Consider the following 144179-nt stretch of genomic DNA (forward strand, 5'->3'; position numbering starts at 1 on the left):
ACTTTTGATCAAATCAGTGTAGTATTTAATAGAGTTATTTTGGCTTCTATAGTTGGTATTCTTGTATATATAGTACCCACGCCAACTTAAGGTAGTACCAGCATGAAATCACTTTTCGACAGATTTGGCCGAATTTTTTTTCTCGGGTTTATAATAGCTTTATTTATGAATTCCTAAAATTTCATAATTTTTGACCGTTTAGATCGCGAGGTATTTAAAGACAAAGTTCGCGATTTTGAGGTTCATGTCCCATTTAAAGCATGTAAAATGTCCGGTCTCTCCAACTATTTTTTATGATATTATTATATTTTGAAGAAAAAGTATAAAAAAATGTTTATACAATACAATTCTAAAAAAAAAATTTAGAAATTAATTTTCACTTTCGAGATATTAATTTTGACGTAAATTGATCGAAATTGGGACGTTGGCATAATTATTTCCCATTTTAAACGGTCAAAATTTCTGAAACTTTGGGAATTAATAGTAAGCATTATTAAATTCTTAAATTTAATTTTTCGTTAAATTCTGTCGAAAAGAAAATTGTACCATTGCTTTAACATAGAAACTGCAAATACCATGCTGGAACATCCTTAAGAATACCAACGCTTATCTATACGTGTATGAAATACGTAGGTATACGTTAATTAACGAAGCCATATGACCCCAAATAATGTTTATCTGGATAAGAAATCCTTCCCTACAAATGCAAATGTTCCTACATCAAGGAGTTAAGTAGAACTGTATTCTATCTTATCTATTTTCAATGTCAAATGGTTGTGCAAAGGCCTCTCCTAAAGATTTCCACAGATTGCAATCCTGAGTCTTTCTCATTCATACTTTACCCGTAAACGTGACACTCGATTTCGTCCATTGGTATATGGTGTCCATACAGAGCGTCCATCGACCGTCTTTGAAAATTACTATTATTAAGTAGTATTAAGAAACGAATCAATTGCTAAAATTTTTTCTGGAGCTAATAAATCACTTTGTAATAATGTGTATAATAATATATCGATTTATTAGATCTTAGTTTAACATGAAAACAATTATAATTTAACATGAAATTATTATAATTGATATTAAACAATGTTTTATACTTTAGTTTTTTATGCTTTAACGATACCCAGGTGATTCAAAATGAACAGTTTCTTTTCAAAAGTATGATGCTATTTAAAAATATAATCTTATCAGAAAATAGGAAATATTTATCATAAGCAAGCAATATTGCATACTTAAAGTTTCTGTTGAAAGAAGAAGTTTAAAGAAGTTTCTGCTGAAAGAAAATTTGAAGATTTATAAAGATTCATAAAAAAACCCATTTTTTCCTATTCGGGAGGAAAATGCGTAAATTTTCTGCTCTACTTAGTTTGCTTAGGCAATACACGTCTTCTTATTAAGCGCAGTCTTCTTAGTTGAAATTTTTTCGTAATTTTACGCCAAAGCAAAATGTAATTATTTCAAACCAATTCTTCCACAAAAAATAGAAATTTTATAACAGAACATTCATAAAACGTAAAATAATTAAAATACAATGAAAAAAAAAATTGGAATATATTTAACGCATTTATTAATAATTAAATGGATTGTTTCGTCTTTTTTTTGTATTAATATCAGTAGTAAATCTTAATAATTAAAAAATTAAAAATCAATCAATTTATTTGAATACATAGTAGCTAATAGACCGTGTGCTTACAAGGAAACAAAATTTTTATTCTTTTTGTCACCGTTCTTGATAAAAGTAATGTAATTTTGAAAGAATTATAAAGGTAAGTTTGGTAATAAAACAAGTGAAAACAAACAATTGACTGAGTTAATTGTTGAAATACCATGTATAGACAGTGTTGATTACTCTATCACATTACACAAACATACATGTCACACAAACATAATTTGCGCCCTCACGGGTAAACAGTGATGTTTACGAAAACAAGTTTCAAACAAAAGTTAGTTATTTTTTTATAAAAAATATTTTTTACATTTAAACTTTTGTTCTATCTCTGACGGCTTACAAGATACGGACCCAACACCCAGTTGACCTATATTGCTAATTTACGATCTCGACCTCACTTTTTACGTCCTGAGTACGCTGTAAAAAATTGAGCTTGATATCTTTTTTCGTTTTTGAGTTATCGTGTTGACAGACAGACGGACAGACGAACAGACAGCCGAAAATAGACTAATAAGGTGATATTATAAACACCTATACCAAAATTTTGTTCATAGCATCAATATTTTGAAACGTTACAAACTTGGGACTAAACTTAGTATACCTTACATATTACATATATGGAGTCTTAACCAGGTCTCCAATGTCGACTTTCAAAAATAGATTTTTTCGATTTTTTTACGATTTTAGGTATTTTAGCTGCGTGTTTTATTTTTTAAATAAATAAATCCTATCTCAACCCGTTTGACAGTTACATACTGTAATTGTGTTTTCAATAGCAACCGGCAGGAGGCAAAATACAAAACTCAAATAAAAACACCTTATTACCAAACTTCTCTCATATATTATCGATTCTCAGGCAGACAAAATTAACCAGATATTTTTCTTCATTATAGGTTGCCAGTCTGTAAAGATATGATGGTGTATATGTTTGCTCTAAGAATAAACAAAAATGATTACATACAATTTTCTACGATCATCTGTATGAATACCATGACTTATTAAAGATTTAATTCTTCTTGTTGGTAGCTACATCGGATATTCTTCTTATGTATATGTGTGAATATACTTCGTCTTAACGCAACTTATAAATTTAACATTACTAAAAAATGTGCTACTGATTTAATAATTTGATAAAATTGATGATTTTTACCTATTAATTTTTTATTCTTTTCTTTTTGAATATACAGAATTTCCCGCCTTAGTTCATATTAAATTATGTTCATATTATCCATACGGATGTTCATTTGAAAAATGCCGAACGAAGGCTCAAATTGTTATCATCGTTATTGAAACGAAGGCTAAATCGTTACGAGAAAAACTGAAGTTAATATCTGTTTATGAGATGAAGTCTATGTCGAAATAAATGTGCCTCTTTATAGAATAGTTTACTCTTTATAGAATAATTCAGAATAAAGATACAATTTAATCACAATTTTCTGATTTCTAAAGGAAAAGAAAAACTAAAACGTGTACGTTTATCAGAATATCTTGAACTCGAACAATGTTTGTTTGGGTTTTTTTCGCCATTTGTTTGGTTTCCGAAAATTTTCAAAATTTTTGAATGTATTTTCTATTATTTTTTTTCTTTTTCGTGTTTACCACTAGTTGAAGCTACCTGCAAATTTTCAACTCTCAATCTTTTATGGTTTTGGAGAAAAAGGACACCAAAGTTTTACCCTAATTTTCCCCGTCACGGATAAACAGTGACGTTTACGAAAAAATGTTTCAAACAAAAGTTGTTTATTTTTTCATATAAACATTTGTTTATATTTAAACTTTTGTTCTATCTCTAACAGTTTACAAGATGGGTGCATGATCCAATTGACCTATGTTGCTCATTTAGGAACTTAGCTTCACTTTTTACGTCTTGCGCCCGCCATAAAAGTTTCAGCATGATATCTCATTTTATTTTCGAGTTATGGTGTCCACACAGGGACAGACAAACAACCCGAAATGGACTAATTAGATGATTTTATGAACACCTATACCAAAAATTTGTTCGTAGCATCAATATTTTGAAGCATTACAAACTTGGGACTAAAGACAATATACCTTGATATATGTTACATATACACAGGGTATAATAATAAAGCTCCTTTAAAAATAGTTGCAAAAATATATGGAAAATACTGTAAATTTTCCGAAAGATTATGTTTTTGTATAAATAAACCTGAAATTCAAATATTAATTCGAACAGAATATTAGAGTGACACTTTGTACATTTATATTAAATATGTTTTAAATAAGCCTAATAAACTGATACGGGTACTAAATAATTAACAATTTAACACTTTTCAGTGCTCACATCACACATCAAACCTGTTACATAATAAAAATGATATTCTAAATGGATTATACCGAATGGTTATTGAAAAGTGTATACTGGTTTATAGAGAAACTGGCTTCAGATTAGCATTTGTTTGTTACATTGCTTTTATACAAATATCACTTGAACCAATCTGTTTCAAAACAAGAATTTTTTTTTATAACTAGAAGAGGCGATTAATATTGGAAGTACTTGCACGTCCATTTATTAACGCAAATTATGGAAGAGATTGACGAGTTCTATGTAGCTAATTAATCAATTACGCAAGGAAAAACATGTAAAAATTGATATAGTATAGTACTATAAATCGGATTCTATAAGATTCAAGTACGGAGTAGAGTAAAGACTATCGCACTAAAGTGGACCTTCTACAAAGCTCGTGTAAGCTTCGCTTTATGTCCCCAAAGAAATATTTTCTAGTGTTACATTTACAGTTTAATCACAAATATGCTAATGAACAATGATTTTATCTCGAAGATATCGATTTTGAAGCATTGTACTTCATGGGTTAGGTTAGATTACATTAGATTAGCACTCTTGGGATGGATCACACTTAGACTATAGGATCCGTTGTGATACCAAATTTGGAGCATCCCTGGCCACTACTCCATGAATTATTTATAGCTGTTTAATAACAGCAAACGTTGACGCCAACGTACTTCAGGTAGGAGAGCTGGGCACTGACAGAAAAGATGGGACATCGTCCGGCGAAGACGATAAGCCGTCCTGCCGCCTGCAACGATTTTGCTTATAATGGCCTTTTGAAGCAGTTTAAGATCTGTGGACCGTTTACAAATATACTCTGATCATATCTGTCTTCAAGTATCATAAGTTCGTTCTGTTTTCCACCTGAGATTGGTTCTATTAAGAGAAATCTTCATTGAAAAGCAACTTACAGTTCGCAAACGGACCTTCCGAATGTTTATTGGGGGTCTGACAACCATGTGCTCTTTCTAACATCTACATCGGCTTCGTAACTCACTGGCATGCTCTTGTCTTGTAGTTCTTCCAAGCCCAAAACATTTCTCTTCATTATTATCATCAATATTGCAGTACTATTTTAAATTACTTTGAAAGATTAAAAGAGATTGACCCCACCACAACTATGCGTACCAGACAAGGAGATGGTTCAATTTGAAGCCAGGGTTTTTCCCCAACGACTCCTTTCTTAAATAATAGATTCGCAATTTAGCAAGTTTTATTTACGATTCACAGGATGTAAAAAGCTTGAAGCAAAATTTTTCAAATTTTGACGACATTTTATCTCGTAGTCTATTAGCAGAGTACTTACCTCAAACCAAACTTCAGCAGCACAATTCTTAAAAATGGTTTATTTGCCTCCTTACACAGAACCTTTATAAAAACCGAACAATAAATGTTTATGGAAGTAGTTAAGGATGTATTGAATTTACAATCTACTGATACATTTTGATTTTTATTATTGTTTAATCATTTCAATAATAATAGTTTTTAAAAATAAAAAATAAAAAGTGTTTTAATTTCTATGAAATGAAAACCATCTCACCTAAACCTACCTATATAGTTTTTAATACCTAATATATATATATATATATTTTTTTAAATAATTAAATTTTGATTGTACATTAAGATTGTTTTTTTGATTATTACGGATGACGTTGCATTAGCTACTTGTCTTGTTCATCATCATCGTACTCATCTTTAAGTCATCGATCGTATTACATAATACAGTGGCGGATTTATTCATAAAATATATTATGGCAAATTTTTTGTACTCTTACAAAAATTATTATAACCTATCGGTTTGTAAGTTTTACCTTTGAATTCGCTAATTCGTACAACTTAAGGATAGCAACCTCCATTACCACACGGGGCTTACAAATTATGTACCAAGTGTGGTTCTAGGCCAGCCTTCAAACTCACATTGATCTTTACAGTTCGTTTAGAAGATATGTATATTATTCTACAACTTTGGGAAAGCCCGCCAACACCACTGAAAGAGAAAATGAAAACAGTATTATAAATTTTTATTTATAAACTAATCACCTTTGAATACTCCAAAATTCATATCAATTCTCAATATGTTTTATGTTAAATGAATTTTTCACAAAAAAACGTATAAAAGGGTAATTTATAATTTTTGGTAGAGTTTTCATTTTTATCCTTTAATTAAATGGTTTCTAAACAGTTTTTTCAGCAGTTTTTTTTTATTTTTGCTTATTACTACACATTTATTATTAAAAATTATTTTGAAATTATATTGGAAACTTTCTAATTATGAATGCGCCACTGTGTATATCGTAATATCATTTATCATCAATTTATGGATTGTTTTTAATTTATTTTATTTTATTTATATATTATTTCTATCAACAAATATAATTTTCATTCATTTTATATAATTACTAACGGCCCCGACGGACGTTGTCCCGTAAAAACGTAACTCCAATTCATGAATACCTATACTACGTTTAGCCTGTCCGCTAAACCCATCCCGCTAAACCCCAATTTAACTCCTATTTATTGGAGTGGCCTGACCTTCTACCTTTGGCCTGACCTTTGATAGTAGAGCTCACTGCGCTCGCATATGGCTCTAATAAATGCCTATTGACAATACCTGAATACTATTAAAAATACATAGTACACATAGTATACATAATGTGATATGATTTATATGCGCTCCCACCATTTAATGAAATTTAATTTTTTTGGTACGGAGCCCTCAAAAACAGTTGTAGTGGACCGAATGGTAAATCTAAACCATTCTCCAATCCCCTTGAACTCACACAAAAAATTTCATCGAAATCGGTCCAGCCGTCTAGGAGGAGTTCAGTCACATACACACACACACAAGAAATATATATATTAAGATAAACAATTCAAACTATATTTTATAATCATGTTTGGGATTACAAAATATTTCTTACAAAACTCAAGTAATTACTTTAATGGCTGATTTTATTCATCCAGTATGTGAGGGAGAATTTACTGTATTGCGAAATTTCTTAATTAATTTAAACACACGTAAAGTCAAGTACTTACAGAGCTATTTATTTTAATACTCTTGGTGTCTCACGACAAGATGTGTCGTGAGATACCCGGTAAGAACTATGCTTTGTTTGTTGTAATATATTTATTTTTAATTAAAAAATTTAATTTTTGTTTTAAATTTAACGAGAATGGGTTTTGAATTGTCGATTTCCGCACGAGGAGCGGATATCATAACCAAAAGAAAGACCATTGAGAAAAATATTAATATCTGAAGATAATTAACTATAAAAGAAAGTGTGGGTTATATGCACGGTACATACACATAAAACATATACATGCTTTATAGTCAAGTAATATGATATTTTTAGCTTTACAATACCACGCAACTACAAAAATATATAATATATTGTGTATAAGTGCTGCTCATTTTGATAATATAGATATCTCTCTTCATTCATCAATACTCTAACTATAGTCGTCTCTGTTTATCAAATGATGGATATTCGATGAACTCATAATTAAATTAAAATTTTGTTTTTTATCATCGACAACCTTATATTTTTACGGTATTATTATAAACTACAAGATTGTCTAAATATTTAAGATAGTTTTTTATCACAGTTTCTAAATTTTTTGATATAGAAATATCCAATTGAAAAGGATAACCTTTATGATTCATCATTTTTCAACCAACTTTGAACGATAAAATAATAATAAAAAGCCCGATGATCTAGTAATTTTTTGTGATTTTTGGTTAGTCAAAAAATGTATAAAGTTTTATTGAAATCCTTAGTATTATTCAATCTTTGCACATCTTCTTAAAGATTACTTATTGTTGTTGTTTACTTATAATTATGCATACGATATTTACATCATGGTCTATTCGATTATTTTTGATGTAATATGCTACATACAGGCGTAAACTAAATATTGACAAATATCTTGTCTAGTAATCTTAATTAAAGAGAATCTTAGTTCAAAAAGCGGATTGAACTAAGAATACTATAGAAAGGGCATGAAGACAGTCGACTTCTGGATCATTCGGTATAAATCTAGTAAAAGTAATAAATATAAACAACATTGTATGGTAGAGTATTTAAAATAATAATAATGTTATTACCAGCATAATAAAATGAATAACTTTTTTAGTTATAAAAATTTTAAAAAACATTTATTGTATGATTTTATGAGCAAATAATCTTCTTCTTAGCTCCACAGTCCACACAACTTCTTACATACTGCATATAGATATATATTATATTACACGTTTTGTTTGTAAAGTAAGCAATCAAGAAAGATTTACAAATATGTACTTATGTAATAAAACTTTATGAATAAATATAAAGACATAAATTTCATTGACTGCTATGAAAATCACTTGAGGATACTACAGATTTGACAAAAAATTTATGTAACGAGATGTGTTTATTCTATTTGTGTTATGTAACATGACTGTGATCCATGGTTTATGCACAAGAAAATTATAAAGTGCGTGATTTATATATGATCACTCTATTTTCAAAATATAGATATTTTATAAAGACTATTGCAAAATTTCTTTTTTTTTGCGATATGGCGATATTGTTCCCGAAATGATAATATCTAAGAAGACAGGAATACCGCTGGGTATCCAGGTATAAATTTCATCGTATATGAATGCATTTTTTTTTGAAACCCACTAGTATTGGGCCATATTTTTCCCGGTAGTTGCTTGTGCATATTAGCCCTTATATAATGCAGTAACGTGTTTAACATGATACCTACTGCATTTTCGAAATTTATTGTAGATACGTTAAATTTGACCAAATATTTGAAAAGTATGACCGAAAACTAATGGGCTTATGTTCTTGTTTGATACAAATTGGATAATATTTCCATGTCGTAGTGCGAAATGAATGAAGTTTTTGGATTCCTATGACGTCATAAAGTTAAAAAAATTTGGATATTTTGGAGAAATTTTATCGTATTTGCATTTTTTAGGGAACCATACTACACCAGCATCCGATATTTGGGTGCTTTCTCCTACATAATTTTCATACGCCTTCCCTACCTTTTTTACTTATTTTGTGCTTTTATGGGGAGAGAGAAATTATTTCAAAGTTAATTACTTTATTGCTCTTTGCTTATATGTAAAATTAGACAATCAATGATGGAACGTTTATAAAGTTTAAAAAGCTGTTTTTTAAAAGAATGTTCAAACAAAATATAGATCCAAAATGAAGCATGAACTCTCGAGGTATCTCCTACTAAAATTTCGCTTACGTAATCGATTGGTTTCAGAACATCAATATACATACTATAAAAGTATGAATTAATTACATTCTTGCAACAATATAATTTTATGATTAAACTTGAAAGTTTTATGTTAATTTTGTCTTAATTGTCTTAAATAAAATGCTCTCAATTATTCTCTAAAACGAGAAGTACGAGTAATTAAGATTTTATGAGTTCAAAACTTATAGGTTTTTAAGTTTTAAGTACTTTGTGTACTGCCTAACTACCCACTGGTTTTAATAAAATGATTTTCTATATAAAGGATGGTTCAATTGAATTTGAAATCAAATTTTAGGACATATATTGTTGAGTTCAATACCGCGAGGGATTCCTGTGCAAGTTGGTTTTGGATTTCTGAATTTGAATAATGAAATTATACCAAAAATGGAGGCAATATAATGTCTTTAATCCTCTGTACAATTCATACACTGTACAGAACATGTCATAAAATATGACAGGGCAAAGGAAAGATAGGGAGAGGTATGCATGCATGGCTGGCTTTGGTAGGAACTATCCCTGCATTTAGCTTCGTGCATATAAAACTGTAGGTACAAAGCCGGCATCCAATGCTAATGATCAAATACCTCGCGAGTACCACTGTTAAACTATTTACCATTATCGGAAGTATAAATAGATATATCAACAAAAAAATCTCTCACAAGTATTAATCAGAACATCTCACACCACTCATACTCCAGAAAACGAAGAAAAAAGAGGAAATCTCTAAATTTTGACCAATGGCACCGATTTTGATGAAAATGTAAGATCAAGAAAAGTTTACGCTCTAGATCAAAAGTAAGATGGTGCCGAGTGGTGCTTTTATACAGGAGGTCACCCTTTCTAGGGGGTGTTAAAATATATGTTGAAATGAGAATGGATGTTAAATGAAGTCTAAAGATGGATGAATTCTAAGCAAAAATGTCTTTTGCTTAGAATTTGCATATTTCGAAAAGTAAATATTTTCCAAGTTATCGGTGATTGAAATTCGGAGTATGTAACGTCAAATAACTGAAAAATTTGACGTTTTTTGAAAAAAGTATAAAGTAAACTTTTTAAAGTACTATAAAAAACCTTGAAAACGGAAAAACTTTAAGTTACTTGCATAAGAATTTACGAAGTTATAATGAAAAGAAAGTTGATAGTACCCTTTTTTATGTTTTTTTCAGCGCAAAACTGATGAATTTACCACGGAACTAAAAGCTTTCCACTTTACTTTATTTAAGTACTGACAATATGCTCAAAAAGTTCTACACCCCTTCGGCAAAAGCACTACTTAGCATCATATAACTTTTGTTTCTTGAGGTCTTATCTACTTATCGTCAAATTTTCAAGTAAATTGGAGCTATAGGATAGAATTTAGAGGTTTAATCTTCGTTTACTAGAGTATCAATAGTATAATTCTGTCGTATGCATGTTTTATTCATTAAAAAAAATACAGAAACAACACAAACGAAAGAATTTGTGTCAATCAAGTGAAAATAAACTAAACGAAGAGTTAAAACGTAAAGAGTATTTAAATGTTTAAAATCGTTAAAATTATCCAATTAAAAATTAAGTTGTTACCGCATTTCTTAACAATATTTTTTAACAAACTGATCACATGACACACAACTGTTAAGTAGCTATAATTTAGTTATAGAGATTGTATATAGGTAGTGTTTTGGTTTCTTATATTCTGTAGTAATCACGGAACCCATTCAGATAACTAACTTGTCTGGATAAAAACAACGATGTCTATATTCAATCTAGATACGTAACATTTCAATTCCAAGATGCTTCTTTTGTCTTAGAATGTAGCTAAATATTCGTTATGATTTTCTAGACCTAGACCACTTTTTGTGTGTAGACATTTTGTGCATAAAAATTGCCACTTTTGCTCATTACTCTATACTCAAGATATTTCTTTTAAAGACACCCAGGGAAAACAAATAATGAAAACAAAAAAGTTTAAGTACGCCTTGTTCTACGTTTTTAACTATGATATAGATTTTAACTTCGGGGTAACCCTCGTATGCGTTTTATATCGACATCTCAGACATCTCAGATTTTTTTGGGTCAAACTTATTTAAGAAAATGATTTTTATCGAAATCGGATACAAGACACTTTTCTTAATCATCTGTTGTATTTAGTGATATCGTCTAAAATCTGATACGAAAAGTAATTTTGGAGAAATCCCTAAATGATATTAATCCAACTCGGATTGAACAAAAATTTCCCGCTTTTTTGCATTAAATCAAAGAGTCCAAGGAGATTGATTTTAAGTCCATGTTAATTTTGATCAATAAGATATAGAAATAGAATTTTGGAGGTGTTCCTAAAATTATGTTCGCAAGCCTATTTCGGAAATATTCTAGAAATATCTTTACAATCAAATGAGCAGGATTTTTGGATTTAACCCTAAATTATCCAAGGATACGAAAAACTGGTTGCTTTTGCATTTGAATAACAAGTTTCTCAGATACGAATTGAAAAAATTATTCCGAGATTTCACCATTCGTATACGATTCTAGTATCTAGTATCTCAGAAACTAATCATCAAAGTTATCAAAGGTCAAAGTTATCCGACTAGGGGCAAATTTGTTACTGGCTAAAAATACATGCTTACATTTTGGTGGTAGCAAAATATGTTGGCAATCTAGAATAATTTGAAACATTTTTGATGCGTGAAAGGAATATAAAACCAATTTTTTTATTTTATCATAAAAAATAATCTACAATGTCGAGTAAATCTATGACTTAAAAAAAAAAGAACAAAAACAAGAATTATCTTATAATTTACCTTTTCTGTTTTTGTTTTCAATTATAAATAAAAACAAAATCGTGAGCAGCAGACATGTATCACTAATATTATATTTCCCCCTCAAACGACAGTTACCAAACATACACTCAATTCTCAGACAAATTTTCAACCTTTTTATCAATTAAATAGCGCAGGCCAGAGTGAAAAAATTATATTATTGATATTCCGAAATAAAAAAGAGGGTATAGATGCTTAAAAACCCTGATAGATACTTCCTTGGCATCAACATAAGTCACATAGATAAATTTTTAACGCTGTCGATCAATTCGCACGAGCTACGATGTTGTGGAAAAACAATATTAAAGATGGGGGGCTGTAAAGTGCCAACTTAATTTGGCGGGAATGTATAGTTTTTCAACCGGTAAACGCCTTCATATTTCTGAAATGACTTCTACACTTCCACGTTGATCTTCCATACAGTGCATAAGTGTTTGTTTTCGGGGAAAAAATGCTAAAAACTAAATTAAACTAAATTAAGTTGTTGATATGTTACGTTGTTTGTTGGCAAACCCTACTACATTGGTTGGGCTCAGGTCGTCTTTGTCTTTATGTTTGGTTCGTTGACTAGTCGACATGACATGTCAAATTAATAAACACTGTCACAAAGTTAAACAATAATTATATAATTTCATTAAGAAAATATTGTTTTTAATTTAATTAAACGGCTTTATCTACAAGAAATATCAATTAAATTGATGGGATTTTATAAAGGTATATAGAGAAGTATATCAGCGGATTTAATGATATTATTTGGAAATTGCTTACTTTAAGTGTTGGATTTGTATAGGGTATTCCGTAATGACTATATAATATTCTGTCATACAATTATTGGTGTAATTCTAACCTTACCTTCTATGTCTTAAAATCAAATTATTGGTGATTGGTTCTTCAAAAAAACGTAAGTTTTATAAGCTTAAGGTGCTTGTTTCCCTATAGTATTTTAAAAGAGTTTTGATTTATAACATGGTACACACATATAAACCAAATACGTGCTTTGTAGTCATATGATGTGTTATTTTTAGCTTTACAATACCACGCAACTACAAAAATGTATAATATATTGTGTGCAAGTGCTGCTTATAAATTTGATAATATAGATATCTCTCTTCAATCATCAATAAATTATAAAAAGCCATAATAGACAGGAAGTATCTAAGAGGGCTAAAGCTCTTGATTTATTCACATCTTCCTCAGAGGGGGTTAAACTCAATCAGTATTGGTTATAATGAGGGTAAATTTCGAAGTTTCCGGTAGTTTTAACATAGAATTCATTTAGTTCAGTTTGATATGTTATCCACGTTGTTCTCTTCCTAATTTCCTTTCATTCATCTTTCTCATTCGCCATATTTCAACGTTTCTTGTGGTGAGTTCCATTTAAAGTAATTTCAAAATGTCGTAAGTTAAAAAATCAACTATAAGCTAAAATGGCATAAGTAGATTGAATCAATTAAAAGTGAACTTGTTTTGACATATAACCTTTGTGAATTGCAATGACAGAAAGTCATATTTATTGATCTTGTAAAAACAATTGTTTTTGGTGCAATCAAATTAAAATATAAAAATAAAAAAACAAAAAACCAAACTTGATTTTTAAAAATCATGTAAAATTTTTATGATAAAACCATTCAATTTTATTACATAAAAAATAAATAAAAATAAAAAACAACTTCTTGATGTTGTTGGTGTAAACTGAAAACTGGAAGAAGTGTAAGAATATAGAATGAAATCTAATTATGATGATGTTATTAATCAGATGAAGTAGGCACGTAAATAGTGTTTCAAAAACGATTTTATAAAGCCATTATAATAATTTACTGAAATCAATTAAATAAATATAAAATTCTTATACACATATACATACAGTCTAACTTAACTACTAACAACTAACTAGTTTATATTATTATGGTATTTGTTAGAAAAGACATTTTTGGTGTGGACTGGTTAAAAGAGCATTAAATTGAGTATCAGTATAATGGGGAGTGCGATAGTTCAAGTTCAGGAGACGTTTATCGGAAGACCATAAAAAAGAGTTTAGCAGTTTAGATTTATACTCTAAAGTAATGCTTTAGACTATTTGTATTTAAGAAAAGTTAATAACAAGTGATTTTTATATATGGTTGATAAAGACAGTGAAACTTGAATTGGGAAAATTTGGAAAAGTCAGTAATTGGGGAAAGTCAATAATTGAAAGCATATAGCGGTGAATTTGCTTTACAAAAGTCCGATTTCTGTAAAACCGACATTTTTTTCGAAATTTATAGTGGGTGCATCAACGAATTCATTATATTTTTTTAGAAAAGAGGGAATTTGAAGGGTTTTCGCAATCACGGAGAGGTTGTAATGGAAAAATTCCCAGTATTTACTAAATTTTTATTTCGAATCCAATGGAAAAAATTCAATCTTGTATAGGAATATATAGCATGTATATAGGAACGATAAACATTATCGATTGACTTAACGATTTTCGTGAAGGATGCAATAAAAAAGTAGAAGTTTCGAATGTCAAAAATCCCTCTTTCCTTCATATCTAGAAGTGTGTTAGAACTCTTTTAGATTATTCAAGGAGTCAGTATTATACAGGATTGTAAATTGTATTAGAGTAATAATAATAATGGGGTTAAACCTCCGTTTCTCAGTCCATGTCTCGCCACCCACATCATTATTTTTAATCTTTCTTTGTGTGGGTGGAATCGATTACTTCGTTCTTATCAAAGCGACGACAGTGGGATCAATTTACCGCCCCATTAACATTTTTGTTTATACTGCTGCTGCCTAAATTTGAACTCGCAACCACCTAGTCATTACTCAAAGCAAGTTATAGATAGAAACTATAGACTCATGGTACAAACGAAGAAAATTTTTGAAACCGTGTTGAAACTTAATGAGAAGAAATTTATTTAGTTATTGAGATCTTTAAAATTACAACTTCTATGGAAAAAACAATAATTGTTTAAAATACTTTAAATATTATAATAGTGTTGAAAACTTGTGAGGATTTGATAAACGAGAACTTAGACCGTTTTATACAATATTATTTTTCGAAGGTGATATCTTATTATATGTATACAGTAGTGTTAAAACTTACACAAGGAATATTACACCTCTATAAGATACCTATTATACTCATACATATAGGTATCATTAAAATATATACAATTTCTTATCAATTCTAGTCGTTTTTTTTATAAATATATATACAAACCATATACTGATTAATTCTTTTCAAGTTTTTTCCTTTTTTATTTTAAATTTTATTTTAAATTCGTTTTAGTTATCTATTTTTTTTACTAAACAATAATCAAAACACCTTAAAAAATTATTTTTATTTGTTTTTCATGTATGGTGAATTTCATATGAATTGAACTTTTAATAAAAGACATATATATAGTCTGAAAAATGAGAAGAGATGTTGATCTGGACGCCATTCGCATTAATCTTTAGAATATCTTCAAAAAACATTTTTAGCCTACTCCGATAATTTTCATTTATTTTTATCATATTTTATTCGGAAAAAAACTACAAGTAAATATATTCACAGTTCCTTCGAAAACTCATCCGTACATAATGCGTCGTATTTTTGGTAGTAATCGAGTAAGTTGTATATATTTTTGATTGAAAGAGTTTTGTATACATGATTTAACTAAATATGGCTATTCAAGCTTGATAGCTGCCTTGCTTCAGGATAAACCTTGAACTTTATTTATTAACCTGTAAAATAATCCCTGATAGACTCAAAAAGGATAAAGGATAATAAACTTGCATGTCTGCAAACATTGTGCATTTTTAATAAAAGTGTAGTGTTTTTTTTATCACTGAGAGTCTGTTGCGTTTACTCACTATGAGTGCGATTGCGATTAGTATCGAATGTTCGAATTACATGAAAAATTTGATCAAAACAAAACTCGAAATGTATAGTTAATTATTACAACATTTATAAATAAATTATTTTATTGGTATCATGATCATAAAATATTCAAATTCAAACATAAAAACATCAGACATTACGTCTTACACCGTCCATAGCCCGTCTATACAGCTAATCATCTTACTTTGATTCAAAACCTTACATCGATGTTCAAATTCAATGAAATTTATAAGCATGGTAAATATCTGTCACAATCAATAATTTTTTTATTTTATTAAAATTATTGCAAACATTTTTTTGCATTTTACGGGTAAACAGTCATGTTTACGAAAAAAAGTTTCAAACTAAAGTCGGCTATTTTTTTATAAGAAATATTTTTTTACGTTTAAACTTTTGTTCTATCTCTAACGGTTTACAAGATGGGTCCTAAAGAATCAAGACCCAAATGAACTATATTGCTCATTTACGAACTCGACCTCACTTTTTACGTCCTGAGTACGCTTTAAAAATTTCATCTCGGTATCTCTTTTCGTTTTTGAGTTATCGTGTTGACAGACAGAAAGGCAGACGGACAGATGGACAGATACCAAACCTATACAAAATTTTGTGCGTAGCATCAATATTTCTAAGCGTTACAAACTTAGTATACCTTGCATATTACATATATGCATGCTATGATTACAGTGCATGTTACTTGGTGATAATTTAGCATGCTAAAGGTGAAATATTTTTTAAAGTTGATTAAGTAGTGGACTCAAAAATAACGACTTTTCATACAAATTTCCTTTCCCTATTTCAATCATTTAGGGGATGAATTTCGAAAAATTCATTCTACTCTTTCTAATTAGTATATTAGGATGAGCATAGTGTAATGGGTGAACCATTTTATGGATAATTGACTTTTCTCTAGCTAGTGTGTTTTCTCTCGATTAAATGCAATAATGACATATTTTTCCGAAAGCTTAACTATTTGCGAAAAATGTTGTATACTAAAAATATTAGTTTTTTTATGAGGATCAACTTTCTAATTTGTATTGCTTTTCTATCATACAATATATATTGTATAAGATCGTACAATAAATAAACCATACCATAAGACAAATAAACTTATTTGTTGACTATTGAATTAATAAATTGAGATTATTAAAACGATTTTTGTGAAAACATCTTCGGTGTTTTAATGAAAAGTAAGAAAAAAAAATTGCTAATTAAATTAGTTTTAACTCAACCTAATTATTACTTTATTTAGCATTTGAATTGGAGTAGCAAGAAAAAGATCTAAAATAATAATATCTTACAATAAAGTTTACCTAAATACAAATTCAGAATATAAAAAAAATGTTTAAAGTTTATGATTTAAGTAAGATTTAATTAAGTAACTCAGTATGCTGTATCTACTTAACTTATAAATAATATTTTATTCATATAAATTACAAATTAAATTTTATAACGATATAAATAAATAAAAAATTGCTTCCTTAATTCCATTAAAAGTCGTAAAAATTACATTTAAAAATTAAAAATAAGAAAAAAAAAACAAAAACAAAAATTAATTTTTTCAGTCGAAATGTAATAAAAATTTACAACAATTTAATTTATTGATTAATAATTACTTATTTATGTTTAAATATTATATTTCCTGTGAATAATTTTGAAACCATCTTTTAGAGATTGCATTATAATGGTAAAATATGATGTGATAGTAGTCGAATTCTGCAAAAATATCTGCAGAAAGTCATTAATGAAATATGAAAATTGAATTCACGGTAACTATGCTGAACTACGGTAACTATGTGGAACTATGTGGAACTATGGAGCACGTGTTATACCTGTAAGTTAATTTTCTACACCGTGGTACAGAAAGGGTGCTTTGTTAAATGGTTAACACATACTTGAAACTTTGTGATTGGTGTCTTTTTGGCGAGTTTACCAAACTTCTCTCAACGACTTTTTTCGATAGCGCTACGTTTTCTTATGAACATGATATCGTCATATTTAAGCTATCGATCTGAAATAACGCAGGAGGTAAATTTGTCGGGCACTATGACCACTTTTAACATTAATATTTATTAAAATTATTAGTTGAAAAATGTCTGACGTTTTTCAAAGCGGACCCAAATAGAGATCTCAATTAAATTTTTAAATTAATAAAATAATCAATATGGAAATTACTAAAATATTATCCAAATATTATAAGCTTTTTAAAATGTCGAATAAAACCATCATACTGATTAAAAAGACATAAACGATTCGTTCAATAAAATACATTTTATGACTTTGGAATACCAACTGATTCCTTCCTAAATTAATTTATGACTTTGAAAAAAAAGACGACGATTAAAAATTTTAAAATTTCTTTATTATTGGCTTATAATTTATAATATATTTTTATAAATAAATTATAATCAAATTTATGATAACTGTTTCTCTTATATTAAAAAATAATAATAATATTTTTTTTATACGATAACCAATATCATTTTTTTATTCAAATCATAGATTTTATATTGATTCGGAATTTTATCAAAAATATAAATACGATTAAAATAATATTATCTATAAAACACACTACATCTTTTTAATGAAAAGTGGTCCTGAGACGGGAATTGCCAAAATTTACCTCTGCAAAAATGAATTATCTGAATATGAAGAAGAATTGTGCGACATTTTTGAAGAAAATCCCTAAGAAAATAGCAAAAATCGGATTAAAAAAAAACAACCCAGAAAGTAATAAATTGCAAGATAAACTAGGTTGCCTTTGGATTATTAAATATGATTAGGATTAAAACAGTGGCGGCATTAAGGTGTGCCCACTGGGTCTCAAAACAAGGGCACCCGAAGTGCATTTACGAAGACTAAATAAAAACGAATTGGTGTAAAAGGACACGACAAGGGGCCACAAAGTTCATGAACGATGATTAAAAAAAATAAAAAGTAGGGAAGAGGCATATTTTTATGTAATTATACCACAAGATGCATACCCAGTGCATTAACAAAGACTCAAAAAGGTGGAAAAAGACAAATGTTTATGTAAGGGCACCATAAATTGTCCCCAATTGCATAAACAAAGACGAAGAAAAGGCCCCAATTATAGATTTTATCCCCTGGACCTTTTATGTTAAATCCGTCACTAGATAAGAAAGTCACAGGACAAGTAATTGAGTGTTTTTTGAGATGTATAAAGAATTGCCGCTAAATAGAAGCACTGCGTACAAGATAGGACGAAAACTACTAGCCTAATCGTTAAACAATTTTGGTGTTTTTGGGATCAAAATTTTAATGCTTTTTACACCACAAAAATTTTGAAATAAACAGTGTATATTTTTAAAAAAATGATCCATCTACAGATGTAAAATTAATTAATTAATCATTGTAAAAATAATTTTGTTGATTGAAAACGTCAATAAAATTGATATAAAAATATAAATAATGTAAATAATTTAGGATAATATTTGTATTTTAAACCCTCTGTTTTGTTTTATCATTTAAAAACAAAACTATTTAACATATCCTGTACAAATTAATTGAACACGATTAAAATGTAAATTAAAATACATGAAATTAAAATAAAAAAAAGACCGTACCTATACTCCAATTTAACCTAGTGATTCTCCAGATGTTTAAGAATTTTATAATATATTTATAAAAAAAAATTTGCATACATAAATAATATGTTTGAATATATAATCATTTTTAAATTTATTTTTGACATAATGATTTTTTAAAAGTCTTATCTTCTTGTTTTCATTTATAATAAATAATATAAACAATTGTTTTATATATATTTAAAGCTGTTTCTTGAAACGAACCGAATCATTGTTCATTTCCTCCCTTAAAATATCTGTTATTAAATATTTGTATATTGTCTTATCATTTTCTTGGATCGATAAAAATATGACTTTAAAAATGTATTTCCTTTTCTGCGTTTAAAATTATAGTTATAGACACATACTCAGTCCGAATAATGATTGGATTAGGGTTTTGTTCCTGACCTTACTCATTATATCAATTACATAGATTCTTATGTATAATCCAGTATCCTTGTTGTCTGAAAGTACGGGGTAGTTTGTGCCAAAACTGGTAGTTCTGCTTTTTAGCAGACTGACCAATTATGTTGGCCTAATGAATAATCCGAGTTTTTGACCTCTGTGAGCAATGAACACAACGATGTCAAAAATCGATAAACTTTGAAAAAAATTTACCTTTCAAGATTAAAATTTAAAAAAAATGCTGACTACAAAAGTGTTTACTTACCTTTAAAAATATAGGATTCTGGCTGAATCATTGGAAATCAGTTTGAGAAGACCTAACCACGACTCTCAATGATTGTGCATAATATATGGATCAATTTCTGTTATTCAGTAAATTTACTTTCAGGGGCATGTAATTTCCGCAAACCATAATGATCAGGAAAAGTGATACATTAATTTAAAATAAAACTCCTATCCTGCTGCCACTTCGATTTTAGCCGCGATATCAACGAACCGTAGATACGGTATGTCGTAGTCGAGCATTGTTGGCTGAAATATCGGAATCGGATCATTCAGCGAAGTCATTCGTTAGGAAAAAGTATTAGCGACCTTTGTACTTTTCGATAAATACCAACTAATATTCTCATGATTCCCTCCCAAAAGTTTTTTGAACTTGTTTATGAATATTTGAAGCTTTAATTAGAAATCATTACTTTTTCGCTGAAATATCTTCCTTTTAATCCTTTTAATAATAATAATTTGCCTTCTTAATAAGTTGATGATGCCACCCCTCTTCTTACGCCTCCTTACCCTCTCTTCTGCTCGGAATCGATGAAATTTTTACACATTAATTTCGGTAAACTATATGTTTTATTGATTTAATTGTTTCAAAACAGTTTGTGAAAACATGTCCGGTGGTTAGAAATAAAGCTTGCGCTAACAGTCGCCCAAACGATCAAGTTGTTGTCGCAAACACGTTAATGGCTAATAAAAACTATTTGACCGCATATGGGGACCGGGTTAATTATTGAATACTTTTCCTTTTGTGAGCAATTGGTTCCTTATTGGGCTGGTTTTGGAGAAGCTGCTTTCGTAATATTTCAATAGAGAACTTATATTACCTAAATAAATAAATAAAAATTAAATACAATTTTCTTGAACGAGAATTTTATTACAATTTTATTTTGTACGATTTTTAATTACAATAGTTTTAAATACAATTTTGAAATAATTTTCTTATAATTCAAAATTTACCAATTTATTACGACTACGACTTCAAAACGAATGAAATTTTGCTCAGTCTAATTTATTTATTTAAAATATTTTGGTGCCAAACTTTATCGTGTATTTTTTACAGGTTAAAAATATTTAACAACAGCAAATTCCTAATGAATTTGCTTCAAAAACAGTTAATTCGATTTAATAACTTAAAATATTTCGTGATATTTTTTACTTAAATTAATAAAAACAACAGTTGTTAATTTAATTTTTTATTCTTATTTCGGAAATTAATTTAATATTTACAAAGTTTATTTAATTAGTTTTTATTTATTTTAATTTGCAGTCCTTTTTTTAAATAAACACTTTGGTTTAAAAATTAAACTGTGCACAAGGAATTTATTATACACAAGCACTGTCCTTTAAGGCAGTCGATAAATTATAGCATTTGTGCTAGAGAGCCAAATTAGTACGCTGATGCTGATGAAATTTTTGGTAGCCTTAACGATCATGTTTTGTTAATTGTAACGGTTGACATGAATTACTGTTTCCCGAACTTTGTCGATTATTACTATCTTCATTTGGAGAAGGTGATTTTGAACGTTCTTTTGTACTACCCGAATTCTCTTTAGCCGCAGCTGCTTGTTGCTGTAACATACGATTATTCATTTCCATAACTGCGCGTCGCAGCTGATTGTGTGCTTCTTCATCATCACTTTCATCATTCACAATAATTTCTTCGTCTGAATCTTGATCTAAATCTTCATCAGATTCATATGATCGTTGATTCTGTCCTTTCGCTAACATAGCCACTGAAAAATGATTAGGTACTAACGCTTTAAATGCACTATTTTCTCCACCCATTTGCAGTAGCATTGAAGTGGTTGTGGGTATACGTGGGATATTGTGATGTGTTGAGCCACGGGTGGTACCTTGCTGTGAAGTAAGCTGTGGGTATCGTAAACCGGTGGGGGTTGTAACCGAATTCGGTGGTGATGGAGTTCCTAGCGGATGGTGACCGCTCCCATAATGTATTGAAGATGCTTGGCCACTCGATGCTGTGCCTCCGTTGCCCCCCGTTGGTGATGATTGTCGATGGTGACGTGTACTTCCCATTTGTGGCGATGAACGTTTCAGTAAGTTCATTCGTTGGTGTCGACGCCATTTTGCACGTCTGTTAGAAAACCAAACCTGTGGTTAACACACAATGATTTTGGTCGGTATTAGTTGATTGAAAGAAAGCGTGCGGATTTTGTTATTAGTCAAGCCAAAAATATAATTTTAATCATTTTTGAATATTTAAAGCCAGCTAAAATTTAACTTTAAAATGAAATATTACCTGTACTCTGGCTTCAGACAAGGATGTTTTTGAGGCAAGTCTTTCTCGGGTTGAAACACAAGGATAATGGCTTTTTTCGAACTCTTTTTCCAATTCTTCTAGCTGATCTGGGCTAAACGTTGTTCGATTTCGTCGAAATTTAGGTTGTTCCGATCCATCCAAGCTTCCTGAATCATCTTTACCGTCAACATCTATAAATCAAAACCAATTTTTAGAACATTCTTACTTCGATTATTAAAGAAAGAAAAGATATGCAATGCATTTTTTTTACATACCAATTAGTCTTGGCATTCCACCTAGATCTTGGCTTGTTAATAATCCAGATCCAGACATATCAGGATGATGAATTATCGAACCAGATGAAGCTGACGATCCAGGTGAGCCTAATACTGAAGCTCCTTGGGCTGAAGAATTAGTAGGTGGCATTCCTACAGCTGCTCCCGGCCATAAATGTGAATGCCATGGAAATGCTGCTGCCGCAGCAGCATACGGATGTGGATGATATAAACCGTAACCAGCAGCTCGTGCAAATTCAGCTGCTGCACGTTCTGCTGCTCGATTTCTTAAAATTCGATTAATACTACTGACTGACGGAGCTGTAGCATTTGTGCAAACACCTAGAAATAAAGAAAATCATGTTATTGATTTGATAAAATGTTATTTGAAGCCAAATAGTTTCAGAATGGTGCCGTAAAAATGTTTACGGTAAAATAACTTAAAACTAGCATAGGTGGGTCTAAGCGATGGTACATTAATTGATGAACAACTTTCCCCTTGTCTGTTCATGAGTTAAAGTTAAACAAATGAAAACAAACAATTGCCATGAGTTAATTGTTGAAATATCATGTACAGACAGTGTTGCTTACTCTGTCTCATTTCACATACATACATATATGTCACACACATATAACTGGTATACCCATATAATAGATACTATTCAATTTGCGCTCTCACGGATAAACAGTGATGTTTACGAAAAAATGTTTCAAACAAAAGTGGTTTATTTTATAAAGAACATTTTGTACATATAAACTTTTGTTCTATCTCTAACGGTTTAGAAGATGGGTTGTACGGACCCAAGACCCAATTGACCTATATGCTCATTTACGAACTCGATTTTTACGTTCTCAGCACACTATAAAAATTTACCACTTAATATCTCTTTTCGTTTTTGAGTAATCGTAATGACAGACGGGCAAACGACAGACGACAGACGACAGACAGACAGACAACCTGAAATGGACTAATTAGGTGATTTTATGAACACCTATACCAAAATTTTGTTCATGGCATCAATATTTTTAAGCGTTACAAACTTGGGACTAGACTCCGTATACCTTGGTATATTTCATATACATGGTATAATAATGGAAATTTCTTCATTCTTGGTTTTACCGTTTAAAGTTTATCTTTATCTTCTACATATGTTGTGTGTACATATGAGAAGATACAAAATTAGATAACTTAATTAAAGTTTAATGCTTTATTTGATTCATTCCCTACTGTTTTAATTTCATGGAATGTCTATGAATTATTTTTTATTTTTTCAAAATTATTTTATTATATATTTTGATTCAAAGAATATAAACAGAGATTCATTATTTTTTTTATTTCCATTTTTCATGGTTGTCCTATAATTTTAGTAATATGATTTGATTGACTACCTAGTTAACAACTTTGAGATCACTTTCTTTTATTTGAATTTATTAAAAATTCATAATTTTATTATCTTTTTTTTTATGTGTAGAAATATTAGTTTTTTTTATTGTTCATATTGGAACGTGGGAAATTTTGAGAAACATGTTTTACTAGTTTCAATTTTTTTGATGTTCTGTTGTTAAGGTCTATTGGTGAACTGACTTATTCTAAAGTTTTATTTGTGATTTTTTAAAAGCCAACGGATCTGATTCAGATTGTGAAATATGCGATAAAATACTTTCAATGACAACTCATCATGTTAAACTAGTTTTATCACAAAAAATGTTGCAGAATTATTGGAAGTCCATAAATGTGTTTTTCAAATTTATATAATTCTAAGCTTCTAAACTAAATTTCAAATGTCTAAAAATAAAAATTTTTACCGATCGTTAGGCTAGGTGAGGTTAGATTGGCTGTCCGCAAAGGACACAATTAGGCTATAGAGCCTATTGTGGTACCATAAATGTGTTTTCCCACCTTTTCCGCTGATAATTTCATTTATCAGCTCCTCAATTATTTTCAATTGAGTTTGAGCGCATCTCTTTCATGCATATATCATGAACTACACCAGCCCATCACATCTATTACGCCGTAACAACAATAAATTAATTTTATTGTTGTTACGGCGGGAATCGAGCCCGATACCCTAGGCATACCCCGAACGGAATTGGTTACGCCTTAACCAATTGGGCTACTAGCGTTGACCTACTACTTATCGTTAATTACAGAAGAATTCGACCATGAGCAATCTATTTGGGCAAAATTGCATTACTGTGTCTGCTGGATACACCCTCGAATTATACACAATTTTATTTTACAAAGTAAGTGGTTCTTCTAGGACTTCAATAATTCAATATTTGGCTGCAGAATACAAAAACGAAAAAATACACTTCAAGTGAAGAGGCGTATGTCTTATACCCCATAAACTTAAGACTTTATGAATGGATGCATCAAAAAGAAGAGACTACAATACATGGATACGATACAAACCCAAAATACTCAATGAGCGAATATAATTACAACTCAAAAAGTATAAAAAAGTTTAAAATCTCAAAAAAATAGAAAAGCCAACTCATTTTTTTGGGGGATATCAAATTTTTTAATAAAATTGTCCAAGCAAATTCTACATCACAAATTTAAAATATATATGTGACCAGAAGGAGCTATTATTTAGTGTAATTTTTTCTGTATATTTAAAAATACTCTTTGGTCGGTAAACGTTAATGCTGTTTTGTGGATTTACATTCAAATTTCGATTGTCCTTTATTAATAATGTATGTATAAGAATTTTTTTGTTTAAACAATAAACAATTTTAATTAAAAAAATTCAAATTTAGATCAATTTCTCGCTTGTTTAAGAAGAATACAAAACAATTGTTCATATGTGTTTTATTAATAAGTAATTAGATTTCCTATTGTTACAAATATTGTTTCTCTTATTAAGTAGGTTTAAATATTTTGTTAAGTAGCTAAATAACAATTTATAAACTGAACGTCCATATATTTTATGTATCTTGAAAATCCGATGTTCGTAAATGTAAAGCGTACAGGTACTCCAAATTATTAGGAAAATTACCCGATAACCACCGAAGCGCCACTAGTGTTTACACCGGATATAGAGGTCAAAGTTAAGAATGGACAATAAAATAAATAACGCCTTTTTATAACTTTGCTCTCAGTTTTTCATTCAGGATTCAGATATGATCATCAAGAGGATACAAATAATAGATAAAATTGATTTTCACAAATACAAGGGCACAGTTGTTTTTTTAATAGTGGTATTTCTCCATTAAGAATATTTCCGTAAAGGTATAAATTCCCGAAGACGTTTAGTATCGCCTATTTTTTAATTCGGACAATGTTTAACTAGTAAACACAAGTTTAGGGCTTCAGTGGTCATTGAGACGTATAATTTCCATAGTAGAAATTGCCAGAAACTCATGAAAAATGATAATTTTTGGAGAAACAAGAGAATACTTTTTTGAAAAAAACACAAATCGTACGATGTATTAAGATTAGAAGTACGGGAAATACTTAAAGATAAAATTATTATTATTTAATTAGAGAAAAAGCTGGAAAAATTTTAAATCAAAAAAGACTGGTATTTAGAAGTAAATCGACTATTCAACGGGTATTGCGTATCAAACACAAACACTATTTAAAAATGAGATATTAAAAAAAAAATCAATATTCATAGGTGGTATAATATTTTGATGTATCGATCAAAGCAACTAGCAATCAATCGATCGGATCGGATCGATCAGATGGATCAGATCAAATCAATTGATTATTTTCTTCTGTGTATGTATACTTACATTGATTTGCTGTTTATGTAACCTAAAGCATTCTCTTTTATTTTATGGGTATTAAATAGTTTGTAAGTAGCTATAATTTAGATCAATTTTAAAAGTAATTTTATTAACATAAATCATTACAATCGATTTAGAGAATATCAAAGATGGTGACGTTTTAAAATTCGATAATATTGTAAGATCAGCTTAAAGTTTAGTAAGTTTATGAATTTTTAAGTATAGGTATTAAAAATATATTAATTCAAAGAAAAAAATCATCATTCTATCAGTCTTAAGGATACCGCATTGCTTAAATGTTTTTATCGATTGAATAATCAGTTTTTTTTTTGTTATAGTTACCTTGTCGGTCGTTTAATCCTTCAATTAATCGCTTAGGTTTATTGAAAAATTATAGGGTTTGCTATGTATTTTTATTAAAAAGCTATAATCATAATGTAATTTAGCAATTATGTTCAAGTTATCTATACTTACCAAGTGGAATAAGTGAATAAATACTTTACTTTCAAGTAGACAACGTAAAAGACCTTAAAAGAAGATTCTTAAAGAAGAAGGAGTTAGAAATAGAAGAAGAAGTATGTAAAGAATTCGTATCCTAATTTTCAAATCTTTATAAATTCTCTTTATATTTTTTTCTAATTGATTAACATTTTCACTTTTTTTTTGCTTGAAATAACTTTTTTCTCCCAAGAATTTGGATATCCACACCCAATTCAATGGCCACGAAAAGCAAATGTAATACGTCCAGAAATTTATTGGTAATTCCTATAGAAATGTGGGTTGTAACTGAACATAGAATATTATTAATTACAATATTTTGCCGATAAATTATAAATTTATTTAAGCAGATGATAGCTATGAAACTTAAAAATTACTGATCTTAATATAAAACTACATAATGTAAAAAATAATAAGTGTAAATTAGTGTTTTATGAAGGTGACATGTAGGCGGTTAAAATGCCATAAGGACCTGCTTGGTATGTGTTGTGTGTTATGCGTGCTGCAATCTAATACACAACATTGTACGATTCACCAAATTGTACATTTTTTTTTTAACAAGTCCAAAATATAATATATAAAAAAAATACAAGACATAAGACAAAGGAAAGATAAGAGAAACAACGTATTATATATACATACAGACAAAGCAACAAAAAGTTAGTCAACTTTACGAATACGAGAAACTAACTGACCATAACACCTTAGACTATAAAGAAGTAATTTATTTAAGTTTGTTCTTTTCAGTCATAATGGAGCCAATCATTCATTATTAGTTGGTAGATGGTCTGTGGCATGAAATTTAAGTAATTTTAATGATATTTAGCTTTGTAAAAAAATTTCAAAATAGATAATTAAGAGTTCGAGCGTTAAGAACTTTTTTCTCCTTTCTGGTTCAGACACATACAGTTCTTAAATACAAAGGTATGCAACCGACAAAGCAAGTAGCAAATATATAAACAGTCGCGTGATGAGAGATCTGCTCACACGTCCTGCATATGTAACGTCCTGTATTTGTAAATCATAACCTCTACATAATTTTATATACATTTATTTTTTAATCCACGAACTAATAAAAAATAGTTTGATTATTGAATGATTTTTGAGAGTGGAAATATTAGAGCATAAAAATAATTGAAATAATTAAATTCATTATAACTAATTTCACCATAATTTTATAACAAGGTTTTTCAATTTACTGAGTGCGACTTATATTAAGCTAACGAAATTACACGAACAGGTACGAAAATATCCGAAGTTAATATTTTTTTGCTTACACCTTTACTCTCGTGATGACAAAACTTCACGCAGTTTCTAAAGGACTTGAAAAAATTTTTTTACAAAGATGTAAATCGGTTGATCACTTATACCGTTTGAAAAATAAAAGTTTACTATGTTCTAAGTCGAGCATGAGCGAAATGGTCATAAAACGAGTGCTGATGAGTCAATATTTAAGCATTATTGACGATAAGAATCAGTGATATCTGCATAAATGAACCAGATCAGGTTTCCAGTCCATTTCTCTGTTTGTTTTCGCGATGAAAATACAGATGATATTATCGATTCTTTACCCTGTTTCCCCTGTCGTTAATATAGTATTTGATTACTATTTTCATAGACATTACCTTGTTATCGTTTTACACTCAAACTGAACAAACTTAAAAATAATTCAGTGTAAAACATATATAGATTTTTTTTTACTGGCCAATAGCCACAGTTGTAAATCTTTACACAAACGATATATTACACCTACCGTATAATCAAGATGCTTTCTACTAGAGGTATATAAACACATAGAGACTTAAAGAAGTCTTATACCTATACTATATAGTATAAGTAAGTATATATTACATTATCTTATGTTACTTAACTAACTGAATTGTAGACTTGAACTGAACTGAATTATTGAATTAAACGTGTACTGAAGTATACATACACGTTTCTACCTCTATGCATTGATTAAAATTTATTATACGCTCCATAATGAAGTTCGAATTAAAATTTTCCTAGTGACCTTTTAAAATCAATCTCGAAAAGAATACATCTCTTTTCCCCTATAATCAACGGTTATAACTATTTATATTATAGCTATTACTTCTAATCAAATTTATTTTATATTTTCGGCCTATAAGTAGTTATCTGATAGCTAATGTTGTAAATAGAATATTTGACTGAAGTTTGAAAACCATATTAGATTATTAGATTAGTATTTATATAGTTTAAGTATTTATAGACTACATATAAGAATTGTTGAAAAAGTTTGGTAAGGCTAATATCAATCGACTTACAATCAGGCTAAATATGGCATAACCAAAAATTCAATTATATTGGTTTAACTCTCATTTTAATATGTCTTACTTAAAAATAATAATTTTTTCGGTTTCGGATAAATAATCTACTATGTTTTTCTCAGATTGTGGCAAATAGTTTTTAAAATTCATAATCTTTGCAGATATCACTAATGATAGCAATTTTTTGCATATTATTGCCTATTATTGTAATAGAACTGTGAAATGTAAGGGCTATGTTTGAAGATTAAGAATGGTTTAAGATTAAAGAATAAGAGTTAATTGATAGTCAAGTTGCAATTCAACATTAACCGCGAAAGTAATTTCGGAACATATTGTGGTGTCCGGATCAACTTCAATGAATAGGAAAATAAAAGAATTACTGCTTCAAAAAGTGTGGTAAAGACCAAGTGACGATTCTCTACACTAGGAAGTCAGAATTTTTAACTTTGAAGACATGATTTTTTAAATAGTAGTGTCAAGGTATACAGATCATCTAATGATTGGTAGAATTTCTGAATCCTAAAAAGACAATTAAAATAATATTTTATAATAATTCTTCTATTTTTTTTTTTAAACGTACGTTTGTTTGTAAATGCCTTTACGTTTACATATCCTAGTTTGTATACGGAGGTCGTGTGACGGCCAATACATTTTTTTTTAATATCAATAAATATGATTAATAAATCAAAATGTATATATTTTATATTCAATTGAGATCAATCTGTTACTTCAATCTTGTACTTATTATTTTATATAACGCCCATTCAACAAGCGCACAAATTGTTCGTTGTACATCAGATGAATACAATGTTTTATTATTTATATTGTATTTAAAGTGCTTCTTGGATCATGGCTTCAAGGCTTTATATTTTTACTTACTTAAAAGTAACTACTTTGTTTTTTATTTAATAAAAAATTGTTTTGGGTTTTTAAAATCCACTTTAATAAATGATATATGGTTTTTGGATCCATTTCAGTTGAAAGGCGAAATGATAACGATTTATATTTTATGTATACAAAAAAATGCGAATTGAAATCTATAAGTTTTTCAATGGCCTTGGAATAATATCGGAATAAGTAAAATCTTTTAATAACCAACCGCACACATGCATTTGCTCAAGCTCGATTTAAAAAATAAATAATTTTTCAGTATACGATGGAAAGTTTCTCTATCTTCATTTTCTAATTATGAATTTTTCAGATTTTTCAACCTTTCAATAGCTTTAAAAAATATATTTTTAAGTAGGTACTTAGAAATTGTGTGAATTTCTCTCATCACGAGAGTAAAAATGTAAGCAAAAAATTTTCGGGCCTGAATTTCCGAAGTTGCTTTTTCAACAGAGAACTTGCATTGATTTTTTTAACCACATATATTCATATATATAAATGAACGAATAATTCATCGAAAATATATTTAAGTAATTTTTTTTTTAAATTAATAATTCCATTTTGTTAATACTTAATTACTATTAATAAAAAAGAGATATTTTTGAATAGTAAAAACGGTAGTGATGTATTTACATCCGTGGAGGCTGTGATCAAAATCACGCTGAATTTACATTTTTCAGTTTGTTTCTATGGAAAATTAAGTTAAATTAGACAAACCATTCATCATTCTGTATGTTATTTTATCATAGCTCCGAGCGGTGGCGTTGATAAACCGGTATGTCGACGTCACTGCCATTTGGATACATAGTTTAAAAAAACCATTTTCAATTGTAAAATTACGTTCTATATGTAAAACTTAATTTTCTGGTAAATTAAAAATTAACAAATTAATTATAGAACTGTTACTATAAAATCAATGAACCATTTCAAAAAGAGTACACCTTATAAATTCCAAATCGATTGAACCGATAATTGGCTTGGCCTAGCTGTTATGATAAACATTTGTAATAATAAGTATTTATTTTTTTTTTTTTTACTTAGTAATATCCGGAAATTGTTTAAATTGAATTGAACTCGAACTGAACTATAGAATAAAAAATATTGTAACCGTCAGACAGACATTACAAATAAATAAATAATTAAACTCATTTAAACACAAAAATTGATATCAATTGTTCACTATATTTTATTTCGTTAATATTAAAATTTGAAACGCAAGCTTTATTTATGAGTTTCCGTTTAATAAACAGAAATTTTAACGCTCTGTTTAATTAAACAAAACTATATGAAATAAAAAAAAATTGAATGAAATGAAATGATTCCTCACAAATTGTTTAAAAATGTTTGTTTTTTTTAATATTATTGTTTTGTACAGAATGTAAGAGAAGTCGATTTTGTATAGCGAATCTGTAATTATTTTGAGGTGACAGCCGGCTATGACGGCTATCTCCACCGGCGTAACAGAAATAGAGGCGCAAAACAAAAAGGATGTTTTATACGTAAAACATAAGATTAGTAAATAATCATGTAAAAGGCGCTCATTAATTAATATAACAATATTATAAATATCACAATTTGGTGATTGAGCAAAATTAAACTTTTTGAAATCTGAATATGTCATAAAGTTAAGAAATTCGATTTTTTTGATAACACAGGCAAATTTGATCCATTCAGGATTCCACATTCTGCAAACCTATTAGAGCTAGGTTAATTTTGATCACAAATTTGAAATTTATGATCCAAATTTAGTAGGATTACATTCTTGGTTTATCAAAATTGGATAAAATTTTGATATGGTAGAGTAAAATTAAATTTTTTGGACTCTGATGACGTCATTAAGTTGAAAAATTATATTTGTTTATAACACAGGCAAATTTGATCCGATCTTACTGGAATTTTTTTTGAAACCCACTAATTTTGGATCATTCTTATCAACTGTGATGTGAGTTTTTCGCTTGCTATCACTTATGTGCTTAATTTCGGTACCAGGACTCTAAATTCTTGAAACCTATTAGAGCTAGGTTAATTTTGATCACAAATTTGAAAAGTATGACCCAAATTTAGTAGAATTGCATATTTTGTTTATCAAAATTAGATAAAATTTGGATGTGATAGAGCGAAATAAAATTTTTTTAATTCTAATGACGTCATAAAGTTAAAAAATTCGATTTTTTGAGAACACAGCCAAATTTGATCCGATTTTATTGGAATTTTTATTGAAGTCTACTAATTTTGGGTAGTATTTCATTAACACAAAAAAAGTTTGCTTTTATCTATGTCATTCATGTTGATGATTTCCTTGGTTTATTAATATGCTCTTGATTGAGAGTAGGTATATTTACAATTATGTTTTATTTTAAGAGAATGCTTCGTCATATCGTCTACAAAAAGGACGCTTATAAGGCGGAAATAAAAAAATATGAAATAACGGAATGAAATATTATAAACCCAAATTATATAAATTGGACAAATATAATAATAATTTGTAGGCAATTCTAATTAATATTCCCTTTAAAAACTGTTAAAATAACCATAGGTTTTTGTTAAAATACTTTTAATACAAATTATTGGGTAATTTGTGAAACAAAACCACTAATGACTGTCATTTAATAATAAATATATATAAATTGAAACCACTTTTAATTTTAAAAGCATGCCAGATGGTACGCCATCTTCTTTTGTTATTCCAAACATATTTTTATTCATTTAATTTGTAAAAATTTTTTTTTGTAATTTACCTTCTGAAATAAGTCTTTCACGAATTTCCCATGCAAATATTGTTGGATTTTCACGTTTGTACTGTTCAATTTTTGAGACAACAGCGGGTGTTGCAACCTTTGGTTTACTTCCACCAATTAAACCAGGCGGCCTTAATGTACCTGTAACAATTAAAAAAAATTAAAGTTAATTAGATTATTTTCTAAGTGAAAATTCCGTATCCGTGGAATTTATTGTGGATAATAATTAAATTACTTTTAATACATATTTGGAATGTTATAACACGCCTATGATAAAATCATTAAAGCCTTGATAATTACTATGTTAAAAATATTTATAATAATAAATTACATATGTTATCAAAACGTCCGTTTTTAAGTAGGCTAAGCTATAATAAGGCTAGGCTTTGTTCTTTACAAGTAGGTGCCTATTTTATTTTCTATTATTGAAACGGAGTCCAACGTATGGGAAGACTATTGTAAAAATATTGCATAAAAACTATTTTTCAAACATATTGTGATCTAAGACTATTAAAGAACATGGTATTTCTTTACTTTATGTTAATGCTTTAAGATATTGCCACTAACAGCAAGGACTCTTAGATTTTATTGCAGAAGAAACAATTACGCTGTAACCTACCTGATAAAAAATGTAGGCTTTGGAATAGGGGGTACTTTTTCCCATTTTATTGGATATTTAACGAAGGAAGATTAACCACTATTTAATTTAAAGTTCTTTTTGCGCGAAAAGCATGCTTTCTTCTTTATCACATTTTATAGAATGCGTTTAATAATTGTGTTAATAGTCTCCTTTTCAAGCTGTATTTAAGTTCTAGATATGTCCGTTGGTAAAGCGATTATTATGAAATGTCCAGCTATTGACTTGAATCATAAAACTGAATTGTTTTTCTACCAAATTTTAAATTCTATTTCAAGTTAAAATGTCTTTTTAAGTCCAGTTTTTTAATTACAATTAATTTAATTTTCTAAGGCTTTCACATATTTTTCACGACGCTTTCTCCGAAATTTTACTACGAAGAAATAATTCCTTCCTTAATATGGTATTACTCCAATTATTTCAATTTATTTGGAGTCTTTTTAAATATCTTTATACATGTGAAAATACACATATGTTTGTGGGACTATAGCAATGTTGTTTTAGTCCCACTTGCGGATCTCCACTGATTTCTTATTTTATATATATTTCAATAGTGACTAAGTACATTCAATTTGTAAATATATGTATTAGGTATTCATAAACTTGTGATTATTGGTAATTGGATAAAATTAAACCAATGAAACCATTACTTTGTTTACACAGACATGACATAACTATTTATGTAAAATTTTTTTTTTCCACTTTGAAATAAAATCATTATTTATTTTGTTTTTGTTATTTATATGGTAAGAAAAATAATAAATCATAATTCTTAGAATGTTTTTTTTTTTTAAATAATAATTGAAACTATTTAGGTGGGACTGCAATCAATACTTTGCGAAATCAGTTTTATTTTATTTCTTTGATAAATTTGAAACTTTTATATTTAATGTGATCCAATTAATGTGGCTCTAATCAAGGACACGTATTTTGTAAAATTCATTTAATAAATCAGTAATAATTAATATCGTCCAATTGTTGAGGTAAGTATTTAGAATTTTCTCAACTAGCTTGGGAAAATTGTTTGGTGTTTTATCTTTTTTTAAAGAAAGTCAAAAAATAGTTATGACTTTTCTTTAGAATAGTTTTTTTTTACCGAGAATCCACTCAGAAAATTCAATCATTAAACTAATAAAACTGTATATTAAACATTAAAATATTATTCCGAGATAATTTACGATTTTGAAAAAATTTTAGTAAGTAAAACAATAACTTTGTATAATTAGATTTTTTTGTAATGAAGTCTTACAAATCGAAAATATAAGTTATTAAAAATAAACAATTTGTACACACTTTGTCAGATTTATAAAAATTTTTCGAAAAAAACGATATTATGAATCGAATTTTAAAGCTACTTAACATTTTAGCGTTAATTCTTTTTGCTGAGTCCGTCAAATGTGTTCGTTGCGTATAAACAGTTCAACTTGGTTTCTAAATTATAGTTGTACAACTTCAATAAGCACTTTAATGTGTACACTATATGTACTTGTTACGGAATCCTGAAGATATGATGCACAGTAGGCAGATGATTTGAATGCAAAATATAAAGCATGCTTATACGGAACAAACGAACAATTGTAGAAATAATTTATGTAGCTGTCAATCATTTATGCAAAAAAAAAGGTATGGGTAGCCTTGTATCATCTGTAAAATCGATAAGCAACATAAAGTAAAGCATATTTTAGTTTTGTCTTCGTGTTTCTATATAAGCCGATTTTATCCCGATTTCAGTATTGGTTTGTGAACAAATCTGGAAATAACTTTCACCAACTAATATTGTCGCACCAATCATTTTAACGAGATTGTATCTTTACCAACAACGGAAATGAATTATTTACACGAAGATTATTATTATTCTTAAAACCTACTCAAGTATATCTTTCTGAAAATTATGTAAGGCAGTTTTTGTAAACCTTGAATGTAGAGCCCCCAAATTCCTTGTTTTATATAAATATCAGATATTGATTAGCCTCAGAAGTGAATGCCTTTAGTTAGTACCAAAGTTTTCATCCCTGGCGATTGAATTAAATGGTGGTAAGGTTATAGTGGCAAGCTGAATAACATATATGAGAAAAGGTTTCACCGTTACTAAATATCCATCTTTTAGAAAGCAAATAAGCTCTAAAAATTCGCAAGAAAATACTGCTATTTCCAACAAAAATAATCGCTTAGTTTGCGATAGAAAAGTTAAAAGCACAAGATCACCACTGTATCTGTATTATTCCTTTATTAAGTGTAAGGTTGTTTGATCTAAAATTTTAGTTTTCGTTAAACATTTTTTATCCAATTTGTATTCTTAATTTTTATTAAATATAATCGATCAACTTCTAGCCCCATCAAATTGCATTATTATTGTCAATGCAATGAAATAAGACATAAATGAATTCAAAACTAACATTAAGCACTTCATACAAAAACATATCTAAACAGACAACAAACAAACAAACACACAAATAAACAAACATCTCTTATTTATTTATTTATTTATAAATGTTTAATTTATAACATTGTCAAGACATCGGACAACATATTATGTTTTATGTTATAGACTTCATGTTATATATTATGTTGCGAACAGAATAAAGTGTGTATGCATGAATGTGTGTGCGAGTGATTGTCAGTGTTAGACCGTGAGCACATGCTAAAGCGAAATTTTCATGATTCTTTCTTACTGCCTCTATGAGGATAGTGTAAAGGTCAGTTTGGTAAGAAAGAAAGACGAATTTTTAACTATGAAAGGCCCATCTTGATTACTGGGACTTTGCGCTGGACATGCGACAGGCCAAGCTTTGTATAACTACAGCTAGGCCATTCCACTGTGCTCGCTTGAAACTTTCTATAGCACAGTTGAGAAGGGCGGAGGGACTCTTGACAGGACACTGTCGATTGAACTGTCACCTTCACAAAATGGGGATCGCTAATGATCCCACTTGTAGAGCCTGTATGGAGGATAACGAAGCCTCCATACATGTTATTTGCATCCCGACGGAGAATCTGTGGGCTTTCTGTGTGGCATCTGGCATTGACAGAATCCTTTAGTTTCGTCTGATTTATTAGCGCCTCCTAGCCGAAGACTCCTCGTCTTCGGGTGGCATTACGTTCTCAAGGAGAGCACAGAAGACTCTTTCTAGGTGCTAGAAACCTACTTGAAGTACCCGTCTTCCGTCTTATTATTAACTATGATGCTCGAGTATCGAAATCATAAGCAACTTTTTAGTTTGCCATATTTACAATTAGAAAGAAATTACTACGAGATACGTTGAAAAACTTTTAACATATTCGACAAAAACAGAAAAATAGCCAAACAACTTAAAAATTCGAATATTGAGCCGCAACTAAAATTTCGAATTAATTTATAATCCAACAAACCTCCAAACCTTCAAAAGGTTTTTTTGAGGAAATTTCGCTCCATTATGAGCTCACGATCTATGTATTCAAGACAACAAGTTTATTTAAAAAAAAGCTCTGTGTGTCTTTTTGTTTTGTTACTTTTATAATAATGATTTTACTTTTTAATTTTTGCAGATGTGCGTAGAATACAATGATAATAAAAACAGATGTTTAGATTGTTGCCAGAAAGTAGCAGAAATATTTAAATTATGTGCGTTTTATTTCAGTGGGGGCTATTATTCTTTTTTGTACTTTGAAATTTTGTGTAATAAGCGTAGAAACATGAGTATATGTCAATTGAATTAAATTGTTTTAAAAATATATCGATTTATTATTTTCTGAAAAAAATACTTGTAGAGAAAGAAGAATACTACTTCTTTCGTGTCGAAGCGAAATTCATAAATGTAGCGCTCCCGAAAAATATAAAGGTAGTCCACCAGTTCCTTTTCAAATTTTGACCCAACAAAATGCATTAGTGTAGAGGTTACCGACAAGAAAATGAATCTCTTGGCGTAGATGCTAATGTGTGAGCGTGTATATGTGTCATCTTTTCCAAACATATGCGCTCGCATATGTACCTAAATTAGATTCGCTTAGTTTTATTTTTATGTGTTATTTCAAATCTCATAATCAGTACATGACTTATCATTTGGCGACAGGAACATTCGAGTTTTGGGTAAAATTGTCACAAAATCATCATTAAAAGTATGAAGAAATCAAGTCATGACAAAATTTTGTTTAACCTATTTTCAGGTAACGCAAGTTTTTGTTTTAGTAAGCAACACTCTTGATCGATGAGCAATCAAAATACACAGATCAGTTGGAAATTTTATACTTAACAACTTTTATTCGAGCTATTTTTACTCTCTTAAAATTTTTGCATAAAAATTCTGGAAGAAACGTGGAAAATCGTTGAAGTTTACTTTGTTTTCTGCCCATATGAAAATTTTTCTACAAGATACAAATAAAAAATTGGCATAGGTGGCATTGCTGTACCCAAAACTGAAAATCATATGAAATTTCACTTAACTTGATAGGAGTATGGACACCAATTTCGTTAATTGAACGTAAAACTTCAAAAGATACTATTTTAATTGGATCAAAGATGATCATTGCCGAACATTTTTGATATTGGTTGTAAAATTAAACGCTCAAATAATACAAATGAATACAACATTAATTTGCATAAATATATCGAAAAACTGCGACAGTAAATGACTATATCTACTAAGAAGATACATACACGGATTGCGTAACTAATAAAAATTCTCAGATTTTAACAGACAGATAAATTCAAGCATCAATTAAATATATTAAATATTACCAGATATATTTTTACAGATAAAATTAAAAAAAAAAAATCCTTGCAGCTAATTTGATATTATAAAAAAATGCGATGGGTAAAAAATAAAATAATTGTTATGTTAAAAGTGTTTGTGTGTTATCTTTCGAAAACGAAAAGTGTTAGAGCAATTGGGTACATAAATTAACACTTAATTATATTATAAACAAAACATTATAAATATGTTACCACCCCTTTTTATTTTATTTTATAATAAATCGCTTTTGTAGTAACAATCTGTTTACAGTAATAAATTTTAATAAATTTTTTTTTAAATAGTAATTTTATTCGTTGGATCTATAATTTTATATGTCAATAACTATTAATCAATTTCGAAATACGTAAATTGAAGTCAAGAAAAATGATTTCATTCATAGTTGAAGCAAACTACTTATTTTCATAAATATTTTCGATAAATTTAGATCGCTAATCTTCGGATACCTATAATTGCATCATTTTTGGAATATGAACCAAAAGTAGTAGTATATGGCGAAACGATATGTCACAAAAATCAGTTAGTCTAAGCTGCTAGAACAAATTAGAATTTAATTTTTAACGATTAAATCATTTTTTTATAATCATTCTATTTATTCTAGGATCTGAGACGTAAAAAACTCCATGAATCCCAACTTTCTGCCGCATAACCTCCTTAGTCGATATGAAGCAGTTTCTCTCATAAGACATATATTCGACAGATCGACCATTTTTGAGATAGAGGGGATGAAGGAAATTAACTGAGTGCTGCTGGTCGAAATTTCCTACTCTCCCTCCTTCCAACCGCCCGAAAATTAGTAGCATGGTCAGATTGATATTCGTCTTAAAGAAATTGGGATATGTCTACTAGCATTATGTAACGTTTGTCCGATCATTAGGGTGCTTATTTGGTAAGGAACAGAATTTTTTTTTTCAATTTTTACTTAGTTTATTTCCCCTTTCTCTTCTATATCGAAAATGGCCGATCTGCCATATATATGTCCTATATGAGAAAATGCTCCACATCGGCTGAAGAGCTTATTTACCAGACGGCGGAATGTAAGCGTTCACGGAATTTTTTACGTGCTATTTATTATTACCTAGAATAATTTTTTCTTTTTAAGTCATAAAAAAAGAAGCTTTAACTTTGAAGTTCAGCTAGTTCTATAGTTTTTTTAGCTTTTTAAACTATTATTTATTTTCTTCTTTTTAATTATTATTTATTAATATTGTGTAATGTTATCTGCGCTTCCACCATCAAAGATTTTTTAATTATTCGCTAATTCTCACGTTGTAAAGTGTGTTAAAATCAAATTCAAAGGTTCCGTTATCTATGATAGATACGTAGATACATACCAAGCTAATAAAAGCGTGTTAAAATTGAAGCGATAGGCTACAATAAAGAAGTAATTTTTGTAGAATAATCCTAAAAATTTAAGTTTAGTAAATAAGTTTATGGTTGCACATCTACCAATGACAAATATGAAGACGGGTATATTCACCCAATATTTTAAATAAAATTATGCTAATTGCTAACAAAACTTAAGGCAATTTAATTTGATAATAATCAATAGTAATAAATGCCTACTAACTAATAGGATATTTCCACAGTTGTAAATCCTATGTCATTATCTTATAACATATACAATATATTGAAATCAATATGAGAGATCTTTGAATTCAAAAACATTCGAACAGTTAAATAAAATAAATTTTAATAAGTACTTATTAATTATGACGTAATCATTAAAATAATGATATTGTTTTGTTTATAGTTGATATAGAAATAGTCAGTAGGAATCGGTTAATGTGTCCGACGGCATTTCAATTTCAATAAATTATAGCAAGTATTCTGTTTTTATTTTTTTGAAGATTTGACCTGAAGATACTTGATATTCTAATCTATGTTATTCCATTTTTGGAAGTCTTAAAGAGTATTTTGTAGAATCAATAAAGTGGACGTAAACCTCGATGTATGTAAAATGTGCCCGAATAAGAATCAATATTTGAATTTTGTTATTTATAATTTCATAAATTTAGATACAAAATTGGCGATGTATGTTATCTTTTTTACAAAATACTGCCATAATTGCTGAACAATTTTCAATCGGAAATTTCTTTTTTAAGATTGTCTGTTACTGCCATTAAATATTTTTAGGAATGTATATTTATATTATGAATTCCCACTTGAATTAAACGAAACAAAATTGAAATTGTAAGTCGTAATCGTAATTGAAAACTAGTTTTAAATATTAAAGAAATAAAGTTTAAAAGTGTTTTACAGACCAAAATATAAAAATATAATTTCAACGAAATTAATTATGTTTATTTTATTTTAAACAAAATAAATAAATAAATGCGTTTCTGTGATAATTGACATAATTATTAAAATTTTGACAAGGACAAATCATATTCTGTTCATGTATTATATACATTTTAATATTTGTAGTATATAATTTATTTTTTGTTTTCCACAAAAGTATATTTTCAATTAATAATATAAATATAGTAAAGTGGTACCCGGTGTAGACAAGTATATGTTAGTTGTCAATACTCTAAAGGTACATTAAAAAAACTCTTTTTAACTCTTTTGATAAAATATAAAAGATTTTTACAATCTTTCTTGCAAACGAAACCATTTTTGGAACAATATTCCTTATCACATGTTATTGTACTAATTCGTTTCCTGATTGGGAAGTAAAACCAAAAAATTTGCTTGAAGAAAAACGACACCAAAAACCGACATGTAACTTACCCAGGAAACTAAAACTTTTTCAATCGAATCAGCTTGCCATAAATTTTGAGAATATTTTCATAATTATCAATTATTATTTTTTGTCAAAAATTTATGATTTAAAAAAATTGAGATGTGAAAGTTATCAAATGTTAAAACTAACAGAGATAATTTAAAGTAAGTTCACTGATTGTGCAAGAGTACGCATTTCGGATACTGGTACTTGTTAATAATTCCGAAAATTTTTTCATACCAACATAAAATTACGAAAGTGTACTCTCCTGCACCACTCTACCTTACATTAATGTTCGACAGACTGATTAACTACTGATGGATTATAATTAACATTATTAATGCTCTGTCATGCTTACATTTTATACAAGCATTTAATTATATTTTATATGCATCTGTATATTTATTGTCAATAAAACGTATAATAGCTATCATTTAAATCAACATACTTTGATTATTTTTTTTCTATTCAAGAAATTTTTTGTCATTTTTAATTAGAAAATGCATGTAAATTCTATAAAATTCACAAATCAGTGATTATTTCTTGTAAATTATATTTCCATAGTAGTAATTTATGTATGCTTACAGCTTAAATATTTACATAATACTTGCATAGCTATTTTCAACATTTATTTACTGGTTTACTTAATTGCTCGTTTCTTTTTCACAAAGAATTGGAAATAAATGAAATTGATTTGATTTGAACTAAAATCCGATATCACTACACATAAGAAGTATTGATTACCTCGGCTATCATAAGATGATCTCCACAAATGATTTTCAAATAGACATTAAATTGAGATTTGAGCTTTGTAAGTTTCGAAAATATATTATTTCAAAAAATCTGTTTGTATCTGAGATGATACGACGTTGTCAGCACTAAAAATGGAAAAAATAATAATTTTTTGTGCAAGAAAAAGTAACCGAACATGTTATAAAAAACATATTTAAATTCGTTCTTGATCAGTAACATTAATTAATCTATTTAATTAATTACTGTAAGTATCTTTGAATAGTAATTTAAATATTGATTATTCATTAAACATACTCACTTATCAACTGGATTAAAATAAAATTTAAAAATGTTATATTTTTTTAATAAATGATAAGTAATTAATAAAATCATTAATTATTCATTTTTTTTAATAATTCAAGAATTCAAATGAATGAGTACTTATTCCAAATAAAATCTATATAGAGTGTCTCAGAATGTTCGCATATATCATCTATGTGTTAATAAATTTATGCAGGGAAGCTTTTAAAAATTTAAAAAAAAAGTCAGTGTCTTTTGATATATTAATCAATATTCATTATACGACTGTGACCCCATTTAGATAAGCAAATTTTGTCATTCTTCTTGCCTTTCGGTGAATTATTAAACGTAACTATGAAAGTCAAATGAATTGCAAATGTAAAAAAAAAATTGTAAATGATTAATGAAAGCCATCATTAACAAATCCGTACAAATTTGGCATAGAAAGGATTGAAAAATGTGGTCTACTCAAAGAAAAAACTTGTTTACTTGTGTTGTTTTTAAATCATTTCTTTTAACATACATCCAGAAAATTAATTTTAGTGCCATAAATCAAAAATTTAATGGTCCGATTCAGTGTGAAACAAGAACAGTTTAACTGAAACACTCTATATAATATAAATAAAAACTCTATTTATTTAATGCACATACTTCATTATTATTTGTTCATAAAAAAATATTTAAATTAATTACAATTTTTAATAACATAAAATGTTAAACAATATATATATTAATAAATAAATTAGGTAATATTTACTATATATACACCAGACTCAACTTATGTTAACTAATGTTAAATACCTCTTAAGCTACTTGAATTTATTTTTTTTAATATTCCTTTTAGCAGTAATTATTTTTAATAATCGGTATTTTAATTAAATCAAATTGTTGCTTTTGAAAATTTTAATTATAATTTTAATTTTTCTCCTAAATATTATTTCGTCATTAAAAATATATCTATTTTTGAACTGTAATATATATAAGGTTAGTTTTATTTTTTAATATTCAGTAGCTTAACAGTAGCTTAAATATTAGCTTAGTCATATTATTTAGATTATGTATATATCTTATATGAATTGTTATTAAATATCTGAGTGCGATGTACAAAGTATTTCAAAAATTATAAGGTTTAGAATTTTGGAATATAAACAATAAATTGGTGCGGAAATGTATAAAATCTAGGGAAAAAAATTGATGCATATTCTATCAAAAGCTCAAGGCAATAAACTTCTAAAAAAGACAATTAAAATAAAGGTTTCAATATTTTAAATTTAAACTAAGGGCGTTTTTATACTGTAAATTACTGGCATACTTGGTAAATGTCTCAATTTAATACTTCTGAAAAATTTGATTTACATTGTTTTTGAGACCTAAACCTTATTTGGCTATTCGCAGATATATAATTCTAAGAAGGACAAGTTCAAACACTCAACCAGATTCTAAGAATTTTCCGGAAGACATAGTACAAGAAGTATTAAAATCCAAAATCCTCCGAACAAAATAAAATTTTGTTTCGAAAAAAAAAATTCCCTTCAATCAGTCAAGAATACTTTTCAATGATGAGTTCAATGCCTAAATAGCCGTGCGGTCTAAAAACGATATACTTTAACCGTTTGTCTACTTAGACTTAGGTTGTGGGTTCGAATCCAGGCAGCAGTAGTAGTTCAAGAACGATGTTACCGACTCCACCCACGTCATAAATGTAACTGTATAAATGAATTTTGTTTAATAAATAAAGATTAACAAATAATGATGTGGGTGGGCTTTGTTTTAGGCGTATATTTCAGAAAAACGGAGGTTTAACCCCATTATTATTATTACTTTTTAGTGCTTTAAGTTTATTTTTTTGATATATGACTGTATTTTTAATATGTGTCGTCCTCATATTAACTTAAACCGTTTTATATTCGATATAATATGATGAATATTTAATATGCGGTTTTCATTTTATAAAAGGTTATCTTGAACAATGAATATAATTTACTTTTTATGTAGTTCCATATGTATTGTTTATTGAAATTAATTTAATTTTGTTGGTCAACTTTGTTTGCCTTTATATTAAGTATGATGCGGATAAGCCGTTGAAAAATCAATAGTAATCCACGAGGTGTGCGAATAGACAATAACGCCATCTTATAGCAAACTACCACGGTTATATAGCCATTAACTGATAAATGTGAGTAAATACCACCGCGTTATAACCTTCACCTCCCTTGCTCTCGCTTATCATTATTCTGCCATATCATTCGAAATAGGGATAGGGATTGATTTACACAGAAATATGTACAAATATGTAATTTTTTTTTAAAATGTAAAATAGTCATAATGCATGTAATATACCAGCAAACTCTGGTTGAATAGATGACCATAAATTGTATCTCGTTCATTATGTTTGTAGAAATGTTTAGTTTTTAAATTAGAATGATGTCCATAGATGATGCAGCAAAACAATTTTATAAATTATAGCTCATATGTTCTTGTTATGTTTTATATTATTGTGTAGGTTCACTCAAATACATTCAGTAGTTTTTCCCTGAAAGCGTGACAAAAAACAAACAAACAAGCATACTTTCATATTTATAATATGTACGGATTGATCGTGGCTCGCATTAACTATTCTTATAGGCACCTTTTCTACATATATTTATCTATCTTTGAACAAAGTATTTAAGAGGAATACTTTGGAACTGTTCTGCTATTTTTTTCTTGCTTATGCTATTTTTAAACTGGTAGTGGATACGATTCACAATATCTTTTCTTTCGGGAGAGATGAAACACGTTTGTACTTTTCACCTATTTAAGTAGCTTTCGATTGTGGCTTCTGTTTTTGAAATCATTTTGCATATACACGTCGGACACTCAAGAAAATTGTATACTTATTTAATAAAGTGAATATTATGTCAAATAAATATCATACAAAAGATGTTTGCTTCCTATAATTGTGTGGCATCATTAACTAACAACTCGACATCACACGAATCGGTCGATTGCCCTGTTTTTTTTTCCAACAAATAATGCTTGCCTTTGAATAATTTTTTTATTACTTAAATATAATTATTATTGTTGTCATACAAGTTTGGTTTTGCCAGTGACTCTCAAACAAAAACTATTGCAATTTGACAGCTCGCACTTATATGTTGCAACTACTGCCTTTTTTCGACGCTATATACAAATATTAATACATAACTTGGCGTTTATCGTTGTTGCGTATTGTGCAAAGCTTCGTATATATTTGCCAAGTTTATCTGAATAAACGCGGATGGCTTAAAACATTTTGGTACTAAGAACATATGCCCGAAAACGCTCCCTCGAAGCTGAACAGCCATTACACATTTTGCGTACTGTGTCAAATTTCTGTTGAATTTGGTTTAACTCAATCAGGAAATAACACCCGGTATGTCTTCATATTCTGTGAGCGATTACATATCGTTTAAATTCGAAAAAAGCAATTATATAAAATACTCAATAATTGTAGTTTCATTCGGTCCAAAAAAGAACGTCCATTTTTTCAGTTTTATAAGTTTAACGTTTTTTGTGTATGTTATTTTTTGTGTTTTGTGTATCTATCTGTGGCATCGTACCACCTAAATGAATGAAGAGATTTTCTTCCGAGCTATGTTTCAAGAACTAGAAAACAGGGTAAGCACATTTTTTTGAAATATATAGCCAAGAACACTCTCGATCAAATTATCTTCCAGGTAAGCAAAATCAAAATCGGTTCATCCATTTAGAAGCTACGGTGCACAAACGAATGGATCAGACATGATTTTACGGCAGGGATTCCTTTAAGTTTTTAATATTCTAATATGAAAATGAATACGTTTTAAGACGAACCAATTATAATTAATATTAAAAAAAAGTTTACATATCACGAATGAGAACGATCAAATTGAAATGTTACTTATTAGAAAGTAGAGTATCGATCAATCAAATATTTGACAATTTTATTATCGAAAAAAGTACACAGAAAATGATTAGAAAATCGTTATAGGTTAAAAGAGTTTTGTTGTCATCAAGTTTTATATGAAAATATAAATGTAGATATTTGCATTAGAGACGGGGGCCATACATGATAGATAAATTCATCCTTATAATTATCTATATACACGTCATGTTATCTGTTTTTATCCGTTTATGTCACGATACAAGAACTGAAGTCAGAAAATACTTATAACATTCTTTGATGTTTAAGTAACGATTATTTCAATAAACACTTTGGTAAAGAAGTCAATTAAATTGTAAATGTATATGTATTTACTATATATATGTATAAACGATTCTTATTCGAAGGTAAACTTCTAATCACGAATCAGAATTTTTGAAAATTTCGAAATTTTTATTCTAAAGCCTGTCCAACAATGATCTGGTTTGATTATGGTATGTCCTTTACGATTAATTGGCAAATTTCTGATTCCGACACTTAGGTAGATGTAAATTTCAATAACATCTAAATTTTGAGGCCAACTGCAATAAAAAATATTTTAGTAATATTTTAGGTAGCATAAAAAAATTAACACCAAGACAGATAATCATGTAGCCATTAGGTAAAAACCCTGTCGTTTTAAAAATATATCAATTACATCCCTATGATGATCAAAGACTGAAGTGATGGGAATTTTATTTTTATTTTTTATACACATTGCATGACGGACGATGTATGATGCTACGAAAATTATTAAAGAATGCCCTTTTTGATCTTTTGTATAATAAAATATTAGTTGCTGGAGGGTTAATTTTTATAAACTAAACAGAAAAAATTTAATTTTAAAAAACATGCAACAATGACGACTGAAATTATTATGACAATCCTTCTTCAGTGTACAAACACGTTTATTATGGAATTTTTACAACTTTATATTTAATTTTACAAGTATAGTGTATGTATGCGTAAGCATGAGCATGCATGAGCATTGAGCGTTATGTGTGTGGTATTGAGAACAAATTAATCTGAAGTAGGTAATTATTTAACCAGTCTGCATATTATTCATAATTTTTTAATAGTGATTATACTATATGTAGCTAATTATCAATAATTTACAAGGGGGAAGTATTAGATAGAAAAAATTGTATCTGACGAGATTATATGATCCTTATCGTACCCCTTTAAAAAAATAGAGAAAATCGGGAAAAAAATTTTTGTTTTGGAATTTGATGAAACTAAGTGGATGGGGTAATTTTGATCAAAAAAGTATAAAAATCAGGTTAATTTAATGATTGGATACAGAGTTCTTGAGATATCGCAATATTTGGATCGATTTTAGTCCGTATCTCAAAAACTATTCGACCTGTCAACAAATGCACCCGATTTTTGTATTTTTTGGGTCAAAATTACCTTATACACTGGGTTTTATCGAAATTGGAGTTAAAAAAATTTTTCGATTTTTTGCAATTTTTTTAAGGGGTACTCCTTTAAAAAATTCGAGAAAATCGGGATAAAATTTTTTTTTTCGATGCCGTTTTCAGAACTATATCTATTAGGATTTTGATAACCTTATGTATTAGAAAAATTCGAAAGCCAAATTCGAATTCAGCACTCCAAAAACTATACAAGATAATCTATCGCATAAATCTATCGTGCTATTTTTGATTAGTTAATTAGTTCAAGTTCTTATATGTTTAAAGAGCCAGTTTAGAGCTAAAAGTCAGTTTTGTAGGATTTAGAGAGTGCTCGACTTTATTCGATTATAATTAATTGAGATAAAATTTAGTTTACTTCAAATAAATTTATTCCCAAATTGTTTACTTTCTGTATTTATCTTCAGTCTTAATCAGTCAAGTTGAAAGGTTTTTCTTGATAATCTCGTTAAGAACACAAGTGGAATTATTCTATGTAGACTAGAAACTACTAATAACTCACAATTTTGGTACATCTTGTACTCATGACCCTTGTAATTAATGATTGATTATTTGTCTGTAAATAATGATCTTAATTTATTTAATTTTTTTTTGTGATGGCCTTTAGTTGAAATAAATAATTCCAATTCATAATAATTGATATAGAAAAAAAAATTATAAAAATTAATAATAATAATAATAATATTAAAATAGATATAACGTTTAAATATACATCTCGTGAATATGAGCTAAAAGAAGCTAAAAAGTATGTGATATCTTCCAGAAGTGGTATTATAAAGAAATCAAAACCTATAATTAAAGTAATTCAGTCACGAAGTAGCTATGCTTACGTTTTTTAAAATAAAAATATTTATATTCTCTCTCTCAAATAGTTAAATAACATTAAAATTATTTGTATTTATTTATTATGGTGAGGATTGAGGCAGCCATTATATTATTTTTAATAATAATAATAATAATAATATTATTATAATTTTTATTCATTTTTTAATAATTTTGTTTAATTTTAATAATCATTTTAATTATGTATAATAATCACAGTATAAAAGGAAGCAGTTTGTGTGTATCATATAAAACAATGAATTCAGTCAATTGAAATTATAATTTTGATTTGTTCAAGGGTATATGTTGTTTTTTAGTTTGGTAAGGCCAAATTTACGTAATTATACCATGTATATATGAAATATACATAGTATTTTCAGTTTAGTCCCAAGTTTGTAACGCTTAAAAATAATGATGCTAGGAAAAAAATTTTATCATAGGTGTTCCTAAAATCACCTAATTAGCCCATTTCCGGTTGTCCGTCCGTCCGTCCGTTCGTCTGTGGACACGATAACTCAAAAACAAAAAAAGATATCGAGCTGAAATTTTTACAGCGTACTCATGACGTAAAAAGTGAGGTCAAGTTCGTAAATGAGCATCATAAGTCAATTGGGTCTTGGGTCCGTAGGACCTATCTTGTAAACGGTTAGAGATAGAACTAACGTTTAAATTAAAAAAATTTTCCTTATCAGAAATTAAACAACTTTTGTTTGAAACATTTTTTCGTAAACATCATTGTTTACCCGTGAGGGCGCCAATTGGGCGGAAATTTTATAATATGTACTATACTTGATTATCAGTTATGTATGTGTCACATGTTTGTATGTGTAATGTGATAAAGAAACACTGACTATGCATGGTATTTCAACAATTAACTCAGTCAATTGTTTGTTTTCACTTGTTTTATGTTAAATTTTTCTTTGATAATTAATTACGAGAAAAATAAATGTAATTTTGTTCAATCATTTTTTTTTTTAATCATTCAATTATTTTTTGTCTATAAATATAGAATTTCAGGAAATTGAAGGAAATGAAACTATTACTTTTGTACTGATGGAGGAATTTTGGAAAAATTTCTTCAAACGTTTTTTTATATCTGGTGCTCGCGACACTTCTCGATGATCTCTTACCTTTTTATGTAGAATTCGAAAACTTTAAAAGATAATTTAAAAAAACTTGTGGCAACTTGATCGATCTAGAAAGTTCGATTCCATTTAGTTTTTTTATATTCCTCTACAAATAATCCCTCAAACAAGCTCTTCAGATAAGCCAAAAGAGCATCCAGTGATAAAATTAAGATGAGCTTTCTTAGTCCACGGGCCAGTAAAACATTTAACGTATGGATATGTTAGTACTTTCGTATATACATTTTTTTGGATTCAATACAATAACCTCCCTATACCTACTGGGGTGGGAAGGGAATCCTTAATTAACAGGATTCTCACTTTCTTTTGTCTTGGTCACAAACAAAATAAGGTAATCGTAATCATATTCGAAGTATTGAATTTATCTAGCTCTTTTTGTCAACAACCTTTGTACGTTCAAATTTAAGTTAATAATCTCTGTTCACTTCTATTTGATAATTTCAATTAACTATGTTTAAAAAAGTAATTATTAAAATAATGGATGTATGTAGGTATATTTTTTCAAATAGTAACCGAGGTGTTCGTGTTCATATAATATTCCACAATTAAATGCGGAGACTTAGTGTGTGTTTATGTAGATACCTTGCTGTGGACCCAACAAAAAATTGATTATTATTTAAAGAACAAAAAAAAATTCTTCTTAAGGTTGTTAGTGTAATACAATTACAATATTGCTTAAAGAGAATTATTACTTGAAAAAAAAAATTACTAAAATAACACTCGGAAGACAATTGCTAAACATTTCGGAAGTGTTCACATTTGGATTGGTTTGAATTCATTAGAAATTATGGTGATGTATATATCAACAAATTTTGAACAACTAAGGTCTTATAAAATTAACTGTAACATTTTCTTCTTTCTGTGATTTGTATATTAGAAAAACATTTATAAAGATCATCACGCATGAATTTTTAATTTATTTGACTGCCCTAGCCACCTTAAAGAACAAAAAACACACAGATCTTATTAAATACCTAACTAACTTCAAATCATGACACGAATCGATTAAACAAAACTAATTACAAATTTTAAAATGTATATAATAATATTTTAAATTGAAACAAGAGAGGCAGCAAACAATTTAAATATTAAAAAAAAACATTAAATTAATTGTAGTTGTTTTTATTTAAAAAAAATATATATTTATATTTATAAGCAGCTTAAATAGTCTAACTTTTAAATCAATTCAATGGCTTTTTGTGGATATAAAATTCAGATCTTTTTTCTTGTTTTCAAAATCTTATTAAAAACATTCCAGAACGCAACTTTTAAATAAAAAAATTATATTCTTCATAAATTTTTATTAAATTTTTTTTCGAGCAATCAATGCATAAATTTATAATACTGTTGTATATGAAATTAAGGTTGAAAGTTTGTGAAGACAAGAATGAGTGACGAACTGAAGATAAAATTAAGCAGATTGAATAGACCTTGCCAGAGAAATCAAAATAGTAGTTGCCACTAATAGCGCAAAAAACGCATTGGAGTAGGTCAAAGAAAATAACTTATTTGGGAAGGAGTAATTCATAATGTTTAAGAAAAAACCAGATATTAAATACTAGATTCCTAACTGTTGAATCAATTTGTTGAAACATCGAAAAAGCAGTAAAGTTCATATTATTTTTGCGTTAAGCCATCTATTTTTGGCATACCACTCTTTAGAGTACTATCAACTGAGGAAATTGACTCAAATATAAACACCAAATTTTCGATTGCATTTAGTGGAGTAACTAGGAGGAAAATGGCTCGGTGCATAGAGTAAAATAGGGTTTCTAGCGGAACCTATTTATATTTGCTAGCAAGCACATTTGTATCCTATAAGGTGTATAAAAAAATTAACAAATAAGGAAGTTATAAAATCGGATTGATGAAACTGTTGACAAGTTTTCTTTTTGCCAAGGAAAAAAAAGTTCAAATTCTTAAAAAAACAATCAATAGATAACATTTATAAGTTGCAATCCTTGTTTGATCTTATTGTAATCAATAAGAGTATTGACAGTTATACTTTGCTTGAACATACTCGTAGATAATATAAAACAGTGAACATAATCTCATAATATTTTGTATTATTCGTCTTGTGTGTGTGTATTCGATAAATGTTCCTCTCGGATACTAAATACTGGACTCTTCTCTGATGAACAACACTGAATACACATATTCAAAAAAAGATTACAATCTTTGAACGTTTATGACATGCAAACCCATGATTTTTTTTTAACATACGTGGAGTATAGAATAAAGAAGTACATCATATTATAAGATTTTATTTTTTTGAATATTTTCAGTAGCTGATTGGTCTGTCAAACCACTTTTTTAACTTGAAATTTTCCCCATGGGTGATTTTTTTTTTAAATATTTAAAAATTCACCCGACAGCAGTTTGTTCATTGGAATAAATAAATGACTTTGACTATCAAAAAATAATATTACTCACTTCTTTAAGTCTATCTTGGATAACCGTCTGTCCGTCTGTACATGTCTGTGTGCCTGCGTATGTATATTTAATACTTTGATTTAATATTTTTAACCAATTTAAACATTACCGCGCATTAATTTTATAATTAGACTTGATGTTTGTGTACTGTAAAGTTTACTTATTATTTTTCTTTGTATCAATGTCAAAAGTATACAGTAAGACCTGTTTCAATATTTGTATAAAATTATTAATCATCTGATAAATATACCAAGTATCACAAAAGTTACAAGAGAGTACCTACTCCAGAAAATAATTTTTGGAAATATGCTTCAACAGCAAGTATTCATAGAAAACTATTTAGTATTCTTTTAAAATTGGAGAGAAATATAGAATAGAGTTGTTTTTAGACTTTTTCAGGCAATTTTTTAAATTTTTCTCTCCCTAAGTCCATTCTCGTACTTCAAGGAATATTATAAAAAAAGATTAGCGAAATCGGTTCAGCTGCTATCCAGACTTGCGCTTAGCAACACATTCAGCGATTCATTTTTATATTATAGATAGATTTACTTACCTAAAAGTTTTGAAACAGCACCTTGTTGAGTTAACATATGTTGCGCTAAATCATAATGTCGAAATCCAAATCGTGATAATTCTAACAGTCGTTGTTGGGAAACTAAATTTGCTAACGGATGCCCAGGACCTCCTGCTGCTGCTGCAGCGTATAATTCACGTAAAGCTGGTGGCGGTATACCACTAGAATTTACAACAGATGCCGCAGCATTTCCTACCGATGCTGACGTTACTACAGCGGCTGCTGATGAAATTGTTGGTGATGTAGCAGCTAAAATAAACAAACAGAAAACATTAGAGATGAAAATGTTACAAAAGAAGAAAGAAAAGCAAAATTTGTTCCTAAATGACAGTAAATTTGGGTTAAATTATATTTTACAAACTTTTTTTACTCCGTATATTTGTAATATATATTAAAGTATATTAAGTTTAGTCCCAAGTTTGTAACGCCTAAAAATATTGATGTCAGGAACAAAATTTTGGTATAGGTGTTCGTAAAATCACCTATTTAGTCCATTTTTGGTTGCCTGTCTGTCCGTCTTTCAACAAGATAACTAAAAACGAGATATCAACCTTAAATTTTCACGCGGTGCTCAGAACGTAGGTCAATTGGGTCTTTGAATTTCAAATTTGCAAGTAGCTTCAAATAGTGGCCTTGTGAAATATTTTCGAAAAATGAAAAAAAAATTCTAGAAAATACTTTCGAAAATTTTCGAAATTATAATACAAGATCTGGTATTCAATACTTTCATACAGGATATTTCAACAATTAACTCAGTTAATTGTTTGTTTTTACTTGTTTAATTTTTTATTCTTGTCGGAAATGTATAATAAAAAAAAATTCGAATCAAATAGAATAATCATTTTCCCGGTTGAATTAATTTTCTTTGCCAAATTTATTTTAATCTATGTATAACAAATAAATTCAAGTAAACAGCACCAAAAAAAAATCCCTTGAAGGAAATTTGTTATTTAGTATAAACTGCATTTTCCGTAAAATAATTTACATACTTTAAAAACAAATAATTTAAATTTGTAAGACGAAAACAGTTGCTTGCTGACTGTTTAATTGAATCTTGTATTATTAATATGATAATAATGCCCTTTTAAAATCAATGTAAGTATAAAATATTATAATATTATTTATCTTTGTTTATTAAATATTTCATACTATGTAGCTATCCTTTATTAATTCATTACATTGCATATACAATACTGACAAGTAGTATAAACCGTATTCACTTTAAATGGAATACGGAAATAAATAACAAAATTATTTGTATTTGTAATTAATTAATTACCAACTGTAGGTAATAACTGCTTTTAGTAGTTCACTTATATACGTATATAAAATATAATTTACATTTATAACTTAATTAATTTTTATTATAAGAAGCAATCAAGTAGTTTATTAATTTTATTTTCAACTTCAATCACGATTCACAATAATTAAATTCCATTACACAATTTTCATAATGAGGTATTAAAACATTTTATAGAAAATCTTTGTAACAAAATTTAATTTTTATTTGAAATCCTTCCTTCTTAGCGTCCAAAATCTAAACCTAGCCAATTATAGAAACAGGTATAGTAACTTACATCAAAATAATTATGTGTTTTTATTTGTAAGCCTACAGTATTGTAAAAAAGTTTTGGTTTATTACACAGTACTGGTTTAATAATGAGTTATTTTTGGCTTTACAATACCACGCAACTACAAAAATATTTAAAATATTGTGTGCAAGTGAATAAATTTGATAATATAGATATCGTTCTTCAATCGTCAATACTCTAGCCATAGTCGTTCAAATGATGGACCTTCGATGAACTCATAATAAAATTAAAATTTTGTTTTCACATCATCGTCATCCTTATATTTTTATGGTATTAGTATAAACTAAAAGATTGTCTAAATATTTTCGATAATTTTTTTATCACACTCTCTAGATTTTTTGATATAGAAATATCCAATTGAAAAGGATAACCTATATGATTCATCATTTTTCAGCCAACTTTGAACGTTGGCTAGATCGTATTGTAATCCGTACCCCGTAACCCGTATTGTACTGGGATGTATTGAAATCCCTACTATTATCCAATCCTTGCATATCTCCTTAAAATATCACAATAGAAGTTGTCTCTATTAATCTATTATAGATACTAGTACTTTTATTCGGGTTTTTTTCCAAGTTCAACAAATCAACTGGAATTTCATTAATAAACAATATTTCCACTTCTTTGAGGCGTCTGATAGTCAACCATCACATTTGAACTTCTTAGGGCAGTGATGTACGACATTTTATTAATAATTATATGTCTTCCTTGCTCTTCCACCATCGTACTTTTGTTTAAGCAAGTTTTGACTTTTTTTACCCGACTGTCAAGGAGTGGTTCAATTTTTCGCGTTATTTGTTTGTAAATTTTTTAATTACCTGATATCTTTTAAACGATTCGATGGATTTCGATAGTTAAGATATCATTATATTCGTCTTAAAAACTAATGAGTACTTAGACATGTGTTTAAAAAGGAAAAAAAACGGCAAATTACCATGAAATGCGAAGATTAACTTTGGGACAGTACTTTTGACGAGTTCTACGATAATTTTGTCAATTTTTAAGATGTAACAGTTTTGTTTTTCGTTCGTATCGATTTGATGTGCTTTTCTATATTCATAGACATGATTTCATAACATTTATCGTTTAACAAACATACATTCTTAATAGACACACGTATCTTTTACACATAAAATACATATTTTTTTTCATGAATATATTTATCGATTCAAAACAACAAGATATATGGCAAGTAATAAGTTAGTTTTTTTGGTGTATGTATGTACAATCAACTGCTGTATAAGTTTGTACTATCAACTCTCCCTTGTAAAGTATATTACAACATATTATAAAAGTATATTTTTCATTTCACTACATATCAAAGTCGCGTCTCTTATGTATGGATGGATGTATGTAAGTATTAATATGTGGTATGTTGTATTTGCTGATTCATAACACGTTCATAATATTATTTTAAAAATATCACGCTTTAATAACGACATAATTGAGTATCTATCTTAAATAAATCTTGATAAATATTCTTTACTTTAATATGCTATCTATAAACCTACATAAAACTATACATAGAGTGATTACAAATATATTATTACAAATACATAGTGCTCCAAATAAGTCTGAATCAGAAAAAATAATCAGTTTTTAACAGAAATTGTTTCTTAATTTAATTTTGTTTGTTCCGCAGCCGAATACGGTGTTCCCGATCGAATTTGACTCTAGAAAGAGCAACTGTGACTTGTTATTTTAATGTAGTGTAATTAAGATTTTTTTTTCGTCCTAAATTAATAAATTATTAACAGGTAGCGACTAGGTGGAAATGTGAATTTGGAGTGTAAGTAACATAGTAAAAAACTATTGAACTCGATATCCTTGAAAATTATGAAATGGCGGGCGGTTCTTTTTAGGGGTTGAATTTTTTTTTTTTTCGAAAAATGACCTCATAGCGGAAAATGTTCAATAGGAAAGTTCTTGATAATAAATTCGAAAACTTTTGCACGAATTTTTTGCAACATAAACTCAAATTCCATGAGAAAATCGCGAAAAACTGTTTCTTTGAGATCAAAGGTATATTATAAAACACAAAACAAAAAGGAATTCGACTTAAAATGATTTCTAATATAGAGTTTGATAGATTTTTTTTTCTTGTATAGTTTGAAATATAAATTAACGTTATTCGAATAAGAATAGAAATGTTCAAAATTTTTAAAATGTTTTGTTTTTTTTTTAATCACTCTGTATTATTTTTACTCGAAGCTTATAGCGAGTTAATTGTTTTAAAAATAAATTATTTATTATTTTATTGATTATATTAAAATTGATTTTATTAAATCTAAAAAAATTTATTTTAGTTAAAAGATTTATGGCTTTGTCTTTACAAGATATGATTGCACTTGTTTATTCAATTTCAAAGCCTATTACTAGCTATGTGACTGGTAATGAAACGTTTCACGTTGAGTGACATATTCCCCTAAATAATTATAACTAGACTAATACTAAATATATATAAACAGACGAATTTTTAGCTACATAATAGGCCACACCTTTTAAAGGGTTTATACATTTAGCAGCCCAAAACCTTCTTTGAATCCTTTTTTATATATTGTAAACGTAATCTGGTACTTCGGTCATATTTTTAAACATTAAACTTGATCTCGGAAGTGTACCAGGCCCAATTAAAGTGTATGATTAACGGACTTCACGCAAATTGTCGGTTCTTATTACATTGAATATGTGTTTAGGACAAATTTTTTATTTTAATAGCTTTTTACCCTAAAATATTTTCTCTAAAGCTTATATTAAAATTTATTTTTTTGGAAAGGTTCAAGTATTCTTTCAAACAGTAAAGATATTTTGATTTTACCAAATATAAAAGGAACTAAATTTTTGAACTTTATAAGCAGTAAATATAAAAACTGATTGAAATGAATATTTATTGGATAATATAATATAAAATCGTTAAATATTTGAACTTGTGTCGGTATATAAAAATCAAATTTAATCATAATAGTATCATCGTATAAACTCGATAATCGGATAATATGAAATAAAAAAATTTATAATTATTTTAAAGAGATTATTTTAACAAAAAAAAAAAAAGAGATAACTGATATACTTAACTATTGAAACACATTACAACCTTCTTGCTTCATTCTACCTTGCTAAAGTATCATATAAGCATGAGTGCACGCTGATTGATCGCCGGTACACTGTTTTGAATATTTATTATAGATTACTTCCATAATTCCATTCAAATTTTAGTGCTTGTATTCCAAAATTATTTTACAGGTGATTTTTTTTTTAAAGTTAACATTTTTATATTTCGAACACGGAATGAAAAATAAAGAAACGAAACAATATGTATCGGTTCATTTTTAGGGAGGATGAAAATTTACTACACGGACACGTTTTTTATACGGACATGAATTAATGGCCAAACAGGGATCAAATTTGTTTTTAAATAGATTATTATACAGTGAGTCGCATTTAAGTTGAACACACCCTCATATTTTTGTTATTGATTGGAATATCGATTTGAAACTTTGCATAGCCACACAGAGTGATGGGTCATTTTTTAAGATACTGATTCGATAACTGAGCTACTGATTAAGATACTTTTTAAGATACTGATTAAGCTCAGCAAAAGAAAAAAAAAAGTGAAAACAAACAATTGACTGAGTTAATTGTTGAAATACCATGCATAGACAGTGTTGATTACTCGATCACATTACACATACATACATGTCACACATACCTAACTGATACTCCCTTATAATACATACAATGATGTGTACAAAAAAAATGTTTCAAACAAAAGTTGTTTATTTTTTGATAAGAAACATTTTTTACACTTAAACTTTTGTTCTATCTCTTTACAAGATGGGTCCTACGGACCCAATTGTCCTATGTTGCTCAGTTACGTACTCGACCTCACTTTTTACGTTTTGAGTACGCTGTATAAATTTTAGCTAGGTATATGTTTTCGTTTTTGAGTTATCGTGTCCACAGACGGACGAACGGGCGGACAACCAGAAATGGGCTAATTAGGTGATTTCCATGAACACCTTTACCAAAATTTTTTGCGTAGCATCAATATTTTAAAGCGTTACAAACTTGGGACTAAACTTAGTATACCTTGCATATTATATATATGCATGGTTGCACAGATATTTTTATCAAAAATATATATACCCACATGAAAGTAGATGTGATTCTTTCAAGCAAACTAAACAAATTAAAGTATAATTTTGTATTTTGTTGATGATTCCATATTTGTTTTAATTAAATAAAAAATATATGTATAATTCCATAAGTTCATATATTATTGAACACACAAAAAATAGCCAAGCAATAGTCTTATGGCTTCCTAATTATATTGAATATGTAAGCAATAATAAATAATATTCTTTTTCTATAGTTGTTGGTAAAGTCAATAGCTCTACTACTTACTTCTATTTAGGAGAATTATTTGTGTTGTTAACGGACCGGAAATTAAATAAAAAATATTGAATGAAACCAATATATACCACTCAACCATTTTTTATTTATGTGTGTTTTTTATTTTTGTTGTATCAAATTTCAAATAAAAATATGAAGTAGCTTTTTTGTTTTTATTAATTTGATTTAATTATCTTGTTTTAAAATCATCAAATGTGGATCAATGATAATTTTTTTTCAAGGTTGGTTTTCACTATATCACACATATTTTTAGTAAAATTTTGTGTTCCTTTTATTTCAACAAGTTAAAATCTCTTATACATGAAATTTTTAATCGCTTTTGCCATATTAACACATTATACCACATTCTCAAAAGAAAATAAATTATTTAGATTAAAAAATAATAATGTGGATGGCCTCTGTTAAAAGTGATAATTAAGGAGTGTTTTTAAGTACAATTTAAGAAATATTTATAATTGAATATATAATAAAATACTTTTGTGACATCAAATGTAGAGCAATTTCAGATATAATTTTTTTCCTGGATATAAAAACGTGAGCACTGATAAAAAAAACTTTTAACAAAAAGAAAAACAACTTCAGAAGGAAAAATTTTCCAAAACAAATTAATATGCACTTAAAAGTAAAAAAATAACAATAATTTTAACTACATTATATTATGGTTATTTTTTTACTTTTTAGTGCATATATATTTGTTTTGGAAAAGTTTTTCTTTTGAAGTCGGTCTTCTTTTTGTTAAAAGTTTTTTTATTTTGTGATTTTTAGTGAATCTGAAGTACACTAATTAATATGTCACTAACAAAAGAATCATCGAAATCGGTTGGCGTGATACTGAGTTATTCGTCCTCTTGTCGTGCATACTTAATGCAAATTTAAGACTTTCATTTCTCATGGGTGCCTCTGTCAGAACTAGACCAAAATGAAATGGGACCACACGGGAATCACCAGCTTTCAAGTAGATAAAAAACCATCAAAATCGGTTCACCCAGTCGAAAGTTCTGAGACAAACAGTCGAATTGATAACCTCCTCCTTTTTTGTTTAAAGTCGGTTAAAAATTAGAATATTACACGAATTATGTTCGAATTACAGCAAACTCGATAATTTTTACCCTGTGGGTAGAATACTTTTTTTTTTACACAGAACTATCTACTTTAAATGAAAATGGCTATATCCGATACCTAATAAATTATAATATAAATATTTTTTTTTTTAAATATTAATAATTTAATTACTAATTAACTCACATAAAATGTGAAAAATTAATGTTAAAAACCAGACTTTATAATACTTTTATATGTTTATATTGGCATTATGTTGTTATATAAGATTATAAATTTTAATTTTAAATCAAGATAAAAGTTTAGTTTTAAAAGTTAGTTATAAAGGCAACTTGTCATTTTATATTATTATGCGTGTATGCTGGCTGGCTTGACTTGGCTTGTTGTGGCTGCTGGATGGCTGGCTTCTGTGTATGTGTAGATAAAGTTAGTTGAATTTTATATCGCGAATCAATGTTTCTTCTTTTTTGAATGAATGATTTTCAATTAATCATTTTTAAAATACCGGGTGTACCATCAATATTTTTAAGCGAACATTATGAAGAAATCAAAATGTCGAAAAATATTCCGTTAAATTATTTATTTGACCTAACATTCTTTTATTGCCTCAATCGACGTTCGATTAGCCAAAATTTCGTGTGAAATCAATTTTTGAATAACATCAAAGACTACAAAAATATGAAGAATTCAAATGTACAAATAGAAAGAGAAAAAAATAGTACGTCGTGACGTCATAAATCGCAACTACCATAGAGACTACATACCAAATGTTGTTTTACGTTGCGTATGGTATTCTAAAGAAAATTTGAAGCATTGTTGATATACTTATTCTTTGAAATAAAAACACAAATTTTGAGAGCTGTCTATAACAATTATGGTTATTGTTAAGCTTAACTTGAAACCTCGAACAATTTGAAACTTGTGTGTCGTTATTGAGTACGGGTTTACAACAAGTCCGATATTTTTGTGTTAATTTACCTTCTTCTTCTACAGTGCTCCTCCCTGTACCACAAAGGTATTGATTTGTGATTCAAAATTATTTTTATTGTCTTTTTTGGGAGGATGTACAAGCTTAACCACCTGCATTTTAAAATTTTTATCGCAAGAATTGCTCAAAAATATTATTTATGATTGGTTTTTAGTGAATTTTTTTCATTGGCATTAAAAATTATATTTAATGCATGATTTTTACACAATTTTATAAAATATAATTGAAAGCAGCCAAATAATTGGTACTCATTTTTTAGCAAATATTTCTGTAGTTCTTTATCAAGATATCCTCATTTATCTTAACAACTTCACGCCATCAGATGAGATCAGATGAGGACATCAGATTAGATGAAAAGGATACTTATAGAGCTATCATTTTTTGGGACCAATTTTTGGAAATATTTTAATTAAAATTGAAATATTTCAGTTGATTTTGTTCTTTTGAATTACCTAATTATTTTAACATTTCATTTTTCGAAATGAATTGAGCCAGGTTTATTTGACCATTCATTTCCATAGTAATTATTTATATGTTAAAATTATATGTCATGACTTTTCCAACCTGAATTGATTTTGAAGATCATCGCCAATTTTTAAATTTTTTCGAGCATGTACCCAAAAAACTCGCACTTGAAACATAGCTAAGAACACTCTCCATTAAATTACCAAAAAAATTAAAATCAGTTCATCCGTTTAGGCTCTACGATGCCACAGACAGACAAACACACAGACACACACACATAGCGGTCAAACTTATACCACCCCTTTTTTTCGGGGGGTTAAAAAGAATTCTAAATAAAAAATTATAAACAAAATCATTTTAACGGGAGACGACTATTATAGTTTATTATATAATAAAATTTATCAAAATGTCAATCAATAATAATAATCATTGACTTCAATAACAATATATAAAAAAAAAACTACTGAAAACAATTGTAAATCATCGAACATGATAAAATATCATTCGATCAATATGTAGTTAAAGATATCGATCAATTGTCATCAATATATTGTGCAGTTTTCAAAGTAACATACAGTCTTACACTGACTGTAAAGACTACAAATGTTTCTTAATATTCGTTGATCGTTTCAACGATTTGTATTGTTTTTTAATTGGTCTAAAAAAAACAAACTCAAATTATAATTTGTAATTTATAATCAATACAATAATTATGATCAATAAAAAATTAATACATTGTTTTAGTATCGCTTATTTTACAGGGTTAGGAAAAGTATTGAAACAGGAGACAATTTCTTGAGAAATTTGACATTAATAATATTTCTTGAAATTGTTTCCAAATACATTGGCAGTATATAGTCGGTGTGGTACTGAAGTAGCGTATGTGCGACCCCTGTAGTCCACACGACTAACGTCCCAGAGGGGGACGTTAGTCGCATTAAAAAAAGCATTAAAAAAAGGTTTTGTTAGCCTTCATAGATTATTTTTCGAACATGTACTGCAGCTTATGCTGGAACGATCATTATCTCCATAGATAAATGATGTGTTTTATCCACTTTTCAGATTCTGTTGATTTCTGCTGAGAAGTCTTACAGTTCTTAAATACGCGATTATGCGTCGAATAAGCTCAGTCACGTGTGAATGTCATAACTGGTTCGCAAGACAATCGAGGCGAAAGAATCCGAATGAACATATGCACATAAGAACACATACGTCCACACACACACACAGACATCACATTAAAGGGGTTTGATTCGGATATTACGGCATTGAAACCGCGGAATAATGTAAAACTGGAGAATTTTAAAATCGGTCCCGTTACATGAACTTCCTCTGGGAATTATAACTGGGTAAAGACGTATTGAAAGTGGGTTTTTCTGAGACAAGAGTGCTGTAAGTATCATAAATAGTAATTTTTAGATATTTTATTGTCTAACCCTGAGTTATGTCTTAAGTAGAAATCAAAATGGGTTTTTTAAATTCTTGTAAGCACTTTATCAGTACATTAAAACACGTACAAATATTCCCATCACAATAAAACTTTGTAGACCAACTCTTGTTAAAAGCTAGTTTTTTTATTTAGATTTTTTTTTTGTTTTTTAGAAAAGTTGTGAGGAAAATTCAAATATGTGTTTTACAAGTCCCTAGAGAGAAGCGAACACCCGCGATGATTGACTTTTATTTATGGTGCATTTTATTATTAAAAATATTTCAGGCATACAATTGAATATTACATATTAACACTGTGAGCTTTATGTAAAATTCTCAGTTTATTACAAATAGTATAAAGCTTTATAACCTTTGTTTCGTACAACGATAAAGTAAAGTTTATGATTTTCAGTTGATGAATAAGCATTCCTACCATACCGCTTGTAAGATGAATAACTAAATTAGGTTTATTTTTTGTAAATATTGTAAACAACATGACGTTAAAAAACCTTAGTAACATGACAATACATAGCAAACTTTGATCTATATTTGCCTATAAAATCATCCTTAGACAATGAATTTCCAAAAATCTTTTCTTAATGCTCACCTACGTGATTTAAGGAATTGTGTTTGAAATTGTATGCTTCTAGACCGAGCGGGCTTAGCTTTGCTTTGATTTATCTGTACTTTCATCTATAGATATATAATACTAGCAGATATTCTCCTTTCAAAACAAAGACTATCACGTTATAGGCCTCACTTATCCTCCCTTTTCTTCACAATTTTATGGATGGTGGGAAACTTTTTTGTCCGTGATACTTTCTATAAGTCCAATCATTAAATTAAACTGATTTTTATACTTTTTACATCAAAATTACCCCATCTACCGAATTTCATCAAATTCCAAAACAAAATTTTTTTTCCGATTTTCTCGATTTTTTCAAAGGGGTACCCCTTAAAAAAATTGCAAAAAATCGAAAAATTTTTGTTATCTCCAATTTTGATAAAACTCAGTATATAAGGTAATTTTGACCCAAAAAGTTCAAAAATCGGGTGCATTTGACGACTGGTCGAATATTTTTCGAGATACCGGCTAAGATCGATCCAAATATTGTGATAACTCAGAAACTATGCATCCAATCATTAAATTAACCCGATTTTTATACTTTTTGGATTTGCATCCAATCATTATATTAACATGATTTTTCTACCTTTTGGATCAAAATTACCCGTTCCTTAATTGTTTGAAAACTGCTCTGTATCGTGAAAAAAATATTAGCTGTTCCAAACCAAAGTGTACAATACTCAAACGTACAACTGTAACTTTATCTTGCTTAATACTATAGTTAGAGCTTTAACACTATTATTGTATTTTATTTCCCATAATCAAAAATCTTATCACATAAATCTTGTAATATTCTTCATCCTTCCATCCCTCTCGATACTGGATATAAATTTTCAGAAATACAAATTAAAAAACGATACAAATTACATTCCACAATTATTTAACGCGTTATAGCATTCTATTGCGTACAAACTGCCTTCAACTAACTTCAATAAATATTTCAATTAATTATAATCAATTAAGTGAAATATTTTAAATAACATATTTTTATTTCTACACACACACACACATACCTAAAAAACTAAACCATTTTATTTTATAAACCTTTTTTTGCTATAACAAACATAATATTCAACTTGTTTTACAACTTTGTTTTACAATGTAACTGTGGCTGACTGAGTCAAATATATGATATGTATGCGTTAAGTGTTAATAGTATAGTTCTTTTGGTCAAAAATTTTGGGGAAAATTCAATTATAGTTTAAAAAAAAAAGTTAAAAAAACACGCTTTTGTAGTTAAGTGCACTAAAAAATAGAAAATAATTCTATAAATTAAAAAAAAATAAAAAATAGTGGCTAAAAAAAATTTATTTTATCGTTAAAAAGAGTGGGATGCCAGATTTCATATATGGTACTTATTTTATTGACAACCTCTAGTTAAATAAAATGATTTTTTTCTTAAGGATATACGCAAGGATTGAATACTACTAGGGATTTCAATAAAACATTTTTTGATTAACAAAGTTTATAAAAATCACAAAAAATTCCTAGGTCATCGGGCTTTTTATTATTATTTTATCGTTTAAAGTTGGCTGAAAAAATGATTAGTCATATATATATGTTATCCTTTTCAATTGGATGTTTCTATATCAAAAATTCTAGAAAGTGTGATCAAAAACTGTCTAAAATATTTAGACGATCTTGTAGTGTATAATAAATAATACATACCATAAAAATATCAGTTTGGCGATTATATAAAAACAAACTTTTACATAATTTAATTTAAGTTCATCGAAGATCCAGCATTCTTTTGATGAACAGAGGCTACTATAGTTAGAGTGTTGATTGAAGAGAAATAACTATATTATCAAATTTATAAGCAGCACTTGCACACAATATATTATATATTTTTGTAGTTGCCAGGTATTGTAAAGCTGAAAATAACACATTAGAGCCTTGAAAAAGACCCAATTGAAATCGAAACGGAGGGAAATAAAAAATTAATCAAACACTCTTTATTTGTGTCTTTCATTCCCAAGAAACCAAAGAATTATCAATTTTCAAGGGCATGGGCATCGTTTTTAATTCCACAAAACACTACTGCTTTTTTAATTTACTATCTTCATTTATAAACAAACGCACCCCTACTTCTTCTTTCAACCTTGATTCTTGGTAAATTATGTTAAGGGGATTGAAGGTACATGTGAATTTTCTGAAGACTAAAACCCCCGGTCTACTGACTTATTAAATGAAATATATGTACTTAGTTTTAATATATATAATAAAATAATAAATATCTTGAAGAATTATTGCATATTAAAAAAAAAAGTTTAAAAAGAGTTCTTTATAATTAATTTTATTTAATTTTTATCACGTTTACGACTTTTATATGGACAATTATTATGATTGGTAAAAAAAAAAAGTACTGACAATCACATACAAAGCAAGTATTATTACTTACACAATCGATTTGTTTTGATGCGAGAGGGCTTAAAAAGTCACAAGCAATTTATAATTTACACATAAACAAAAAAATTATTTCTGAAAAACAGGTCAAATTATTAATATACATGCGATATATTTGTATTTTAATATACAGAGTGTTTATTTTACAGTGTTATCAGGTTATAGTACAGGTTGTACCACTTGGGGATCTATTATGGAATTCACAAGAATTACTGATGATGGATATAATATTCTGCATTTTTTTGCTATTTCATAAATGGATATGTGTTCAATTGGTATTTGTTATAATTTCTCAACTTTTTAAAAAAGCTTCATTTAACCGTTCTCGCGTACAGTTTTGAAGTTAATATTTTAAAATTTCTGTTTTTGAAGTACAAAAACCGTAGTGATGAGCACCATCACCAAAACAAGACTAATTTGAATGTATTTATCTTACAAACTCAAGCTTGAACTTTGCTCTTTGTCTTACACATTGAACTTGTTCCTTTTTTAATTAAATGATTCTGTCTAGCAGACTTAAAGTTGTACTTTGAACTTTCTCGTACTCATATGAAAAGACCAAGACAAATGAGTAACAAAAAGACGCTAAGCACTTTAAAATATATGCACTAAGCAATGATTGTCAAATATAATCTCGGTTTTGGCCATGGGCTTGATCTCGCTCATCACTAAACAACCGTAAGTAGGGCATTTCTTAGATAGCCAGGCTTTATAACTACGGGACCTAAGCTTAACCTTCACCACCCGGTAACCACCGTTATCCGTGATATCGTGACGAACCTGAACCTGAACCTGACAGGTTGAAAATGGTAGAATTTAGTAAGATTTGCTTCCACCAATCGGAGTTAAAAAGACGATAAATGACTTTTTATAATCATTAACTCATATTTCAATAATATTTACGGATAATTTGGAACAGTTTTTATCGCAAGTGGAAAAAAAATTATAAACTTGCCTGGAATTTATGAATAATTTTTTATGAATGTCTACAGATACTTAGATTTAGAAGCTATATCTAAAACTAAATATACTCGACACTAAAATGGTCATTTTCAGGAGGGTATCAAGTAAGAATAATCGCTGATACATCTTTTTCCGACGACACTAGAGCCATTAATTAATGCTCTCTATAAACTTTGTTATTAAATCGTTAATTTTCTCCTGCAAGTTGCTTATTTGAAGAAAAAAAATTTTGGTAGAAAGGTAAATTAAATTTTTAATCAATTGTTGAATTTTGGGAGCCAAATGGCTGCAAAATTTTGATTATAAATCTTTAACCACATTTTAAGTAATTAAATTACACTTAAAAATAAACACTTTATATAATTTTTTCGCTTTAAACAAAAGCCTGTTTCCATTCAAAAATTACCTGTCCATATTTATTAAAACAATTACATACCTCATTAAAGAATACAAAAAAATTAAGAATTACAAAAAAAAAAAAACTTGGAAAGCAGTTAAGCAATAAATAAATAATTTTAATTATTTATTATCATCGATTCGTGTTTTATTTTTTTGTGTAAAAAACTGATAATTATTAGGTATTGTATATATTTGGTGAAATGTTTAATACCTCACATGAAATATTATGTGAAGTTTGGGAATTGTAATGCCAATCAAAATTAAAAATACTGTTGACAACTTATAACATTGCAAATTTATTGAATGTTTTCAGGTGCGGTTTATAATTTACAAAAAAAAATTATATAATCGATAATTTTGAATTATTAAAAATTAATATTCATTGTGCATTATTTTTAACTGTTTTCATAAAAAGAAAACAGTCGCGGTGATCAAAACTTTATATCTGGTACATACCTAACAAATTCTCGCTTGATCGTCCGATTGAAACTTTTCAAGCAAACAAAAAAATCATGCACCACACAACGTGTTGAATAATTAATAACATTTGAAGTTTGGACAACTTAATTTAACATTTTGAAAACTTGTAGAAACTTGATTAGAAGAAGTCAATTTTGAATAATTCTTAACTAATGACTATTGTAAGTCCATCATTAAAGTTTTTATAAATGAAATAAAAAAGTAATGCAAATAGACATTTTCATTTTAATAATTATTATAAAAATATAAAGAAATCAATTTTATGAACTTGTTTTTAAAATTTTATATAAAACGCCGTCTATGAACAACAATCAAAAGTTATCAAAGATCAGAATCATTTAATTGAATAGGTTAAATTATTATTACATAGATGCCGCTTTTTCGTTACTCTAGTTTTTGTTACCATATAGAAATAATATATAGTTTTTAACACCAAAAATTGTTAGGATTGTTTTTTGATCCCTCTCTCAATCTGCAAACAAATTGGTCACTAGAAATTTGATTAAATTTTCGAAAAATCCGTAAAATTGCCAGTAATAAAGTGCCCGTAGTTTAAATAACACATTTATCGTTATATAGAGTTATTTAGGGAAGTTCGATGTAATTATTTACTTTGTAAACCAATGAAAATTTCTCAGTAAATAATTGAATACTTTTTGGTATATGCAATCAATATTGGTGGAAGCGATGTGAAAAATAAATCAATTGTATTACAGGCCTTTAGAACGTTCCCAAAACAATAAGTATGTGAAAATATTTGAGACTTACATGTCAAATTTTGAAAGTGGATTCTGTTGAATGAAATATGAAGAAGAATTTTTCGATATATTCCATAGTTTTTGAAATATTGATGACTTAAAATTTAGCGAAAATCACTCATAGAAGAAATAAACTACAATTGGCATTAATTCCATCACTTTAAATGTATTTTATGGAAAAACGAGTGCCGCTTATTGTAATTTCCTTTATAGGAATGAATATAAGTTTTCCAAATTAATCTTATGAACTGGCTTTGTTCCATAATAAATAATACCTTTAAAAACACTTCAATATAGGATTTATATGTAAACGCAAACTTTAATAAATCAAATCTAAAGATTGAACACCGTAAAGGATATTAAAAGCTTTACCTGCTTATAAAGGCATTCATGAAAATGCATAAAGCTATTATGATTTAGCGCAAAATTATGACTGTAACATTTTCTGAAATTGCAAGTAAGATTATTGTCGATTCCGAAAGGTGTATTTAGAGGAATAAAGGGAACAAGTGAGCTTGTTATACATAGATAAAAAGCTCTCCTAGGATATTAGAATAGATCCATAGCAAAACCATAAAGAAATGCGGGAGAACCTTTATAAAAATAAAATTGGCCTGAAGTACGGATTGGAAATCTGGCCAATTTTTTACCTTTGAAAGGAGTAGAGAATTTATTATGAAACGATCCGAGACCAGACTGTTTACCATCAATAACGAAATTATTCCGATAAATCAAATTGAAATTAAATCATTTTATAAAAAAAAATAATCTCAATTAACAAAAATGTAAATTATATTTTAACAGTTACTTAATTAAATATTTTTATAAAAAAATTTTGATCACAAACAATTTATTAAATGAGATTTGTGTTGTAATCTGTAGCTTGCGTAGATATACATTTTTTTCAGCATAATGTTACATTTAACAAGTGAAAACAAACAATTGACTGAGTTAATTGTTGAAATACCATGCATAGTCAGTGTTGATTTCTTTATCACATTACACATACAAACATGTGACATATACATAACTGATAATCAAGTATAGTACATATTATAAAATTTCCGCCTAATTGGCGCCCTCACGGGTAAACAGTGATGTTTACGAAAAAATGTTTCAATAAAAAGTTGTTTAATTTTTGATAAGGAACATTTTTTATATTTAAACTTTTGTTTTATCTTCAACGGTTTACAAGATGGGTCCTACGGACCCAAGACCCAATTGACCTATGATGCTTCTTTACGAACTTGACCTCACTTTTTACGTCCTGAGGACGCTGTAAGAATTTCAGCTCGATATCTTTTTTCGTTTTTGAGTTATCGTGTCCACAGACGGACGGACGGACAACCGGGAATGGACTAATTAGGTGATTTTATGAACACCTATGACAAAATTTTTTTCCTAGCATGATTATTTTTATGCGTTACAAACTTGGGACTAAACTTAATATACTATGTATATTTCATATATACATGGTATAAAAAGTGTTAAGAGACCTCACATGATTTCAATTATTGGTACCAAAAATAAAAATCGTATCAAAAATTAATAATCAGGCATAGATAATCTGTACATGTAAGAGGAGCACTTCACGGATGTTATTATTTAAATTATATCTAATTTTACTTAACAACCATAAATAATGTGAGTTTTTTTTTTTACACTATTAGGTCTTTAGTTTTAAAAAATTGTTAAAAATTTGTTTTAGTTATAGAAATTTAATAGGATATTTTTAAATTTAATTTTGTTTCAAATAAATAATTTTTTATAATTATTTTATAAAATTGATTTTAATTTATTATGTAACTGTTATCATTTAAAGGGAATACCGTTATGAAGTTTTTTTTATGGCATACGACGAAGTTATGCTTGATGTGCGCTTAATATCTTCTTTATTAATTTCTACGAGATTAATAACTATGCAGCAGTCTTAGGTTAATTATTAACGAAAAAATGCTTTTAAAATTGAGACAGGATACTCCGTTACCGATCGCACACGGCTTTTTCGAAACACCTATTTTCGTAAATTGAGCGAAATCTTATATTGTTTTGCGCCCAAAATCTTTTTTATAAAAAGACACCATTAAAAACTACAAATTGAGCCGGATTTCTTGTGAGTTATACTTTTGCGTTTTTATAAAAAAAAAAAACGTTTTTTGCCCCTTTCCAATTTTTGTAAACAACTTTCAACCTCCAATTCTTCCAAAGTGTGCTTTAGTTTTTTAAATTTTAAACTCTTTTGCTTGTACTAAATCCTGAGGGTAAGTATGGCAGTTCAACCGTGAAATGGCTTTTCTAAGGAATTCAATACAATTTTAATAATTGTTGTTTATCTGTTTATAAGGAACTGTAAACTTTTGTTCTATCTCTAAGGGCTTACAAGAACGGTCCTACGGAAGACCCAATTGATCTATGTTGCTCATTTACGAACTAAGCCTCACTTTTTACGCCCTGGACACGCTATAAAAACTTTCATATATCTTTTCGTTTTTGAATTATCGTGATCACAGGCAGACAGTTGCGATTGTATTTTATGGCCATTATTTATAATACTAAGTTGCGATTTCGTAACTTTGCAAAAATCTTGATAGGTGCTGTAGTCTTTGCCATAGGAAGAAAAAAGTACATGAGCCGCCGCTGGCACCTGGTAGGAACGAGGCACATCTCATTATATATTAAACACTAAATTTTTGGCACTATGTATCAAATTGAATACGTTTGAGAGTAATTAAATGAAAAATAATCGTTTTCAAATAAAGAAAAGGTAAGGTAATGAAATTGTAAATAATAAACCTTATTTAAAAGGTACAGGATAAATAAATATCATCCTATTCAAGGTTTTGCAGAAAATGCGGAATGGTAGCGCAACTAATGCCGAAAATGGGATATACCGATTGTATCCAGGTGGAATTAGAATAAAATTTTTTGTTCAAAAACAGTTTCTCGACGTTAAAGTGTTAAATTTTGTTAGTCTAGCGTGAGAAACTCCATTGTTCATCTCTTTGTTTCTCTATTATATTTTTATTTGGGTCTAATACCCATTCAAGATTACCTATTCAAGATTACCTATAATTATTGAAAAAACTTTTAATTCTTTTTATTTGGAAAATTGTTGGCCAAATTGTCAAATAATCGATATATTTGAATGAGCCATAATAGAAGTTAATAAATATCAATAAATAAAGTTTAAAATTTATAAAAAAAAAAAAAAGAAAAACATGCACCTAAACAAATACAATACAAAAAAAATTTCAAAAAATTATTTAAAATATTTTCAAATTAAAACATAAAAATAAATTGATGTATAAATTAGAAACGTCAATTTTTATTGAATGTCAAGGTAAATGACCTTTTGACAAATTCTTTTTGCCTTTTGACAAAGTTTGGTCAAATTGATTTTAGAGAATCTATATTTGAAAAAAAAAACTTGTTTTTAAAATAAATTCATTAAATTCTGGTAATCCGCCTACATGATAAAATCAGATAAAAGACCAAAATTCCGGTATTGATTAATATTTTCTAGTTTCTAATTGGGTGCGATAAAAAATTTAATGATCAAACATTAAACAACTTCATTTTTAATTTAATTAGCTGCTACAAATGGTATTAAATGTATGACATTTCAATATTTTTCAATGAGACGATTCATTGGAATAATTTTAAACATTTAAAGTTTGATAAAACAATGCTAGCATGATAAAGAAGATACCGGAAGTCAACACTCATTTTGGGAAAATTTTATTTGGACTATGCAATTTTTTAATTCAATTGTTCATTCCAATGCAATATAACAACCTTCAGTAAGTAAACTTTATAAATAGTTCATATCTAGAGCTTTTATATTTCAACCAAAGCTTAATGTTAATCAATAATAAATAAACTGATCTTTTTTGTTTATTGTTCTTCTAAAGTATTTAATTCAAAAATAATATTGCATCAAAATGTATGATTAAATGTAAAGGAGAGCTGGCTATAACGTACTGCCGTTTAAATACTGACACTTTCAAAATTTTCCACTAAATAATCTATTTTGCTATGTATATCAAAATCACTAAACCATGCCATATCGTCTTTAGGTTTCCCAAATTTTTTAATTCTCTTTGTTGACATATCTAGAAGTGATACGTTTTATTTAGCGGTACTAAATGACCAACTCTCCCCTATATACTTTGTAAACATTATTAAAGTTTTTTTCTTCACTTTATCAAAGATATTCAAGTTCATAAAAATTGCTTAAAAAAATAAAATTTACCTGTAGGGGAGCAAGGTAACGCAGTTGGAATGACAGCCGGCGATGATCCAGAACTTGGTGTTGATGGTAGTCCAACCGGTGGATCCATTTTCCAATTGACAACTTGTGTGGAACGTGGTGGCGCCGGTACAACACCTGGACAACACCCACCGGTTGATCCTAATGAAGTCAAACCAGGAAATTCACTACTGACCGTCGGTAACGGAGGCGCACCACTCGAAATTAACATTGTCTATTATACAAATAATTTTAAAAAAAACTAAAATTTTAGCCCAAAATTTCAACAAGAATCAATAAATTATATTCCAAAAAAACCAGTTCATTTCCTCAATTTAAATAAATCACACTTTAGATAAATCACAACAAAAATTTTTTCTTAATTAATGTTAAAAAAAACGTCACTTTTCAAATTCCATTACATAAACAAGTCCGCACAATTTATGAAAAATCAACACAATTATTAATCAAAAAATCAAATTTGATTGTTAAGGAACACTTTTTTAAGTTGGTTGTTGTTGGTAATGCTGCAGCTGATGAATAATGTTAAGAGCCGATCCGGTTCGGTCCGTTGATTTAGGATGTTTGAAGCGTAGTCAAAGCCGACCAGAACAGTGAATGTGCGATCATAAGTAAACTTGACTCGATAGAGTGGAGCTCGTCGGCTGTTGTTTTATAAATTGCTACCTTGCTTACCTCTAGCAGGTATGTCTATAAAATCAGCTACCGCGCTATGGTTGGCTACTTTACAATATACAAGACTACCCGATAGGTAGGCTTCAAGCCCCACAGTCTATCACATATTTATAATACATTAGAGAGGGGCCTACCTTATAACACCCAACTAATATACAATAATGCTTTTTTTTTTCTTTCGTTTTGTAAAACTCATTATAAACCATTTATTTATTCATAATGTGTTTGTTGTGTATCTTAAACAAATCTTATGAAACCATATCAATGCTGCACAGTTTGTGCCCATGCTTGAATTTTTTATTCAATAGTCAACAAAAGGTAGCTACCAACAGCATTACTGCAATCCCCGATTGTATACCGACTGATTGAGAATATATAGAGTGGTCGAGAAAAGTGTACCTTTTTTTGGAATTATTTGCAAACAGCCAAAAATTGTGCTTGCCGAAGTTCCTAGGAAGTTCCGAAATTTGCTTTTGAAGTACATACAATGTTTATTCTAGGTATACTAGAAGTAATGTCCGTTTATGTCTGTTTATCTGCATAAAAGTTGCCCCAGAAAGAGCTTTTACTCTTTAAACCATTTGGTACTGTTTAAGAACAGCTGAGGACATATGAAAATGGCAGATTTAAGCTTCGAGAGATAGTCAAAGAATAGGTAGTGTCTGCCTTCTTCTTGCTAGACTTGCGAAGTAAGACCGGGCATCGTTTGTTTCTTCTTCTCAATGCTTCTTAAGCTTAAGCGGTTCGCCTTCTAGTGTCTAAGAACAGTAGAGAATATATGAGGTGGACAGATTTAAAATCTGAGAGATCGTCCAAGAATGAGGTCCAAATTGTGCCAGTCTTCTAATTGCAAGAGTTAGGAAATCACTTTGGTCATCGTTTCATTCTCGTCCCCACTAAAAAGGGCCTGTGGTAGTTGTGGTTTACTGCCAAGTATAAGCGTTCAACTCGAAACACGTAAACTTTCAAAATGATAGTAGCAACTAGTATCAAAAGCTCATAGTTTTTTAATTAAACTGCAAAGACTGGAAAAAGTAAGAAAATTTTGCAGTTTTTCACGGATTACACAGGTAGAAATACTTTTTTTTGATTGCAAAACGTAGTTTCATACTCTCCTTAGGGGTCCAAATAACATACCAAAAAAGCGATTTTAGTTGTTTTTTTTTGTGAGATTTTACTGGCGTAGGGTATAAAATTAAAATATTGAAAACAAAAAATCACTCAGTACTTTGACCTACTTTAAACAATTCATTATATAATATGCCTATCTTTGTTTTATATCGATAAGTGGACGGCATTGCTTTTAAATAATCTTGGAAGTACCTAATCTATTATTTTGTGGTTGAAATTAGTAATTTAATAATTAATTTAGTAATTGAATATTATTTTAAACTACTACGATGGTTATTTCTTTTGAAGTTTATACATGATGTTGTAATTATTTTCAAATGCTTATGAAAACTTGAGTCTCGTAAAGACAAAGAGTGGAGGCGTCATGTAGTAAGGGCATAACTTAGAACACTTAAAATAAATTATAAACATTTTCTGTAAAACCTTATCTTCTTTCAAAAAAATGTGACCAACAAAGTTTGTAATGGTTTGTATGAAGATCGGATAAGCAATTGCCATTTTTGAAATAGGTGCACAGTAAAACATTGAATATTGCATATTGAATTTACTTGGCTGTTTCCTGAGTCACCGATCTAGATAGTTTTCGGAAGTTTAAAAAACATAAAAAAATTTAAGATAAAATATTAAATGCAATAAATGGTGGAAACGCAGATAAATGATGCATTATATTACATCTTCCTATGTAGTATATACTTATTTGCGCTTCCACCATATTTATGTCAATGTATGAATTGTCAACAGATATTTGAATACTATTGAGGTAGTATTTATTATTATTCATGTATAGTGATCTCCACTGCTGAAGACTTCCACCAGGCCGAAACCTGTCCAAGAGATAGCAGTAAAATTTGTGTTAAGCGGACTGTGTAAGCAGGAAGGCGAGCTTGCGGGTGGGCTTACCGGATAGCTATTAATTAATTGGAACTGCAGGTTTGTTAAAATTAATAATCGCTGATCAATAGTTATTATGTATCGATATTATGTATAATACAGATTTAGACAAGTAAATAAATAACATTGTGTATTAGTATTTATTTCACGTTTACATTTGGTTTTGTACAGGTTTCGTAAGGAACGGTTCGTTTCTAACGGTGGTCACACGACTGCACTTTCTTTAAAAGGAATGTATTTTTGAAAACTTACCACTAGTATTACCGTAGAAAATGCATTTTAACATTTAAAAATAAATGAAAAAGTTTTAATAAAATCAAGTATTTATAGGTTGTAGTCAAATTACATAAATTGTAATTGTAAATGCATAAATTTTTTCGCTTCTTTTTCGATGATATTTGTAGTATTATTTCACGCAACATGGATAATTTTTAGCTTTTATTCGCATAATGGAAAATACATCATAGAACATATTCCAGTCGTGAGAGAGTGGCAGCCCACTCTCAAAATTTCTCAAACGATACGATATGTTTCGAAGTACATAAAACCTGAAAATTTGATGAATGGTATTGCCTAATTCCATATTAATCCCATTGTTTTGGGTGAGTTGGAGCATGATTATTTCTTCAAAAATAATGGCTAGCAACGACAGAAAAAAACGTAATACTCTTACAGTTTCCCAATATGTAAAGAAAAATTTTGTTTTATCTTGAAGAATTTTCCCGGAACGCTTTTTTTTTCCGGAAACTGTAAAGTATAGGAGGTTCCAACTGGTTTACTTCTTAAATTATTTTGCCTCGAGTAGTTTGAGGAACAAGAGTGCGTAACAAGTTAGTTTCCCAACTCTGCTTGAACATATTTTCGTAAGATTACATATTTTCTGGTAGGAAATTTTGTCAAGACAGTACATTTCATGAAAAACGCAAGGCTTGCATGAACGTTTTTATCAAAATATTTTGTTTGGTACCAAGCTCTTTAATGATATCCAGCCAAGCATGTTGTAGCTCTAGTTAAGTTTATTTTTAACAGGTTCAACTTACATGAATTGGCTTATTTATTAAAAAAATACTAACTTCTTTATAGATGTGTTTTGAAAACACTCCTTTTTTTCCCTGTAAATAAACATCATTAAAACAATCTTGAGTTAAAATATATACTTATAGTTACTTGGAAATGTTGTACTTATATACTTAAGTATGAACACTTTTTATAAAGTTAAGAAACAACTTTTATACTTGGATAAAGTATAGTTTTTGATATAATTATTGTATTTATATTATAAAAAAAAAAAAGATGAAAAAATGCGAAAATTAAAAACAATTAACAACACGAACATATTAAATGGAAAATTTTTAATAAGTATGATGTTTACTTTACAAGGTGTGAAATTTGCTCTCAAGATATAATTTTTACCCGATCATAAAAGTACTGATCATTTTATTTCAATGGCATAATTACTTATGGAAGATTGAAATTTTAATAGTTTTGGAAGATTTTAATTTCGAAGATGAATAAAATTTTGTTTAGTATACTGTAAAAATGAATCAAAAATATTAAAAGGAAGACAAAACTTTTTCTGGAAATCCAATTTTTCTGTGTAATTTCATAAAAAAAATAGTTTTTTTCGGTAATCAGGTATCAGTCGACTAATTGAATGCAAAATTTCTATGATTCTTTGTGCCTTTTTGTATGTCATTTTAGCGGTGGGAAAAGAGAAACAGTGATATTGCTTACATAAAAAAAATACAAACAAAATAAACGCAATTATCCAACCATCAATATAAAAATTTTTTCATGAATCCTACGATTACGAAACTATGTTTACAATTTTCGTATAATGATTTACAAAATTGATATGAGAATGGCAACATATTTGTTTCGTTTAGGAACCTATAATTTTCTATAAATTTCTAAAAAACATGCAAAATCTAATTACATTTTTTAAAATGTATTATAAACAAAGAAGTTTTTCAGAACAATATTGGGAAAAATCTTTAAAGACAATCATAAATAAATTTAGGTGATTTTTTGAATAATAAATTATACAAAAATGTATAGATTTAAAAAAAAAATGTTTAAATAATTAAGTATGCAAGAAATTTTTCAAAGTTAATTAATGAACGATGTACGTATATACAGAAGAATTACATGAATATTAAACAATTTTAAATGGATAGAGTCTCTAAAGTGAGATTATATTAACCCCATGATAATTTTTGTCCTATATAAAGATAATCTAATATAGTTTTTCAAAATTTCCCGTACATGGCACATAAATTGTCTCAGATTTTGGGATAAGTGTTCTCAAGTGAAAATGAACTAAGCAGCTAGTTATCATGAGGTTAAAAAGTTCAATCTCTTAAAAAGTGTGCATCAAATGCAATATATACAAATATACTTGAACTACTTTATTTGGTTTCGTTTTTATGTGTCTGGCAAAATCCATATTTGCTTTCAGATAACAATTTGGTAGTTTGTGGGCGATCAAATCAAAGAGGTCATATTTTATCGTTATAATGATGATTTAGCTGTTATTGGAAAAATAAATTAAAAAACCGAAATCACCGAGAAAGGTTTCGTACACTTGATGGGAAATCAATTTTAATAAAATGAAAGCATAGTTTGCTGGAACCGTAAAAGACTGTGATGTAATCTAATAAGACAAACAATTCTCGCAATCTTAAAACTTCAAAAAAGTCTTGTCAAAACTAAAAACAGGGCTACTAAGATATTTCTTTAAAGCATGAAAAGTTCGAAAAATAGTTATATTTCAAAACTCTGCGATTTGTTTTTTGAAAAGTATGTATGGCGTAAATTCATCAGCTGTAGTTGAAAGCCGGATATATATACCGGACCACTCGTTGTTATTGATAATTAATAAATACCTCTAGCAAAGATTCTTGTAAGTAGAGCATTCCCTTTTTTAGAGCAAGAAAAATATGGAAAATTGAAGAGTTAGAAAATATACAAATTTAAAATTGTTGGATGCCCATTTTCCTATTTTATGAAGATTTTTTCTATTCGTTATTCGTATATCTTCTTATCAGAAAACAGGATATTCAGTTTTCCCGAGCAATTAACTTTCTTCAATTACTTTTTTTAGCGTAGCTCTGTAGGCAAAGTATAATTAAGCCGCACAAGAATTTCTAGAGGTATATTTGGCAATGACAGAGTCGATTTGATGATTAGCAGCCAGCCTGTTCTTGATTTGAAAGTCCCACTTTAGTGACTCCAGTCTCACATCGTAATTAAACAGTTTACTTGAATTATTATGATTGAAATAAATAATATTATTATTATTCAGTTAGTTAGTTCATTTAACATATTTGTTTGTATAGAAATTTTTCACATAAAACTAAACAATAATAATAATAATAATGAAATGTTAAACGGTTTTCATATGAATTTAATACTCCCTTTGTTTTCAAAATAAATTATTTGCTCTGAATTTCTGCTATAAAATATGTTTTAAATATTTATTCAATTTATTTTTATAATATTCATTGTGTTTTTGTCTGTATTTATGTTTTAGATTTTTATAAACATAAAACAGTCAATGAATTATTATAATCATTTCATATGAAGTATTACTCTTTTTCTTTTTGAACTTGTAGAAATTATTTTCTACTTTTTAGTTCAGGTAGTTACAAAAACGTATTTTTTAGTTTTTTAAGCCATTATTCATTAATATTTAGGAATGTTATTTGTGCTTCCAACATCACAGATTTTTTTACTTAATCGTTAATCTTGAATATCCTGATTAGAATAATCGAACAAATTTATTCAGTTATTGTATTTTCGTTGGTCCTTGATAAGTTTCATCCGAATTTGACGTTTGAAGTGGGTGGAAATCAAGGTAAAACATCTTTCTATCCATGTTTATCTATAGACTATTACATAAAGAGAGAATCAGACTGATTGACTCATCAACGTAGAGGCAAAACTACTGAATGATGAGAATGATGAAATTTTTCGAGAACAAGAATGATGAAATTTTTAAAATAGAATCCTTTTTTTTTAAACTAAGTAAGTAATTATTTTATTTATTTAAAAAGTTATACTTGAAAATTTGTTAAAAAAATATGATATTTTGAGTCGATTTTAAAAACACATTGGAATGAAAATGTGAGCCTACTTAAGAGTAAAACGGGTACGTACTTAGTAGTATCCACTTGAAGGTGCAACAAATTTTCATATGGAGTCGGCTCGAATCGCTAGTCGTATAATAAAACTATACATACATATTAATAATATTCATTTACAATTATTTATTCAAATATTATACACCTCTTACTTTATTATATACCTACAATCATTTCGATTCAAGAATACAGACAGAATAACAATAGACATTTATCTTAATTTTTTTTTAAAACTAATAGAAAGTCGTTGTATTTGCCTCGAAAATAGATATTTGTTTAATGATGATTGAAAAATTTTATTTCATGGTTCTGTCCCACAACCATTTCAAAGGATACAAACCTTTGTTGGACTAAATCAACTTAGAACAATAACAAAAACTTTTTCATTTTAGCTCTTTAAGTTATTTTATAGTTCTTAACATAGAAAGACCACTTCATCAAATGGTATAGTTTGTACATAATTACAGAATATTTGGCGATTTATTTTTGCTAATAAAAAGGAAAAGATTTTTTGCATAAACCCGTTGGAAACCTTCATCGTACAATCCAGTTGGTTTTAATCCATAAATTGGTTTTTATTTTTATTTGAAATGAATCCAATGTGGAACTACAATATACATATTGTAATCGTAAGTACACTTACAATATATATTTTTATACCATGCATATATGAAATATACATAGTATATTAAGTTTAGTCCCAAGTTTGTAACGCTTAAAAATAATGATGCTAGGAAAAAAATTTTTTCATAGGTGTTCATAGAATCACCTAATTAGTCCATTTCCGGTTGTCCGTCCGTCCGTCCGTCTGTGGTCACGATGACTCAAAAACGAAAAAGATATCGAGCTGAAATTTTTACAGCGTACTCAGGACGTAAAAAGTGAGGTCAAGTTCGTAAATGAGCATCATAGGTCAATTGGGTATTGGGTCCGTAGGACCCATCTTATAAACCGTTAGCCGTTAGAGATAGAACAAAAGTTTAAATGTAAAAAATGTTCCTTATCAAAAATTAAACAACTTTTGTTTGAAACATTTTTTCGTAAACATCACTGTTTACCCGTGAGGGCGCCAAATAGGCGGAAATTTTATAATATGTGTACAAACTATACACTAAATGTCGGTCGGTAATGCAGAAACCTGTAAAGTCATTTACATATGTACTATACTTTATTAGTTATGTATGTGTCACATGTTAGTATGTGTTATGTGATAAAGAAATCAACACTGACTATGCATGGTATTTCAACAATTAACTCAGTCAATTGTTTGGCTATATTTGGCTAATCAATCACTCGTAAGGAGCTTTTGATCTAGTTCTTGGTCTTGCTCATTAATACCGCTGCTAAGGGTCATTTTCACAGCTTGTTTAATTCTCTTCCCAAACCGTTCTAGCCATCACACAATATAATATATGCTATATTAATATCTAGTTAAAATTGTAAGCTATAAGTATACCTCAGTTACATTATATTTTATTATGAGATAACAATAAAACTTAAATGAATTAAACAAAGTTCCATCTTAAATGATAATGATCTGAATAATGTGTAAAGCAGCCTACAGTAAGAATATTCATTATACAGTGAGTACTTTGTTTTTAGATTTGAGCCTGAGTAAAATATCATTGTTATTCGATTTTAGTTATATTTCCCCGAAAATATAAGCCTTTTCACTGTGTTGACGGTCAACGGGGATAGATATAGGTGCGATATATATTCATCGTGTTACTAACACACGATTTTTCTGTATAATAATAAATTTTTCCCATCAAACTATGCAATTTTAGAGAAAGTTATGTTTTATTTTTGTATGAAGGATTGTACACTAGGCCGATTGATGTTATCCATCGAGGACTCTTTTTGCAGTTTGGAATAGATTCCCAAGTGGAAAACCGCTTTATTTGACTTAATATAGTTTTTGGCATCTATACAGCTCCTGTAAATTGAACTGGAGGTTGAAGTTAAGTAGAGGTTCATCTTTTCACTATCACTAACTCTTTCGCCTTTTTATTATAACGAAATATCGTTTTTCGCGGTATTGTGCAGGTATATTGTCGCGGTATTGAGAATCATTTAAAAGGAGAGAAATATGACTTAAATGATGGAGCTCACAAGTTTTTTGATATTTTAACGAGAATGTAGTTTTTTTTCAATGATTTTAATTTTGTATTTGTACATATTGGTTAAATAAAGATAGTTATATACTATTATAATTAACAAAGTAATGTAAAATCGGAGATAGTTTATTTACAAAGTGAGTTAAAAAAATAGATCTTAGTACAAGAAAACTTACATTAACTAAAAATGAGGAAAACAACCCTTCATCTTTTGAAAAAACATTCACGGCGTGCTTGCACCATTTTTATATCACTATTCGGTTTAAATCCAACGTACATTTCTTTCAACTTATTTGCATCAAGTCCAAAATTTGTATGTACGTAGGCCTAAGGTAGTGTAACAACATAAGATTGAAGGAGAAAAACCCAAAAAGCACAGCTCTCTCGATAAAAATAATATTTTTGAACTTTATATGGAAAAATATACAAAATTTGACGCCAAGACATTCGACAGAGCGTTCAGTTAAATTAGCACTAGTTACCATGTTTCGAATGTAACAGAGATTCTCGTTATGATCGTTACCAAAAATTGAGAATAACGATCATGCAATGAAGTTTGCAAGAAAGAAAGCGTATAAGTAAACTTATTTTTAAGACTCTGAGTTAAAAATTGCCAAAAAATTCACATACAAATATGAGTAAAACCTTTCAATTGTTTAGATATTTAATTTTGAAAACATTATAATTGTATATGTCAAAAATGAAAAGCTTTTGAACATCTCAGTTTGTTATTTTTATGGGTAGCATCTCAAACAAAAAAGGTTTACTTACCATTATTTGAAACTATTTCATCATGTATCGCCTATATCGCAAATGAGAAATATTAAATCAATTCGTATGAGCTTTTTGTGTTTTGTTTGATGCAAGGGAATAATGTCTGAAATATGTAATCAGAATATTGTAATAAAAATTTTTGAATTGAATATGACTCAGACATGTCCATAAAGTAAAGCGTCCAAGAATGACCTTAGAAAACCTACAAAATACACTAAGAAACAACATAGTAAACAAAAACATAGTATGTCGTGGACAAAATTTCAAATGGACGTAAACACTTCAGGCGTATAATACCAAAAAATCACTTTCAGCCGTTTTCAAAAATTTCAGCCGTTCACTTAAATCTAAAATTTATGGTTGTTTCATGTACTAAATTTTTCATTCATATTAGTATAACTTTTATGAGCCAACCTGTATATTTTATTGTATACAAAAGAGATAAATGTTCACACAATGTATTTCTTTCAGTAAATAATTTTTGTGGGTCATAATGGTGTGTCTGGTCACAATGTTTCCATGTTTCCATGTGCTATGTGTGCTATGCGATAAAAACGTAAGCTGTATAAAGTGGACAAAACTGTTGCTTGTGATGTGGTGATCACTTAGCATATAGATTGGATTGGATTGTTTTCGTACGCCTTCCACTATATATCCAATGTTTAGGTATATATACTGCGCACCAATCATGGTATATGTACATGGGCAGGCGCTCTTAGTGTAAATGCCCCCCTATTTATACAGACATATGTGTACTTTATACGCCTACTTTTATGAAACACTTCTATTTTACTTCTTTGTTTGTAAATTTTCTTTTTATTAGTTACTTATTCGTCCTCTTGTGGTTCTGGTTTTGAAAAAAAATGTTTTTATTATATTTAAACAATAAATGTATTCACATTTTTATGGGCAATTTTGTTATTTCATTATTTGAAAGAAAAATCAAGTGAATTAACATATTTTCGTTTTGAAAATTTTGTAAAATTGAATATATTCACGCCGTCGGCTATTTCTTGTTATTGCTAAATCTAGTAAAATATATTTGTTCTTCAGCTACTCAGTTGTACTTCAAAATATCTTGCCTTTTGAAAGATTGATAAGGGAAAAATGAGTGTGACTGTATAGTAAAGTTTAGGCTGTGGTGCGAAAATAAGTGTTTTTCATTTTTTCGTCAAAAGTCACAACTTAATTTTGTTTGCGTCAAAAGTCATAATAACTTAAATGTAATTGAAAATGGTGGGAGCGGTGGGAAGAATAAAATGAACTATTATTAATAGCGTTTTTGTAGTAGTATTATATTAAATTTTATCAACCGACTAAGCCTTTTAACTTTTATTCTGTAAAAAAAAGTTTTTCTCGGAAGTTTTTAGTAAGACAAGTGTCTTTCTTAAATCAATAATTTATATTTGGAAAAGGTTATGCAACCTGAGAAATTCTAGATAATTTAAAAGGAAACTTAATAGAATTCGCTATCGCTTTCTCCAGTCTCTCATTCAAGATGAATGGAATTACTCAAGAAACTCTTTTAAGATACACGATTAGATTAGAAAATATCATTAAATTGTCAAGTCGAAAGAAGTAAAACCGTTCTAAGAAGTTAAGCGATGTAATTTTTTCACCATTAAGGAGTTTCAATTCCAGAATATCCTTGTAGGAAATAAAGTTTACTACATTTCACTCCTATTGTTCCTCCCAAGTTTAATATTTACAGGACTACGTTTTGGAATATATTTTTCGAGTTTCAAGGATATGTCAACTTAAAAAAAGCTCTCTGTATATTATAGGTCGATGTATACATATACAGAGTATAATACAATTATGGAAAGTGTGCATTTTATAATGCCATTTATCATGTTCGAAATAACGCCAATTATACATACAATGTTTAAATTGTAGGTATATTTTTCTTTATAGTTAAAACAGGCTAAACTTCGTCTTTCATGTTGCTTATAATTTTTAACCTAAAACTGTCATAATAATTCATTTTGTTCAGAATTAGATATAGCTATATATACGAGTGTCAACATCGTGACAATTATCCTCTTAACTTTGACTCATTTTGAAAAGGGCTATCAGAAGGTAAATTTATTTAGTTCAAATTTTAGAAGTGAAACGTTCGCCACTCAAAAAACAAGTGAAATTTACAAAATTTAAAAAACCACCAACAATTGCGATTTATTCCTTGTAAACTGATTTTTGGAAATTTAGACACAGATAAATACTTTAAACTTATAACACTCCTTCTTAAATCAATATCAAAGTGATGGTCAAGAAAATCAGATGGGATAAAAAGGATATTTAGAGAGCTATAATTTTTTGTCAAAAGTTTTTGGATTTATTTTAATTAAAGTTAAATTATTTGAGTTGACTTTGTTCTTTTGAATTATTGTTTTAAAATTTCAATTATTTTACCATTTCTCTCTATTAATAAAATTGAAGATAAAATTGGCAAAAAACCAAGATTTAGTAAACCAATTCTATCCCAACCTCGATTCCATGGTCAAGCTTGACATTTTCTATTTGGGTTGTATATCAGTCAATATAGCAGATTGGCTTACTGTATAATTTTTAACATACATATTCGTTATTATAACTTAATTATTCGTCTTTGGAATAAAAAAAAAAAAAAACACTTTAACATAAAAATAACTAATTAAAAAATGTAATAAATTCTCAAAGCGAAACAATAACATAATATTGTTTTAAATATTCATGAAAATATAATATTAATTTTTTATACCAATTCATAAGAATAAAAAGAAATTAAAATACGGATAATAAAAATTAGATTTGTTTTGTTTCTTATTTTTATCGAATTTTCTGAAATAGTTTATGTTGTTGATAAGATTTTTTAAGAATATAATGAAATACGCAACATTAAAGTCTATAAAAGCTTCTGTTCAAAACAAAAGCATTACTTAAGGGGATATGCAAGGATTGAATAATACTAGGGATTTCAATAAAATTTTATAAATACATTTTTTGATTAACAAAGTTTCCAAAAATCACAAAGTTTGTTGAAAAAATAATGAATCATATAGGTTATCCTTTTGAATTGGATATTTCTATATCAAAAAATCTAGAGAGTGTGATAAAAAACTATCTAAAATATTTAGACAAGCTTGTAGTTTATAATAATACCAAAAAAATATAAGGTTTCCGATGATATAGCAACAAAATTTATATTTAATTATTAAAATTCGAAGATCTATTATTCGATGAACATAGACGCGACTATAGTTAGAGTATTGGTGATTAGAGAGCGATATCTATATTATCAAATTTATGAGTATCACTTGCACATAAAATATTATCTATTTTTGTAGTTGCGTGGTATTGTAAAACCAAAAATAACTCATTGCTTGACTACAAAGCACTTATTTGGTTTATATGTATGTATCGTGCAATAAATCAAAACTTTCTTACAATACTGTAGGTTTATAATCACCTTAAGGTAGTTCCTTCAAAAATGAAAAGTTTGTACCTATTTGATAATATTTCAGACTTTTGTTTCTAATTTTGATGATTAATTCTATTAGAACTTGTCATAATTATACGAAAGTAAAAAATTTAGTTTTTCTGTAGAGGTATACCACAGTTTCCAAAATAATGAAGCCAAAAGGCTTGAAGGAAATCATCTCAAATGGCAGACTATAATTTAAATGATAGTTTTGAGTCTCATAGATTCGAGCGTTGTTTGAATCAGATAGTGTTTATAAAATATTTCTGTATGTAAAAGTAATTCCAAATATTTAACCATTTAAAAAAAAATTTATACACAAAATGATTAAATATTAAATAAGTTGTAAATAAATTAATTAACATATAAGTTCAATGTATGACAATATAATAGTACATTTAAAAGTCAACTTACAGTATGAATGATGTACTGGCTTAAATCTTTGATAAATATACTCATAACCTATGTTGGTAAAAGTATTGTGTATAGGTCGGTATTTTTTATAATAGTTTTGTGAAAAGAAATTGTGTGTTCAATAGAAAAAAAATACATAAAATTATTATTTTTACCATGAAAATTATTTTAAGTCGACTTATAAAATGCTGTGTATATAGTTATAGTAGTAACGTTCGATTTAATAACGGACATTTGATATTTTAGGAATGCTATGAAATTTACGACGATATTTAACGTTTAATAAAGTTATAAAGCTTTACATTTTTAAAAAAATTACAAATTTTATTCTTTTTTTGTACATTAAGGAGATATGCAAAGATTGGATAATACTAGGGATTTCAATAAAACTTTATAAATACATTTTTTGATTAACAAAGTTTTCAAAAATCACAAAAAATTCGTAGGTCATTGGACTTTTTATTATTATTTTATGGTTCAAATTTTGGCTGAAAAAATGATGAATCATATAGGTTATCCTTTTCAATTGAATACTTCTATATCAATAAATCTAGAGAGAGTGATAGAAAACTATATAAAATATTTAGACAATCTTATAGTTTAAAATAATACCATAAAAATATAAAAACTAAACTGTTAATTTAATTATGAGTTCATTGAAGATCCATTATTTGATGAACAGGGACTATAATTAGAGTATTGATGATTGAAGAGAGATATCTATATTATCAAATTTATAAGCAACACTTGCACACAATATATTTTTGTAGTTATGTGGTATTGTAAAGCCAAAATACACTCTTTGCTTGACTACCAAGCATATATTTGGTTTATTATGTATGTACCGTGCAATAAACCAAAACTTTCTTACAATACTGTAGGTGTACAATCACGTCTAATTATTGCGCGTTTATATGAGCATGTTTTAATGAACTGCATGGCCAAACTACGTTAAAAGAAATATTTTGTAAGTCTACAGATATAAAAATAAATATTACAATGTTATAAGAGTATATATATGTACATTTTAAATATCTATAAAATATAAAGTTACCTTCTAGCTAAAGAAAACATTTACTTACATATTTTAAATCTGTTATTATATTCCTCATTATTATTCAAAATGTTATCGCAATTGGAAATTGTTCACGCAAACTATACGTATAACAACAATATTATACTTGTATAATGTAGGTACTTATACATACTTGTATAGGGAACGAACTTTGTGTTGCATAATAATGGAAAGGGGGTAAGAAGAATTAGGTAAGTACTAAAGCTATATAACATATATCCTTAAACATAAGTTAAAAACATGTCACATATAATAACAAAATGGCGACTATAACAACTCATATTTCATATTAAATATTTTAATATATTTTTAAAATTATATTATATAGTTACCCAACAAGAAAAATTTTATATTTACGGTGTATAACCTGGTCTGATTTTTAATTTGATTTAAATTTGGCGCAGTCGTAAGATTAGAGTTATGAAACAAGCTGATGCTTAGATTTTTAGTTTAGATCTCTATATATTATAAATGTGAAAGTAAGCATGTTTGTTTGTTTGTTTGTTTGTTACGCTTTCACGCTGAAACTAGCGCATGGTTTTTAATGAAACTGTACAGCAATATAGCTGATATATCAGAATAACACATGAACTATAATTTATAAAGATATATTTAAAAAAAAAAATAAAAATTTAATTTAATTTGACATTTGTAATTACCATAAATTACAGATTTCTGTAAATATAGTCAATATAAAATATTTCAAGGCCATCTCCTCTGATGTACTCAATGAATAATTACTATTATATATTTAAAAAAATAATGTATTTTACCTGTAAAAAGGGATAAGCGGGAGCAGTCTTTATCAATCTTTACTTTTAAACCCAGCGAAGCGGGTGGGTATCACTCTAGTAAAATATAATTTTTTTCGAACATTGTATAAAATCGTCGAAAAAATAGAAAGTTTGGAACCTATAAGTTAAGGTCTGAGGCAGTTTTGAAGATAAATATCCTCTTAGTTGAAACTTCTTCTGCTTTATTCGTGTATCGAATTCCTTTAAGAGTAACCAGCTTGTATCACCTGGTGTATTCAATTACATCTTTTTATATTTTATAAGTATAATATTATTGGGGTAAATATTAGCGAAGTGCTGAAGAAAATAGGTATTTCTAACAACCATTTTCCACAGTTTGGAATTTAAAATGTTAAAAAGTTTACCTCTCAAATAAACTGAAAAGATTGAAAGACTATTTATCAGTTAAACGACAAAACGGGTAAAAAGTGACTTCGCCTAAGTTCTAATAACATTTGAATAAAGTTCAAAAATGAATATTGATATAACGACGTCCCAAAAAATCAGGTTTTCTTAGGATAATCTTTAAATCGTGTGTATGCATTTTAATTAATGCCCATCGTAAGTAGGTAAATTTTATATTACCCCTAGATTTGAGCTGTTAAAGCTATGAGCTGTTAACATACATGTAGCAAGGACTAATTTTTTTAAAATTAATTTGGAAAACTAATTTCATTAGCTAAAAGCATGAAAAATATTTTCTTATAAACAGAAATTTTTGACTAAGTCAAATAAAAATATATGAAATATACGTTTCGCCTAAATAAAATTTGCATTTTTAACATTAATAGAATTTTATTACAGAATCTAATTCAATCAATTAAGCATTACTACACTTATGAGTTCAAATATAACGTGGGCCGTAAACATTGAGTTTGAAAAATTTATTAGTCTTACGTCAGACTTCAAATATGGTTTTTGATCAATAAACCGTGTCCAACTATTTATTATTATTAATCATAACTAATTTTTATATTCAGATCCTTGATATTCGTATAAGAGCTCGATATATGGTCATTACTTAAATTTACTGTGATGATGTATTAAAATAGCGTAAATTTATTATTTTATCAGTCAAATAAGGGTACTCGTTAGTGTTTTAAGTAGCAGTAGTGAAAGGTTTTCTATAAAAAAATATTATAAGAAGGTATGTTAACTTGGGAGAAGATATTGTCAGGTACTCAGCTTTCAGTTATGTTAGGGAGATTAAAAATCCTAATTCGTTAATAAAAAAGAGGTCCTTGTTTAGTTATTAATCGTTGAACCATTTTTATATTCGTTCATTAATATAAAATTGAAATTTATGTAAACAAACTTAACTCAACAAATTTAAGTCAGCACTTGAGTCAACCGCTCGGTAATCTATAGCCACGTGATTTTCTCACGTATCCTTGATTCTAGAAATGCGTCAAATATTTCGCGTTAAATATTCTAACTACCACATAATAATTACGCTAAAAACTAAATAGCGTAGGGTGCTAAGTTTCAATTATTGTAAATATTTTATGTACAGATATTGGTAAAAGTAAAGTCATTATAAAATATCTTAAAAAGCAGCCCACGCTTTTTTACGATAAAATGATTTTTTTGAATTTAAAGAAATTATTTTCCACCTTTTAGTTCAGCTAGTTACAAATGCTTGTTTCTTAGTTTTTTTAAACTATTACTTAATTTGTGTATCAAAAATTCAGTATAAATATGGTGGGAGCGCAAGTAAATGAATATATTATCAGATATGGAAATCGTTAATCCTGAAAAACTTGATCAGCGTGAGAATTAAAAGCTAACTAAATTGCACAATGGTTCGCAGTGTATATCGACTTTAAAATCACCTATATCAGACATAAATATATTATAAAATATTAATATTAAATGAAAATTCTTGAAAATCTAACACCCATCTGTGTACAGTGAATTTTAATTTTGTATTTCATTTTTAGTTTACCTGCAGTAAGTCATTTGAAAATTTGAATAAACAGTTATAGTTGTTATAAAGATAAGCATGTAACGTTAATTTGCATTTTAATATAAATCCTAGCGGCTTTAATGTCGTGCGTGCCCACAATTCCATACAATATACCTTCACCAAACTATAATAATCTAGGTGACTTACAGTATATATCGTACTGATATCATTAAATATTATCGCCAAAAAATATTAAAAACAAAGATAGCTTACTAGAAATAAAAGGTATTTTATCCTTCTTTCTTGAAAGTTGTTAGAATTCCGTACAAATATGTAAAGTTATTATATACACAGTTAATAGAAGGCGTCTGAATTTCTTAGAATTTTGTGTCCGATTTATTTTTGATGAGAAGTAGGTACACATTGACCACGAAGACCAGCTAAATCTATTTTTATATAAGCATAAGCTTTTTATCTCCTCGGCTTTCTAAACAATTTAAAAATCAAAGTTAGTTATGGCCTTGTTTCCGATATTTTCTTGGTCACTCCATTTGATAAAGTTAAATTTCTATATTCTAAGAAAGATATTAAAATGGAGTTTGATAAATTCACAAGCCTGAAAATTCTGAATATTTGAAGCTGTAGTTTTGTCGTCGACTATCAGTTTCTTTCTTTGTAAAGTAATTTCCGCAGCTCTAGGAAAACAAGATGGAACCATATATAATTTTTACCGTCAAATTTTTGATATAGTTTTAATAGTTCATTTTATAAATCTATTTATGTCAACGATAAAGCTGATAGACGCACTTGTCTACATCTTCCTCGGCTAAGGTGATTTAAATGAATCATTGAATATTAATGCATTGAAGACTTGATATACATCAGTCCTTTAATAAGCTTTTTCAATGGAATAAATAACCCATACCTACGTATCTTGTGGAAGTAGATTTGTTTCCACTTGATAGTTGATTTTTTTAGAAGGCATTTTTTTTATTTTCAATTTTATTTTAACATTCTTATTAATATCCAAGGACATATATTAAGTAAGCAGCAATTATTTGGAGACAAAAGTATTAAAAAATTTAGTGACTTAAACCAAGAGTAAAACAACAGTTTTTAGACTCACTTTTTGTTAAGTGATGTATATATCTATTTAGAATTTGTACATTTAAGTAAAATTTTATTCCATTAACTGAGTTTCATCCAATTCCAAAACAATACTTTTTTCCGATTTCCTCGATTTTTTCAAAGGGGTATCCCTTAAAAAAATTGCAAAAAATCGAAAAAAAAATTTTATCTCCAATTTGGATAAAACTCAGAATATAAGGTAATTTGGACCCCAAAAGTTCAAAAATCGGGTGCGTTTGTTGACTGGTCGAATAGTTTTTGAGATACGGACCAAAATCGATCTAAATATTGCGATATCTAAGAAACTCTGAATCCAATCATTTAATTAACCTGATTTTTATACTTTTTGGATCAAAATCACCCCATCCACCGAGTTTCATCAAATTCCAAAACAAAACTTTTTTTCCGATTTCCTCGATTTTTTCAAAGGGGTACCCCTTAAAAAAATTGCAAAAAATCGAAAAAATTTTTTTATCTCCAATTTGGATAAAACACAATATATAAGGTAATTTTGACCCAAAAAGTTCAAAAATCGGATGCGTTTGTTGACTGATCGAATAGTTTTTGAGATACGGAACAAAATCGATCCTAATATTGCGATATCTCAGAAACTCTGAATTCAATCATTAAATTAACCTGTTTTTTATAATTTTTGGATCATAATTACCCCATCCACCGAGTTTCATCAAATTCCAAAACAAAATTTTATTTTCCGATCTTCTCGATTTACCTCTGAAAACGGGTACCCCCTTAAGGAACGTGTGTACAAAATTGTTTTATTTGTAAACGTTTTTCATCATTATCTTAAAAATACGTTTTTCAACTAAAAAAGTAGGAATCACCAACTGAATAGTAATCTCGGAAGTTTTAACGAATATTATATCTTTCAGTTGACTGATTAGAGTAAGGTACAACCAGAATTCATTGTTTAAGAGCCACTGGAATAAACAAAAACCATATTGTTTGAACTATAAAGTGAACATATAGCTAAAACTATACAGCTACGATTCGAGTTACAAGCAAACGTTCTAGGTATTGGTAACTAGTATTACTTGCTTATTATGTATGAGTGATATTATTTGTCGCATTAGCATATTTTACTGATAACACTTTTAGAAGCGGTGCTTAAAGAAAATTGTTGTAATAAATTTTCACTCTACATATATATACAATCACACAGAATTTGTATGTGATGTTTATAGAAAATTACGTGTTTTCATTTCATTAAAATATGGATAGATTTACACATTTGGGGGTTTTTAGTGTAATGTGTTTTTCACATTTTCTATTATGAAGTCGACTGAAAAACCTTGAAAGAAAATATGAGACAAATGGAATTTCAAAAATGAAAAAAAATACGGGTATTGAAATGTTCTTAGAATCCTCGTAAGATAAGAAGTTTTTTCCATGCTTTACAGCTTACAAATAATTTGACGTCAATTGCTGAAACAATAAACATCTTTTTGTCTAAATAATAATAATTCTTATTGTTGCTGTTTTTTATTGAAAAATTTCGCCTTAAAAGCTCTATTCGAGTTCTATTTAAAAAAATCAAAAAATTTTAATTTGTAATGCCTATAGAATGCCTACGCTTTTTCGGTTTCACAACGGACTTGATGGTCTAAGTGTGTCCCACTCCAGGACAGCCACTCTAACCTAACCTACACAGATAAAGTAATATGTATCAAATAATCAGTAAAATAAATGTATGATAACCTTGGTTGAATATATGTCCATAAATTGTCTCCTTTACCCTGTTAATAAAATTATAGCTTATGTATTCTTTATGTATTATAGCTCATTTTGATGTATGAGCTATATTACTGTCAAATTTTATTTAAATCCATTCAGTAGCATTTCATGAAAGCGTAACATTTTAATACAGTTTCACAATGTTTAATGGGAAATCAAGTTTAGCGAGAATACATCACGTTAAGGGATTAATGAATCAAAGGATTAAAAGAAATAACATATAAAGTAAGCTAGACGTAATTGAATTTTTCACTTCAATTGTTTTTAATTAAGGTAGTTTCAAATTTTTTATTCAAATTTTTTTGTATTCCACTTTAAAAAGGAGCATAGTTTTTTTAACAACCCCTACAAAAAACGTTTTAATTGAATTTATTAAGATTAAAAAAAAAAACAAATTTGATTATACCCTACACAGTGCCCTAATAAAAATCTGTATTTTTATTAAACACATAAATAAAAAAAAAATCTTAAGTAAATATTACAAATGATGTTGAACTAAGCTCTATAACCATACTGATACACCTGTCCTAATAATTTTAACATCACATTTCTCTCCTGACGAAGTCTAAAAATGATGAACTGTCTTAAAGCGTAAAAGTGTGCAGGTGACGTACACTAACGTACTTTGTGATTGAAATTAGAACAAAAATAAACAATTGGTCATTATTCTGGACTTTGAAAAAGGAGAAAAAAAACTACTTTTGTCTAATTACTAATTGTGTTGGATATTTTAAAAGACAGTTTTGTGAGTTAGCGGCATTTTAATGAACTATTAAAAAGACATTGTCGTTAGTATTTTATATTAGACCGGCCACTATAGACAAATGATTTTGCCAAATTTGAAAATTGCAATTTAAGATAATTATCGAAAATGCAGCGTTTCTCTTTTAAGAACCGAAAAAGGCTGAAAAGTATTTCGGTATTGGCTACAATGAGAAGAATTTTTTAAGGAAATTACATGGATAACGTATAGGTACAAATCCTTCTTATAATATATTATTGAAATTGCTTCTTCGCGCCTGTATTCAAATTGTCTTGTCTCTATCATAACCTCTACAAACTTTTTGCAAAAAGTTAAAAAAAAATCATTTAAGTGGCTTCAAAGCCCCGAATGAAAAAAGAAACTGTTTGATATGTTGGAAACGAAAAAAGCCAAATTTAAGAATAGTCCTTTTCTTTACATTCAACGTCCGAGACTACGAAATTACAATTGTCGAATGCATTTCAAGAATTATCCAATTTATCAAGTGAAAGCATACAATTGACTGAGTGAATAGTTGAAATACCATGTATAGACAGTTTGAGGAATCTTATTATATTTACTTACAATGTATTTCAGCGCCTGTACTATATAGACAATGGTATAGTTGAAAAAAATAGATCTAATCAAAATTCTATGTGCAAAAATATTATGTTTTGTTTGCCTTATGAATAATTCTAAATAAAAACTTTAGATCAATTTAATGAGCTTATTCTTTTATACAGCAGCTGAGTATAATCGGAATTTATTGATGCAGATGTACTGACTTTTCGATAGATATTTTTCATTCATTTTTATTTTTCGATTAATTTGGTTTTTAAAGAAAAATTATCGATTGTTTTTAAACTTTATAATCAGATCACACCTTCGTACGTTTGAAATATTTGTGTTAAAAATTTGCTTTGGGAAAACTTTAAATAGCATTCTATATATAATAATGTACGTGTATATGCGACTGAACTCCTCTTAAACAGCTGGACCGATTATGATGTAATTTTTTTAGGTGTGTTAAAACAGATTCGAAAATGGTTTAACCTCACAGTTCGGTCTAGTTTTCTAAAAAATTAGGATTCCGTACTAAAAACTTAAAACCCATGAAATTGCGATCGAAAGAGGGGATCAAGTGAGGGCAGAGGAAGTGCAGTCTATAGCGTGATAGTCTGAGCTACAGCCATGCGTAGTCGGGCAGCTAGTAAAATACAATAGCTGCCAAGTAGGTACTGCGGCATCACTAAGTGTTGAATATCCGCGAAGTCCAATTTACCATGTCACGACCGCATTAAACTCCTCAATGCCATAATGACGTTGGTTGCCAATGAAAAACTATAATAGCTTTAAATTACGCGATTTTGTTTTACGTTGCTGAAACGTGGGATAATAAGGCTGTTTAATTTATTGGTTTGGAGAAAATATTAATTGTTCGTACTATGTCTGACACATATCCGGTGTTGGTCAAACAACATGTTGATTGCTAAAATCGAGAACATTTTCTAATTTATAATTTCCATATCAGCTAATGAAGAATTTGTTACCATGAGCAGTACTTGTTGTTCCATGTTTGAAACCCCACTTTCGACACTATATTTTCAGATGCCATTTGTAGTCAAAGTCCAAAAGCTCTAACTGAAAAATACTTTCAAAATAATGGTTAAAAAACCATCTTAAATTTTATATCTTGAGGATAAAATCATTATCATTTTAAATAAACCGAGAAAAATCTGAAAGATTAATAGCAGTGATCAATTGCGGCTTCTAAAGCACTCCCTAAATACAGTTTGCTTACACTTATCACTACCTTATCTTCCTTATATGTTGTTTCACAGTAAATTATAAAGAATTGACATGTCTCTTATTATATCGGTGTGAACAATTTTAACATTAACAAACAAAAAAAAAAAAAAACTATAATATCGAATGATATTTTCAATTTTTTTTTATATCCAGAAACACTCAACATTGTTTTGACAACAGAATTAGTAAACAATGTTTTTAACTTGAATTATTGCTTTTAGTTTTGACTTCTATTATCGTTGCTAGTTATAGTCCGTCTTACTTATTGTGTGTAGAGACACTAGTCTTTGATAGCCATACGAACAGTGTATTCTTTATATTATTATTATGTAGGTAAATGCAATATAAAACCAATTTAAAGGTAGCTAAACTAGTTGATAAATTTAATATAAATAAATTTAGATACTGTTTTCTAGTTCGTTTTAAATATTTTAACGGGTATAGCATCGTGTAAGTTAGTATGACGTAGACTTCGGTCTCAAGCATAGGCGTCCTTACGGGGGACACGAGGGAGAACGTACCCCTCCAATAATTTTCGAATTTTTTGAAAACATGGAGATAATTTAGTTACTTCTTTACTATTCTGGACTTCTTTAAACACGTAATAAAAAAATGGAATTAACTTATTTACTACATATTTTTAAGATTTGTCATTTTAATTTTAATTAATCTTAAATTTATACAAACTTGGAATTAACATAATTATAGCATTAAAACAAAAAAAAGGTAATAAAACAATTGTAGTACTAGCGTAAACACAACTAATAGATATGCCTCAGGTGTGTCATGTAAATACCTCAGTTGTGCCACGTTAACGCGGAGATGCTAAAAATTCTTCGACAAAAAATGAATTTTCGAGTAAAATGAATGCCTTTATACATCTCGTACACATACCACGTACTGAAGTTGCAAGACTGTCATTTGAAGTAGGTCTCGTGTTCTGCAGATGCGCTACGTTTGCGCAGTGAATCGATCCAATATAAATTTTATCTTGAAACGTCCTGTATGCCAAACAAATATAATTATTGAATTGAGAAATTCACTCAAATCAAACATTCAAGAATAGATATTGTTTGTAAACTTTCGTATATGGATTGAATGAGATTATTTTGAGTTTAGTTTATTTGAGTTGTTTTAAAACAACAAAAATAAATATATAAATTTGTTGCCGCACCCGCTTTTAACCAATAATAAAAATAAAACGTATTGAATAACACTGTAATTGCTTGATCGTTTCAGCCACTGCAACTTAAAACCATCATTCTGTCTGTTCGCCTGTCTGTCGGTCTGTCTGTCTATCAACTCATTCATCGACGACAAAAGTACACTGAAAAAGAACTTACTTATTCTTTTACTATTTTTTGTTTTAAAAATTCCAATTTACAATATAAAAAAATAAATTTAACTGGAAAACGTGAGTGTGTCTTCAGAGTTGTTGAATTCAAGAATTGCTAATTGCAATACGGTAGTTGCCTCATGTCGAATTTGCCATATTGCCCATTAAAATGTAAAACTATACTTAATTCCATAACAAAATTTGAAAGTGAAATTAAATTGAATAAATGAGCGTTCAAAGATTGTTGTCCCATCTCCTTGTGGTGATAACGGTCAATGGAGTTCACTAAACTAAATCATCCTCTTTGTTTAATTAGGAATTTTAATCGTTCATATGTTGCATACTTCTAAAGATGTTCAAAAATCGATCGAATCTTTTCTACCCATCCGGTGAGAATTCTTCCCCCGTAAGTGATAAAAAAAATTTAGTTAACAAGCCTATTGGTGGCAGTCGCACTGCTGCAGTCTCTTTCAAATTTGTTAAGCTAAGCTTTAAGAAGTTTTATATTCAAAAAAATGACTTAAAACCTATATATTACCGACCTCGTTAAACTAGAAATGAAACGAAATTATATCACGGTTGAGACTTTGACTTTGTAAGTATGTTCTCATGTCCTGCTAAACAACTTCTCACATACGTAAATTTTCGATTTCAAAGTGTTCTCTATCAAGTGACCCGGAAAAATTTCTATTTATTATTCAATTATTAACCGATAAGGAGAATTTTCTAATGTGAGAAATTGTCAAATAGGGCGAAAAGAACACATAAATAAAGTCTTAACGATGATATACTTAGTAAGTCCCTTACGCGTGCACTTGCAATGTATAGTGAACATAATGTAAATATTCCATCGAGCAGAGAATATCCAAAGAAACCTGTTATGGCAACCTAGAAACTTCTGTGAGCATTGGAGTAGCTACATGGTCCCCAGAGCTCTAAATTTTTTCAATGCTGGTCTGAATTGTCACCATTAGTAGTTCACGTTATTAACAAAAATGGTAAAGCAGAAGTGGTATACTTCTTGAAATGAAGTAAGCATAATATGCGAAAAAGTTGATACTAACAAGGTTAATTTATAATCGATATTAGGAAAAACATAGTCCTAATGCTCATTTTCAAACTCGAATAAATAAATAAATTGGCTTGAAACATTTGTCTGTGTTTCTGAGTACCCGTTTGAGTACTAATTTTTATTTTTGTAGTTTATAGCTGAATTCAGCGAGTAGCCAAGTAATAGTTCTTTTTCTAGTAGTCTGATGATAATACTGATAATCTTATAAATGTGGTAGTTCGGGAAAGAGAAAAATAGAATATTAAATTCTCTCTAAAAAAGATGCATTACAGATGTCTAGTAACAAAACGACTTATGTTAGTATGATATTTTCCATGTGTAAATGAAACTTCTTGAAATGTTGTATATATGCTTGCTTTATAAGTGATGATTGGGTTGTTATTGGGTTTATATTGGGTTCACACATTGTAGGTATATCCAATATAAAAAAAAAAAAAAAATAAAAATCAACAAACTACATACATATCGCATACACACCGTAGTGATTTACAACGTAACAACGTGACAGCGATTAGGTCAAATGTTCCCAAAGTTCTCTTTCTGTTTTTAATTTATATCTTTTGTTGATATCAGTAACACAACTTATAACATAAAAACTACTAAGAAGTCTTACAAACAACATCTTATATCGACTGAGACATTCTACACAGAGTCAGAGATGGTACACTATTTTATATTATATGTGACTCTAAAGGTAGGCACTCCAATAACCAACCAAAAGGAAATAATAATAATAATGTCCTAATCGAAGCAATAAGACGCAACACATTTCTCATTTGATCACTCAATTAGTTGGCTAAGAATTCTTTTACTGTGATTTTGTTTTGTTTTATTAGTTCTCACTTACTTCCAATATAATTTATCTAATGTATATTATATACTAGCAGGGTTGACGGATCATACTATCCACGATTAACATTTCCCCTTTCCGTAATTTACATTGTTCTCACCAGGAAATTCACACTCGACCTTCCTTTTTGTCACATGTTCCTAACTTTTTTGACATAGAATTGTAGTGCTTTTTCTCGTCTTTCTTATAAGGATCCAAAATGAGACTTTACAAAAAGAGAAATGCTTTAATAGTATGGGATCACTTCATCTTTTAGGAGGTTACCAATCTAAGTTCTGCATTTTTAATATAAAAATTCGTAATTTTATAACGTACCTTTATAATAAGAACGAATTGCCGAAGGAAATTGAGATATTCCTTTTGTGTCCGATTTGAATAAAATTTGGGGAGTTTTGGGGAGAGATTAGAATTGGTTTTGATATTTGAAAGGTTAAGATCGTCATAGAGTGGTTACACAAAGTTCAAAATTTTGAATTTTTTCAAATGTATTTTCATTTTTTGTCAGTTTTAAGCAAAAAGTATTCTTGTGATTTTTGCTTTAGACGATTTTCGAAATAAAAATTCTTGGAAAACTAAAAATGCAAATTCAATTTTTAGAAAAATGTGTCATTCTTTCAATTTCTGAGGGATTCCGCTTTGCTAACGCAGCTCCGGTTCTCTGAATTTTTATTTGGAATCGGTTCAGTATTTCTAGGAATTTCTCAAAAGCCACCAAATACCTCCTGTTTTTGAATAAATACTTTTCTTAGGATCCTACGTATGATTCGATTACTGTTAAAAAAAGATATATGCATATATATATGGATTTAGTTGATCTAAATCTGACATCAAAGATCAAGGCCCAACACAAGGGGACTATAAGATGCCACCTCTTAATATAAAGAGCTTTTGATTGAAACATTTTTCTGTATTTAACTTATCCTAGAAGGAAAATCTTATTAAGGTGTTTCTGAGGGCAAACTGATAGTAAGTTTTAATAGTACACTGGACAGTGTAGTTGAAATACTTACACTGCGGCTACAAATTTTTACAGTAGCCGCATGTATTAGATCATATTGGAAGTATAGAGATAATTTGATAAAACTGTTAAAATTTCTAAATGAAACAGATAGTCATTGAATTATTTAAATCCATATAGTCTGTCTCATTTCAATAAAAACCCAAACTGTGTTTTTATATATAAAATTTTTTGGAATTTTTAGTATCTTCTGAATTTATTTTTATTTTATTTTTTTTATTTATTTCTTTTTTTCTACTGATTACTATTAAAATTAACTTATTTTTTAACACTCTTATCCGATTCAATTTTTATTATTTCTGGTTTTCTTCTGGTTTTTGGTTTTTAAGAGGTGTTAGTCATTTATTTTATCAAATTAACTTGTAGTGTATGTACATTTTATTTTTTATTTATATCCCATAATAGTCTGGAATAAGATGGCGTAGGTATCGCCGAGAAAGTAATACTTTCATGTAATAGCACCACATAATAAATACAAAATTTGGTTTAAATTAAATCAGTTTAAGCTAAATGGATACATAATAGGGGATCGGACTAAAGTTTTATCACTTCAGATGAAGAATTCTCACTACACGAAAAGAAAAGTGAAGTTAGTTTAAAAAAATATTTACTAATATGCAAGATATGAACATTTAAAATTCCCTACTAAACAAAGAAGAAGAAACCCACTATTGACGTCGTACGTGGAGATGGGCAATCTTTGATTGCTTATAACTTCGTCCTCTTCCATGGTCCATTCCCGGGCTACCAAATCAATGATAGCCTGTTCCGACTCTATAAGTCAGCAAATTTTGGAGAGCTTTTTTCATTTAAGCATCATTCTGAGAGCATGTTGTCTGTAGCATCTTAGAAAAGTCTGCAAACATCAAAAATATTCAGAAGCATTCTGGCCAGATTTGACCGATTTTTACGATCGATTCGAAAAAAGTTGATTGATGGAACGCTCAATTTTACTCTCACTTTTCCGAGCTCAACCCCAAAAGCTTTGAGCTGAAGCCTCTTTCATACACACAATATTCTCTCAATAATGCCAAGGGGGTGGTGCACTGTAGAATAACAGCGAAACGCCCTTCCAATTTTTGTACATAATACATTGATTCCGTTAAACTCGTAACATTTCATACTGGACTACACAGTGTTTATCCAAGCAAAGACCAGAGATTTTGTTTTAAACTTAAAAGAAATATATATTTTAACATTTTTACGACCTTGGAATATAAAAAGCAAATTGACTGAGCATTTCTATATTATTATACTCATTTGTTTAAATTAATTGACACTTTTTTCATTTTTGTATTTGGTAACGTAACGTGTATTCTGGTTAAAATTTGTAAAATATTGATGTGATTTTAGATCAAGAAGACTTTTTATTATTTCTTTTGGTTAATTTTTAAATAGATTTTAATGGTTGATTAGTTTTATTGGAAAGATTTTATTTTTGATAATTATTTTTGTGAGCTTGTTATTTTGTTGAATTTTCTATGTGCACGGTTAACAAATTATACTTAAATCGAAATTCAAGTAATCTGTTTTTAAGAAAACATTTTAGTTTTAGTATCAGCTCCTGCCTTTAAATTCGAATTACTAAAGGATTAAAAGCTTTTAATAATCCCACCAACTTTTAGAGGTTTGCAAGTTTAAAAAAGTTTCCGATTTGAAATGATACCCTAAGAGTGTAAAAGCATAAACATTTTATTGCCATGGTTAAGAAAGGATTACAAAGTAATTAATTTTAGTTTTGATATATGTGACAATTTTAAAAGGGAATGATTTGATAATACTTTTTATCTAATATTTGATTAGTTAAATTTTTTATGACCGATAATATTACCGTTTTAAAAGATGCCACACTCCAAACGACACCGTATTTTAATTTAATTTAAACGATAAATTAATTTTTTTTCTTCTTCGATCCAAGGTGTGTTTTGAACGAATCCTAAAACACTTTCATATATTACTTGTCATTTAATAAAATTATTTTAATAAATTATAAAATATTTATAAAAAAATTAAATATATTATTATTATTCCTAGAGAAACACTGAGGAAAGTATATCGACTATGCAGGTGATAAATTAATTTTTTGTTAGTAATATTTTTTTTTTTCAAAAAAATATTTTTGATGTTCTTTTAATGACGTCGTATAACTTGAAGGCATTATTGTTGACCATAATTTCAGTTTCTTTTTATTATTAAAATTAGAAATCTTTAATGACATTATCCAACGTACTTTTTACGTTAACAAGGGTTGTTATCAAGTTTTCAAAAACAATTTTAAGTTATAGTAAATACACGCACTTGACTACCAAATTACAATTATTTCAATTCTCTGTTATTCTATTACTTTGTTTATTCCCAGATTATATAGAATAATGACACCGCGCTAAACGAGTTACGATGTGCATAAGTCAATAAGGAATAATTTGAATCCTGATTTAAAACAAATATTTGATAGGCAGAGAATAGTTGAATTTACTTCAGATCAAATCATGCGACTGGTAAGTTAGATGATTTTTTTTATCCTGAAGTGTTTCCAATTTTGTTTTCAACCCGAGTATATCTTAGTGAGTATATAAAAAGAAAAAGGCAAAGCACGCTTTAGGTCACAGGAAAGAGATTCGATTAAAAGTTTTCCACTGGGCGGTCTTTCGCGACTGTAATTTCGATTTTGTTTATCCTTACCGACTGTAATAACGATTTTACTTATCATTACAATTTTAGATTCAAATATTTTCTTGTTTTCATACTTTTTAAAGCGTAATTTTGTAGTCGTCGGGGTTTCAGTTTGTTTTATACTTTATAAAATTACCTAAGTGCGATGAATACAAAATAAATTAGATGTTATTTTCAGCTTATGTATCCTTGTTAAAAATCGATTTAAACTGTTTAAAATAATTTTATCCTGCCAAACCACTTAATTCAATGATTTTAAAATGTGATAAGTAATTGAAAAATTAAGGGTACAATTAAAGGCTCATTTATTTAAAAAATACAAATTATTTTGTATTTAATATAATTTTAATATTTTTGGGGTTTAACAAATGTTTTTTGATTATCTTAATAAAAGATTTTTGGAACAATAAATATAATTTCTTTCAAAAAATAAAACTTGCAATATGCACTATTTAATTAAAAATATTGAAAAATCTGTCTTTTAACCGTATGTCGTAGTATCAATAAAGAAGAGTTTTTTGAAATACTTTTAAATGTTTCATAAACATTGTAATTAAGAGTTTAAAAAAAAAATGAATATTGTCGAATAATATGTTTTGTCAATTTTTTTCAACCATACCACAAATACGGTATTTAAGTTACCCTGTAATTTTGTTTCGACAGGCAGGACAACAGGGATCGAATCGATCTCACTTTTGTGGTTTTTAATAAAAATAGTTTTTTTGGTATTATTTTTATAAAATATTAAATGTTTTTTTGGCTTTAGTTATAGTATTCATTATCGTTCTTAGTTTTTTTTTTAATGTGTATATTTACTTGAACAAAAAAATTACAGTGGACTTTTTTTGTGTTTCTAATGATGACAAATTGTACGATTTATTTATTATAATGTCAAAATGATTTGATTTGCGCCATAATTGAAATCATAGGGGATTCGCAGATTCATATTTTTCTCTTCCAAGAGTTCAACATGTTTTTAATCGTATGGAGTATGAGAGAAAACCGATTTTAAGCCCGCTCATCTTTGCTTCAAGGATATACTTTGGGATTCTATATTCCTAGATTCCTCAGCCAAAACATTGACTTTTATCTAAAAATTATAGTTAAACGACTGCGGCTGGGTATCGCATAGATATTAATGAATCGGAGTTACGTTTCCACAGGACAACGTCTGTCGGGTCCGCTAGTTTATTATAAGTAGTTGTCAGTATATTCAAGTTAACGAGATGAAATTCGTTCAAGTAACGTTCACTTTGAAAAAAGAAACGTGTCCAGCTGTTATAATGAACTGTGTAAGTTTTCCACAGTCAAATGAAGTCAAATATCTGGTGGTGGTATGTGCGGAATGACGATCTTCACTGAAGTCTCGAAGTGACCACAGTTCGTGAAGAAATTGCGCATTTCAGTGATAGATACCTGACACGCATTGAGCAGCATCCAAACTCTGAAGCGATTAAACTCTTGGACAAGTATGGCAGTATGACTTGGACAAGTATGACTTTGAAATATTTGGCGCATTTGTATAACGTGTCAGCAAAATTCTTATCACGCGGTTAAAGATTACCGAACGGCTGACGCAAGTGCTGACGGGTTATATAATCGGATATTTGTTTACCAATGTTGATAATATTTAGAAAAATGTTGAATAATTATAAAACAATAACACTCTGGGTAAAAGCTCTTCTTGGTTTATTTCAATCACGCAGCAAATTTGGTTTTTACTCATAACTTCGAATAAAAGGACCCGAATATCAAATATTTTTTATGTTTTGACTTCGTTACTTCAAAAACCAAACATAAGATGAAAGATATTACCCTACAGCAGCAGGTTGTCGCTTTTTTCAAGTCACAAAGGTATATATTTTTTGTGGTTGTTAATAGCAGGGGTGAAATATGTGTTTATTTTTTTTGTGTGCTAACAAATAATCTATCAATAACACAATACCTTTACGTAATTTTATTTATGGATAAAACCAAAAAAAAAAGTCTAAATAAAATAAACGCCTAATAAATAGTTTTAATTTATGACACCTGACTTTTGTGTATTATTTTGTGAAATTACAAGGATACTTAATGAAAAAGAAATAAAATTACTATGTTTACAGTATAAAAAGGGTTTTTGTGTTACGTATTTTATAATAATTTGGGTGGTTGGTTATTTAGTAAATATTTTTAAGGTGTCTGTCAAATGCTATTAAAAGTTTTTCTGAATACGACAAATTTTCTTTACAAACTATATATAACAATGGTTCATAGATTGTCTTCGTCTTAGTACTTTTATTAAGGATGTACGGGTGCCTGGATCATTTTCGATAGAAGGCCTGATTTTTTTTAAATATAAAGTTGGAGTAAGTCTAAACCAATTCTGAAAAGTCTTTTTAAACATGGTTGAGGTGATTGTAAACCTACAGTATCGTAAAAAAAGTATTGGTTTATTGCACGGTACATACATATAAACCAAATACATGCTTTGTAGTCAAGTAATGAGTTATTTTTGGCTTTACAATACCACGCAATTACAAAAATATATAATATATTGTGTGCAAGTGATACTTATAAATTTGATAATATATATATCGCTCTTCAATCATCAATACTCTAACTATAGTCGTCTCTGTCCATCATATGATGGATTTTCGATGAACTCATAATTAAATTAAAATTTTGTTTTTATATCATCGGCAACCTTATATTTTTAGGGTATTATTATAAACTACAAGATTGTATAAATATTTTAGATAGTTTTTTATCACACTCTCTAGATTTTTTGATATAGAAATATCCAATTGAAAAGGATAATCTCTATGATTCATCATTTTTTCAGCCAACTTTGAACGATAAAATAATAATAAAAAGCCAGATGACTTAGGCATTTTTGGAAACTTTGTTAATCAAAAAATGTATTTATAAAGTTTTATGGAAATTCCTAGTATTATTCAATCCTTGCATATCTCCTTAAATTTATTGACAATATATAACCTAATCCGAAGTCTCTAAAATCTATGTCTCATGCTGTATATCTAAATTTGTATCTCATCCTGTAACTTCGTTGAAGCTAAAAATATCAATTTTTAAGAATAATAACTTAAAATTGAATACTGCATAATTATTTATCGTTTCAAAAAAAAGTTAGAAATATATGTGCGTAATGAATCCTCTAGCATAATTTTCATAGATTAGACAATGCAGTAGACTTTAATACCTCCGTGTGAATTTAAAAAATAATTTTATAAAATATTATAAATAAATTATAATATTTTTTTATTATAAATAATAATTATTATCTTAGATAATAATCGTAATAACAAATTAATAATAACATAGTACTACATGTATTATAATACCATTCATCTATATATATATATATATATGTATGAATGTTATAGTTAGTATGCCAACCATCTCATCAAATAAAGGCCTAAGGCTTTCTTTTCTTTAGTCAATAGTATATCCTTTTCATGAATATATCGCATGCAAAGGTATACACTCGCATAAACCTTTTTTTTATTTCTGATTAAATTCTATAATTTTTTTTAAATAAAAAACTATGCGTAGTTTTAAAATTATTTTAATTATTTGAAAACTCTGAAAAACTACTAACAGAAAAACTGGAAATTCAAGGTTAGTTATAATTCATGCATTAATCATTTATTTAGCAAGCGGAGAAAATTTATTAGTTACTAAAGAAACGCTTCATTCCACAAGTGAAATGTACAAAATTTAAAAAACCCAAGACAAATTCTCGGGTATAGAACCCTAAATTCGCACTTGAAACATAATTAAAAACACAGTCCGTTGAATTACCTTTAAGACGAAACCAAAAAAATTAAAATCGGTTCATCCGTTTAGGCGCTACGATGCCACAGAGAGACATACACACATACATAACGGTCAAACACCCCTTTTTTAGTTCGAGGGAATATTCACTTGAGTAGGAACAAAATTACCATCTTATAAGAAGGGAGGTTGAAAATTTCATAATACACGCACTATTTTTGGGGATTATTGTTCGGCATTGGAAATTTACCAACCGAAGTTTTGAAATAGTTTAATGAAATTCTACGTATGTGGAATTAATAGAACTCATAGAATTAATAAAATTCGATATGTGACGACAAAAATTGTGGGTGAAATAAATTAAAAAATATATGGAATGCCATTATTAGACAAGCGAAAGTTTTAACCATTTCCGGTGGAATGGAAGTAAATATTTTGGAGAATAGATTTTCTTTGTCTCAAATTGAAAAGCTAACATATTTATCATTTTTTTACAAAACAGAAATTTGAATGACAAAAGGATACCCTCCAGTTTTCAACGGGTGTTCCAAATCATAGAAGAAGAATAGTGGAGTTCATCAATTTTGCCTTAAGACTAATAGAAATCATTTTATGTAGCAATATATTTCTTTACATAAATTATTACTTCTCGTCTGACAATTTTTTTTGTTAGCTTTTGCAAAAACGCGATAATAACACACAGACAAAATCGATCAATAACTATTTATAACCCTTACAAATAAAACCAAAATTAGTTTTAAACTGTAGGTAAACGTTGTTTAATTTTCAAAATACAAAAACCACATTTTATATAATTATTTTTGAATAAAAGTCTTATTTTTATATTGATTTAGATTTATAAAAATATTAACAATAAAAAAATCCAAAAAATCAAAATTTTCACACGGTCCGTTTTTATTGAACAAATAAATTATCAACAAAAATAAAATTTTGATTTTTTGTTAAATAAAGTAGTTGATTTAAAGCTATATAATGATCAGTTTTTTTTTTTGTATAGATTTAGGTTAATAAGGCATAACTTAAAAGATTTCGTGATTTTAAATTTGGATATCAATAACTAAAATATTCTTTGAGTACCTGAGTTTGCTTTGCTTGCATGATAAGCCCTTTAAAACGCATATTAATCTTAATTATTGTTATATTTCTTTATTTTACTTTTAAAATTAACTATTGTTCATGTTAGCTTTATTCTAGCTACTTTTCAGTGTTTTTGAATAAGAATGCAAGACACAAGAGCTGACGAGCTAAGGATCTAGCAAGCAAATTTTTTCTTAAAAAGAATATCAACGGCCAAAGAGAAATTTTTCGTTTACTGCGGTAAATGAAAAGATAATATGATAGAAACAATTATTTTGTTATAAATAGATATATCCAAAGCAAGGATGTGTACGGCGGGGGTTTTGTAGGTACATAATCCTCTCATTATGAGAATTTTTGATTGTGCTCATTTTTTTAAACCATAATTTTCAACTGAAACACCAAAGTTAACCTTTTGCGAAAACGGATGGCAACAATTTACTCGAAGCACTCGACGAACTGACGTTCCTTTTCAACTTTCCGCCATCTCAAAACGTTTCTTAGCGTCACACTAACGTTTCCTAGCGTATCTCGCAGAATTAACTTATTGAATAATAGTGAATGAATATCTGCAAATTTTGACATTATAAAATCTCTTACTACGGTTAGAAGAGTTTCCTGTTTTCATTGATGTTATGACCCCACATGATGAACAAAAGTTAGACAGTTAGACAGTTAGACAGAAAAGTTAGAATGCATTGATTTGCACTTGCACCATCAGTCCTATGTTTATTTCGCTTTATTAAACCAATGAATTCGGTTACAATAGTACCTTTTTTAATTTTCTATTTTTCTCAATAAGCCATGACAAATTTTAAATAATAATTATCGTTTATTTTCACATTTTAGAGGCGTAGATCAAGTTTTTTTTACATTTTAGAGGCGTAGGTAAAGATTTAAGTGTGATAACGCATTATTAACGCTATTCTGCGATTGTCCAACTCGTGCTACGCACTCGTTGTGTAAATTTCGCAGACGTACGTTAATAATACTATTAACCAACTAGTATTATAAATAACTAGTATAATGCAATACTTCAATGAACAATTTTCACGACTAGTTTATATTTCAGGATTAGGTTTCTATTCGCTCCGTGCGTGAGTTTCGTTTCCATGGTAACGATACACTACTTTAATTATAGAATTGTATGGATGCATATACGAGACTTACATTTAAAATTTAATATTTATGTCTTACAAATTTAAATAAATAATTATGATAATTTACATTTGAAAAATAATATTTGTTCAATTTGATTTCTTATTTTCACAATTTTTAATGCATTAAGTTTAATTAATTCGTGTTTTTCAATAATTTTAATTTGACATTTCTATTACATTAACATGTAAAGAATTGCAAATTAGTCATAATAGCCCCCTTTAACTCCAAAATTTTTCACTGGAAACGCTGGCATCGATTTTATTGTCCCTACCATGACTACGCACGCAACGAGTTTAACAAGAATAATACAATGTCAATTTGGTGGAGGTATAAAATGAAGTACCCACCAAGTGCCACAAAAAGAGGCACTATTTTCATCATGTGTGAGTAAAAATATTTGTATACTTCGTGAAAAGCAATAATACACATTTAACTGGATATACATTAAAACTTATAGACAAAGTTAATCAGTGAAACCGCATACAAATAGGTTATTCCCAAGAAAAGGGTACAATATTTATATAAACAGTCTATTATTAAACCTAGTCTGAGGCTGTATAGATATATTCATGCATGTATTTTATACTTTGACACGCAAGATAATACATGTTAAAGTCTATAATTTATAATTTTTTTATTTTATTAATATATTTAAAATCAATAATTATTTACCTACTTCTTTGATTTGTTCTAGGAATTCGTTCTAAGAATATTTCAAAACAAAAAATTTATTTCCAATATTTACAGAACTTTTAAAATATTTAGGGCAGATGTGAGAAGAAGTATATCGAAATCAGATTTATTCAGGATAATACCTGATGACTGCAAATGCGGGTTTTTAATGTTACTGATATCAATCAATAAAAGTACAATCATGATCAGAAAAAGAAACAATACTAAAAAAAAAAAAACTCGCAGTGCAATCCCCATCATTTGAAGAAATTTTTTCAAAATTCCATCATCAGTACAAAATCAATAGCTCCATTTCCTTCAAAAATTCGCAAAAACCAGGTTCTAGAGAAGGATTCTACTGATATCTTGTCATTAGCTGACATAACCTGCACTTTCTTGTGGATATTTAAGTTAGACATGACGGATATGGTATCAATTTGGAATCGGTGATAGACGGTGCCGCGTCCATGCATTCGGCTTATGGGATGCGATCATGTGACTACGTAATCTCCATCTTCCATTTCCTTATTATTCAATTTTGATTGAGTTAATTCAATTTTTTTTAAACTGAGTGTACATATAAATTAAAAGCATATCGCATATGCAACCATTCTTATAAATATTTAATACATCAGCAATATAATTAACGCTGGATAATTAGACACTAAGAAGTTATAAATTTTTCCAATCAACATATTATCTATTTATTCATTCTGGGTGCTAACAGCGTGCTAAAAAGGTCTATACAAGTAGTATTAGCAGTAATATTATGACAAGAAAACTGCGCACTTTTTCAAGGTAAAAAATTTATTCACTTAAATAAATAAAAGCTACACATATATTATAGTTATATAATGGGGTTTAATCTCCGTATCTCAGATCTCGTCTATAACAGAGGCCACCAAATAAATTTTCGTGTGATGTGGGTGGAGTCGGTCAGTCTATTCAAGCGACTACAATGTGAACCCGTAACCTTTCAGCCAGTAGTCAAAGCAAGTTAAGACGCCTTATTAAGCTCGGCTACTATCCGGTTCAGCTGGTGGATCGTTACACAGACGGTATACGATAACTGTAATAAATGTGTAGCTATGATCACTTGTGCCTCGAAAATGACTCGTTATAAAAGAACGCCCCGAAGAACATTTTGGGAGAAGTTTTACAGAAATCCATTTATAACCCCCAAATTAAAAAAAGGGGTGTTATAATTTTGAACGCTATGTGTTTGTGTCTGTGGCATCGTAGCGCCGAAGTTTAGAATTCCGTACGCAAAAAAATTAAAAATTTACGATGATCTTCAAAATCGGCTCAGTTTGGAAAAGGCTTTAAGGAAAAAGGTAATTTAAAGGAGAGTGTTCTTACATATGTTTCAAGCACGATTTTTGGGTCCTGTACCCGAAAAAATTTCGGGGATTTTTTTAAATTTTGTAGATTTCACTTGTTCTATCTAATCGGACAAGTAGAGTAGTAAATTTGCATGTAAATTTTAACGTGTATAATAAGTGTCTAGTTTACGTCTTCTCATGAGACTTTATTGAATTGATAACAGCAAACCGTCTAGCTTACCCTACAGTGAAATTAAATATATTTTATATATACCTATATAAAACTTGTAATTATATCATTCAATGAGTACCGCCCACTTACCGACGATATATGCGCGTATAGAGTATGTTTTAATACCCCTCACATATTAATAACTTTTTTATTTCATTTTTTTTTTTTTTACTTTTGAATTGTTAATGACCACTGAACTACTGCAATAAAACTCCGCGCCTAATAATTCTTTATATGCGCATTGCTGTTGGGGACATGTTTTATAGTTTGTTGAGTTTACCCTTCTATATGTGTGTTGTATAATTAAATTGAGAACAGGAAAATTTATCTAAAATATGGCGTTTACAAATGACATATCTGGAATGAAAGAAACTTTTATTGGCAGTATGGGGTTGATTGTTTTGAATCTCTTTCAGCATTCGAAGTAAAAATTAAATAAGGATAGAAGCTCTGTGATAATTATCGATCAACATCAGATATTTTAAAAGTTTATTTAAAAATAACTTAACTTTTCACAGTTTTTCCTCGTATTACGAGGGTAGCACGACTTTTCTTTGCTTACAGAATGTAGCTTTGCTTTTCTTGATTAGATACTGTTTTATTACATTGCAAGGAAACGTTTGGGAAGATGATTTGGGGATGGATAAATGTATTTTTTATTTAATTTTTACAAATTTTGATAATTTTGAGTATACTTATTGACCTAGATTCTTTAACAACGAATTTATGAGTGGAAGTACTTCTAAATCAAGTATGTTTCATATAAATATAAAAAATATGAATGTACTAGTTCTAAAAACAATTAAAGAGCAATTATAATCATTCAATGACAAATAAAGTTTACAACTTATACTGAACAATGATAACAAAAGTATATAATTTGAGTTTGTAGTTTGATGATTATTAGCTACCAAGTTGCTTCATGTAGGTAATACCTATGAAATAATTGAATTAAATATTCCTATATTACTACATGGCCTGTCATTTAATATGAGTAAATGCCTATATAGTTTATAGGCACCCACCTATAATAACTACTGTTATTATGATATAAAGCTTTCAATTTTAACATTTAACTGTCATAATACTATGAACTTTCTGTACAGTTAACTGTATTTATTTTACTTGTTAGATTAAAGTAATCGCAATAGCTTTATTGGTTGGACATTTGAACTAAACCATTATTTTAGTTAATATCTTTTTAATTACTTAAAATTAATTAATAAAAATAAAAATTCAGTGAGATAAATTCAAATTTTAAAACGCACATGATGTCATCATAATATGTAGATTATCAGACTTGTTGACATACTGTATGGTATTAATTACTTATATTTTGTATGGTATTACCATGGGTATATACTATAATTACTACATACATGGGTATTACACCTGTAGTAAACCGGGCATTAAACTGTCACTTGCTGACACGCCACATATTAGTACGTCCTCAACAGAGAGCGCCAAAAGAGCTGCGTTTAAACATCTCAAAATTATTATCTATTATAAATATTTTTTTACACTTAATTACATTTTTAAACAGTATTTACATTCTTTACTATGTAACAACGGTGTAAAGAATGAATTAAAAATAAAAAAAAAAATACATAAGCATTCCATTTACAGCAAAGCACTTGTTAAAGTAAAATTGAAAAAATGGGACTGGTGGAAAGTGTTTGCTTTTCATTTATAATCGTCTCCATTCTATATAAATATTATTGAATAAATTTATACAAAAAGCGTATTAAATACTCATCAATTCACAGACAAAATTTCAGTTTTTTGGTAATACTCCCGTTTTTATATCGAAACGCTTTAACTGAACACATCATATCAATTTAAACTGTACAATAAATACCGCATGAAATAATGATAATAATAATTTACTATTATTTTTATAATAGACATCGAGTCTGTTTTGAATACTTCATGTCCGTTTGTTTTCACGGATGATTCAGTCAGACGGTTGCGGCTGTTTATATTCACATATAACCCAATGTTTAGTTCTCATTTACCTTTAAAATATCAAATAAAATTTATCAATTATTTAAAAAAAAAATTCAAATAAGAATATGTAACAATTATATTATTTATTCATTCGATATTCATATTCGTTATTTTAATATTGTTTCTAAAATGAATCGATGAAAACGGAATGTTTTGATACTTGTATCACTGATATTTATAACTACTCCCATATACAGTGTGTCACATTTAAGATGAAGACACCATCATATTTTCGTTATTTTTAGGAATACTGATTTGAATTTTTCAGTCATACAGGGTGATGGGTCACATTTCTTAAGATTCTTAGCCAAAATCTGAACTCTAAACTCAACCTATTACAAATTGACAAATAGAGCCAATTCTAAATATTTTGCTAAGAAATAATAAAAATAATTTTGCTAATAAAGGTAAGAAAAATGTTTTTCTCATTGGGGTAGATATTGTTTTGCCTTTCGAGGAAGGCATCACGAAGAATTTGATGATCCGGTGGTTTCTGGATAGAAAATGTTCATTTTTCTATTACAAGCCATCAAAAAACGGCATCCCTGTGGATGCATCCGATTTAAAATTAGATTGACCTTCTATAAATTAGATATGACATAAAAGTTTTAATCATGCGTATTGTTAGTTTACGTAAAACTATTTTGAATTAGTCTGCTTTGAAGTAGGTAAATTTGGTTCGTTTGCGTTTCGAAATCTTGAAAATAAGTAGTCATATACCTTTTAACTGTTTTAACTACATTTCAAATATTTGGTAGATTGTAGATTGTAGTACAACGAAAGCCCTTTCACCGTATTCTTTAAAGATTGCCCACAAATTGAAATCAGTTTTAAAAAAAAGTATTACATGTGTTAAATAATTTTGATGGAAATTACCATTTTTGATAACGAACAACAGCGTTTTAAAACAAATTGATTTTTATGAAGAATTAAATTTCAGTTCTTCATGCAATGACATTGTTTTTATAAAAACAACTAATTACCAATAATTCTTAGAAAATAATAATAAATGTTGTTGGTTACATAAATATTTTATTATTTAATAAATTAAAAAAGTAATTAAAACCATATTAACATATAAATTAAATTCTTTTCAAAAAATTCTAAACACGATTTTTCTTAAGAATAATATAAATTTAATAAATTTTACATAATTTCAAAAAATACGATATTAATTTTCTGAGCAAAAATATTAAAAATCACCGGAGAAGTGAGATATATTTGCTATAGCTTCGCTGAATTTGGCCATATAATTGGTCAGGTAACATCTAATAATTTTACTTTTTATGACATTATCCAAATTTCCTTAGAAATGTTACCCGAAAAACAATGAAACAATATATTAAATAAATTTTAAAGTGATTAATTGGTACAAATTTCTAAGAAATATGTCACTTAAATATGCTTAGAAAGCAATAATTATTCAAAGCAATATAATATGAAACAAACACGTTACCCATTATAATTAATAGTAAAATGACTTCGAACAGAACTCGACAATCAGTAAGTAATCATTCATTTTTTTTTATATAAAATATTTAAATAAAGCTCCATATACAACATTTAAAGTACAGGCACGCCATTGATTTATTAATATACATAGAAAACCACAATATACAGAAGATTTCAATATAACATGAAGGTGGAATTGTATTGTCTACACTAGATTTTATTTAAGGATGTATAAGCATGACAACAATGTTTGATTTAAAGGCTCAAAATTTGTTTGTAGGTAGTCTTTTACTCAAAGAATATGTGGTTAAAATTTCAGCTTAGGTAACCGTGCTAATTTTTAAGAAAAAAGTCATTAAAAATCGATATAAAATACATTGGCTCTTATGGAGGAATCTCAAAAAACGACATATTTTGGAAGTTTTTGATAATTTTCATTTGGAATGAATGAAAACAAATTTAAAAAAAAACTTTTTAATAGAAAGTAAACATATTAGCAATGAATTAGAAAAGAAAAAAACTAAGTGTCACCGTCCATATAAGGGATGTAAGAGCAGGGTAGATTAAGGGTTGAATGAATTTTGTTATAACTTCATGAATGTAGACGAAAAATAAGAATAAAATTTTTCGATATGTGTCTTGGTTTTCGATATATCGAAAGCTAAATAATTAAACAAAATTTTCAATTTTTGATATTTTGAAAATTAAGCCAGATATCGAAAAATTGTAATCTTACTTTTCGTCTTCGTCAAGTAATAATATAAATTTATCATCAAAATTGAAAATATCTATTTTTAAATTTGTGCCCCCACTACCATGCTCATACATCCTTAAGTGATTACATTGTCTGAAACTAAAAAACTGTATAGAATTTATGAACTTTTTCTTGTAAACTTGTACTCACTGAACCTGGGTAATATATTAAACAACTTCTATTACATCATATTGTCTCGCAAAACTCAAGATCGGATCCAAAAAGAAGGGATCAAATTTAATTGTGTTATAAAAAAAATCAAATTTTTCAACTTTATGACGTCATCAGAATCCAAAAAATTTAATTTTACACTATCACATTCAAGTTTTATCCAATTTTGATAAACCAAGTATGTAATTCTACTAAATTTGTGTCATACTTTTCAAATTTGTGTTCAAAATTAACCTACCTCTAATAGGTTTCAAGAATATGGAGTGTTGGTTCCCGAATTAAGCAAATAGGTAATAGCTAGTGAAAAAGTGACATCACAGCTGAAAAGAATGACCCAACAATAGTGGATTTCAAAAAAATTTCTATAAAATAGGATCAAATATGATTGTGTTATCAAAAAAACCGAATTTTCAACTTTGTGACGTCATCAGAATCCAAAAAATTTATTTTGCTCTATCACATCCAAATTTTAATCAATTTTGATAAACCAAGTATACAATTCTACTAAATTTGGGTCATTCTTTTCGAATTTGTGATCAAAATTAACCTAGCTGTAATAGGTTTCGATAATGTGGAGTCTTGGTCCCGGAATTAAGCACATAAGCTATGTTATATTTAATTTTGCTCTATCACCAGATTATGATATTTATGATATGAGATTTAAGTGGCGAAGAATGTATTACCTTCACGATTTAAAACACATAATTTTTATCGAACTTTTCACGTTAGACTTTACGATAAAAACCCGCTTCCAATTTTTATAAACCTTTTGTACATAATAAATACATTATAATTCATCTGATTTAATATTCATAAGCGTATATAATATTATATCGTTGTTGGGGGCAAGAGAAACAACCTAGTTGGTTACTTGAGGTAGTTACGTGTACTCCTACATTGTATATAATTTTTTGTTTTTAATTAGAGAAAAAAATTTTTATAGTCACAGACAATTAAGTTTTCTCAACAAAAAATATTTCTTGTGATTGCCACACGACCTCCGCATATGTAGGTTTCGATGAAATTATTTTATTGTAATTATACGAAGCGTAAATTTTATTTTAAACTCTCAATGCAAAATATACAATTTTGACTTTAAACGGCATAATAATTTATTTGGCTGCGCTAAAAATGCTTGCATTACTAAGTTTACAACGAGGACAATTTAAATGTCGTAGATTACAGTAAAATTAATTTATTCTATAATTATGTGGATAGAGGGTGTTGGCGGGTAGGTAAATGTAGAACACCCCTATAATATGTTGAAGTAGATCAGTCATTTAGATTTGATACATTTATTTTAAAATGGTAATGAAGACGCGAACGGTGCATTAATGCTATTGGTAAATGTTTTGATTTTATTAAAAGAGTCGACGAATTAAATTTACGTTTAAGATTGTTATTTTCATTTTCGAAGTAATAACCAGAAAGCTTTTTAAACTGCCATTAAGTTAGCTCTCTGTGATGCATAACTGGCACTAACTAAAGTTTAGCATTTGTATGGTGCTATAGTTTTCACTTAATGGTCGAAACTTTGATTCTAGTTTTAAGTGTTATGCATTAGGGCGATAGTAACATGCGCTCGAGAGGCTTAGATGGCATTATCTGGCCATCAACTGTTGGTGAAAAAACCCATTTTCAAGAGATAATCGTTTTGATTATAAAATTGTTGTAATATTGTTTTTCTATCCCTCAAACTGCTGGATTTTGAAGAAATTGAATTCATTTCAAAGTTTAAAAATTGGCATAATGTCAACAAAATTTGTCCCAGAGATATAATGATACTTTCTAAAAATTTGTACTTATTTTCATTCTAAACCAAATATCTGCATTCTATTGCGACGAAGTGTGAACTGATGCCAAAAGTCAATGACCGCCTTATTATCTAAGCCCTGGCCTTATAAGATGATTTTATTTTGAAGTTGGAGTTGACTATCCTGCCTGCATTGAAACGAGCTTACTGACCCAGGACCGCAGTTAAGTGGAAGAAAAAGACACTATGAGTATTTTAAGAGAAGCAAGTGATTTTTAAGAGAAGCGCAATTTTTAGCAGTCTATGAAACTACTAAGTTTCAATAATAGTAGTGACTTGTTTCCAGATATTTATAATTCTTTTTGGCTCCATAATTTCGCAATTTTGTGCTACAGAATAAAAAACAATTGATTGTCGTGAAAATTTTCATATCTTAATTTTTAGATAATTTTTGAGAACAAGACGAATCTTTTTGATCAAAGAATTAGGAAAAAAAATTAGTATTTTTAACCAAGGTACTTTGAGTGTATCAGCAAGTATTACTTTAAATATGAAATAACAAAACAAAATATTGAAAAATTATGGAAATAGACTGTGGTAGGTCGTCGATTCAGTCAGGTCACTGAAGTGTACACTAGAGTTGTATAAGGTTAATAGAAGTCGAATGGTAAATAGGTAGAAGAAGGTAAACCAGTAACAACACAATAGCAAACGGTAATATACAACTCATTTGAGTGTACACATAGTCGGGCACTGGCCGGGAATCACTAGCCAGGCAGTTTCCTTCCCCAAACCATTAATATTTGCATTTATTATAACTAACTATTATTATAATATGAATATCACACAATACATTATTGTCATTTCATTTACAAAATAATGAATCGTATTTTTCATTATGGTAGCAGGAGAGACATGAGTAGCAAAGTTTTTTAGGGAAGTATATTGAATGTAAAGTGATGCATTCTAATCAATTACTGTTGTTTGTTTAAATTCAACTAAAGCTTAAAAGTTTCGTCTAAGTCTTACTAAAAACAAAAATTGACCTCCTTCATTCCATTGTTCTTTATCCAAACGATCTTTCTCTTAGCCTACGTTGAATATAAAACACACAATCGAAAAAAAACCCCCGACCAAAAAGACGGGTGTTGTTAATTTATTGTGTCCATGGATCCGTGTATATGTGGTTGGTTCGTGGCATCCTAAGTCCCAAGTGAATGGATGGAGTTTGGCTTTTTTGAAAGGTATTTTGATCGAGAGTGCGCTAAGCTATATTTTAAAAGCGAGTTAAGGGTTCTGTACCTAAAAACATCTCGAAAAGAGGTGATGATCTTCAAATGACTGAGCATTTCTATTTCTCGCCAAAAGTCCGCCGTTTTGTTTGTTTTTAGTTCAAACACCTACCTGAGGACACTTTTAGGTAGGTGTTTGAACCTACCTGAAATTTATTAATTAATTAGGTTTTTATGACGAATATATATAGAGAGATAGATACCATAAATGTCGAAATGTATCGAGATGTTTGGACAATACAAGGCAATTAAGAAGTGTATAAACAAATATACAAATATACACATACCTGCACGATATGCTCAAAATATAAGGTCGGGAAAAAATTCGCTTGCATAATTTTTTATATTCTGTTATAGATCCTCTGGTCTCTAACTGCGCTCGAAAATGATTCTTTAGACTAATATTGTGGATACTGGAGATGTTTCAAATTCACTTAAAAACAACGTCAAATTAAATGAAGATATTTAAACGAAAATTTTATCGTCTTCGCTAACGTAAATTGAAGACATTCTAACTATAAATGGAATATTATTAATACAATTAAAGCTATAAACATTATTAAAAAAATCCATTCGTTCATAGTCTACGATTTACATTATATATTTTACCCATAATACACACACGGCCATTTTGCAATTACTCAACATAAAATACAATAATTTATACAAAATAAACCAAGATTTTAATTTTAGATTAGATAACACTAACTGTTAGTTTGTTAACTACGCGTTCAGGGTGTCCCGAAAAGGTATCTACGATGCTCTATCAAACATAGTACAGCTCAAAATAAGTTGATTCGACAAAATTTGAAATTTTAAAGTAGGTTTTGGAACTACATTCTTTATCGCATGTTATCGTTCTGATTTGTTTGCTGGCTGCGAGGTAAAACCAAAAAATAGTGCAACAAAAAAACGACACCAAAAACCGACCATTTCCACTCAGGGCATCTAAGAAACTAAACCCTTTCTAAGCGATTCAACTGACCGTGAATATTTTTATAATGTGTCAATTTGTACTTTATATCAAAATTTTGAGTTGTTAGAAGTTAAAGATAATGGAGATAATTTAAAGCACAGTACAAGGAACTTTGATGTTATGTCATAATAAATATCCCAATGAAACCAAATGTTGGAACGCACCTTTTAGGTTGACTACCAAATCAGAAGTATGCCTTTTTTAAGTTTATTGAGTTTAGCTAAATCAGTTAATTTTGAGTTGTACTATGAGTGATAAAGCGATATTGACACCTTTTAGGGCCATCCTGTACATATATGTTAACTGAACGAAGCTAACGTTGATTTAATTTTTTTATTTTACTGAAATATAAAAATATTAAAGTATTTTATCATTTTGTGATGTGTAGTTTGATACAATAGACACGGTCAAATGTATTCAAATCTTTTGTTTTCTATTCGATAAATTATTGGAATAAAAAACCTAAACATAAATAGTAAAATCTATTGTTTTATGTAATTAATATCATTTACCTAACTGTAAAATATATTATACCGATATATGTTTAGTTAATAAATTAAATAAAAAAAGTCGTCGGAATCAAAGCTGTATAACTTACCTCATTTTTACCTCATTTTGTTTGAAAAAACTTTAAAAAAGTGTCAACCATACTTGATTTTCTAAGGAAATTGAATATATTTGAAAAATCAATTAAACTGCTTTCTTTGCCATCAAAGATGACAGGTACGGAAGAAGTGAGTAAGTAAATATCCGAAAGTTGATATAATCAAAACACACTGTCTTCGCCTTTCAAATACTAATTAATATATAAATTTTCATCCCAACTCTGCTTGGAACATTTATAACGATGTCTTATACCTTAAAAACTGTGGAAAATATTACACAAGAGCCGAATTAGGGTTGGCCTTCACCCATCTGTTTTCTGAATGAAAGTTATTTTCTATGAAGTGTAAAATGGTTAAGTTAGGTTATATTGGCTGCCCAAGAAGAACACACTTAGGCTATAGAGCCAATTGTGATACCATAATTTCATTTATCAGCTCCTCAATTACTTTCAGAGACTGAGTGCACCTCCTTCATGCATATACCTTGCACTACATTAGCCCATCACAAATATTCATTAAATTAATTTTTGCTGTGGCTTGAATTTTCACAAAATTCATGGCAACCTGAATCGATTGAAAAAGTTTTAGTTTCCTACGTAACCTAGATGTCGGTTTTTGGTGTCTGTTGCAGTTATAATGGTTTTAACTCCCAGCTAGCAAACAAATATCGTGCGATAAGGAACATAGTTCCAATAACTTTCATTCGGTAAACAGATGGCTGAAGATTCCTAATTAGGCTCTTAGACTATACAATCATAGGCAGCCCTTACATCAACTCAGTTCACTTGAGTTAGTTTAGAGGCAATTTAAAATTTGAGTATATGTCAAACTTTTTAAATCGAGTTGAAAAGGTTTTATACAGACTGTGAATAAAGCCATATACTTTTGATAAAAATTTGCCATAATGCTTAAATTTCTCTTCAACTTTTCTTGTGCATTTTATATCAGTAAAAATGTATCAGACGCGTGTGATAAGACAGACGGTTTAATAATGTGGGAGAGTTATTGTTACCTTACATGAATTTACTTTTTTCTGAAACCTATAATTATAATAAATTTGAAATGACAACAATTATTCAAATACAATTTCATTCTTTTTTAATTTTTGATATTAAAAGCAAGCACCATGTTTTTATTTTTTAATATCACGTTATACGTATATCTAACATGCATGATGATTGGTTGAATTCATGTTCATAATATGAGTAAAAAAATAAAACCTTAAATTACATAGCTAGGTACACTTTTGTAATGTAAAAGTAATTACTGTTTCAATGTTGTGACACTGAAGGGTGATTTACCTGCACAAATTTACTTTTTAAATATTTAATTACAAACATTGTAGGTAGGTACATATGTTACAAAGAAGAAATATAACTACAATATGTCCGACTATTTATTGATTTTATTATTTTTAGTTTGATGTATAATATTTACTTAATGGTTAAAAAAGTTCACGTAATTATGACGCAAAACAAATGTTTTTCAAAAATTTTATTCTTGTATGCTTTATTTCGTAAAACAACGCAAACCATTCGTATAAAAATACGCATCTCTGTGACGTCATTTTTCAATTTTTTGAAAAAAAAAATTTGTAGCATTTTAGAGCTTAAATCTCATTAGCTATAATTCCTTGGAAAGCAGAATTATCTTTTGAAAGCGTTATAAAACGATTTCAAAAATCCAGAGAGTATGATAAAAAACTATCTAAAGTATTTAGAAAATCTTGCAGTTTATAATAATACCATAAAAATATAACGTTGTCGATGATATAAAAACAAAGCTTTTATTTAATTGTCAGTTCATTGAAGATCTATCATTTGATGAACAGAGACGACTATAGTTAGAGTATTGATGATTGAAGAGCGATATCTGTATTATCAATTTTATAAGCAACACTTGTACACAATATATTATATATTTTTGTAGTTGCGTGGTATTGTAAAGGTAAAAATAACTCATTACTTGACTACAAAGCATGTATTTGATTTATATGTATGCACCTTGCAATAAACCAAATTTTTTTTACCATACTGTAGGTCTGCAATCACCTAAAACAATCAATCACTGGTGATTCTTTTCTTATAAGACCTCTCTATATTTATTATTGAGAACTAGTACAGGGAGAATACTTTGCTGTAGAAAAATCTTTGAGCTTAAATTGAACATTTGCTAAAGAACTTTGTTTTAACATCACATCATCACAAGCAGCTATTTAACAAATGTTAACAAACTTAAAGATGATACATTAACATAAAATGTAAAAATGTTTTCTCATTAATAAAATATAAAAAAAAATATTATTATTACTAAATAATAATTATTTATATTTTATAATACTTAATAAATAATTTATAATACTTAAAAAATAATAATTACATGGTATCCGAACCGGAAATGAACCGATTTCTTTTCAGTTTTGTAGCTATAAGTGTACCTCTTCTGCCATATAATATTGTTATTTAAACATTTTTTAACTGAATTTATGAATGTTATTAGCGGGTATGTTATGATGCTTCAATTTACAGTTTATTATTGTTTTTTGTTATTGTCTTAAGAATTTAAAAACAGAATTGATTTCATGGCATAGGTTTAAAATTATGTGAAGTCGGATGAATGTTCAATATTTCGTTTGATACACAGATTATAATTTATTACATAAATAGATCTCTACTGACTGACTGACTGACTCTATTGACCATGAAATGTTCTCCAAAAAGCCATTGTTTCCACAACAACCATTGAAATAGGTAAATTATTATCCATACTAATAGATGGCCCTACACGATTATAACGTGTAGAGCCATCTGGAGTAAGGCACCTTTAGGGAAATAAAATAGTAAAAAATGTTCAGGGAGTTGCAGATCTGTTTTAAATTAAAAACTAAAAACTGTGGTTTGATATCAATAAAACAAAATTATATCAAATAACTTTTGTATATTAAGAAAGAGACGAGCTGATTAGAAAATTCTTTTCTGAGGTTTTCTCATTTTATTTAATATTAAAAGGGTTGATTGAATTTTACACAACCAAAAGCCGAACCAGATAATTATGATAAAATAAGGCCGAGAGGTGTCGAGAAACAACCGGTAGCAACCATGTTCCTGTCGTATCTTTTACTCAGATTTCCTTTGATTTTTTTGCTGTTTTGAATGATTGATTTGATGAGAATGGTATAATGACAATATCCCTATAATAAAGTTGATTATAATTAGTTTTTTGTCAGCAATATGGATATTTAAAACAAGAGACTTCACGTTACCTACAAAGATTTGGTAAGAACTAACTTTCATTTAAGACACAAACTTATGTAGAATGTTGTGTTATTTGAACCATTGCATTGTATTTTAAAACACACAGCTTAGCCACACCATAGTGAATGAATGAATATGATATGATGTCCATCAGGAAGAACCAATTAAATTGTATTTAACTCATTATTTAAACAAATTATTATAGTTTTTTTATTATTATTATTTTTATTTAAACTAATTTATTATGCAAAGATGATATCCTATCATTATTAATAAAATATATATTTATTAGTTAGATTTTATGTGTTAGATAAATAGTAATTATTTTTATTTTAAAACACTTTTTTATGTTCAAGATAATAAATATGAATAATGCAAATTAAACTTTTTGATTAAAGTGTGTTTACAGCCCAATATCTTCCATGTATAGAAAAAAGTGTTAACATGAAGGATAAGTATGATCATTCTAGACGGTAGTCTTAAATTATTGCCTGGAACAAATAAAAGGGATCACTGGGTTAGTCTAATGAATCAACTACTGACAGAATCGAGACTGAAAATTATCGAGAAAAATCAAATTCAATTTCTATTAATAAAGACTAGCTAAAGATTCCAAAATAAAATTTATTTTGCTTTTTTCTCGATTTTTGCAAAGGGTAAGTAGGTACCCCTTAAAAAAATTGCAAAAAAATCTAAAAATTCTTTTTATCTCCAATTTCGATAAAACTCAGTATATAAGGCTATTTAGACCCAAAAAGTACAAAAATCGGGTGCATTTGTCAACTGGTCGAATAGTGTTAAGAATTCTTTCTTATCGGACGCCTACGTCATACAATAAACGGTTTAAGCTGTGCAATAATCCATCAGTCATTCAGAACAAGGCATTTTTATATGTTTAAATTCTGATTTCATTTTATTTAAAACGGGACCAAACCAAGGACTCAAACCAATATGTTGAGCTTTGCTAATAAATATATACAATACATAAACTAAATGAAGACAACTTAAAACAATTACTTCATTATTATAAAAAAAACAAAAAAGTTATTTCTTAAAATATGGAATAAATTTACAATAATTTATTTTAACAAAAATATTTAAATAAATCCCCTTTTATATAAAGAAATCGTTATTTATACTCCATAAAAAAAAGTTGGGTGGTAAAACAGTTGTCTCAAAAAAATAGTTTGATTAAATACCTCGATAAAAACATACTTAAGTATGTATTAAAATATAATACATATATGTATAAAGGGGAACACAAAACTTTTAAGTAGAACTGTTTAATATCAAACACTGTATTTAATAAAATATCGTTTTGGATATCTTAAAGGTATCTTATGTTGTAGATCAAAGATATCATATTTATTATTATTATGTGTAAATAGTGTCATCACCAAATCCAAAAAAAAACAATTTTAAATATTATTATGTAATTATTTTTTAATAAATTATTTATTAAAAAAACATATTTACCCTTTTTCATATAAAATGTACTACATATGGCAAATATAAAACTTTATATTTCAAGTATGCATATCTTAAGTTTATACATGCTTTTTAGTCAATTAATATGTTATTTTTAGCTTTACAATATCACGCAACTACAAAAATATGTAATATATTGTGTGCAAGTGATGCTTATAAATTTGATAATATAGATATCGCTCTTCAATCATCAATACTTCAAATACAGTCGTCACTGTTTATCAAATGATGGATCTTCGATGAACTCATAATTAAAATAAAATTTCGTTTTTATATCATGGACGATCTTATATTTTGGTATTATTGTAAACTACAAGATTGTCTAAATATTTTAGATAGTTTTTTATCACACTCTTTAGATATTTTGATATAAAAATATCCAATTGAAAAGGAAAACCTATTCATTCATTATTTTTTCAGTCAACTTTGAACGATAAAATAATAATAAAAAGCCCGTTGACCAAGGAATTTGTGATTTGTGAGTGATTTCTATTCTGCTTAAATGTTAGTTCATATCATTTTTTCGTCTTTTCCGAGGTTTTCAATCGACTATTCTATGCAATGGATGGCTTTACATATAAGTGGTACCATTTTGCCGAAGTATCCTGTATATATTTGATCAAATTCAAATGTTGCCTCCATCATTTTAACTCCATAATTGCATGAAAATCATGATTGTAAAAGGAATTATAGTAAAAGTCAATAAAAGTAATATCCAATATTTCTTTACAAAATAGTAGGAATAATGACCTTAAGATAATATTAAAAAACTAGGAAATAATTACGTATTACATTAGACTGTTTGTAAAATAAATATTGTATACTAGCTTGATACCCGCCCTCTTCACTGGGCTTAAAAGTAAAAACCACCGCTTTATAGCCTCCACCCTCTCTTGATATGCACAGTTTTCAATTTAGTTAAATGTAAAATAGTCATAATCCATTGAGTAAAGAAAATATATACGATTATAATCCGATTTGTTTGATTAATAATACGATTTGTTTGGCATTTACTATTTTAAATTTTTACAGAAGTCTTTGATTTATGATTCAAAATGATAATCATAGATCTGGAAAATTTCTGTAAAACATGGTAAATGTCAAATTAAATTAAATTTTGTTATTATTTTTTTAATATTTCATTAAAAATTATAGCTCATATGTTATTTTGATATATCAGCTAAATTGCAGTACAGTTTCATTAAAAACCATTCGCTCGTTTTAGCGTGAAAGCGTAACAAACAAACATGCTTACTTTCACATTTATAATATATAGAGATGAATTAAATTAAACAACGATCATGGAGGTTTTGTAAGTGACAAAACCACATCATCTAATAAACAATACAAAAAAACTAATAATAATAGATTATAAATTATCTGTATATAGAAAACTATAAATAATTATCATAACAATATTGTCTGGAAATATGTTTTTATTATTGTCTTGTTATTATTACTTTTTACGTTAAATTTGCTACTTTATTTATTGTTGTAGTGATGACTTGACTTGAGTTCATTTGACTGAATCGAATGGAATTGAATGAATTTGAAGTGACAAAGTTGTTTAAATGACACTTTTATTTTCTCAGTATACACACACAATAATATATGAACATTTATGTTAAAAAACATAGACAGTTTCAGACATTATACACAAGAAAACAATAAAAAAATTATTTAACTTCCAGTATACATTTACTTAAACATTGAGGATATGTTTCTTTTTACTCTAAAGTGTTTTGATTCGTTATTATGAGATGGGTAGGCCGATAGAAAATAATATTGGTAATTGTTCTTCTCTCATGAAGGAGACGGAGAGAAGGAGAGAAACTTTATAAATACATTTTTTGATTAACAAAGTTTACAAAAATCACAAGAAAGTCCTAGGTCGACGGGCTTTTAATAATTATTTTATCGTTGGCTTAAAAAATGATAAATCATAGAGGTTATCCTTTTCAATTGGATATTTCTATACCAAAAAATCTAGAGAGTGTGATAGAAAACTATCTAAAATATTAAGACAATCTTGTAGTTTATAAAAATACCAAAAAAATATATGGTTGCCGATGAAATAAAAATAAAATATTAATTTAATTATGAGCTCATCGCAGATCCATCATTTGATGAATAGTTAGAGTATTGAGTATTGAAGAGCGATATCTATATTATCAAATTTATAAGCATCACTTGCACACATTATATTATATATTTTTGTAGTTGCATGGTATTGTAAAGCCAAAAATAACTCATTACTTGACTACAAAGCATGTATTTGGCTTACACATGTATGTACTGTGCAATAAACCAAAATTTTTTTACAATATTGTGGGTTTGAAATCACCTTAAAACAATATTTACAATTTGTTTTTCCGGGAAGAACAAATCAAAAGATAATTATTCCTTACTAAATTTATAAGGTTTACTTTATCAGGTTAAATTAGTCAAAAACACTGATTTTAGGGTAAATTTAAAATAAAAACTTGGACAAGTCAAATATTATTGAAATCACTTGTGAAATTACTAAATAGAATATTAATTTATCATATAAATAATAATGCCACCATGAATGTTAAAAGACAATAAATAAGCTTTCATGTTAAATGTCTGGTTTATGAAGTTTTTATTCATTCAAAAAAGCCAGATTAAGGTGTATCTTTTAGCTGCTATTCAACTTAAAATTGATTAATGTGAGCTGAATGCTAATATCATATACATATATACATAAAGTCTTACATTTGAAACACCTAAGTACACAATGAGAGAATATTACAGGCTATATCTTATATTAACAGTCCTTATAAAGAAACTATACCTACATATGCAGTGTTCCATTGACTCGATGGCCATAGTTTTAGAGCATATTCTTTGGCAGTTTTAAGCCGAAAGTGCCTAACATACTTTTCTCCAAAACCCAATAGTTAAGAAGTTATGAGTTCTGTTAAATTCAACCAAGAAAGTAAAGACACTTTTGATTGCTAACGCAAATGTAATTAATATTTTTGTTCAAAATGTCCCCACACTGCCTCAAAACACATTATTGCTCTTCTTATAATTGAGGCCGTATCTCTCTGAAGAGAATTCTGAGAATATTTTGAGTTAGCTCATGTCTAATTTTTGGTTTTTTGAAGACACTAGACTTTTCATTTGTCACCAAAGAGAATAATCAAAAGGAGCTAGTTCTAGTGACCTCAGAGGCAAACTTTAATGTCATTTTTATTAGCATTACAGAAATTTTTCATTAATAAAACATTATACTACTTTTCTCAACAATGTCTTTACTTTCTGTAAGGCTTTTTCGAATTCAAACTGTAGAAAGAATACCCTCTAAAACTATGACCATCAAGCCACGGGAAAATCAAAACTTCTTGATCTATAGAAATACTCTTGCAAGAGTTTTAATAATTATTTAAGCACAATTGATAATTATGATACTAAAGTAAGGGCTCTCATTCAAAATTTAAGATTTTGACTTTCAATGGACTTAGAATTTGAAATTCGAGAACAAATATCTGTTTATATGGCCCACGCGTAATAATCTTTTTCCTCATTGTAAATTGGAATGTAATGAAACTAAAGTAAAGTTCATGGTGATTTCATAAATAATAAAGGTTTCAAGGAAACGAAAAAGATTCAAATATGAAAATATACGAAAGGTTTCAAAGCCGTTTGGGACATTTACTAAATCAGTTTCAATTTAATGAAGTTTGTGGGTATGGCCCAGTAAATTTGCCTAAGAGGTACCTCAAAAATTGAATCTTGCTGTGAACTAAGCTCGTTAATTCTTAAATTAGACTTACCTTTACTTAAATAGATGAGAATGTTCTAAAATAACATATAAAATTTTTTTTTCAAATCCAGTAGCAAATAATACAATTTATTTATTTATTAATAATAATTATAACTATTAATTTATTTAAATATTGATTGATTGATTGGTAAACGATAAAGACAGAATATAAATACACAATCATATAGAATATTTTAAGTATATTAAAATGTGTATGTATTACCTAATCTTTTGTCGGGAGCTAATTAAAAATGATAGAAAAAAAAAAACTTTCACCATTTAATACATACTTAATTTGAAATTATTAATACAAATAAGAGGTTATTAATTAATTGAAAATATTAGGTACAAATAAATTTGTCATAAACAAATAATGGACACATTAAATGAAACCTTTTGTTTAACTATCATAGACTTATATTCGATCAATTACTTTGTTTATTTAGGATACAAAGACGGAGAACACTAGATCTAAACTTATGTTGGGTCAATTAACTTTGAGTTAACCTTGTTTTGATAGTTTAGTATATTCGATGGCATATCGGGCGTTGCTTATCCGCGCACTGTTACACCTTCTGGGATGAGTGCTAGATTGGTTTAAGGTCCTAGTTCGCAATGGCAATGGAGTTTTATGGAGAAAAATTAACGAATCAATGTTGTACAACTAATTTTCGAATGTAGACCATTATAAATATAAAAGATGAGCACAAAAGGAACTAAAATTTCTTTTATTCCTTTATTTTTATTCCGTCTATTTAGACGAAAAAGAGAAAGAGAAAAAAGAAGTTTGAAAAAGAGAAGTTTGGGATGAAAGAAAAATAAGGCCTTAATCGTGACTCAATTGATAAATGAATAGAAAATTTGATTTCCTTTTAATTTTCCTGTTTCTAAAAATCCAAAATAATCGACGAAAGATAAAAATCGATTTTCATAACTTCGAAAGCTGGATTTAGGAAAAAATAAGGTCGAAAAAATAAACCCGGAAAAAAAACCGAAAAATTTTTTTGTAATAGTGTCCCATTCTTGAACGCAAGGGCTAAGAACTTCAAAACCCAAGCTACTCCTCAAAACTCGAACCAACAACTCCGAACCACAAAAAAATATCATTTTTCTTTGTTACCAAACTTACTTTTATAAATGATTTTATCCTGTTGAACATATTTCTATACGTTTAGGTGCCTGAGGCCCAGGCGTGCGAGAGAAAGGTTCCTAAAGTAACAAAAAAATAAAAAAATTTGCACTTACTATATATTGTGTTGGAAATTGAATCAAAGGTCTTGAAAAGCCAATTCGAATTAACATACATGATGTACAAAAAAAAAAAACAAAATAGCGCCCTTGGTACATCGCTCAGCTAAAGTTAAGCATCAATAACAAAGTTTATGTATTCGTTTCCGCGTACGGCTTTCAACCATCGTTATTTTTGAGAATCAAAAGTTTTCAAGTCGAAACAAAACATAATAATATTGTACATAAGTATTTTGTATGTTTCTGATTTTACCTAAATCTTTACTATGTGTTAATAATATAAACAATAAAATATTTCAAAAAAATTAAACTGTCATTTATTTGAAATTAAGTAATTAATTTATTATAAGATAAAAAAAAATAATAAAAGATATTAATAATTCAGTTTCAGAATTATATTATTGATGCTGTTACGTTTCCTAATTTAAATAACAGTGTTTGTTGATATTTGTAGTTGATTAGTAATTTTTTTCAAAACAATCTTTTGTTAAATTTTTCAACACTTTCTATGTAAAATAGTTTTAATATCACATGAAACAGCTTAACAAAAGAATTATTAATTTATAATTTAAAAACAAAAAAAAATAAATAAACATTTTTTGGTTATCTCTCGCTTATGAAAAATTTCATTTAAGTTCTTGCTGAATCATTAAATCAACATTTATCAAAGAAAAAAAATTCTAATATAAATTAAATTTTTAAATATATATATATATATTTTTTTTTTAAATTTTAACATTTGGGTTAAAATTTAGGCTATGCGTTTTTAATGCTAGCAACTGCTCGATTTTGTTTTTGTAGAATGGAGTTTTGTATTTGAATTTAGTGACTTTGAATTGACGATTTTGTAACGTATGATTTAAGTAAAGATAAAAATACATTTACTTTAAAATGTTAACTTCGCTTTGATTTGTACAAAACTACAAGTAAACATAGCAAATTTACATGGTACAAAATATTACTTGATTGAAGTAAACACGTTTACGTGGTTGTTGATGTTCTTATAAAAGGTAAATATTTCTCAACGATAGCAATACTTAATTCACTTGTTAAATTTAAAAAAATTTAAAAAACCCCGACAAATGCGATTTATTTTTTGTAAACCGATTTTTGGAAACTGAGCTATAAAATGTTCTCAATCAAGTCAGCTTGACCGTTTAAGGGCTACGATGTCACTGAGAAACACACGGACACGCAGATAAACACTTTGAACTTATAACACTCCTTCTGAAATCAATCTCAAAGTGATGGTCAAGGACATCAGATGAGATGAAAAGGATACTTAGAGAGCTATCATTTTTTTGACAAATTTTTGGAAATATTTTAATTCAAACTGAAATATTTGAATTGAGTGTGTTCTCTTGAGTTATTTGAATTACTTAATTATTTTACCATTTCACTTTTCAAAATGAATGGAGCCAGGTTTATAAGACCATTCATTTCCATAGTAATTATTTATCTTAAAATTATATGTCATGCCTTTTTCAAACTCAATCGACTTTGAAAATCATCGCCAATTTTTTAGTTTTTTCGAATACAGAACACTAATCTCGGACTTGATAGCTAAGAACACTCCTGTTAAATTACATAGCTAAGAACACTCCTCTTAAATTACCTTTCAAATGAAACCAAAAAAATTAAAATCGGTTCATCCGTTTAGGCGCTACGATGCCACAGACAGACAAACACACAGACAAACACACATAGCGGTCAAACTTATAACACCCCTTTTTTTTTTAGTTCAGGGGTTGAAAACACATTATTATTAGGAACGCCGGCAATTGAAAATCGTTGTCCGAACATTCTAAATCATTTGAAATAAAAATAAATCGAAATGAAAAGCTGTAACTGACACAGACAGCAATTATTGATGAATCATAGACAAAATACTCGTCTAAATCATAAAGAATCGATATTAAATATTACCAGATTTTTAAAAATCGAAATTAATTAATAAGAGAAATTGATTTTAGATACAGTTACTAGTTTTTTGTTCTTAAAATCCTGCCTTTTGGAAAACTACAACCAATCAGGTAAGCACGATTTATTACATGGACAGAATAATTTATAACCAATTTCATTTGAATTTATAAAATTTTTAATAATCAAGTTAAAACTATTAAATACTCGCATATGAAGTACCTATACGTTCATAATATGAAAACATATTATTTTAATGTAAATATTAAATAACTTTTCAATATTATTTTTTCTTGACATTTATCATTTTAATTTGAATAATTAATGCAATTTTTTTTTTAAATAATGCCTGCACTGTTATTACCATATATCATAATATCACATAAATAGTTAGATAAATTCATAAATAACTACTTTTTTTTTTAAACGGCTTACTTAAACCATCCCTTCAGTCACAATAAAAGTATAATCTTATAACAACAGTAATCAAATATTTTAAACAATTGATTTCATTTATCAATAAATGAACTGTTATTTGAAATAGTAATGTGATTTTTACGATATTAGACACTCAATATTTTATAATTAGTGCCCAAAAAATAGGGTGACATTATATTTATTTTGAAAATTATTTATTTATTCTTCCAAATCAATTTCATCCCCTTCAAAGTAATCCCCTCCCGATGCAATGCACTTATGGCAACGGATTTTTAAATCTTCAATTGTAGTCACTTTCAGGTATTGCCTTCAGTTCCGTCTTCGTTGCGGCTTGAATCTCCTCTATCGTATCAAAACGGTGTCCCCGGAACGGTTTTTGAGCTTGATGAACAGACAGAAGTCGCACGGCACCAGATCAGATGAATAAGGTGGTTGCGAAAACGATATGGGTAGAGCTTTTGACGAAATGATCACAATTTATGAGTGCAGAATGGGATGGTGCATTATCGTGGTGTAAAAACCCATGAATTGTCTTTCCACAATTCCGGCCTTTTTAGTTGGATAGCGTTACGCAAATGACGAATAACGTTCAAATAATATTCCTTATTGACAACAAACGCAGCTTAAATTTAAATGTCACCTTATTTTATGCACACAGTATTATATCGGGAACTTCGAAAAATAAAAATTCGAAAATAACCCAAAAAAAAAAAAAAACAAAAAATGTTTTTTCTATTTTTAATATTTTCTAGAGACACTAAGAGACACAGACTAAAAACTTACGAAAAGCTTTTTTATTTAGGATTAGATGAAAATTTACGTACTTTCGAACAATAGAAGGGATTTCCATCCATAGGGTCTGTTTTGGATTCGGATGAACGATTCATCATTCTATAAACGAATTGTTACAATTGGATTGAAATTATTAATAACTTTAAAAATTAAAAAAAAAAATTATTTGTCAATGATATGCAATTACCCATAATCATTTTTTATTCCTTTCGTGACCATAATTTAAAAACGAAGAAAAAATACTTTCGTCTTCCTATTTTTTTTTTTTTTTAATTTTTAATTTATTTCTTATATTGATTTCAATAACTTTTTTTTCATTTCATGAATAAATAAGTCGAAATTAGAAATTTTTAAACTTGTAAATACAATTAATTTTTTATTTTAAACAGATCCTTCGAAATCATTTATAATAAAATGATTCTTAGAATATTTATGAATTACTAACAGATACCCGCCCGCTTTGCTAGGTAATTTCTCCTTTAGACTATCACGTTATAGCCCTCACTTTTGTTCACAATATTATGGATTTTGATTTTTTGGTGGGGAACTTTAACTTTGAAAATGAATGACAATCGCTGACATTGTAATTTTCTATTGGTCCAATCATTAAATTAACCTGATTTTTATACTTTTTGGATCAAAATTGCCCCATCCACCGAGTTTCATCAAATTCCAAAATAAAATTTTTTTTGCGTTTTTCTCGATTTTATCAAAGGGGTACCCCTTAAAAAAATTGCAAAAAATCGAGAATTTTTTTAAATCTCCAATTTCGATAAAACTCAGTATATAAGGTAATTTTGACCCAAAAAGTTCAAAAAACCTGTGCATTTGTTGACTGGTCGAATAGTTTTTGAGATACTTGCTAAAATCGATCCAAATATTGCGACATTTCAGAACCTCTGCAAAATTACCTCATCCACCGAGTTTTATTAATATATATGATCTATATGCATAACAGGATATACAAATTTAGTTTTTTTTCCTTTAATGCGTCACTGTTTATAAATATTAATTGAAGCTGTCTTTATCATTTTTAACATTTAAAAACTCCTGAAAAGCATTCATTTTTAAAAAATTATGAAACTAAAACGATAAAAATACTAGTCTTTTCGATAACTAGAACAAACCAGCTGAGTGTATTTTGGATATTTCCAACTTTTTGAGTGTAATGGTCCCATCCCATTGCAAATCCATCCCATTATAAACAATTTAATTCAAAGCCTTATAAATAGTATTTATCACAGATAAGTGTAGAACTCGAAGAATTTATACTACTCAATTTTTAGCATACTTGGTTTTCAAACTTACAACGATAGTTTTTAAAAACAACCAAATAAAATAATTCTTTCTATCGTTCTAAATTTAATTATAAGCCTAAATTATTTCGATTTCAACACCTTCAGAATAATTTCAAATATCAAACTAAAATTATAGTACTTTTAAAGTTCAACACATAAATTGAAAGGTATTGATTACACATCTATTGAGCTACTCATAATTATTATCTATAGACTAATAAAGTTATCAAAAACAAAACAATCATAATTCTTAATTTTTTTTTAAGGAAATTATTGGGTGTATTTTTTAAGGGTTCCGTTACTAAAAGTTAAAAAGAAGCAATCACTCATGTGTTTGTCTACCCGAATGGCTCAGTCTCAAATGATGTCTCAATTTCGAACTATAGTACAAAAAATCGACTTCACTTGTAGGTTAGCTTCGGGTTTGGCTAAAAATAACTTTCGTTAGGAAGAAAACTTTGAAGAACATTCGCGAAAATTGACGGAATTTGGGAAACAAATTGAGTCATAGGTTTTGAAATAAATTCAAGGTCTAAGGCGTCACTCAAATTTTATAGGGAAAAATGTTTTCTCTGATATTAAGGGCAATTTTGGGTAATCATTTACAAAAGTGACTAAAACATATTCAAAGTGTATCACTTGGTACAAATTAAAAGGCCTGTTAACGAGGAGCGTATCCGCGCGATATACGATCGCTTTAGTGCAAATGGGCTGTAATTTGGTATGTAGAATTTACATTAGTGTTGACAACGAGGATCTCAAGTTTACAAGGGGGGTTATTTCTGGAATTTATAGTATTTCCCCAGGCTTGTTTAAAAGTTATTATGGAGACGCACATCGGTAATCACATCTCTCAAAATGGAGATAGAGGGTTGGAAATCGGTAAGTAAGTTGTTTTCAGAATGTACCTATTGGGGATAACAACTTCATTGCGCCTTTTGTGTAAGTTTAGTTAGTGAAAAGAATGTGCCCTTTGGAATGTCAACTTCACAACTGCTTTTAACTTACTCTTTCTCTAGACATTTCATGTTTTCATAAGCAATGTTAAATGACGGACATTATGACTTCTGTGATAGAACTCTCCTGTTTCCAATTTTTGGTATTTTATAACTTAATAATCTAAGGTTGGGAAAATTGTTTGTAAAAGTTATCTGATGATGGAACCCTTGTTGTATTTAATTTGCATTTGACCAATTTTTATAAAACAACTGTATAATTTATTATGTATTGAAGATAGAGTTGTCTGGTAGCAACCAATAATTAACAGATTTATTTATTTGATTTGAAGAATATTCTAAAACTAGTTGAAGGCAACAAGTAACTTTACTCGATTGTTGTATAATTACAAATTTCATGTTGATATATTTTGCTTACACAGGTCTGTAAATATGTCTTGTTTTGGAAACATATAACCTTGAAAATTCAAGTAAGTTAAAATCATGGGACAAAAATTTACCTCATTGAGACTTAATCTCCATATAACTAGTGAAAAGTTTTTTTAGAAATCCGGTGAGTATTAAAAATGACGACCAAAACATCTTCCTAAAATAAATCAATCCAATACTTAAAAAACAAATTATTAGAATTACCAAATGTGTTTTATATTGAAATCTCAATTAAAAATTGTTAATAGGTATTACGCCCTATAATTAATTATATTACACATTTAAATGTTAGTACTATTTAATTAAATTTTTAATATATTTTGACATTCAATATTACCAAAAAAAATATTCAACAATTTGAAACTAATTTAGAATATTAAATTTGTTTATTTATTATTATTTAGAACATATTTAGTTGTTCAATTAAAACTCATTAATAAACAATACAAAAAAAAAAATTAAATTGCTTTAGCATAGCATATAGAAGGAGAAAGTGTAGTACCTTCAATTTAAGTATACATGTACATATACAAGGTGTTTTGTAATTGATAGTAGAAAATTATACCAGTAAATTGAACTTGTGAAGACAAATGGAAAAGCTCTTTACCAAATTTCGATCCAAGGCCTGATATGGGAGATGTTGCTATGGAAAATATTCATATTCTACAACTAAACCTTATTTGAAGTTTGCGTATTTGAAGTTTTACTTCCTCAAAATTTATGGTAATGTTTAAAACGGCAATATGGTAAAACTACTACTATGGTTGTAGTTTTAGTTTTAGTATACTAACCAATGGTTTACATTGAGTATGATTTATAAAGCCATATAAAATTTTCAACTTATAAATCGATATCGAAATTTTCACATTCACAATTAATCTTCATCCTACCTGCATTCTCATACATATAATATTCACATTTCAGTACAAATTTTTTTCCAGTTAATAGCAATATCTGCCGAAAAACATAAAATGAAGTAAGATTTATTTGACAATTGGTACTACATCTTACCCTATTAACAATTCCTTACTTCAGATTTAATTTATTAATAAAATGATAAGAGCTTGTAGATAATATTCCTGTCATAAGTAACATTTTGCTATATATGTCACAAAGATGGGGAAGGATATCGTTGCGTTGTTGAATTTTCCTTTCAAATTATTAGAAATTTAAATTTTTCTTGCTACTTTTAACATATTTATGTAACTAATCTTTTAAAAGTTTTTAAATGTCAAAAATTGTTTGTACATACAAAATTGTTCCAACTTAAAAATAAAAAGAGTGAATACTTGGCGGAGCGTCTTTGCGGGTGCGGAATCGAAGCGAAATAACTTTTGGAAATTTTCCACTTAGTTATAGGTATATAAGTTAAAACTGAAGTTCTGCTTGGTTTTAGTTAAACCAAGCACGTAATAACACGTACATTTAAACAGTTGCGGTTAAATTCCTTTCTCATTTTCGTTTCTAGGATCTCGCTCATATTCATACTTCAATTAACAATATATTTACTCGCAAGAAAATAAATATCTTTGACACCAACCCCTTGAGGAATATGAAATCCGCAAACAAACCTTTGTCTTCAAAAACTATATAAGCTCATCTTTTTAGGGATTTGAATTGCGCATATACAAAAACCATTTTACTAAAATGATGAATTATTCTGCGATGTGTTTTTGAGATAATTTGAATAAATCTTTTACAAAAACCAAATTGCTAGGTATATTTCTTACATGGCTGATTCAGTTGTCAATGTGTCAAGTGGTAAATGAAAAAGTGTTTGTTTTTTTATATTATATTGGAAGTAAGAATTTCATTTATTTCAAAATGACTACACAGCACTTTTAAAAAAAAAAAATCGTTCCACAGACTATTTTTAATAAATAATAAATTCAAAAAATATGACAAACAGAAGATTTATAAATGAAGACAAAATATAAAACTAAAAGGCTGATAATATATATTTTTAACTGTAGTAAACTTCTGACTACATAAGACCAGCGTAAACAGAATGAATGAATGGCACGTGGATAATTTTTCTAAGACAAAAAATCGATGCACCTTGTTCAGATCGTTTCAGATCAGTAGAAATAATAATACATTTTTTTTAGCTTCCACACATCGCATTGTTTTAGAGTTTTTTTTTTAATGTGTATACATTCGCCCGCCTTCAAACGTATTAGTTAAAAACGACACGGTGGTGTAGTTATAAATGTAGAGTAGCCTGGCGTTGAATGATATAGAATTTATTATGATATAGGGTGCGCAGCTGTCAAATGCCATGACAAACGTAAAAACAAAAAAATAGGTACTTATTTTAGGAACTGTCTTTAATACTTTTTTTGTTCTTGTGGTATTTATTTATTGTTTTATATTTGAATATAGACTTACAAAATCTGTAATCCAAAATGAGAGCGCACAGGTTCATTTTATTTCAAAAATTATTAAAAACATCATCCTGCTAATATCCCTGGTTAAAAATATATAAGCGTAATAGAAAGAAAAGATAGCAGTTGACAACTTCAATTTCAAAAATATTTGTTTCTTGTTTTGTTTATTGCAAAAAATTTTTTTTATAGAGAACACAGATAATATCCTGCAAATAATTCTGAAAGTAAAACTGGGTTCTACAGAAATATAAATCAATACTCAGTCGAGGAAAGCCTAGTAATGCGATTGTTTCCACTACAGCACTATTTTGCGATACAAATTATAAGTGGTCGACCCAATTAAAGAAAGATTGTTTTAAACTTACATTTCAAAACAACACTATTTGAAATTTGTTAGACAATATATTACGTTCATAGAAACATAATTTAAGTTGTCCCGTCTACTCATGCGATTATGCCAACTACACCACTAAACTACGGCGGTTGTATCACATTTAGGATTCGATCCACCATATTTGCTCTCGTGATTAAGTTTGGACATTCTCTGACTGATTGATAATAAGAACTTTTTTTCAGTATTTGAGTATAAAGAAAAGCTTCGCATTAAAATATTTCTGAACAAAGTATCACTAAAAAAATCGGGATGTTTGATCAAACTCTATACATGAGCATACGAATCTAAGTGGAAATATCGAAAATGCAATTTAATTTTCGATAATAAATCAAAAAGATTAAAGCCCGAGCGAAATTCGGGATTACAATTAGCTTAAAATGTTAAGATATGCCTGTAAGTCTATTATTATAAGTTACTTACATAATTTATTATTTCTATATATTTTGATTGTATTTTTATTTAATTGACATCGATTTAATTTGTAATACAAAAGTTAAATTAATACATCTACGCTGCTAAGTTAAAATATACATTATATTATATTAAAAAATAATTTAATTATATTTTATTTTTATATTTTATATTTTATATATAATATATTACTATCATTCAATACTCAGTTAACATCTGTTTAAATATAATTCATATGTTGTACAACTTATCCACAGAATTTTATACTGCATCATGTTTCAATAAAAATTCGCAATAGAATTTATTAAATGAATTATTAAAACAATATTTTTGATTTATTTTATCTTGGCTTTGTCAAACAGTTTCGAAAGAAACCAACAAAGTTTTCCTTCAATAGAATGTACATTTTTTTACTTTGGAGGAAGAGCATTGAATTTTCAGAATATAATTTCAGTACGAATTTAGTCAGTAATCGATTCATGCTTGTTGTAGTCCCGTGTATTATTAGAGCAATCAAAAATTTAGGATCGATCAAAAATTCCAAACATGGCAAAACATGGCAAATCAGTAAGTTTTAAAGCGCGGCCTACGATCTTTATCTAAGAAGCAGTATTTATTAACAAATTAAAAGGTAAAAATAATTTTAAAAAAAAAAAGATAAAATTAAATACATTAGTTTAATTATAATAATTAAGCAATAATTTTTTAAAGGAAATAAAACACTCTCTCATGTTAGGTATATTACTTTTACTAAAATGATATTTCCTGATCCTGTGAATGATATCACATGCATATTTTCTTGATATCATGACGTCACAATTATAATAATATTATTTAAAAAAAAAAGCAGGTGTAAGCTCAGTTTGTTAAACCCATGGTAGAAATAATATCATCTAGTTTATTCCTTATAGGAAGCGATTGTTTTCACCCTGAAAAGTAAGTACTAATTATTGTACCTTCACACTTATCTCCTCTCTTCACATTTTGAAGGTAGCAACGATGTAATAACACCAATTCAAATGTATTGTAAGTATGTGAGTGTTTTTGTGTGTGTGTGTCAGTGTGTCTGTCTAAATGTCTGTCAACTATCATATTTTCCCACATATTTCTCCAGTTTTCCACATATCTCTCCATTCGAGTTTCCCACATATTTATTTCTCCATATTATGCAATAAACTTGAAATTTATACAGATTGCGAGATTATTGTAATGTGATATTGATATCGCGCTGAAAAAAATAATATCGACTTCGTTGAGGTGTCGATCGAAGCGTATTAACAGAAATATGATCCGAAAAGAATTTCATAGCATTCAATCGAGTCGGGCGAGTCTTAATTTTATTAATTTTTTTTAAAATTATTTTTTATGTGGGGAAATTATTCGTGTGGACCTCAAGGGTGGTATCAGACCCTAAGCACGGCTTGTTTTCATGCGGAATTGGTCTAATATTAGCATGAACTTAGGCGTGGTGTCAAGTTCGAGCGAAGCAAGAAGCAAAATTACAAGTAGCAAAATTGCAGAAAGTGTTTTCAATTTTTTTATAATTTATCACTAGCCATCTTCTTGAAAGTCTTGTACTTACCTTGATTATTAAATATGCTGATTATAAGAATTATTTGAAACTATTTAAATTTCATTCGTACAATTCGAATATAATAAAATTAAATTTATTGATTTATAAGAAAGTTTTAAGTTTTTCTTAAAACTAAAGATTCTATTCACTTGGTAAGTTTCGAATCGAAATTAAAAGTATAGTAGTAATAATGTACCTATTATTATATTAAGATAATATATAAAAGTTTTTGTGTTTTTAATTTGTACCTAATCTTTATATTATTATAGGTTGTTTGCTAGTTTGTGACTTAAGGACTAAACGTGCGTGTGAATTATATATATTTTTGTGTCCGTAGTTAATAAATATCTAAGGGCTATTAAAATTTAAAAACTTCATTCAAACTTCACATAGTAATAAAAAGTTTTTTTTAAATGAATTGAATATTGAATGGGATATGTTGGATTTTACAACTCGTAGGAACTTTTCAGTTGGAAATCACTTATAATACAGTAACCTTGTCTGAAAAGGGACTACATGTTTTTTCCATTTTGTAAAAGTTGCGTTCTTCGCTCGAGGTCACAAATTTGGATTATTCACTGAGCCAAAACCAAAAATAAGTCTGCGAAAAATCAGAACTATCGGATTTTACGCAGACTGTAATGTATAAAGCTACTGTAAAACTAACTAGAAATTAGGATATTTTTGGACAATATACTCTATGAATTATGTATTCAATCTTTATTACACAGGAACACGGGATCGCTCTTTGATCAGTTTGAACCCACAGTATCTCTACTTTTAAACATGCTTCAAATACCATGGCTTTTATGAATAGAAAGTGCTTGAATTGTTTAATTCAGCCACTTCCGAACCTCTAAATAAGAATAAATTTTGCAGAGATATTTGTAACTTACAGCACAATAATATGATAGCCCTTATGTGAGGCTTTGGCGGGGGAAGATGACGAGAAAAGCTGAGTCTTTTTTACACGTTTTACATCCGAGAACAATACATGATTACTGGAACACCTTACTCAGTATGCCATAATTGGCACAGCGATTAGCCTGCCATCGCTCCAAACTATCATACAGTCAGCAGAAGTTATCTCATTCAATAAAGGAGTGATTTATTGACTATTGAAGAAATTCAATTTTTATTGATAATAATTAACTAAATGGCTCGATGATATCGAATGTCGATATTTTATTATTTAATCATATTTGAGATAAACATTTCAAAAATCTGTTTAAATATCAAAAATAATGTGTTAAATAAAGGCGTTAAGATAAAACAAAAACATAATTATTTATTTAGCAGGTGTGTGTGTTCCTTTTTTAATCGTTCTACAATTACTGTTTTAATTTTTTATTTTTTATTAAGCTTTATAGGATTCCGTATCATTGACGTAGATTTTATATGAACCACAACTACCCATTTCTTTTTTGTCTCCCTTATCGCAGCTGCAATTTTAACAGGAATTCATGGGAATTTGTAACCTATTTCTCGAACTTAATACGAAATGATTTAATCTGAATTCAGGCTACATATTTGCTTGTTATTGAGCCATCGAATAATTGTCTTAGGTATACTTGGGTACATGAATAGGCTAATTATTTTTTCGTAATATATCAATATGTGCGTATATACTTTATTATAAACTGTTGGAACAAAACGTCTATTTCCTCTCCTAGGTATGTATTTCACCTCCTTATCCAGGAAAAAAACTGTCCTAGAAAAACATTTATCTTAGATTGTAAGGTGTTTAAAATAAATTTGATACACGGGTCGTTAAATAGAATGCGTTTATAAAGTTCTTACGAATCTACGTTCAGTTTTTAACCCTTCACTTTTTATAACAATATGTAACACAATATTACTGGCGGCACACCATATAACAACACATTAACTGTACTATTACAGTGTTTGTGTTAACTTTGGTGTGATTAATCATTTTTTTCTTATAAAATAAAAGGTCCTAATAAATTTATAAAAAAAATTTACCCCAAGTATTGTACTTTTTTTTTGATATATGGTTAATTTATTATAACGCATATCGTATCACTAGTATCGGTTTTTGTTATCAAATTATATGCTAATTTTTTTAAACATTATTTTTTAAACGTACAGTCCAAAAAAAAAAAAAATGCACGATTTTTTTTTCTATTGGTGGATACTTATGCTAAACAAAATTTAAAAAATCGTAAACATATGCGGGTTTTCCCGCCGTTCTGTCCAAATTGAACCAATTTAAGGACATCCCTCTTTTTTTTGCATCGGGGGTTAAAAATTTTAAAACGATTATTTAAAGGCGTTTTTGAGCAATAAGTTTTTTGTTAACAGAATGGACAAAATGATTTCCCTGAATCTATGGAATGCACTGAATTGTTTCTATTTCCCATCAAATCGAATGATTTCTATTTACAGATTTGATGAATACGGTGGGTGCGATTCTTAATGTTACACGTGCAGTTCTGCTATCGTAGCACCGGCATATAAATAATAGTGAAAACGCTACTACAACTAAATTAAATAAACGCAAGATAGAATTGAGTGTACCGCATTTTGTCAAATGGTTTATTTTTACTCATCAGAAGTTTATGAATGATCTTCAAAGATGATTTTAAGATATTGAAAAGCTCAAAAATTTAATTTATTTTCGTTAATTTTCAGCTTTGAAAATAACCTTTCTGGAGTTTTTCCAAACATTAAACTGTTAATAACTATAAATATATGATAAATCAAAAGGAACTTAAAAACAAAAGGACGTAAAAATACTCAAAAACTTCGAAGACTGTTTATTAGACTGACAGACTGTTTATTTTGCTTCTTACGACTGATCAAATCAAGTATTCCAGTTCGGTGATTTTTAGACATATAAAATATATTTTGTTTAAATTCAAATATAGTCACATTCAAATAAAAAGTTTTTTTATTTTAAAACGCATATTAAATTCACCAAAGGAGGTCTGATTCTTGATTCTTGTCAAAAGATGTTAATGATAATTTCACGTGTGTTTGTTTTGTCAAATTACCGAATCCAGTTTTCAAACGATTTCTTTCTAGGTATCAAATCAGAAAATATAAATTACTACCTTTAATATAGGTGACATAGCACCAAATTCAAATGCACTGACCATTTCGGTGGTATAGTAATAGAGTAATAGACATGCACTATTATTGCAATCGATTCTGGAAGACGATATTCGCATTAATTTAACACTATCGATTGTTCATATATAAAAAGGCATTACATTAGGCATTTGCTATTCGAGCGATTCATTTGAAATTCACAAAAATGTATTAAGGCACTGGTTATGTTTGTTTAAGAAAGCCTGTTATAATAATAGTTTTTCAGTTACAATTATAGAGGTACACCTTAAATTTAAAAGCCTTTAGCCAAGAAATTTACAGTTTTTGCTAATAATAGTAATAATTTTGACAGATGTATATTTGAAAATAGGTAGATTTTTTCGTAAATCTATTTGCCTAAAGATAGAAACTTGTGCTAGTCTAAAAATAAAATTTGCATAGTCTTTGCAAAAATAAATTAACATAAATACTATTTTTTAGAAGCACATGTCTTTGGTATCTATTTAAGATAATATAAAACTTTTTTCGCTTTAAAAAACCATATAATTTTCGATAATATCATAGAAACTTAAATCAATCGATCATATTAATAACAATATTGTCTTTACCATGAGATATGTTCGATTAAATTTTGAACGTTATTTTACATATTACTTCCGTTATTATCTGACCTGTTTATATATGGTTCAAAAATTAAATAAGGTTTCGTTTATATTAATAAATACATTATACTCTTTTCCACTTGGGGCCTAAGAACTTGTGAAAAAGTGCCTAGATCGCACGACCCATGATGCAAGGCGGACATTACAAAATTGCGTATAAAAAAATTTTACTGTGGATTGAAAATTGAGTGGATTTTTTTAATTAAACGAAATCAATAATTTTCGATTTCATTGCATTCTTATCAAATCGAGACCACCTGGTCAAAAATGGTAGCTAGATATCTTCAATACTGCATATAGATAATGAGTGTGCTTAGTCAATTGGTCGGACTAAAGCCTCATTCCAACCATGTTGTAATTTAGTCGATTGGCGAGTAATTAAGTAACTTAGTACAAACGAGTCAACCCTTGTAGCTCAGTTGGTTAAGGCGTAACCAATGCGCGGTATGCCCAGGGAAGCGGGTTCGATTCCCGCCGTCGCAACAAAAATTAATTTAATTAATAGTTGTTAGGGGCTGGTGTAGTGCTTGGTATATATCTCTATATATATTTCTAGAGCCTAAGTGTGTCTTTCGTGGACAGCCAATATAACCTACCCTAATCTAAAGCACTATAGATTGTGGATTTGAGTTCCGCTCGAGTTCTCTTTCGTCAGTTATTTGGTCTATTCCTTAGTTTTACAAATATTTATTGTGTAATTTTTTATTTCAGGTATCACATAGTGCAAATTTTATGATTTGAATACCTACCCTATGACTAGGACATCACAGTGAATTAATACACAAAACCACAATCAAATATGGAAGTAGAAATAGCATAAAATAAGGCGGATATTTTGATTGTAAAATAATAAATTTTGTATACTAAATATATGAATTTTTAAGG

The 144179-nt window shown here is 28.4% G+C and overlaps 1 protein-coding gene across 1 annotated transcript; it reads right to left on the bottom strand.

The window, feature by feature from the left end:
* Positions 1 to 21505: 21505 nt before the first annotated feature.
* LOC123292159 (paired box protein Pax-6-like) lies at positions 21506 to 72361 on the bottom strand. The gene is made up of 6 exons (XM_044872718.1): positions 72134 to 72361; positions 52285 to 52554; positions 32856 to 32996; positions 22709 to 23050; positions 22434 to 22624; positions 21506 to 22285 (listed from the first exon to the last, which is right to left on the bottom strand). The coding sequence occupies exons 1-6, from the start codon at positions 72219 to 72221 to the stop codon at positions 21596 to 21598; spliced, it is 1722 nt and encodes a 573-aa protein (XP_044728653.1). The 5' UTR covers positions 72222 to 72361; the 3' UTR covers positions 21506 to 21595.
* Positions 72362 to 144179: the final 71818 nt, after the last annotated feature.

Source organism: Chrysoperla carnea, chromosome 2 (assembly GCF_905475395.1).
Source record: "Chrysoperla carnea chromosome 2, inChrCarn1.1, whole genome shotgun sequence".
NCBI lineage: Eukaryota > Metazoa > Arthropoda > Insecta > Neuroptera > Chrysopidae > Chrysoperla > Chrysoperla carnea.

What these genes read in the sequence shown, in the direction of transcription:
- LOC123292159 (XM_044872718.1), bottom strand. Translation starts at nt 72,221, where the DNA reads ATGGATCCACCGGTTGGACTACCATCAACACCAAGTTCTGGATCATCG. An exon ending in TGAAAGACTTATTTCAGAAG is followed by an intron (nt 23,051 to 32,855) that starts GTAAATTACAAA and finishes CTTTATTTCTAG; the next exon opens with GTGTTTGCACAAATGCTACA. An exon ending in TGGAATGCCAAGACTAATTG is followed by an intron (nt 22,625 to 22,708) that starts GTATGTAAAAAA and finishes TTTGATTTATAG; the next exon opens with ATGTTGACGGTAAAGATGAT.